The sequence below is a fragment of the Pipistrellus hanaki genome, assembly GCF_964339955.1.
Source record: "Pipistrellus hanaki genome assembly, chromosome: 9".
Taxonomy (NCBI): domain Eukaryota; kingdom Metazoa; phylum Chordata; class Mammalia; order Chiroptera; family Vespertilionidae; genus Pipistrellus; species Pipistrellus hanaki.
This window is the reverse complement of record NC_140511.1, coordinates 27,472,328-27,616,506: the sequence shown is the minus strand read 5'-3', so window position 1 is coordinate 27,616,506 and position 144,179 is coordinate 27,472,328. Positions and strand designations below refer to the sequence as shown.

General features: G+C 39.1%; 1 protein-coding gene across 2 annotated transcripts; it reads right to left on the bottom strand.

The window, feature by feature from the left end:
* Positions 1 to 30,383: 30,383 nt before the first annotated feature.
* On the bottom strand, positions 30,384 to 142,357 carry SLC36A4 (solute carrier family 36 member 4). 2 transcript variants are annotated; one of them, XM_084895400.1, is made up of 13 exons: positions 142,354 to 142,357; positions 74,895 to 75,007; positions 67,203 to 67,326; positions 65,708 to 65,798; positions 64,342 to 64,430; positions 62,389 to 62,484; positions 59,921 to 60,005; positions 54,852 to 55,079; positions 52,703 to 52,801; positions 49,736 to 49,905; positions 42,649 to 42,818; positions 31,520 to 34,984; positions 30,384 to 31,310 (listed from the first exon to the last, which is right to left on the bottom strand). In XM_084895400.1, exons 2-12 carry the CDS (start codon positions 74,944 to 74,946, stop codon positions 34,680 to 34,682), a joined length of 1,509 nt encoding a protein of 502 aa, XP_084751526.1. In that variant the 5' UTR covers positions 74,947 to 75,007; positions 142,354 to 142,357; the 3' UTR covers positions 30,384 to 31,310; positions 31,520 to 34,679. The 2 variants fall into 2 exon arrangements, with proteins under 2 accessions (XP_084751526.1, XP_084751525.1); XM_084895399.1 differs by lacking the exon at positions 142,354 to 142,357 and having other exon boundaries at positions 74,895 to 75,091.
* Positions 142,358 to 144,179: the final 1,822 nt, after the last annotated feature.

Here is a 144,179-nt window from a genome sequence, read left to right as displayed (position 1 = left end):
AGTCATTGGGAATTTATTGGCTTATTTTGTGTCCTAACATGTAGACTATCTTAGAGAATGTTCCATGTGAACTTGAGAAAAATGTACATTTTGCTTTGGGATGAAATCTTCTGTAAATATTAATTAAATACATTTGATCCAGTGTTTTATTTAAGGCCATTGTTGCCTTTTTTATTTTGATTTTTTGTCTGAAAGTTCTTCCTATATGATTGTATAGGAAGGCAATCATAGTCGAGTGTGATTTTTTTCCCCTCAGCAGGTTAGGGAAGTTTTCTGTCATTATTTCTTCAAACAGGTTTTCTATTTCTTGCTAACTCTCTTTTCCTTCTGGTATCCCTATGATGCAAATGTTGTTATGCTTGATTGTGTCCCAGAGGTCCCTTAGACTTCCCTTACTTTTTAAAATTCTCTTTTTCTTTTATGCTCTGCTTAGATGCTTACTGTCATCTTGTCCTCTAAATTGCTAATATGACCCTCTGGTTCATCTAACCTGCTATTGATTTCATTTTAGTGTATTTTTTCATTACAAATATAGTATTCTTTATCCCTGACTGGCTTTATTATTATTATTATTATTATTATTATTATTATTATTATTGTTTCTATGTCTTTTTCTTGATGCTTACTATCTCTTTGTTTACATTCTTAGTGAGATCATCCATTCTTCCCCTAATGTCCTATCTGGAGATACCACACTGCTCACTGTTTGTTTATGTATCTCACATAATGTAGTTCTTGACCTCTATCAATCAGTTCAAATGTCTTTGGAAATATGGTAAAGAAACAAAAAATAGTGCCCAGATATTTTTGAATTTAACATAGAGAGTAAACCAAAAACATTATCTTGGTTGTCTCTAGGATCACATAAATAATGGCAGCCTATCTGGAGATACCACACTGACACTGCTTACTGTTTGTTTGTGTATCTCACATAATGTAATTCTTGACCTCTATTAATTCAAATGTCTTTGGAAATATGGTAAAGAAACAAAAAATAGTTTCCAGATACTTTTGAATTTAACATAGAGGGTAAACCAAAGACATTTTCTTGGTTGTCTTCAGGATCACATAAATAATGGCAGCAGAAGAAAGGCAAAGAAGAGATTGTTTTTCAAACTGCTAATTAAGGGACCCATGTCCATAACAACAAGTTCTGAGAGCCTCCTGAGTTACAACACAGCACAGCAAGCATACAGTAAAACATTATACCAAGAGAAAATGCATCAAGGAAACCGACTTCTTCCTAACATCGGAGAAGAGGATTTTACATAGGAACTTGCTAAAAATAACTCCCAGATGTAACAGACTGCATCTCTTAGGTATCACTAAGATGGAGGCAGCCTGGGACATTGGTAAAGTGAAATAAAGGAAAACCAGCAGTCATCTCTATTTTACCGTGGGTTTCAGTGCAAAGGCCTGAAAAATAGAGCAAAGGCATAAAATCAGATGTATGCTGCTCAATAAGAAATCCCCATCTTGCCCTAGCCAGTTTGGCTCAGTGTGGACAGAGGTGTCCGGGTTCGATTCCGGTCAAGGGCATTTACCTTGGTTGCAGGCACATCCCCAATGGGGGGTGTACAGGAGGTGCCTGATCGATGTTTCTCTCTCATCGATGTTTCTAGCTCTCTATCCTCCCTTCCTCTTTGTAAAAAATTAATTTAAAAATATTTTTAAAAGAAAGAAATCACCATCATATTTTCTTTCTTTTTTAAAAAATATATTGTATTGATTTTTTTTTTGATTTTTTTTTTTACAGAGAGGAAGGGAGAGGGCCAATACTCTATCCCAGGGGTGTCGAACTCAATCAGAGAAGGGGCCAAAATCTAAAATCCAGCCTAAATCGCGGGCTGAATGGTTTACTGAACAGTCATAAACTGACAATGTCACAAACTGACAGCGGAGTGCAGGGTTGACAGCGCGGTGCGGGCCACATTGCAAGGCCTGGCAGGCTGGATTTGGCCCGCGGGCCTTGTGTTTGACACATGTGCTCTATCCACTAAGCCAAACCGGTTAGGGCCCCATCACATTTTCAAAATGGAAACTTGGCTATCTGAATCAGACCCAACTCTATAGTCACTGCATTTCTCCAGCAGCATTAGATCATCCATAGTGTTTGCCCCAAATGCCATGAAAAACTTGATTTCAAATTCAGAAAATCCCTGACTAATCATAAGGTCCAGGAATTAGAGATTTTGATTAATTGAATTTTCCAGTCAATTGAGTGCTAATCAGAAAATCGTTTTCATTTTAATTCCTCTGACTCATTGTTATTATGAACTCTGGCTCTATTTGTAGCCTTGGGCAAGTTACTTAATATCTTAGTTATCTATTACCACATCACGTATTACATCAAATTTAGTGGCTTAAAATAACACACAATATCTCCCAGTTTCTGTGAATTGAGTAGTACAGACAGTTTAGCTGGGTCTTCTCAATGGTACCACAAGATGTTTGTGGGCTCTTTTCTGGAGCTCTGCATCTCTTTTCAAGTTCAGATGGTTGTTGTCAGAATTCAATTCCTCACAGTCGTGTCTGAGGTTCCCCATTGTCTTAGTGGTTATCAATTGGGGCTACTCTCAGTTCCTAATGGATGTCTGCAATTCTTTGCTATGTGACCCTCTTACAACATGTTAACATTAACTTGTTTAGTGTTCACCATTATCCTCTAAAGTAAATGCAATTTTTATTCCTACTTAACAGATAAGAAAACTGAGGCTTAATTAGTGTTTTGATTGGTACAAGGATACCCATCTAGCAAGTGGCAGAGCCCAGATCAAAGTCAAGTTGATCTGGCTTCAAAGATTATATGTATAACCACTACAAAATGCTGCCTTCTGATTAAAAATTATCTGAGTTGTATTTTGTCATTTTTATTTTGGAGAATATCTTTTGCACATTGAATAGAGAAATTCTTTGGAAATGGAGCCATGTCTTATTCATGTGTCTCAGGTCCATAAAATAAGTTTTGGCACATTATGGCTAACTAATGAATGTTTGCCAAATGAACAGATAAAGGTCAATAATTGGTGGGTGGATGGATGGATGGGTGGATGGAATAAATGGATGAGTAGATGGATGACTGGGATGGTGGATTGAGTGGATGGTGAGTGAATGGATGATGGATGGATAGATGGATGACTATATAGTGGATGGAAGGGTTTAAGAGGGATGCATGTGTGGAGAAATAAATGAATGGAAAATAGGGTGGGTATTAGGTGTCATAGGGAGTGAGTGGTGGGTAAAGAGATGAGTCTGTAGCTGGGTTGGTGGTGAATGGGGGTAGATGTGCGATAAGTGTATAGAAACAGACAATAACTTCTCTCTCATCTAATAGTCATAGCTTCCTAGACATTCTCTACTTTTCCTCTGCAATCATACTTTATATATACATATACACACACTAGAGGTCCAGTGCATAAAAATTCATGCCCATTCTCACAGTCCCAGAGCCCTCAGGGGCAGGAGACAACCTGGCAGTCAGGGGAAGGCGACACCCCATTACACCTCTGCTGCTGCCATTGCCGGCAGTGCAAGCCTTGGTCCACCCTGGTTACCTGAACCTCAGGCAGCCCTGGACGGCTGGGAAGCCACCATCTGAGGTTTGCCTGTGCCTCGGGCCAGCCCTGGGTGGCTGGGGGGCTGAGGGCAGGTCCAGCCACACCGTGTACCTGCCACTCCCCCAGCTGGGCTGAAAGGACTGTGGTACTCCATCGAGGTTGAGGGGACTGGGTGCCGCCATCTTATGGCTGTGGGCACCACCATCTTTGAGGGCATGGCAGTCAATTAGCATATTCCCTTCTTATTGGCTGGGGGGTGCTGCCATTTTTGAGGGTGTGATGGTCAATTAGCACATTCCCTCCTTATTGGCTGTGGGTGCGGCCAACTTTATGAGGATGTGATGGTCAATTAGCATATTCCCTTTTTATAATATAGGATATATATAATTCAGGCACATTTAGATTCATCATTAAATTGGTCCCCATACAAGTATATTCAATCTTAAGAATTAATAAACTACAGGATATCACAGGTTTTGACAGATACCTATAATTCTAGAATGGAGTAAGCTGATTGACTGCCTAATGGTGGATGGCATTAGACCACCAACAGGTCGATCTTAGGAGAAATTCCCTGCACAGTGGAGCTCAGAACCCTGGAAGGCAAAAGGATGCTTCACCTTCTACCTGCCTGGAAAGGAGAGAAATTTTGCTATTTCAAGAACTGATGGAATCTTACTGACAGAAAACTGTGTATATGCCTCCTCATACCAGGTATGGATAACCAGATCCTGTGGCATCAAATAGAGCAGCAGTCGCAACCTTTCAGACCTCACAGATCACCAGTGGTCCATGGACCACTGTTTGGCGACCACTGAGCTAGAGCATTCTGTGCCAACCCAGCACCATTCCAGAGTCATCCTGACATCATTAGGAAGTTTTCAGTAACAACAATAGTTTAATGATCATTAACAATGTACTATGCTAAGGGCATTAATGTATATTCCATTTAATCCTCAAAGTGACCCCAGAGCCTGGTGCTGATATTATCTCCACTGGTTGAGAAATCAGGTGAAATTATCTGCTCAAGGTCAACGAGCTGAGAAAAGGGAGAGCTGGGCTTTATAACCACTTGGCTCTAACTTCAAAACTCTTGCTTGCACTCGTGTGCCAAACTACTGCTTCCCAATAAAGGGAGACCTGGGACTCTTGGGAACAGTACCTTGGAACACATGGTTTGGTAAAGAAAAGATTGAAATAAAATGCATCCCCCAAATCTCCCTCTCAACCATAATCATTGTGGAGACACCTCTTGTTTGGCTGATGGATTGGGGAAGGGGAAATCTGAAAGAATGGTCAGATTGGTTGGGGAGGCCCTGCTGGATGATTCCACTGAGCTTCAAATCCCAGAAAATGTTCCTGATCACCAGTCAGAATAAGAGAAAACCAGGGAGACCAAGGAGAGAGTTGGGAAAAAGGTACCCAAAGAGGTGTAGGTAGATGAGGCTTCTTGTGTAGAGTCCTTAGCACTGTACTTTGTTAATTTAAGAGCCCACATATCCTTCTTCCTCTTTAGTTGTGCTGGTTCATTCTCATTTTTCTATCAACATCCATTCTCCACCTTCTCCTCCATGTGCTATGCCAGGGCCTGATCTCGAATGGCTCTCTCAGTGGATCCCTTGCTCTCTACTTCTAGTTAAGTTCAGCCAATGGGAGGTACCAACAGGAGACAGAAGGGAGGGAAGAGAGTTCAGGTGAACCATCTCTTCCCTCTACTGAGGCACAGCTCCTATCATGCAGCCCAATCCCTCCCTCTACTACTCCTAATCAAGAGGTGTGCATTAGTCAGTTTTGCAAACAACCTTAAAATCTCAGTAACTACTGGAACAAACATTTAATTTTCTGCTCAGGTCTGTAGGTCATCTCTGTTGCTATTGGGATCAGCTGATCTTGATTCACACTACCAGTTGGGTTTAGATTTGCTTCATGAGTTTCCTTCTTGATTCCTGGAGCACATTCTTCTCTCATGGCAAATGACAGACATACAAGAGGGCTAGCTAAGCCACATTTCTACCCTCAACTTATATTGCTTTCTTTTGACCTTAGCAAGTCACATGGTCAAGCCCTACCAAATAGTGTGAGGATGTTCATTCTTCTATTTTACTGGGAGGCACTGCAAGACCACATGGCTTAGGAAGAGGAGTGCTGAAACAACCATCTTGGGTATTCCAAGATGAAAAATGGCTCCTCCCTGGCACAGTACTGTCTTTAGCACTGTACCATGTTGGTTTTCCAATGCCCCACTGACATGCTTATAAATAATGCATGCATGTGTAATTTTAACAGCTGTTTTATTATTTAAATATGTTCTTAGTGTCATTAATTTTTTAAATTAAACTCTCCTCAAATTACCCAGTTTGAGAATATGACCTGTTTCTTGAAGATTATTCACATTTCATTCATCATGCAGCTGAGTCAGTGTTCCATGAGAGCCTCCTCAGTGCCCAGCATGGACGGATAAAATTCACATGGACAGAAATGATGACCTCTTCTTGCTGAGCTCACACTCTCTGTGCACAGCACTAATTTATCTTTATATGCATTATCTAATATAATGATCACAACTATCTTGAACAGGGCTTCTATTATTAGTCCAATATAAGGGAACTAAAGCTCAAAGTAATCAAGCTACTTAATCAAAAGGTACTCTGAGAGGTTGGAAGTGAAAGAAGTAGGACTTGACCCCAGGTCCATTTGACTACACAGCCTCTTAATGACTGAACTTGATAGCTTTGCATTGTTAAAAAAAAAAAAAAAAAAAAAAGTGTTTTGCAAATATAGACTCATTTTATCTTCATCTAAACAATAAAATCAGTTTATTGTCCATTTTAGAGGAGAAAACCAAGTATCAGGGAATGGAATCCAATTTCCCATAGTACAATAGATAGGAAATTACACAGCAAAAATACCAATCCATTTCTACCCATCTCCAAAACTGCCAGTACTCTTTCTAACACACCTCACTCACTGCCAACCAAATCTACTCTCTCAATAAGACTCTGTCCTAAGTAGGCCCCAGTGGTAACAGTGGCCAGCTCTTACCACAGCCTACTAACGAGAGGTCGGCCTCCTTCACTTTCTACTTCATCTCCCCCCTAATTACCTGGCCCCCCTCCAGGCCTCTGCAGTTTTTCCACTCCTATGTCAACCGCTTTACAGGGTCATCTGTCACCCATGCTTTACAGCCTACTCGATGAAGAGCAAATCTATATTGATTTGAAAATAACTCAAGCTGTAAATTGCAGATCATGATTGGCTTGGTCACCCGAAATGATAATCTATCGACTGTACCGGGGTCTAAATCTAATTATCATCCCAGGAAACCTTAAGGCAGGGTGGCCCAGTGTCTATGTAAAAGGGAACTATTAATCCATCCAAAAGCTACCTGCAAAAATACATGCCACATAATTTAGAGCTGGCCCTCATCGTTGTCTGATAGGTCAAAATCTAGGGATGTTCTCTGAGCATCAAATTAAGTATGAGAACTGACCTTGAACCATTTGTGTTAATAATAGTAATACTATTAATAATGGCACACAATAACTATTATTCACTAACACTTTGCATGCATTTTCTTTTTAAAGCCTCACAATAGTCCTGCAACTTACTAGCTGTGAGATTCTGGGCAAGTTACTCAAGTCCTGTGTACCTCTGTTTTCTCATCTGAAAAACGAAGGATAATAGTAACACCTCTTTATCATGTTGAGAGAAAGGTTAAATGAAGTAATTTATATAAATTGCTAAGGTCAGGAGCTAGGTATATTCTTACCCTCCTTATTCATGAAGAAATAGAGCCCAGACATCTTGAGAGACTTTCCCAGGGTCACAAGCTAACACAGGATTTTGTCTGAATCATGGTGCATTATTTTTTAAATGTTTGATGACAGAATTTAAAAAAAAAAGGGGGGGAGATGATTGCTTGTTTCTCTTGAACATTTGGAAAGAACTGACAGTACTGGGTCTGCATTTCTTTTTACCACATTTTATTCCTAACCAAATCTATTCTCTCAGGTCAGGTAGGCCCAGCAGTGCCAAAGCCCACCCATGGACTCAAGCAAAACTGCCAAATTTTGGAATTTTGAAGTTATCTGTAATACCTTGGATCTAATGCATGAGTGCTCTGGCTCAGATGATGCTGACTAGCAGCTGTCCCTGTTATTTGGTGTTTGTGCTCCTGGTTAATTACAGTCCTCACCACTCCTGTGTCCTACACTTGACCCATTTTTCTCATCAATCATGTCTACCTCACCCCTGTAGGCACCTGAGATTGTGGGGTAGATTAGCACACTCAAGTCTCATATTACATCCCTGAGGGGTATAATATTATCATTCTTAGTTTCCAGAGGCAGAAACAAGTTCAAGGAGCGCAGTGACCTTCCCATGGTCTCATAGTCAGCAAGTGTCAGAACAAGGTTTCAAACACAAGCCTACCTACTTCCAGAGCCAACCTTCCCTGTCTTTTGCTAAGGTTCACAGGGTAAATGAAAATCTGCAAGCAAAGGCAAAAAAGGAAAGTCAGTGTCAATCTCTCTCACTGGGGAAGGAATACGAAAAGAGAAAGTGCTCAAGTCTGTTTTCATCTGTCATAGACTCTCCTGAAAGGACTTTTCTGAAGACACAGGGCTGCTTCCAATGGCTGATGTCTCCAACAATGCAAGATCCTTATCAGCGAGAGCACAGAACTTAATATGTCCCTGTTTGTGAACATCATAAAAAATGATGTTTAATATTTTTCATTTTTCAGAACTATCAGGAAAGCAAGAGGCAGGAAGGGCTGCGGCTCACAGTGACCCAATATCTAACCCCACCCAGTGGGTGACAGAGCCAAGGCCCCACTTTCCTGTCAGCCCCAATGAATAGACAACTCCCAACCCCAAATAAAGCAGACTTCATGGTTGAGTGGCCAGGGAGAGAGAATTCAATTTCTCTCCTTAGGAAGACAGAAAAATCTGAGTTTTATGATTCTACCAATATTTATGGCTTTTCTCCCTGCCTCTGCCTCAGCCTCACTGCCTGTAGGATGCCTCATTATTGCTCTGCAGTAGCAGCTTGCTTGTACTCTGGGATGAAGAGCCACCAGGTGGCGCTGTTGTCTAGTGAATGACTACGGTGATACATCTGCATTAGCCTCGTTAGTGTATGGGGTGTGCTAAAGGCTTTACTAGTATATAGGTTAAATCATTTAATTCTCACAGCACCTCCAAGAAGAAGGCACTAAGAAGCAGAGAGGTGAAGTTGCTTACCCAAGGTCATACAATTAGGAAGTATTGGAGACAAAATTCAAATCCATACACCAGTGGCAGTTTTCTGTAGCAAAGTGTCAGTATAAAGACACCAACTGTCCCTTGCCTGGGAAGGGCTGCGATTATTATTTGCTGAAATTATGTCCTTCCTATTTTTTAGATGTTAAAAGCATTTCTTTTATGAAATTATGGAACAGTGAATATGTCTATGTTGCTTTTGTTTAATTTTGTTTATCAAAATTAAAAGTTTTGCTATCTTATTCCTTCTCTCCCTACCACCCACCTCCAATTTTCAGGTCCCCCCAACCAATCCAAGATCTAGGACCATTTCTCCTCATGACCAAGCTATTGTGCTGAGCTAGGAGGAAATTTGAGATGCAATTGATTCAACAAGGATTGTGTTGGTAACTTTACAGCCCTAGTAATGTTTTGCCCCATAAAACAAACAAACAAACAAACAAACAAACAAAACACCTCAAATATATATTGAACAATTCATATTCATCATTTATTCTACTAACAAGTACTTACTGAACATTTACTAGGGCTGGTGGTAGTCCTGGAAATACAATATCAATTGAAAGAGGCATAGTCATCCCCTTAGGAGCTGATGGAGGAGATGAGAATGAATCAGGTACATGCAAACACTCACATGTGAATTTGTGAGCTATGAAGGTACTGCAGCGGAGGGGCTGTTACGTGAGGTCAGGGAAGGCTTCCCCAAGGAAGCCACTCATGAGCTTAGATCTAATGAACAGGCATCAGTTGGTAGAATGGAGGCCTGGAGAATATTCCAGGCAGAGGGAAGAACATGAGCAAAGGCCCTGGGGCCCAAGAGAGAATGATGGGTGTGAAGTCAGCAAGAAAGCTACTGAGACTAGAGCAGAATGAATGGAGAGAATACGGCATGAGATTCAGGAAAGAAGTAGACAGAGGCCAAGTTCTATCTGTGGCTTCCCAGGGATTTGCTCTTTATCCAGAACTTAATTCCTGATACTTTATGTAAGAACTGATTCTTTTCAATCCTAGATTATCTTCCTCTGTAATAACCTTGAATAATTTGGCTCATGGTTCAAATATTGGTCCTAGTTTATGTGCCTGACTAGTTGGTACCATCTAATGGACTGGTAAGTGGAACAATGGGGAATTGTTGGAGGATTTTCAGCCCCTGGAACTAAAGGACATCATTTTTTATTCAAAAGAACCCTTGGCCTTGGTGTGGTAAGAGGCCAAAGAGGCTCTAGTGGGTTGGGGGGAACAGTTGAGGAGTACATTGGACAGTGCTAATCAGACAGTCATATCAACCAGGACCAACATTTAAACTAATGGTCAAACGATTACCTGACATATCCAAATGGCTCTTCGCCGAAAAAAGATTCCCCACCCCTGAGATGGTTGTGGTTTGCAGTGTTTATGTTCAAGTAACTCTTGTTTTACTTAATAATGGCCCTAAAATTCAAGAACAGTGATGCTGGCAATTCACTTATACCAAAAGGAAACCATAAGTTCATCATAGTTATGTATGCGTAAGAATAAATAATATATACCAGTATAGTGCTCAGTACTGTCCACAGTCTCAGGCACCCATTGGGGGTCTTGGAAAGTATCCCCTGTGATAAGTGAGGGACCTGTATCTGGCAAGCAGTGATACTCTGGTGTTGATTTTGTTTGCTCTTTATTTGTGAGATTCATCCACATGGTTGCATGCAGGCGTACTTTCATCATTCTCGGTGCTGTGTAGTGGCCACTGTGAATATGCCACACTTACCCCATTGGCTGTTGATGGGTATTTGGATAGTTTTATGTCTGGGGCTGCTTGGATAGTGGTGCTACTAGTATGAATATTCCAGTCATACTAGTAGCACCACTGTGTTTGTGTTGGGTTGATATAGGGGGGAAACTGTGGAGTCCTGTTTTAGGAAATACGAACATAGTTGTCCAGAGCATTATATCCATTTATCCAACCATCCTCAGCAGAACTAGTTATTGACTGTTTTCATTTTAGGCATTCTGGTGATGTATGGTAGTATCACACTGGGTTGTCAAATTGCATTTCATTGAAGACTAATGGGGTTGAGCACATATGTATTTTTTAAAATTTATCTTTATTATTGAAAGTATTATAGATGTCCCCTTTTGTGTGTGAAAAGTCTGTTCACATCTTTTGCCTATTTTCTCTTGGGTTTTTTCCCCCCATAGACACAAATCCTTTGTTGGATATATCTATGCAAAAAGCCTTTTTCCATTATGTGGCTTATCTTTTCAATCTCTTAATTATGTCTTTTAATGAACCGAAAGTTTTTTGTAGTAAAGTAGTTGATTTTTTCATGGTTAGCACAGTTTATCCTAGTTATGTAATCTTGGCATACCACCAACATTATGGAAACATCCTCCTTTCTTTTATTCTAAAAGTTTATTGTTAATCTGGAATAGTTACATCACAATACCAGGTAAACCTGCAACTAATTTTTGGATATGAGTTTGAGATCAGATTAAGGATTTCCATATGGAAAATTGGCTGACAATATGTACTAAAAAAGAATGGCTAAATTTTTGTTTCCATTTCCAAGAACAAGGTATTTTAGCTGCAATCATCTTAAGTTCTTGGTGCATAACCTGCAGCAGTTTGCTCTCTTATTCATCAGTATTAACTGAGGTCATGATCAATGCCAAACTCTGCACTAGGTACTGGATCATGTGGGCACTGCCCTCAAGGTTCCCAGGGAAGTGGACACATGACAACCCGCCCATAGTGCTTGCGGCACATGCTGAGTACTTGACAAGCTATAGCTATTGAAGTTAATGTGTCACCATAATGTCAGTGAGCCCTGTAAGCAGTCGGTCGTCATCACCTTCTAGAAAATGAGGAGTACGTCTCGTCCACACTGCAACCAAGGAACCAGGAATGGTGGTTGTCTTAGGTGGATGTAGAGCAGCATCTAGTGGAGGAGAAGGAAAGGTGACTGTGTCATGAGGACAGAGAAAGTTTTAAAGGCCACGAGGACAAAATTTGGCAGAGAAGCCAGGAAGGTGACTTACAAGTGCTGGTGTTCCTAGCAGGGGGTAAGACAATGACCCTTCCTCTGAATTCTATCAAATATTTGAGATAGAAATAATGTCCACCTTGAACACATATTTCCAGAAAACAGGTACAGGGAGACACCCACACTGCTCCCACTGCATCAGGGGAATCTTGACATTGCAGGAGATGGGAATTACATGTCAACTCTTTTGAATGTTAGTGGCAAAATGTGATACCAATTATTAGAAATCTAGAGATTTTAAGAGAGAAAGGACACTTGAGTTTCATGGAGGAATTTACATGGGTTGATGGGGACAGGATCACTGGCTCTTTGGGTGCTGCCTAGAAGAATGGTGAGAAGGAACAGTGTCATCAAGTAGGTGGAATGAACATTTGGTGACAGAGGTCAGGAGGGTCTGGTGCTCCTAGGATTGATTCTCCACAGTTGGTAGCTGTCTTTGCTGGATCCCTTCCGGTCATTGCCATTATGACTGTCAATGGTTGTGGAACTGCTGGGAATGTCATTTGGTATGGAAATCAGATTTTTTTTTAAATTTATCTTTATTGTTGAAAGTTTTATAGATGTCTCCTTTCTTTCTCCATTGGCCCTCTCCACTCTCCTCCTCCCCCTCATCCTCACTCAGGCCTTCATCTCATTATTGTCTCTCTCCACAGGTTATGCATATATGAAGATAGGTTCTTTATATATTTTTGAAATTAACCCCTTATCAGAAGTATCATTGGCAAATATGTTCTCCCATACAGTGGGATTCCTTTTCGTTTTGTTAATGGTTTCTTTTGCTGTGCTTTTTATTTTGATGTAGCCCCGTTTGTTTATTTTTTCATTTCTTTCACTTGCCCTAGGAGATGTATCAGCAAACATGTTGCTACGAAAGATGTCTGAGATTTTGCTGCCTATAGTTTCTTCTAGGATTTTTATGGTTTCACAATTTACATTTAAGTCATTTATCCATTTTGAACTTATCTTGTTTATGGTATAAGTTGGTAGTCTAGTCCCCCTTTTTTGCATGTACCTGTCCAATTTTCCCAACACCATTTATTGAAGAGACTCTCTTAACTCCATTGTATGCTCTTACCTCCTTTGTCAAGTATTAATTAAGCATAATGACTTGAGTAGATTTCTGGATTCTCTCTTCTGTTCCATTGATCTATGTGCCTGTTCTTATGCCACTACTGAGCTGTTTTGATTGCAAGGGCTTTGTTGTATAATTTGATATCTGGTATTGTGATCACCCTACTTTGTTCTTCTTTCTCAAAAATGCTGTGGCTATTCAGGGTCTTTTTTGGTTCCATATAAATTTTTGGAGCATTTTTTCTAGATCTGTGAATTTAATAGGGATTTCACTGAATCTATAGATTGCTTTGAGAAATATGGACATTTTAATGATGTTAATTATTCCTATTAATGAACACTGTACATTTTCCCACTTGTTTGTATCTTCCTTTATCTCTTTTTTCAATTCCTGTAGTTTTCAGAGTACAAGTATTTTACTTCCTTGATTAAGTTTACTCTTAAGTATCTTAATTTTTAAAAATTTTTTTGCAATGGTAATTGGGATTGTTCGGTTTCTCCTTCTGGTGTATAAAAATGTCATTGATTTCTGGGTGTTAATTTCATATCTCGCTACTTTGCCAAATTCATTTGTGAAATCTAGTATGTTTTTGTGGAGTCTGTAGGGTTTTATATGTATAATATCATGTCATCTGTGAATAATGAGAGTTTTGCTTCCTCCTTTCCAATTTGGTTGTGTTTTGTTTTCTTCTTATCTGATTACTGTGTCTAGCTCTTCCAGTACTGTGTTGAATATAAGTAGTGAAAACAGACATCCCTGGGGTCCTCTGTTCTTAGGGGAAATGGTTTTAGTTTTTGCCCACTGAGTATGATATTGGCTGTAGGTTTGTCATATATGGCCTTTATTAAATTGAGGTATGATCCCTCTATTCCCACTTTGCTGAGAGTTTTTATTAAAAATGGGTGCTGGGCCTGGTATGGCTCAGTTATTGAACATCAACCTATGAACCAGGAGATCTGGTTCAGTTCCTAGTCAGGGCACATACCTGGGTTGCAGACTCAATCCCTAATAGTAAGCAAGCAGGAGGCAGCCAAGCAATGATCCTCATCATTGATGTTTCTATCTTTCCCTCTCCCTCCTTCTCTGAAATCAATACAAAATATATTTTAAAATATGGAAGATTCAGAAATCACCTATACATGCACACCCATTCACATGTCCTCCCCTTCTAAAATCCAAGGAAGATTTGAGAAGAAGGAAATTGATATGCTTTATTTTTTTTAAGGTAAGGATGCCAAAAGCTGTATGGCAAATATAGTTAATTTGCATCCAATATCAAGTTTTTTTTCTTCCTTCTTTACCAAAAAAAGCCCAATTTTGTTTAGGATATCAAGATACCAAAAAACATTCACTTCTCCAGGTTTTATTGCTTCTAGAATTGGCCAGGTGACCAACTTTGGGCTAATGAGAAACATGGAACATGTTCAACAATTCATACATCTTTTCTTTCCCTCCCCTGCTTTATCCTTAACCCTTTGTCTTTTTACCTAGAACACAGACATATACCCAGAGATAAAGTATCCATCTTTTAAAGATGAGGAAATAAGCCCTGCACTGATGATGGTGGAAAGAGAAGCAAGAAAGGGCTTGGATTCATTCCTGTTGTGATCCTGAAGCTGCCTGACCCATCCTCTGTCCCACTCCAGATATGTTTCCATGAAAAACAAACAAAAAACAATTTCTTGTGGTGAGGGGGATAAGACTATTTGGATAAACTGTGTTCCTGTTACATTCAACCAGATGTATCAGCCAAAGTGATACAGGTGAGTTCTGATCATATAAAATTAATTGGTCAATTCATTTCAGTCCCCTTAACCCCAAAATAACCTGTGAACTAAGTGGACAAATTTGTTGTGTGGGCATTTCAGTGAGTAGCTACACATGACTTTTTATTTGTCTTGGATGTCTGTGTGGGATTGGTTGGGAGTCAGCATCCAGGGAGATGTACTTGACCTTGCAGGGCTTATCTGTGGAGAAGGTCCAGCAGAGTGGCTCCATATTTTCTCCAGTGTCTCCATGTTTTCTCTAGTTTTCAATTCTAACACCTTGCAAATGTGTCTCTCCCCCTCAACCCTCCACCCCCCACTAATAATGAGAGCCCCTTTTTGCTTGGGCTTTGAGGAAGTTTAGAACAAAGTTTTATGCGAATTACATTAATCATGCTAATTCCTCAAAATTGATTCCTACTTATTAGGAATCAAATTTTATTGATTCTATTCAAATTTTATTATTTATTTGAAAGTCCCTTATTATGAGCTACTTTAAAAATCATTTGAAGAAATAGATGGGAGTATAAATATGTATGTTCATACATATATATAGTTCAGTCAATATTTCATCATAATTTGAGGTAGCTGCAGTTCTTTTTGCAGGACTCAAAATAGCAGGAATTGTTCTTATTACTCTGTGGAACTTTTTTGTATACCATCTGGGGTGTTTTTGATGTTGTTGTTGTTGTTGCTTCTTTTTTAATCTTCACCCAAAGATATGTGTGTGTTTTTAACTGATTTTAGAGGGAGAGAAAGGGAAAGGGAGAGAGAAACATCAATGCAAGAAAGAAACATGGATTGGTTGCCTCCTTTATGCCTGGGGATTGAATTTGAAACCTAGATATGTGCCCTGACCAGGAATAGAACCTGTGACCATTTGGTGTACGGGATGCTCCAGCCAACTGAACCACATTGGCCAGGGCTTTGCCATCTATTCTTTCTTGTTTGTCATTTAGGAAGCAGTATTGCAAATTTTTCCAGAAGTGATGAGGTGATGGTGGCTCCCTACAGAGTTGAGTTCCAAGGTTTTTATGTGATTTTTCTGGAGAACAAATGCATACAGACTTCAATAAATGGCATTTATCTTCCCAACTCAGAAATGAATCAAATTGATTGCTGTTTTTGATGACCAAACTGTGAAATATTGTTTGAAATGTCTTTTGGTCCTCTTCTTTAAAAAAAAAAAATTCACTATTTTATTTTTGAAAATAAGACTATAAAAATATAAGCTTGGAAAATGTCTAAGGGCCTTGACATAGCCCACTAACTTACCAAAAAAAGACATTTAAAGCTTATAGTTAGGAAGGTAGAGAAGTAGAAGAATGTATCTCCCTAAGAAACTAAAAGGAACTGGCTGCTAACATGGAGTCGTCTCTATGTTCCTTCTGATAGAAAGTTAATTTTGTACATCCCAGGGAAGTATAATAATTACAAGGTTGATTGTTTATTCATTGCCAACCAGTGTGCTAAGAACTTTGCAAACACCGCATTAAATCCCTATAGCACGCCCATGAAATATTAAAGGGAGTCAGATAAGACCTCTCTTTGAGGAAGGAAATATGTAATCTAAAACAGGAATGTCCTGTTAAGAAGGGAATCAGCTTTAATCAAAGGGAAACTGTAAATGAAAATACGTGGTAATGCAGATGCAATGCTCTCTGAAGGCCCCCCTCCATGCTGGCAAAGTGAATCAGCTAGAGACCAAACTCATTCACTGACCTCAAAAGACAGAATTGGTGATGCTACCTCCTCCGTCAAACTGACACTTCACTCTGATGCCCTTCTCCTTGTGAAGGCAAAGCCATGAAAACTTGGCTTTATAAAAGTCACAGTTAATAGCATTAATTTCTACTAGCAGTAACCAACTGGAAAATGTTATTATAGCAACAAAACTGTAGTCTTGAGGAATTAATCTAAGAAAGAAACACAGGATATCTCTGGAGAAAATGTCTTGATGATCATTCTCTTTTTTAAAAACCTTAAAAATGACTGAGCAATAGCCCTAACCGGTTTGGCTCAGTGGATGGAGCCAGGTTCGATTAAGGCCAAGGGTATGTACCTTGGTTGCGGGCACATCTCCAGTGTGGGGGGGGGGGGGGGGGGATGGTGGTGCAGGAGGCAGCTGATCGATGTTTCTAACTCTCTATCCCTCTCCTCTCCCTTCCTATCTGTAAAAAAGCCAATAATATATATATATATATATATATATATATATATATATATATATATATATATATTTTTTTTTTTTTTTTTTTTTTTTTAAATGCTGAGCAGTAGCTCACATTCATGGGTGCTACCTTCAGGGCTGTTGTGACAATTGAATGAGTTAATACACATAAAGCCCTTTTCATAGCTCCTGGATATAGAAATGTTCAATAATATTAGGTATCATTCTTTTTTTTTTAATCAGACTCATGACTGATTTGTAGTATGGCTTTGGAGAAGTCAAATTCTCTCTGAGCTTTAATTTTATTATCTATAAAATTGAACTAATAAGCAATACCTTAGTGCTGCTATGAGGATTAAATGAGATGAGTAAAACCAAACCTTGCGTTGTGCCTCTTCTTCTGGGAAAAGATGGTCCTTATTGTTCTCTTGAATATGCTCATCCAGTGTTCCCCAGACTTGGAGATTTCAGGCATCCATAATATTTACTCTCTGTGCACTAGTTTCCTAGGGCTGACATATCAAAGTGCCTCAACCAGGGTGACTTAAACAACAGACCTTACCATTGTCTCAGTTCTGGAGGCTACAAATCTGAAATCAAGCTTTTGGCAGAATGATTCCTTCTCAGGGCTCTGAGGGAAGGATCTGGTCCATTCTGCTATCTTAGCTTCTGGAAGCTTTGAGCATTCCTTGGTTGTACATAATGTTCTCCCTGTATCTTCACATCACTTTCCCCCCATGCATGTCTGCCTCTGGCGAAATTCGCCTTTTTTATAAGGACACAGTCCTATTGTGCCTACCTGATAACCTCATTTTTATTTGATTACCTCTATAAAAGCTGTTTCCAAATAAGGTCACATTCTGAAATACTGGAAGTTAGGACTTCAACATTTTTTGGGGGGGACACAACTCAACCCATAAGAGTTTGATAGATTTTTTTTTTTTAATTTGCGAAGCCACTGTAAAATTGCCAGGTTTTTTTGTTTTGATTTTTGCCAAGCCAACTCTTAAAAACAAAATGACTGCCATCTATCATTCCATCTTTTCACGTAAAACATTTTTAATGCTAAAAAAATAAAAAAAGAAATTGTCCTGCTCTGGAGCAGCAATAGTTTTCAACAGTGTGCTGTATGAAAGGTGTCTTAGCTGGAAATGGAGGAGAATGAATCACGTAGGGTTCTAGGCCACTAAGATCAGACAAGTTCTGTGTCTATGAATTTCACATACTGGGAGTTCTTAGAAAGATTTTATTTGAAAATCACTAGATTCTTTTTGAGTAATCTGTCTGTTTCTTCTTATATCGTATTTTTATGTGTTAGTAAGTGTTGTAGACTGAATGTGTCTCTCCAAAACTCATATGTTAGCGCCCAAATCCCCAATGTGATGATACGTTAAGGTGGGACCTTTGGGAGGTGGTTAGGCCATGAAATAAGTCCTCATGAATTAGTGCCCTTATAAGGACATCAGAGAGTTGCTCTCTCTCTACCATGTGAGGATACATCAAGAAGACCCCTGTTCTGCTTGAACAGAAATAAGTTGCATATTTCATCAATCACTTTAGATGTAACTGTACTTTAAAATAAATTTATTGTGTGCTATCCTCTCTATCAACCTCCTTTATTTTCTGCCTAAAGCTAAGCTCTTGTTCTTTCACACCAGTTGTGCAAACCAGAAAGAGAGCTGGCCAGGAACTAGATCTGCTGATACCGTGATCTTGGGCTTTCCAGCCTTCAGAGAACTGAGAAGTAAATGCTCCTTGTTTAAGCCACTCAATCTGTGCTATAATATTTTGTTAAAGCTGCCTGAATTGATAGACAGTAAGCCCAAGGCAAACTTTTTCTTTAAAGTCCTTGCTAATGCATTTGTAATGTCTTCACACCTTGCTTGGTTCATTTCTTTTATTGTTGCCATTTTTTTCTGCTAGGGAAGGATTCCTTTTTCCGGTACTTCAGTTTATCTCTTGGGAGATCCATAGAAGGGCCGAATTATCTAGGGCACCTCTAATCAAGGAACAAGCACTTGGCAGTCAGGTTTTCTGTGTCAAAGAAAACAGTCATCACTTTGTGCATCTCTCTCCCTCTCTCCTCCCACCCCCTTTTTTCCCATACCTTGGGCTTTGAAACTTTTTAGCAAAAAGTATTCCCAAATGGCAGTTCATATAATTCTCATTTCAGACTTGCACTTTCATAAAAAATAATTGTTTAGATCATTTGGCTTAAAAAGTAAGTGGTGGTCCCTCTCCCCCCAATTGCTTTTTCTTCTGCTGGTAACTATTTTTCACTAATGCTCCATTTGAGTTTTCTTCACCCAGAGAAAACATCAGCTTCTTGATGCCATGAAGCAGTTGCTTTAAAACATCTATTTACTGTTCTTTGATATTAGTGAGATTCTGAGTTGTACAGTAGAAACATGGTACTTTAATACTTAAATAGCATTTAATTAAGAAATAAAGTATAATGGGATGTGATTTGAAACTCATTAAACATCTCTGTAGAGTCTAGTTGGTCCTTTTATATGTATTTTCATCTCATAGTACATGTCTTTTTAATGAACTCCAGCCCCAGAAGATGTTTCCAGAACTGTTTTTATTTTTTTCTAGTCTAATCATCAAATGAAACAGCATTTCATTCAGTGAGTATACCCTTGAATAAAATGCCAACTTCAAAAATGACTTGAGATTTCATATGGTAGAAGCGTTAGGCAGGCTTTGTGGTGTAGTGCATTTGTGCCTGGACTGGTCTGAAATTTGAACCTGAATGCCAGCTTCCGTGCATATTGGCTTGATCTTGGGGAACACATGTAGACTCTGAATGACAGTTATGTTTCATATAAAATAATTATAACAGTATCCATCTTACAGAGCTGTTGTAAACCTTAAATTATACATAAAAATTAGATAAAATTTTTACTATAAACCTAAATACAACACTTAGAACTACATCAAAATTAAAAACTTATGATTTAAAAAAAATACCATCAAGAAAGCTAAAAGAGAATCCACAGAATTGAAAAATACTTTTAAAATCATATATCTAATAATAAGAGACTTGTATCCAGGATATAAAGAACCCTTATAATTTGAGAAACAAGAATCCACATGTTATATGTGAGTGTTCACAGCAGCATTATTTATCAGAGCCAAAAGTGAAAACATGCCAAATGTCATCAAACTGATAGATGGATAAGCAAAAATAGTTTATCCATACAATGGAATGTTATTCATAAAAGAGAATGAAGTACTGACACATGCCACAACATGAGTGAATCTGGAAAATGATGCTAAGTGAAAGAAGCAGTAATAGAAGACAATATAGTGTGAGAATTCATTAATTTAAAATGTCGGGAAAAGCCACATTTATAGAGAGGTGGGGGGGAAATGGTTGCTAGGGGCTTGGTGGGGGAGAAAGGGGAGTGGAAAGGAATGAGGAGTGACTCCTTAAGAGTATGGGGTTTCTCTATGTGGACACCAAAATGTCCTAAACTTAGATTGTGATTATGGTTGCACAATCCTTCATTGAAACCAGCGAATTGTATGCTTTAAATAAATGGACTTTACGGTATGTGAGTTGTATCTCAATAAAGCACATCACAGGCATGCAGTGAATATAAATCCTTCTCTCTGGGTCGTCATAAACCACATTGGCTTTGTTAATTTAGTATACTTTTTTCTGTTTCATTAATTTATGTTCTCATCATTTCTTATATTTCTTTAGATTTGATTTATAGTTCTCTTTCCAACTTTTTAAGATGATTCCTGAACTCATTAATTTTTATCTTTTCAAATATATGTATTTAAGAACATTTTTCTTTAACAATTGCTTTAGCTATAGTCCAATGTTTAAAGAGGTACTGTCTTTATTATGCAGTTCAAAGTATTTTAAATTTACCATTTGACATCTTAAATTTTTAAATATATGTTCATTTCAGAACATAAATTCTAGTTATATTTTGTTACTGTTTTCCAGCTTAATTGCACTGTGGTCAGAAAATGTATGTCTTTTGGTTCTGAGACCAGTTTTAACATGTGTATGCGTGTAAGGGGGCCCCTACCACCAAGCAAAATAATTCCCAGTACTTAACATGACCAACACCACAACTAGCTGACCTCCAGTTTACCCCTGCAGAAGTGGATCCTGTTTAACTTGAAGGGAATATTCTTGCATAGATAAGTGGGCCATTAGGTTGTTTATTGCTTTGTATTAAACAGCTTTTAACCAGCATGAGTGATGCGGCTACACACCAGCTGTGTTAGCACAAGCCAGTTGGCTCTATATAACCAGCCCCAGCCATTCTTGGGTGTAGAGGTGTATCATCTTGCTTCTGCTCGAGTTATTGCTTCTGTCCGTAAGTTCCCTTGATGTAGTTCTGAAGTTGTCAACCTCTTTTTTTGGTCTCTCAGCCCCTGTATATTTTCCCAATACCACCAGCTGTGGGTCCTACAAAGTCAACTCAATTCTGACACTGTCTACTCAGAAAGAGCATCAAGTTACATAGGTTAAGGGTTTATAGTTTTACAAGACTAGGCCCTCCTTCCCATATCCCCCACTTCAATGCCAGTTGCAAGCCCAGGTCCCTATGCTTCTGACCAACTGGCTACAGATGAGATTACTATGCCCTCCTCCTTAAACTTCAGACAGTAGTCACAAACTCTAGTTGTAGTTTGTACTTCTGACCAACTGGCTATAAATCAGATGATCGCATGACCACCTCCTTGGGTTCAATTCATTCGCTAGAGCAGCTCACAAAACTCAGATATTTAACTTACTATTGTAGAATACTGGCTTATTGTGTAAAGATACAACTCTGGGAGAGCCAGGTGAGAGAGGGGCACAGGGCCAGGTACAGGGTCTGGGTGTGGAGCTTTCATGCTTTCTCCAGGCGTACGGTTCTCCCAGAAGCTCCACATATTCAGGAGCTCTCTGAATTCCATTCTTTTGGGTTATCGTGGAAGCGTCATTATACAGGCAGGCTTGATTAAATCATTGACGATTGATGATCGCGCTCAATCTCTAGCCCCTCTCCTCTCCCTAGAGGTCAGGGGGTGGGAATCAAAGTTCTAATCCTCTAATTACATGATTGGCTCCACTGGCAACCAGCTTCCACCCGTAGATACTCCCTAAAGGTCACCCTGTTAATATAACAAAAGAACCTTTTTATCACTCACAAAGCTTAGAAAATTCCAAGGATTTGGAAAGTTGTGAGCCAGGAACCATGTAGGAAGACTAAATGTATGTGAAAAGTGTTTTGGTCATCTGAATGACCAAATATATATTTTTCTGAAATATCACAAGATTGGGGCATGATTTCCACTCTGAAGTTTGTTGCAATTTGCTGTATGACCCATTTAGAACGTCTATCTGCTGCTGTCATGTGCCATGTTCTATGTCCATTACGTCAAGCTTATCTTGTGGTTCAGATCTTCGATAGCTTAAATGATGAGCATCTGTTTGTTCTGTTGTTGAGATAGGTATGTTAAATCTTGGATTGTTGTTGATTTTTCCTTATAGATATGCCAGGGTTTGCTTTATATATTTTGACCTTATTTTATCCATACAAATTTTGAATTGCTGGTGAAATGACCTTCTATAATTATGAAATGCTTCTTGTTCCTCTGTAGAAATGCTTTCAACATTAAATCTATTTTGTTTAATATTAGTATAGCCACACATTTTCCTGTCCTTTTACATTCAACCTTCTGCATCCTTATATTTAAAGTATGTCACTGGTAAGCAGTATGTGTTTGTTTTTTTCATTAGGGTCTGAATTTTTCTTTTTATAGAGAAATTAGGCTATTTATATTAAATGTTCTTTGTTCTATGTTCATTTATCAGTCATATACTTTTAGTCTCTTAGAAGCTATAATATGAATTCTTGCATGATCAAAATTAAATGTTATTTATTCTCTTCCCCAATAAAGCAAGGAACTTAAAGTAATTTAACTTTATTAAATTATTAAATCTCCCAGTATTTATGCTTTTGCTGATGTATATGTTATTGTATATTTAAATTTTCTTTCCCTTTGTGCCCTTTTTATCCCTCTTTCCTTCTCTCCTTTTCAGACTTCCTCTTTACTCTCTAACATATAGATATATGTCACAATACGTATATTATTATCTTATAGAAGCAATATTCATTTAGATTTATTCATATCTGCCTTTTTCTAGTATTTGTAAACTTTTTGAGGGAAATTATTTTTGTTTTTAGAGTCTGCTGGTAATTAGTTCTTTTCAGTTTTGTTTATCTGCAATGTCCTTGACTTTTCATTCTTGAAAGGAATTTTTGTTATGTATAAAATGCTAGGGTTACAGCTACTCTTTCTACAAAATTCCCTATTTTGACTTTGAATGTTTTTTGTTGTTGATGAGAAATCAACTCAATCTAATAGTTTCTCTTTTGAAGGTATTATTTTTTTTCTTATCTACTGTTTTGATTCTCTATTTGTCTTTGATTTCAACAGTTTTATTTTTAGGTGTCTGGATTTGGATTTCTTTTTATTTATCATACTTGCGGTTTGCAGAACATTTTTTAAATCTGTGCATTGAACTCATCTGTTTGGGAAATCCTCAGCCATCATCACTTCAAATATTGCCTCTGTCCCATTCTTTCTCTCTTATCCTTCTAAAAGCCCATTTAAGCAATATGGTGCACCTTTTCACAGTCTTCTCTGTGTCTCTTACCCTCTGTTTTATATTTTTAATCCTTTTCTCTCCCCATTTTTTATTCTGTATATTTTTTTTCTGATCTACCTTTTTTTTAAAAAAAATTCTATTCAGCTGTGTTTTATCTACTGTCAAACACACAACTTCTGGATTATATGTTATTTTATTCCAAAATTCAAAAATTTCAGTTAATGCTTTTATATTTTTCAGGTTTAAAATTTTAACCTAATTATTTTTATATTCCAAATCTCTTGTGAAAATTTACATCTTTTCATCTATTTTTTCCATTTCCTCCTCTATTAGAAATACATTGATCATGTTTCTTTTAAAATCCTTGTTAGCCAGCTCTAATGTTTAACTCCTCTGTATGTCTGTTTCTATAATTTTTTCTCTAGATTTGGTTTATAGTGACTTGTCTTTGGTATGCCTAATATTTTTTATTGTTGCCAGATTATGTATATAAAACTGAGCTGGAGCTCCCGATGATATAACCAGACTCTAGAAAGGGCTTACCTCTCCACTGAGCAGATAGAGTGGTGGTTTATTATTTTAGTCTAAGTGGGAACACCTGCCTTTGGCTCTCCCAGTTTCAAATAAGAGCCTGTTGTAGTTATATGGTCTCTTTCCCCAGTGGTTGCCCCAGCTCTCACCTTGCCTCACAGGATTGCTAAAAAAAACTCCTTTCCAAAATTTTCCTGCTTAAGCTTTTTAGTCTGCCCCAGGCATCCCTAGTATTCTGGAAATGTACTGAAGGGAGAAACTAGTTCTGATTGAGGAACCCAATCTCTGCCAAAGGTTTCTCTGCTCTCTTACAGCATCCCTTCCAAACTTGGCATCAGACTTTTCACCATGCTCTCAGCCTTCTCACTGCCCTCAGAATTAGCACATGCCCTTAGGATAAAAATGGCTGTGGAAGTCAGCTCATCTCTCCAAGGTTCTTCCCTTTCTGGAGTCTTGGTCCCATTAATCCTCACTGCTTCTGCAGCTTTAAAGTTATCCCTTTTGAATTGTATTTATTATTTTCTAGCTATTCTTGTGGGAGTGCTGGTCTGCTGCTAGTTATCTCATCCCAGCTGAAAGCAGGAGCCCTTTGAAATGTTTGTCACTTGATAATTTCCAGCTCTTGCCTAAAATGTCTAAACTTGTCCTTTATCTGCCTGAACATAATAAGCATAGTTTATCTTAAAGTTTTTGTGTCAATCCCAATACTAGAGGCCCTGCGCACGAGATTTGTGCACTGAAGGGATTGGGGTGTCCCTCAGCCTGGCCTGGGACCTCTTGCAGTCCAGGACCCTTCAGGGGATGTCAACTTGCTGGCTTAGGCTGATTCTTCTCCCTCACCCGTCCCCCGACTTAAGCCGGAAGTCAGGCATCTCTCTTGCAGTCCAGGGCTCTCACAATACGGGGCTCCCACCACTGCCACTGTGCTCACCACCTATCAGCTGGGCTTCTGAGTGTCTGCCCCTGGTGGTTAGTGTGCGTCATAGCAACTGGTTGTTCCACCGTTCGGTCAGTTTGCATATTACGCTTTTATTATATAAGAAGATATAGTCACTGCCTGTTGTTTTTATAGTTTGTTTCTGCTAATGTTTGTTCTTATTGCCTCATGTTCTCAAATGCCTGGTTATTGATTATGTGCTAGTCATTGCATTTAAAAATTTTTTGAGTAATATTTTAAAGACTGCGATTATTATCTCTTTCTCCAGAGAGGATTTTTTTTCTTCTGCCAAGTGTTCATGGCTGAATTCTATGCTACTAATTTTTTTAAACTTCTTTACCAAGATTTCTGCTGGGATAGCAGTGTGTGAACGTATTTTCTCAGATGACTATAGTTGAGCCCAAATTGAAATCCTTAAACTCATTTCCTTTGAAGTGTTTTGCTTTTTTTAAAAAAACACATGCTTTTCAGATATTAACAGTATAATTGCTTTTTGTATTTTCTATTACCATTTCCAGCTGAGACTTGCTAGATGTTTACCAATCCCATTACCTCTTCCTGGGCACACAGACTATTTCCTATTCTCTGTTGGAATTGGTAACACAGGGCCATGTGATTAGGTTTTAGGCAATGTGGTGTGGGTGGCAGTGATGTTCTGTCTTTAGTTGTGGCCACAAAACCCCATGCAAGGTTGCCCAGGCTATTTCTTTTCCATAGTGACCTTGGAAGCTATATGTTTATATATATGTTATAATAAATATATGTTTAATATGGTAGTGACACAAGATACAAAAAAAACACCCAGGGATTCCTGTATCCCTATGTGGAGGAGAGGGACTCCACAGCACACTGTGACATGGCCAAGAAATAAACTCTCATGATAGAAAGCTGCTAAGACTTTTGAGGTAGTTTGTTATAGCAGCTATATTACTTGCCCTGTTTAATACACCATTAGAAAACTTTTTTCCTCTCAGCTGTACTCATCGAGATGCAATTTTATTGAGTTAGTGAGGTTTGAAAGTGGGGCTGAATTGAATAACATCATACTGGATATCCAAAATTTCTAGACCTCAGGCTCACAAAAATATGTGGATATCAAAAATAGTTTTCTTTTTTTCTGAAACTCAATGGGCTCTCTCAGGGTAATCATTGAGAGAAGGTAACTTGAATACCATGCAAAAATGCAGTATTTTCAGTCTAGTTTAGGATGAAATTTTAATGAGGAAAAATTGTTATGAGGAAAAATTGTTAGCATCATTTGGCAGAATTAAAGTCTTCAGACCCATTATCATGCTGTTAGAAAAAAATGTTGAGTAATAATGCAGTTTATTTTACACTAATGTGATTATTATCATGAGTTACGTTTGAAGTCTCAAAAGGCTCAATCATTCCCATATTCACGTCTTTATCAAATGCAAATCCTAGGACTTGTAACACTTCCTCTCTTGCACCAGATGTCAACACTTATTCCCAATTTTCTATGGCTACAACCAGGAAAAACCCCTTGAAGGTGCTCTTTCATCTTCTTCAGAACTTGTGCATCCCAGAGAATGCCCTCAGCCATTCATTCCACCAACACTCTGATCAGCATTTCTCAAACATTTGTTAACCCCAACCTATTTTACTGGTTACTCAGTGTATTCTTTTGATAAACTTTTGGCTCAATAATTTAAGCACTGGGTTCTACATCAGTATGTTTCTTTTTTGCCTCTTTATTGCTACTAAATTATAGGACTAAAATTATAATTATAGGTGATTGAGAATGTCAGCAAGTATTTGATGACTTCATCAGATAGTTCTGGATATTCAGTTCTAATATGAACCTAGAGTTAATGGAGAGATTTAATGACTAAGTGACTAAGTCTCTTAAATTTTTAAGGCTGGCAGTTTGATTGGGTCTACTTGGACTAATAACAACTAAATTCCTGATCTACTTTGATTGAAGTTGTGTTCCATCAAGCAATTCTTTATTTTATTGCAGCCCCTTGATGTGGCTTTTAAACATACCCAAGATTTCATTGCTTTGCTTTCTCTAATTAAAAAAAGAAAATCATTAAATATTGGGAATGAGTCAAATTCCCAGTGGCTGAGGCATTTGTCATTCTTGTTTTGTTTTAATCCTGAAATCTCATTCTCACCATTGAAAATTGGCTGTAGTTTATCCCTGAAGTGATAAATTCAGGCATGTCTAAAAAAAATTGAGGGTGTTGCTGAGATATACCAGACATTTGAAATGATAGAAATGGTCTTTATCAGCATTATCAGTGTCAGGAAGAAATTTCCTTACCCCCTTTTCACAGTTCCTAAGAGCACATTTATTTCTGCCAACCAGGGTTCTTCAGTGGGGGAATAGTGTCTCATATTCACTGTCCATTTCTTGGCAGAATGTGCTAAAAAAGTGTAGACTCGATAGCTGCAAGTTAATCATAGTTAAAATTGTCACTTATTTCCTTAAACATAAAATTGCAATTAGGAGATTCTATGGAAGACTGCCAATTAATCTCTGAAAACCAAGCCAGTGTGTGGATTTGCATGGAAGAATCCGGGTCTCTGCCAGAAATGAGGGGACACCTCTAGTATAGAAGGGCTCTAAAACAACATAAAATTTTCTTCTCCTGTGGTCTGGGTTTTCTGTATTACAGCAACCACAGGTCATCAAGCACTTCACATACATAGAATACAGGTAGCTGAAAGTGGAACTGCTGTCTGCATGCCCGATTGATGCACACCATTGCTATTAGCAATCTCACCACTGCCCTTTAATGTGCATATTGACCAGCCATCACCATTCGGTGGCTGGTCTACAAGAAAACAGTGAAGAAGGTGACCTGAGTTTGTTTTTAATTTTGTTTTCTTCCAGTGGAAAATTTAATCTTGTTTTCTTCCAGTGGAAAATTTCCTTGTGGAAAAGCCTGTCTTTTTCCAATGAAAAAAGCCATCTATTTTATACTGAAAAGTATAACTGTGGTCATAGAACACACTTTGCTTTCTGAGTGAATAATACATGAAAGACAATATATGGAGCAAATGGATTTTCAGTTAATTTCAATTTGCAGATATACATTGCTATACCTTTCACTTTTCATTTCTAGCTATTTCTAAAACATCATTTCAAACAGTCACCTGTCCCAACACTTATAGATTCCCACTCTTGTTTTTTCCTGGTGTGTATGGTCTTTCCTGGGGTCCAGTGAGAGCACGTACTAGGATGCACTTTGACAACAGGGGTTTCTCAGAGCAGCCAGAGAACAGCCTCCTTCCTGAGAGAAGCCGCTTCATGTGTGACTCTGGCACATGCAGGAACTCTCAGGCATCAAAAGTTGAGAAAAATACTCATTAGGGCTTGTTGGTACACTTTAGGCAGATACTTCTAGATTTTATACAAAAATGGACCAATTGCCTTCTAGTGCATTCTAGGTCATGTGTGATTTCTTAAAATAATGGGTAGGAAGTATAACTTCTGGTTTTGTTTGTTGTTTGTTTCTTTACAACAGTCTGCTCTGCTCATATAAAACCCGGAGGCATAAAAGAGTGTGAGGAAGAGTTTTCAGTCTTTTCCTTATTTGACTTCACACACCTCAGCAGCTCCTGAGTATCTTGTGAGGCTTTGTTGATTCATAGCATTTTCTATAAGACACTCAGACTTGGAGGTCTTTGTTTTACAATATTGCAGCCCACTGAGCTAGTATACCAAGCAGAAAATGGGTTGGCTGCTGTCATTAAACAAATAGGCACAGGGGCAAAGGGGACAGTACCAAAAACATGACTTTGCCCCAGAATTCAAGATGTTTATACCAGAGTTCTAAGATAGGCTTTTCCTTGATGTGTTTGCCACATAATTCACTCCACAACTGGTTTTTTTTTTTGGTTTTTTTTTTTAGAACCTACACCAAGCATGTCAAACTCCTGGCTGCGAGTTTCATATGCTTGATCTACCCTTGCCTGGCACTCTTATAGGCATTGGATTTTCAATGAACACAATCAACAAGAGTGCCTCCTTCATGGAGTTTATGTTCTCTAGGGAAAGACAGGGAAGAAATAAAACCAAAAAAAAGTATATATAGCATGCTTATAGAATTCTCAGTTTAATGGAGAGATGAACACAGATACTTAATTATCAAAACACGCTGAAAGAGGGATAATAAACACAAGGGCATTTGCTAGTATGAAGGAAGGAATACACAACTCACTCTATGTAGTGAGATGGATGGATCAGAAGGCTTTCTGGTAGAAGAGACATCTAAACTGAATCTTAATAGCTAAGGATTGGCCAGGAAAAAAATTGGGTAAGGAGTAGGAGGGTTGTTTCAGAATGAGGGTTGATGGAGTAGTGCAAAGTATATGGGGGATGTTTGTGGTATGATACAATCAGAACTTGGGTGTTGCTATAACTTGCAGGGGAGACCACATTAAGGAGCTTGGTCTTTATACACTGAGATTGGGGAGGAAGAGAAGACTTAAGTGTCAAAATCAGATTTTCTAATGCCTATTCTGTGCTTCTGTGAAGTACTATTAGATGCATGAGCTAAGATACAAGATATTATAGTGCATCATCTGAAGGTGCTTGCTTCTGTATTGTCCAGTCTTTTGGTTTACTTCTTGCTCTGCTCTAGACCTGCTCTATCTTGATCCATACCATTCCTCATGCTAGATAGTATCTAGTCCTTGTCCTTCAGCCCACAGAAAGATCCACGATGGAGGATATAGCAAAATTAACGTATTTGCTTTAGTTTGAGAAGCACCACGTGGTCCTGTGCTTCATGGCACCAGAAAACTAGGACCAAAGGACCCGATTCCCTCGTACATTTTAAGCCTTCAAATCTACCTTTATGGAAAACTCTAAACCAAATCCATCCTTCAAATACTGATGTATCTTTTCCTAAGAAACTTTTCCCCTCAGGTCTGCGGACTCCCTGAAATGTGAACACCATCAATTCTATGCAAAATTTTGAGAGCTTGTGTATATATGTTAAAAATAACCATTCTATATATACCTTGTGCATAAAACCATCACTAAAATTAATTTTACAAAGTGGCTAATTTAATTGCATTTATATATCTGTATACCTAAGTCTTACCCTACCCCCATGGTTTTTTTGTCTTTGTTTTTCTTCTGTTGTTTGCCAAGAGCATGTACTACTACTACTTGACCTTAAATCATGACTGCAGCATTTGCCGAGCTCATTCTACATTTACTCTGTAGGAAGTCCACCCAGGTCATGGTTTTGAGTACCGTATGTCTTTTCATTTTTAATCAACATCTGCTCTTAGAGGTACATAATTCAGCTCTAAGGTTGAAGGTCACCTGACAAAGTATTAACCACAAAAAGTTATTAAAATGTTATGAGAATATTACACATACTAATGCTATTTTCAGCTATGACATTTGTCAATGACTCTTAACCTTATATAGGACAAATTTATTTTAAAAGGCATTTGCAAGCAAAATAATATATTTTATTGAAAATTGAGAAGTTACAATTCTTCAGAAAAATAAGTTAAAAGAAAAAGAATTAACTCAAGTGCAATTACATCTAGTTTTCACTCAAACACAATTATTTTGAAAAATAAGAATCCACAGTTTAATTTCTTTATGGCATAAACATGTGTTTTCCTATTATCAAGAAAATGCTAACGGAATAATTTTCAGAGTGATACTTCAACACATCATCTTTCTGGACCCAGTTTAAATGGTATGTTAGTATCTAGTTCAAATAGATCACTGATGTGTGTGCAGAAGAACTAGCTAATTTTTAAGAATATTTACCATTTATCATAGAACAATATATAGCATTCCTAGACATTTCTTAAGCATGTTTTCTTATCTCCTTGGTAAAACCAATCACTTGTAGAAAGTTGTTTAGCCTGGTGAACACTAGTGGCATAAATCAGATTAACCATAATATTGCTAAAGTATTAATTATTAGTCAGCCATTTAATGTTAGGAAGAATATGGTTATACTTTTAAAATCAAAATTCCTCAGATTTTCATATGAAGGGAAACTAGTTGAGCCAGGAAACTAAAAATACTCAGTTTTTTATTTTTTAATATATTTTATTGATTTTGTACAGAGAGGAAGGGAGAGAGATAGAGAGTTAGAAACATCGATGAGAGAGAGTCATCGATCAGCTGCCTCTTGCACACCCCCTACTGGGGATATGCCCGCAACCAAGGTACATGCCTTGACCGGAATTGAACCCGGGACGCTCTATCCATTGAGCCAAACCAGTCTCGGCAAGTTTTTTAAAAACTCATATTATCAATGGTCTATATTTTTATCAAATTATTTTTTCTTCAACAGAAAATATTCATTGAGCCACTGGTGTATATTTTACTTATTTCCATGATCTATATTCTGTATCTTCTTCCTTTAGAGTAGGGGTGTCGAACTCAATCAGAGAAGGGGCCAAAATCTAAAATCCAGCCTAAATCGCGGGCCGAATGGTTTACTGAACAGTCATAAACTGACAATGTCATAAACTGACAGCGGAGTGCAGTGATGACAGCGCGGTGCGGGCCACATTGCAAGGCCTGGCAGGCTGGATTTGGCCCGCGGGCCTTGTGTTTGACATATGTGCTTTAGAGAGAGAACTGAGGCCAAGACCCACTGGCTATAGATATCAGTAAACGTATTATTCTGATGCTGTGCCTTCTGATGTCTACAGTGAAGAGGTGCCACAGGTAAGCTACAGAAAGACCTGTGCTTTGCCACAGCAAGACATGGCACTAATGTAAAACTTCAATTAATGTTTCAAGTAATATTTTAGAGTATTTTGTAGTTAACAAGACTTAATTTCATAATACAGAAAAGCTGTCTAAGAAACTTACAACATGCATATTGCATAAAATGCTTATAAAATGCTAAGTGCATCCTAAGTGAGAGGCAGAAATGGTTTTAATTCTGTCCAATAAGGACAGAATTAAAACATGTGGCACTTGCTAATACAAAACCTCTTTCATTTGGTAACACCATACAAATGGTAATTCCATACAAATTGGTCTTTAACCAAGAAAAAACCCTAGTTCTTAATTAATTGTGGAGAAGTCTGGCCATGTCAGGAAAAAATCCTCTGATAAAAAATATCTGAGAACCAGTGTTTGACAAGTCCATTTTAAAACTGGTGAAGCCCTTTTGAATGTAAAGGACTAATTATAACTTAAAACAGAGGGTATCAGAGGTAAGAAAAGCTTTTTTCCCCCCTCACCACAATTAGGAAAGGCTCTCAGGCACCTGGTCAGCTTTCAGAGAAGAGGAGACTTTATGGTGATGGCACATGAAATGCTGAAGGAATTTTAGCCATAATGTAATGGAGCAAAGACACCAAACAAAAATTGGGCAGGTGCAATCACACTCATTTTTCCAGGCCCTAATATGAAAGCAAAAGCTTGTCTAATAAAAATATCTTCTCTAAAAATCTTTAGAAAATGTTATGACTCATTAAAACTACATTTTCAGAGGAAAAATATTGCCCAATGACTTTTTACAAATAAAACACATGATCGAAGAATCCGTAAATAAGAATACATTTATTATTTACATCTAAATCATGTTTCCTCAAGAATTAAAATTACTTTCTCCCTTTTTAGCCCCTCTTCTTTTCTGCATTTCAACTTTTCCTTGTACCAAAAGTATTGCTAATTTAGTGAATTAAGTACAGGATGTCAGTTAAGCACTCACTGCATGAGAAAGCATGGTTAATAATGTGCTCAACATTTATTCATTTGAATTTAAGTTTTATCTGTTACTACAATAAACTAATCAAATTGTCATTGAATTAGATGACTTCACCTCATAAGGAAAACAGGTGAACATATAAAAATAAAATTTCACACACGGACTAGAAATATTAAAAACAGCTGACAAAAACTTAATAGTCCTTAATAGTGCTTTCTATTAAATAATGGTTTTCAAGTCAGTTTATACCATTAAACTTTTTTAGAACGCCTGATTTATTCTTAGATTCAAAATTATATAACACTAGTTTCCATGATAATTACTTTTCCTATAACTTCTTTCATATCTTCTCAATATGACTAAATGTTCAACATAACATTGACATAAAAGTATCACAAACAATTATTGGTCTTATTCAATGCAAATATTTTAAAAAGCGTTTGATTCATATGAATTTGTACCAAAATAAAGCTACTAATATTTCTTTAGGATTTTACTTGATGATTCATTCATGATATAAGCAAAATATACTTGAACTAAGTTAACATTTACATATAAAAATATAGAATATATAGTATACGACAGTGATCTTGATGTCTTGTAGTGTTACAAATTAGAGTACCACCAGCCTGATTAAAAAGTTCAACATGTTTTTAAATTATAAAATTTTTAAAAAGCAGGATTCGTAGTTTTACATTTAATTTTAATCCTCCATATCAATTGAGTTTCTTTGTTTTGGCTAATAACTGGGCTTGAAGAACATGGAATAGAAGTATTTCTCTGGAAGAAACAGAAATGTTTAGTAGACAGTTTATTGTAGTCTTTATTTTCCTAAGCATGAATATCTTTTTGTTTATTCTGCCCATTCTGATCAATAAAAGGAAAACCACAGGGCAGGAAACAGTGGGAAAAAAATCCTGTCTTTTGTCAGATATCTATTTTCTGCCATTCAGAATAATGGATAGTGCCTAAAACAACCTCGAAAGGAAGAAATAAAAAGAGCTCAAACCACAAAGAGAAATAATAAGAGCTTGGCACCTTCTACCAGGCAGCAGTTAAACTAGCAAGTGGTTTCTATTTTTTTTTTTTTTTTAATTGCTTCTTTTCCTTGTTGAGGTTTATATGGCTGAAGTGCAGGCTTTTTAGAGTTCTGATTTTCTACTCAGGCCACATGTGCTATTCAAAGATCACCGGCTTTTAGAGTATTAAAAATAAATGGACTCAACAATAAGTTAAACTGAACTTAATTTATTCTTTTTCATAGATGTGATGTGAGAAATAAAAAATCCTGAACTAGGAATCGAAAGTTATCTTGATCTCAGGATCTTGACCAAGTTACTTAACCATTCTGGGCATTAATTTCCTCAGGTAAAAATAAGGGAATTGTATTGGGTATCCTTTAAAATCTCTTTCAAATTTAATTGAAGCACTAAGGCAGAATCTTGTAGGGTGCCTTGCAGCTGTCATTATGAAGATCAACTACCATGACAGAATATTGTAAGAATAATTCAGGTTTTATGGATTTCTGGTGCTAACATTATGGTTAGTGAGAGTTTTTTTTTTAAAACTTCCAGAGGCTAATCACAAGTATTTGGCTCTCTACTAATAAAAAAAAAAAAAATAAATAATCGAGATATTTTTACATTATACACAGTATGCTTTGACATTCACTGGGATGGTCTGGAGTTTTACTTACATCCTTTAATTCTCTTAATGTTGAATCTTGTTCTCTCTTCAACTGGATGGCAAATAGTAGCATGAGGATAAAAGGATTTAGGTTAAAGCATTTCTGACTGAATGAAGAATAACAGAAGTCTTTTAATTACTTAACATTTTAATTTTATTTCTAGTATTTAAAACCAAGAATCTGTAATAGTTTACCACTGTTGGTAAAGAATTGTAAAGAATTGAAATTTACTGCCAAAATATCAATATTCTGCCAAAAGAAAACAGAGTTTGGTTCTACTTTTAAGTATATGGCAATGTATTCTAGTAGTTCTTATTTTAATCATTTTCAGAACTGAGACAAAAGTAGAAGACTCAATTCCATGTCAGCTATTTCAAACCAGATGTGAAGCATGTTGAATTCATTAGAGAGGGACTTTGTGGCATACCAGATATAACTTTGGGAGAAGGGTAAATAATTTCTTCAACAGTTACATAGGTACCTAACAAGAAACCAACAAATCCAGTAAATGCTATAGAAATATTTTTCAGAATCATCCATATATTGTAGTGTTCCTTAGAAAATGTAAGAATTTCAACCAAAGGTGGGAGGATCAGGGCCAATGTGCTGCTGCTCACAGCTCCAACGAAGGAAATCACAATGTCTAAACGAGGAATCAGAACTGCTCCCGCACCTGGTAAATGGAAATGACTTTATTTAAATAGTTATTACTGACATGAATACTATAGATATTTTCAATATATTATATTAAAGTTAATTAACGCAAGTAGGCACTAAACTACTGATTATGGGAGAATCTGTTGAGCTAAAAAGGAAGACAAACAAAATGGTGACATTTCTTGAACTTTCACTTGTCAGAATTTATTATATAAAGAACTTTTAATATTTTGCTGTGAGATTCTGGACAAAGAAGTTTGGATAGATTACTCTTCCATTCAGTTAATTGTAGATGAGGTGGTGTGATATAAATAAATTAGAGAGAGCTAGCTATTCCTTATACTAGAATTTCAATTAACCAAATAGAAGGAACAATAGAAATACAAAATATTAAGCAAACACCACAGTGATAACTGTTGTACAAAAAAGTCACTAAAAGATGCTAAAATTGGTGGACGAAAACTGTAGATAACAAGATATTTGCATAATTTCAAAAGTATTTCCCTACAAAATACTTATAAAGGGAAAAGGAGTTTCTTTATAGTTGGAGAAACCTCTCAAACACCCTTCACCAAGTGATCAAAGTTAATTGATACTATCGTGTGATGATGCATTGAGAAGTGCAAAGCATCACCTATGGAATTCTTGTTAAAAATGCTTAACTTCAATCTAATAATAAAGCATCATACAAATCCAAATTGAAGGAAATTCTACAATATTACGGACATTTCAAATGGAAGACAAAAAGTGTCAAGACTAGAGGAAACTATGTAGACATGACAAATCAAGTGAGATGTTGCACTGGTTCCTGGATCAGAAAAGAATAGACAAAACTGGCAAAATGGTCTACAGATTAATTAGTGTTATATTAATGTTAATTTCTTGGTTTTAATAATTGTAGGAGGCGGGTCCAAAATGAGGGTGAAATAGGACATGGAGTTTGCCCCCTCCCATGAAGACACCAAATGCCTGAATGTGCACTTGTGTTTACAGAAATTCCTTCTGAGAAACAACTGAATGACGAAAGACTACAAAAAGAAGAGTAAGGATCTGTGGGATCCCACCAGAAATCTCATGGAACCCATCAGGAATGAAGGAACTGGTAAGCACCACTGTTTACATACCCTCTGCACTTGGATAGCTCAGTAGGAGCTTAACTAGGTGCTCTGGCTGAACTTCAAGGCTGCAGTAACACATCTCCAGCCAGCCCTCCTAGAGCTAACTCCAGCAGGAAACAAGAATGAGCCACAGTAGGTATGCACAGTCCTACCTCCAACCCCCCCACACACACACATCTGGAGCTATAACCAACAGGCCCAACAGGGTGCAGAGGTTCCCCTTTACCAGGCCACGGCTGCAAGCACCCCCTGGGCTGACCCAGTAGGAGCAAAAGCAGAACCACGAGAGCCTAGCTCATGCATCCTGGGTAGCCATGTGGAAATTGGTGCTGTGGTGATGGTGCTGTGGTGATTGTGTTTATAGGGTGTTCTATCTCTGACCAGACTCTCAAGACAGTCGATCAAACAATAGGGTAAGCCTTGTATGCATAGCAGAAAGTACTCACTCACCCCCAGTAAGAGGGAGAGTTCTGCTGCACCTCAGGCCTACACAGGGCTCCCAACCCAGGCCAGCAGCAGTCAAAAGGGCTTGCCTCAGCCGCCCCCCCCCCCCCCCCCCCACACACACACACACCAGGATGCTCTACCTAGATCAGAAGCAGAATCAGCAGGGTGCTGTAGCACAAACCTATAGGACTGCCCCACCTGGCACAGCAGGAAAGCTCATACACACCAGGCTATACCACCTGGAAATTGAAACTTCAGGCCAGACAGCATCCCAGAAACCACTCCTCCCCCCCAACCCGAGTTTACACAGAGGCCACTTTTAAACAAGACCATTTTTTCAAGATTGGGAGAGAGAGTGATCAATCTAACTCATTGGAACAAACACCAAAGGTCAAACAAAATGGGGAAACAGAAGAATATGCCCCAAATGAATAAGCAAACAATAAAACCTGGAGATAAACTGAAACAAATAATTGGCCAGATAAAAAATTTAAACAGTCACAGGATACTCAACAAAGTTGCGAGTACAATAGAGTAAGTTAGAAAACTTCAACAAAGAATTAGAAAATAAAGAACCAAATAGAGATGAAGAATACAAAAACTTAAAATGAAAACACATTAGATGGAATTAACAATAGGTTAGTTAACATAGAAGAACAGATTAGTGATCTGAAAAAGTAGTGGAAAGCACCCAATCAGCAAAATGAAAAAGAACTTTTAAAAATGAGAAGGATCTCTGACACAACATCAAGCACTCAAACATTATAGCAATTCCCAGAAAAAGGGGCAGCAAGTATATTGAAGAAATAATGGCTGGAAAGTTTCCTAATCTGAGAAGGAAAGGGACATCAAAGTTCTGGAAGCACAGAGAATCCCAAACCAGATGAACCCTGCCAAGACGTACTGTAATTAAAATGGCAAAAGTTAAGGATAAAGAGACAATCTTTAAGGCAGCAGGAAGGAAACAAGAAGTTTCTTACAAGGGAAATCCCCACAAGGCACTCAACTGATTTCTCAGCAGCAATGTTACAGACCAGAAGGGAGTGGTAGAAAATATTTAAAAACTGATAAAAAGGAGCCTACAATCTAGACTACTATCCTTTCTGCAAGGTTATTAGAACCCAAAGAGAGAGAGCTTCCCAGACAAGCAAAAATGAAATAAGTTCACCACCAAAACGACTTCACAAGAAATGGTAAGGTATCCTCTTTATGCAGAAAAGACAACCTGAAATAGAAAGTACAGGGAGGTAAAGGCAAATATATAATAAACAGTAAATCCATCACTTAAAACTAGCAAAAGAAACAATTATAATAGGGAATACACAAAACAAAAAGATATAAAACATGACATTAATAAATTTGTGTGTGTGGGGGGGTAAAAATGTAGTACTTTTAGAATGTGTTTGAACTTAAACGCATATGATCTTAAAACAGACTGCTGTAGATATAAATGGATATATGGTAATCAAAAATAAAAAGAAACCCAAACAAAACACTAATTAAAGAAAACTGGCATATCAAAAGAAATCAACAGAAATAGAAAAAAATTAAAAACAATGAACAAATTGGCAATAAGTACATACCTCTTAATAATTATTTTAAATGTAAATGGACTAAATGCTCCCATCAAAAGACATAGCATGACAGAATAAATAAAAAAAACAAGACCCATCTATATGCTGCCTATATGAGATTCACTTTAGGTCAAAAGACACACCAACTGAATATGAAGTTATGAAAAAAGATATTCCCTGCAAATAGAAATTGAAGAGGTCTGGGGTAGCAATACACATATCAGATAAAATAGACTTTAAAACAAAGGATTGAAAAGAGACAAAGAATATTACATAATGTTAAAGGGGTCTATCCAAGAAGAGTATATAACAATTGTAAATGTTTATGCACAACATAGACACACACAAGAATATAAAACATTAATGGATACAAAAGCTAGAAATTAACAGTAATAAAATAATAGTTGGGGGCTTTAAGACAGAAAATTAGTAGGAAATAATGGCCTTAAATGTCACATTAGAGTGACTTAATAGACATTTCTAAAACATTTCACCCCCAAATTGCAGAATACACATTTTTCTCCAGTACATATGGAACATTTTCCAGGAGAGTCCACATATTAGACCACAAAACAAACCTCAATAAATTCAAATCACTAAAATCATTATCAAGCACCTTTTCTGACCCATATGGTATAAAACTAGAAATCAACTAAAGGAAGAAACTGGATAAAATACATTAAATTTAAGTAACATAATAAATAACCAATGGGTCAAAGACAAAAATGAAACAGGAAATTAAAAGCTACCTTGAGCCCTAGCCAGTTTGGCTCAGCGGACAGAGCATTAGCCCACAGACTGAGGGTCTTGGGTTTACTTCCAGTCAAGGGGCACATGCCTCAGCTGCAGGCTGAATCCCCAGCCCTGGTCCTGATGCTGCAGGAGGCAGGCAACCAATTGATGTGTCTCACATAGATGTCTCTAACCACCCTCCCTGCCCACTCTTTCTGAAAACCAATGGGAAAGTACCCCTAGATGAGAATTAACAACACCAAAAACCTATCTTGAGACAAATGAAAACTCAACCTTCCAAAATGTATGGGAGGTAGCAAAAGCAGTTCTAAAAGGGAAATTCATAGCTAAACAGGCCTTCAAAAAACAGGAAAATTACCAAATAAGAAATTTACCTTTAGATATAAAGGAGCTAGAAAGAGAATAATAGAGAAAATACAAAGTAAGTAGGAGGAAGAAAACACAGATCAGAGTGGAAACAAATGAAATACAGACCAAAAAATTAGAAAAGAACAATGAAATTCAGAGCTAATTCTTTCCATGGATAAGTAAAATTGCCAAATATCTAGCCAAACTTGTCAAGGAAAAAAGAGAGCCCAAATAAAATCTGAAATGAAAGAGGAGAGAACAGACAACACAGAAAACAAAGGATCATTAAAAGAATACCATGAACAATTATATGCCAACAAACTGTACAATCTCGAAGAAATTGATACATTTCCAGAAACATACAAACTTCCAAGACTAAACCAGGAAAAAAAAGAAAATATGAGCAGGCTGATCACTGGCAATGAAATTGAATTAGTCATTGAAAAACTTCCAACAAACAAAAGCACAGGTGAATTCTACCAAACATTTAAAGAATAATTAATACCTATCCTTCTCAAACTATTCAAAGAAATTAAAGAGGAAGGGCTGCTTCCAAGCTCATTCTATGAGGGCAGCTTTTACCATACCACCAAAATTAGACAAAGATACGAACAAAAAGAACTACAGGTGAATAACCATGATGAATATAAATGCAAAAATTCTCAATAAAATACCAGTAAACCAAATTCAACAATACATTAAAAGGATTATGCACCACGATCAAGTGGAATTTATACCAGGGAATGAAAGGATGACTCAATATCCTCCAAACAATTAACATTATACATCACATCAAAAACCAAAAATAAAAATTATATGATCATCTCAGATGCAGAAAAAGCATTTGACAAAACATCCCTTTATGATAAATACTCTCAACAAAGTGGGCATAAAAGGAACTTAACATAATAAAGGCTATATATGATAAGCTCACAGTTAAAACTATACTAAATGATGAAAAGTTGAAAGTGTTTCCTCTAAGATCAGTAACAGATAAGGATACTCACTCTCCCCACTATTATTCAATATAGTACTAAAAGTCCTAGCCACAGTTATCATACAAGGTAAAGAAATAAAGGCATCCAAATTGTAAATTAAAACTATCACTATTTGCAAATGACATGATATTCTATACAGAAAAATTAGTCAGAATCCACTAAAAAATTAACATAATGAATTGAGTATAGTTACAGGATACAAAATTAATTTACACAAATCACTTATATATCTATATAAGGCTAATATGCAAAGTGTCCCCTCGGGAGTTCAACCAGGAAACCAAGAGTTCAATTGCTCGCTATAATGTGCACTGACCACCAGGGGGTGGTGTGGAACAAAGGAAGGCCCCAGCTGGCAGCCTGCGGGTCCCCAATCAGCCCTGATTGCCAGCCAGGCCTAGGACCCTCTAGTATACTAATAACAATCACAAGGAAAAATTGATAAAATCCATTATAGTTACAGCAAAAGAGAAAATACATGAATAAATTTAACTGAGCAATCTACAGATTCAATGTAGTTTCTATCAAAATACCAATGACATTCTTCTCAGAACTAGAACAAATAATACTAAAATTTATATGGAATCACACACACAAAAAACAAATAGCCAAAGCATTCTTGAGAAAGAGGAGCAAAGTTGGAGATATCACACATCCTGATGTCAAACTATACTAGCCTATATAATAAAAAGCTAATATGCAAATTGTCCCTTCGACCACAAGTTTGATCCCATTTATTTTAAAAAAATGAAAACACTAATTAGAAAAGATACATGCTCTCCTATATTCACTGCAGCATTGTTTACAATGCTGCAGTGAATATAGATGGCATATGGAAGCTACCGAGGTGTCCATTGACAGATGAACGGATAATGAAGTACCCATCAATAAAAAAAAATTTTTTAAAAAAGGAATCTTGTTACTTTCAACAACATGAATGGACCTAGAGGGTATATGCTAAGTGAAGTAAGTCAGAAAGAAAAACTAATACCACATGATTTCACTTATATGTGGAATTTTTGAAAAACAAAAACAGATGAAAAGAAACAAAGAACAAACTGATGGTTGTTGGGGGTGGTGGCTGTAGAGTGGGTGAAAAGGTGAGGGGGAATATAGTCAATAATAATGTGATAAATTTGCATGGTGACAGATAGCTACTAACAGGTGGCACATCATAAGATATATAAATGTGGAATCACTAAGCTGTACACCTGAAACTAATATTGTATGCTAATAACAATAAATGATTGCTTTGAACATAAGTTTTATCTACTTTAACCAGCTTTGGTTTTCCTTCAGACAAAATGTAATGCATTCAATTCTTTACATTTAGGCATAAGCTCCACCCCAAACTGCTCAATGCAATTTACAGAGTTACCCAAAATTTTAAGCCCTAACACCCTCCCTCTAACCTTGAATGGCCAACATGGTTACCAATATCTTCCACAGAATTTCCAAAGCTGCTTGTTCCCCAGAACACAAGTAGCCTGTCCTTGGTGTCATTCTAGGCAATCCCATTAATTAGTTCAGTGTTAGTTATCCTTCTTTTTATATTGTAGTTATAATAATAGTGACAATAATAACTTCTAGCTATCTTGTTAATATTTTTAAACTCTACAAAAATGCCACAGTTGTGGAAAGGGGAGTTCAAAGGTGGTTTGCAACTTCCCTAAAGACACCAGCAAGGAAGTGGTAGGCCTGAGTTTGAACCATCAGGTTAGTGTGACTCCACAACTCACACCCTCCACTATACCAAGCTCCCTGTCATAAAAAAGATCAAAACAAAGCCCATTCCCATAAATAGTCATGGAGAGTTTAACTGTTCAATATAGAAATGTTAGCAGGAAAAAAACCTGAGGAAAACTAGAACCACAGTAAAATGTATATCAACAATATAAAGGATCCCTTATGCATTTGATTTAAATATATTTATATTTTAATCATCACTGATATCATTTTCAAAATAATACTTTGACTAGTTCTTCTAAGTATGATAGTATCTGATTGTGTTTTTCTTACATAGAACTAGGAGCCCAGGTCGCTGCCACCCTCAAATCGCCTATCCGGCCCTGCCTCGTTCTCTGGCCCCTGAAGCAGCCACAGCCGCTGCTGATCAGACCCTCACCCAGCGCAGATGCCCGGAGGCCCCTGCCACATCATCGTTGACATGCATACAACCTCCTCCTGTTCGATCAGCCCATTACAGCATCCTGGTTAGTTGGCATATTTCTCTATTTTAGATAGATAGATAGATAGATAGATAGATAGATAGATAGATAGATATTGTAGATAGATAAATAAAATTTTAAACCAACAAGTATCCCAGCTAGGTGAATAAAATTGTTAAAAAATATTTGAAAATATACTTGAGGTTGCTTCAGAATATGAAATTCAACAATGAAAAACAGTTATGATATAAATATGTAGTGAAGTGATACTTACAAGTAATACTAACCAAGATGGATCTTATCACAAATTCACAGATTTGCTTCCACTTAGCCTGAAATTTGGATGTGATCACAGGGATAATGATCTCTGCTGGAACGTAGAACTGAATGGAATATGTCACAAAGATGCCAAAAGAATATAGAATTTTCACTGACTGATATAACCTGTTAAGAAAAAATTCAGAATTTACTCATTCCCCCCCAGCTTTATTGATGTACAACCTAAAAAATAAAACTGTACTGTACTTAAAGTCTGCAACGTGATCATTTGAGATGCATGTACATTGTGAAAAGATACCCACAAGCAAGTTAATTAACAGACCCATCACCTCATATATTTACTTTATTTATAACACTTTGGTTCTACTCTCTTGGCAAATTTCAATCACACAATTCAGTATTATCAATTACTGTTATTACGTTATACAGTAAATCCTCAGAACTTATTCATTCTAAAACTAAAAGTTTTACTGAGCTCTCTTCTTTCCACCAGCCCCTGGGAACCAATCTACTCTCATATGAACTGGACATTTTTTATAGACTTCACATATAAGTGATGCCATGCAATATTTATCTTTCTCTGTCTAGCTTATTTTATTTAGCAAAATGCCTTTGAGGTTCATTCACATTGTTATCTTAGTATGAAACTAGCTTTCTTCCTTTTATTTTTAATGTTAAGATAGACAAGAAATCCAACACAAACTAAGACAGTATATTACTAATTAAATGCTTGCTTATTATTTAAAAGAAAAAAAAAAGGTTCACTGACACTGGCTGTTATAGCTCCGTTAGTTGGAGTATCATCCCATTGATTGAAAGGTTGTGAGTTAGATTCCCAGTTGGAGTGCATATGGGAGACAATTAATCAATGTTTCTCAAATAGATCTTTCTCTTTCTCTTTCTCTCTCTCTCCCTCTAAAATAAGAAAATATATCCTAGGGTGAAGATTAAAAAAAAAAAAAAAAAAAAAAAGGCCAGCTGATCTCTAAATTTCTAGACAATAGGTGGACAACTCATTCTGACAACCTACAAAACAGTGGCCTGTGAAGATCTGTGAAATACTGCTATAAAGATGTCATGTTAGGCTAAGCCAATGCTCTGAAGGTTAGGCTGAGCCCCAAAAAGAGCTAATGTTTTTGCAACTTTCCTTTTAAAAATTGACCATATTGTATGTCTTTGATACCTCAGACATTTATATATAGAAGAAAAACTTCAGATTGAACTCTGAGTTACACAGTTCTCCTTGCTTGAAAATCTTGGTAGGTGTGTCATTGGTTGCAGAAATGTTACCATTCTTAAGTCATAAAAGAGGCCATCTAAATAAATGGTTTCAACTTGCAAACTTCTCCAGATTATATAGGAGTTTTACCTATTTTAAAGTTGCATTGATAAGGGAAATAAATTTGAATTGGGTTATTGTTTTATCCAAGTAAACATGTTTTTATGACCAGTGCTTTAAAAGAGCACAGCAATGTTCAGTTTTATCAACATCTTTAGATTTCTAGATGGTAGATAGCCTCCTGTCAAAACTCAGCATGCATGTCTTAATAAATTGGAAAAAATACATTTTATCTGGCAAAAGAGATTACTTGAAATGTTGATAATTATAGAGAATACATAGAATCGTAGGACTCAGAGGATCACTGTAGAACCTACGTACTCCCTTGGGTTATAAGTAATAAAATTATGTGTTGTATTTTTTGAAATTCTGAATATTTTATAACAATAAAAAGAAAAACCCAATTGTTCTTATTTTGTAAGAAAGTAAGTAGAGAGGAGATTGGATAGAATGAGTGACAGCACTGGGGGTAGTAATTGGCATTTCTCCTCTTTCAGCAGAAATGTCACTAACCCCACAATCTTCCACTCTCCCCTCTAAGAGGCCTATGCATGGGAAAGACTACTATATTTCTTTCTTAGGAAAAAACATTCATTTTAAAGGAATATAAAATATTCCACTATTGGTGAAGAAAGCCTCAACATTAATTAGGCTTTCACCTTATTTCTGATGTCTTAACACTCAGAGCAGTCAAGATTATAAATAGTTCTCTCAACTGTGGCCAAGCAAGAAAGACTTCAGTAAGTCTCTCCCTAGAATGTTTTCATCAAGAGGAAGGAAAAAAGGCTGAGCAGAAATAGATGTGAAAACAATGCAAACAGCATAGTTAAGGAAAGAAAGAACTCCTTAAGGGTGGTAACAATAAATCCTTAACTTTAAAATGACCTCAAGATATATTTCTCAGCTTGAGGCTTAAAGTTTACATACAAAATGGTCAAATTAGTGAAATAAAATAAATGAAAGATGCCTGCTTCATAAGCTCTGAAATGGTGAAAATTGAATGTTCTTATTAGTTTATTAGAACATTCCTTTTTTTCTAATTATTTTTAACTTACATATTTTTAAAATATGGTTAACTATATTTTACATCATTATGCATATAAATATAATTACTTTTCTACTGATATATAATAAGTTGTACAGGCTAAGAATCTGGTTATTATGAATACTATTTAGTAATATTAATTATATGCAACTACTATAATTTTGGTGTTGTATAGAATAAAAATGGGAAAATGAAATGGTTTGGCTCTTTTGAAAGTGGGTGTACTAGCACATCATCAACCAAAGAACAGTAATATAGAAATAAGAGTGCTTAAGAAAAACACTTCAGTCTTTTAGAATCAATTGTTCCACTTCCACTTGTTTTTTGTTTCAAGAACCCAATAATTTTTATGTTTGGCATCTGTAATTTCAATCACTCTTAACTATTTTTCTCTACTCAAATTTTGTTTTCATTTTGGTGTTAAGTGAACATCTTTCGTAAGGGTCCAAATGAGAATATACCCATTAAAACATCTCTATAAAGGATAAAAAATGTCCTTGAAATCAGGAATTTGAGGACATATAAGAACATCAAACAACTTGTAAGTAATGTGTAGTGTATATTAAAAGTTCTTGAAAGTTAGAGACTATGTTTTATTCTCTGTATACCCCCGAATGCACTTAATGATACTTAAGTATGAAATTAATATTAATAAAAATGGGTATGAACAGGTAATTTTTAGAAACTATATCCATTCAATATCACAAATAAAATACTTCAAAAACAAAATGGCCTTGGCCAGTGTGGGTCAGTTGGTTGGGCATCGTCTTATGCAACGAAAGGTTGCTGGTTTGATTCCTAGTCAGGGCACATGCCCAGGTTGTGGGCTTGATCCCCAGCAGAGGGTGTGCAGGAAACAGCCAATTGATGTTACCATCTCACACTGATGTTTCTCTCTTTTCCTCTCTCCCCCTCTCCTTTCTTCACTCTCTGAAAATCAATAAAAAATATTTTTAAAAATAAAACGATTCTTGCTTGAAAACAAAATCTGTTACGCTGGCAGCAAAAAGACTTCGTATCGAATAAAGAGCAGAAATCTATTTTTGAAATAATTGTTTTTCAGTCAATATATGAAATCAGATTTTGGGGTGGGGAAACAACTAAATATTGTCCAGTAAAAGCATTAGTTTTGAAAACAAGATTTCAAAATTGGCAATGCTTCTATTCTTTCCCCACATTGGTTAAAAAAAAAATAAAAAAAATCAATAGTCTTAATTCACAGGTATGGATATATTAAAAAAAATTTTAAAGCTAACCTAAGAAATAAGTTGTTGACTGATACTTTCTCTCAAGGCTGAATACAGAAGCTACCCCTGAAAATAGTCTGATAACTCACTGTACCTCTTAGACCCTTCATGATACGCAGATTAAGAATCATGGGTTTACTGGTAGCTCTGTTAAGCAGAAAAGAAGCGTTTGTGAGGACTAGCTTCAATCCTTATCAAGAACCTCATTTCATTCTCAGCTAAAAAATAAGACAACTAGAGTTATCTAGTGTTCATCACTAGATTGAATACTTTGAACCACTAATATTTTGTAGCATGTTCACTAGAATGTAGCAATATGAGGAAGAAATTTTTATCTGTTCACCACTGTGTCTCTAATGCCTATAACAATATCCAGTACACAAAAGGCATACAATAAATATAGGAGTAGTAGGCAAAAGTAGGCTTACAGTTAATACAAAAATTATACAATCATAAATAATACAAAAATATACTGTTTCACATACTCACAACTATAAACCTACTTTTGTCATTCCCTGTTATCTGCTAGATAAATGAATTTTGTACATACCCTTTATTTTGAATTTAATATCCTATATAATAAAAGCCTAATATGCTAAGTGTCTGGTCATACAGTCCATTCAACCAATCAAAGCATAAATACTAATGATATGCTAAGGTGCTCAATCACTCGCTATGACGTGCACTAACCATCAGGGGGCAGACCACCAGTTGATCAGTCACCATGATGTGCACTGACCACCAGCAGGCAGACAATCTGACTGGTAGGTTAGCTTGCTGCTGGGGTCCTGCCAATTGCAACTGAGCAAGACCAAGACAGGCTGGACATGCCCTGGAGCCTCCCGCAGTCCTGTCCCAGCTGGCCAACTTCCCACATCCCTCCCTAGCCCCAATCATGCACTGGTGGGGTCCCTCAGCCTGGCTTGCACCCTCTCACAATCCAGGACCCTTGGGTGATGTAGGAGAGCTGGTTTTAGCCCGATACTGCAGGCCAGGCTGGGGGATGCCATGAATTCACGCACTGGGCCTCTAGTAGTTAATCATTCCAATGAGGAAAGGCAGAGGCAGTTTGGGCCAGGGTTCTTAGTTACAGGCAACCTTAATATTGGAAGAAGATTATTAAGAATTTGTGAAGGAGAGGACAGAAGGAATAGTCCAGAATTTGTGAATCTTTTTTTTCCAGTTTCCTTAAATTTATTTCTGTGTTGTGCCTCTTGCTGAGTCCATGCTTGCCTAAAAATTTTTATGTTAGGTAATAAACTCCTCAGAGTTCAACCCCTTGATTGCCTGGATCAATAGCCTACATAATACAAGTGTAATATGCAAAATGACTATACCTTCGTCACACCCACAAGCCACACCCACCAATTATAGCGAATATATAAATAAACCTAACCAAGATGGTTACAGCCACAGAGAGCAGGAGGGAGGCTTGAGTTTCCCAGACAATGGAAGAAGCCAAGCTTTCCGGCCTAAGCTTCCACTCAAGGCTACAAAGTTTCAATTATAGAAGGTAAACAAATACAAACAAATATGGCGGCAGCCACAGAATTGGAAAGAGCAGTAGGCTAGGGTTGCCCCTGGCAATGGAAGAAGCAAAGCTTTCCGCACCCTTGCCGGCCCAGGCCTCCACTCCAGGCTACCAAGTTTCAATTATAGAAGACACATAGAATCAAATAGAAATGGCTGCCACCATGGAGCAGGCAGGAAGCTTGGCTCCACTCCAGGCTACAAAATTTCAATTGTAGAAGATAAATAAATTCCAGATACCAGGGCCTCCACTTGGGTCATCGGAGGGTGTGGCTGGCCTGCTAACCACCACATGCCCCCTGCTTAGCCCGCCCCATACCCCAAGGGAACCCCCACTATGATCCGGGACACCATTCAGGGCAAACCAGCTGGCCCCCGCCCATGCACCAGGCCTCTATTCTATCTGATAAAAGAGTAATATGCAGATTGACCATCACTCCCACACACAAGATGGCTGCCCCCGTGTGGTCAAAGATCATGCCCCCAAGTGGACACAAGATGGCCAATAGGGGAGGGCAGTTGGGAGGCACCAGGCCTGCAAGGGAGGGCAGTTGGGAGGCACCAGGCCTGCAAGGGAGGGCAGTTGGAGGCAATCAACCCTGCAGGGGAGAGCAGTTAGGGGTGACCAGGCCAGCAGAGGGAAGTTGGGGGCAAACAGGCTGGCAGGGGAGCAGTTAGACATCAATCAGGCTGGCATAGGAGTGGTTAGGGGGTGATCAGGCTAGCAGACAGAAGCAGTTGGGGCAATCAGGAAGGCAAGCAGGAGAGCAGTTGGGAACCCACAGTCCTGGATGGTGGGATCAGGCCTAAACGGGCAGTCGGACATTCCTCGAGGGGTCCCAGATTGGAGAGGGTGCAGGCTAGGCTGAGGGACACCCTCCACGCCCATACACAAATTTCGTGCACTGGGCCTCTAGTATATATATATATAAAAGCCTAAGCAACCATTACAATGGAATGACCAAAACCGGTTGCTATGACATGCACTGAACAGGCAGGCAGGCTAGCAGTTAGGGGCTAACAGACAAGCAGGCAGGCAAGTGGTTAGGAGAGGGATGTCTGACTGCTGGATGTCCAACTGCAGACATGGGGCCTAAACCAGCAGTCTGATACCAATATCTGAATGAAAAAACTATATACTGCTTCATTTAGTAGAATATAGTTCTAATATTAAAAGAGAATATTAAGACACCATATTATTTATTTATAATATACTCTGTGTTCTGAAAGGATTTGGGGTATATATAATATTAAGCTGATCAGTAAAATAGTGGGGTACCTAAGTTACAGGTTATATTATTTTTTTAAAGCATACATATCTTTAGTTTTTGCTTTTGTTTTGTTGTTTTTTATTTCAGAGAGGAAGGGAGAGGGAGAGAGAAGAAGGGAGAGGGAGAGAGAGAAACATCAATGATGAGAGACAAACATTGATCAGCTGCCTTCTGCAAATCCCCTACTGGGGATCGAACCCAAAACCCGGGCATGTGCCCTTGACTGGACTTGAATCTGGGACCTTTCAGTCTGCACGCCCACGCTCTATCCACTGAGCAAAACCAGCTAGGGCCATGTTATATTATTTTATCAGGAACTGGAGTTTTAAATATTTTAGCAGTAAGGATAAATGTTAAACTTTTTATTAAGGTGTCTATAGTAAAAGAATCCATGTTTTACTCTTATACTTGATTCAATTTTGGAACAACCTACAATGTTTTATCTTTTTAAAAAAATCCCACAAAGACCTGTAAAATCAAAGATGGTCTCCTCTGAAAATTATTTATGTAACCTAGAATATTTTTATAAAGAAATCAGTAAAAATTCATGTTTAAACTATAAATCCAAGAATTCACATTTATCATCAAATATTGGCAAACTATATCTACATAATATACAAATTAGGATTAAGATACTCATAGCTACCTACCATACGTCTTGAGGAAGATTCAAAGTTATGCTGCCTTTGATTTCATCCTGAAAACACATATATCCTAAGGTAGCTAATGTTACATACAAAGTTGTAACAATTAGCATGCCAATGTTCAATGCTTGGGGGAAGCGTTTTGATTCTCTCATTTGATTTTCAAGTGGAAGAACCTAAAAAAAAAAAGAGTGTAAATAATGCAGATCATTTAAAACAATCTAGTTTCTTGTCATAAATATACAAATTAATCTTTCTGTAGTTTATCTGAAAACCTTTTTCTTTTAAAACACTTATAATTGTTGACGTATTTTATTACTACCAATTTTTAAACTCTTTAAAATTTTAAATCAGCTCTTAGCAGACAAACCTGTTTAAAAAATAATTCCAACACTTTCCCTTATTAACATTTTACACAAAGTACATTCGTTAACAATTAAGAACCAGCACTGGTGCGTTACTATTAAACTCCAAACTTTATTTGGATTTCACTAGATTTTCCACATGTCCCTTTTCTGTTCCAGTGTCCATCCCGCCAAGGACACCCCATTGCATTTTGTCACCATGCCCCCTTGGTCTCTTCAGGTCTGTGAGAGTTCCTCGGTCTTTCCTTATTCGTCATTATCTTGATAGTTCTGAGGAGTCTCAGCTAGGTATTTACCATAGTATGATGTCCTCTATTTAGGTCTGATGTTTGACCAGACTGAGATTTCAGGTTTTAGAAAAGGTTATCGTAGGGGAGAAGTGCCCTTCTCGTCACCCTGAGTTACACTGGGGAAGTTAATTTTGGTCACTTTGTTAAGGCAGTGCTGGCCGGGTTTCTCTGCTTGTAAAGGTCTTTTCTTCCCCCCTCATCCTACTCTGTTCTTTGGAAGCAAGTCACCCAAGGCAGCCAGCCCACACTCCAGGGACTAGGGGGGTTAAGCTACACCTCCTGGAGAGGGAGCAGTTACATAAATTATTTGGCAATCCCCCTTATTTGATTAAATTATGTACTTAACTTACAATAATATGGATTCATGTATTTATATACTTTGAATATGAATACAAAACATTTATTTTGTTACTCATATTGTTCCAGCTTTGGTCATTGTAAACTCTATCAGGTTGGTTTCTGTGTCCTTTGACCTGCCTCCATTCTTTTGTTTTTTGAGCACTTCCATACTTTCTGGCACTACAAGATGCTCCAGATTCATCTTGAATTTCCTTACTTGAGCCCTAGAATCAGCCATTTCTCCAAGGAACTTTGGTTCTTTTGTTGAGAATGGTATTTAGAAATCAAGATCTGGGTGCTCGGTGTGCTTATTGCTACTAGGGCATCACTGCTTATGAGGCCTCTCGGCAGACAGTGCTAAAAAGCATACCTATAGTAACCCATGTATACACGTCTATAATTGCTTCTATATTTTTCCATCTGTATCTACTGTCTGTTAATTTAGTGAGATAAATAAGTAATTTTCATTATGTAAAAAAGAAAAGGAAAAAACAAAACAAAACGCTAATTACCAAGTTTTTAGGCAAATCTTCAGAGACTTTGGCCATATGATTTGACCATACTGTAAAAGACACTAAGTAACAATACTAGTAATTATTTACTGAGAGCTTACAGTGTGCCACACATTTTTCTAAAGGCTTTGCATGTAGCATCTCACATTATCCTCACAATAACCCTGTGCGATAGTAACTCTAATATTATCCCACTTTTCAGATGAGTAAGTCAGATCCATAAGGAAATATTAACTGGTTAACAGGAGAGAGAACAGGGAACAATTTGGGTGCTCTGGACATAATTCAGGCCTGAAATAAGGGGCTACCATCAAGAATAGTGCCGGTGAAGCTAGAAAAGGGGAAAGAGAAGAATTAGCATTTAGGAAGCCTCCCTCTGTGTCAAGCAGCATTGTGGTTGCTTTACATAAAATCTCACTGAATAGATTTGGGGAAATATGGAAGAAGAATCAACATGCCTTAATTGCTGACTGGAATTAGGAAACCAGTAACAAAGTAAAAAGAATTATTCCAATGTTTCAAGCTTCAGCTATTGAAAATAAAACGAGAGAAATAGGGAAGTGAAAAAGCAAAGCATTAAGAAAGTATGTGTCAAAATCTGGAGTTGCTGAATTTGAGATGTCAGGAGAACAAAACAAAACACTGAACTGTAAATATCCAACAGTTAACGAAAGCTTAGTAGGTAAAGATAGACATGAAAATCTAAATGTGATTGTCTGTAACCGTGATAAGTGGAGCTGCAAGAACTTGTGAGAATTCTCTATACAACTCAGAAAGCAGAAACCCAAGTGAAATGGTGTAAAATTGTCTTTTACATCTATTTTGTCTGTTTCATATTAACAGGTGTTTATAAGTAGTTTTGCTCTCATAAAAAACCATCAGACTGAAACATAAGCTATGGAGTAGATAGCAATATTCTTTTTTCCACAAATCTACACAATTCCAGGCTTTTAAAAAACTTGAATGGAAATATTTAAAATCCCCAGGATGCCTGTAACTCTTGGAATTACCCTTATAATGACATTATTTTTCAAACCAAACATGCACAAATCCAAAGGGAGAATTTATATTTGACTCTTCTTATGAAAGAGTAACATTTCAATTCACTTCAAGTCATCTAGTCTACACAATATGATGTTTGGGATTTGAATATAACCCAGACTTGGTAGAATAGATGGAATATAGATAAAACAAAACTGGTCATGAGTTAATGGTTTATTAAACTAGGTTATTCTCTAAATTTTCTATAGGTTTGAAATTTTCCATAATAAATTTTTAAAAATCATCTACCCTCATGTTACAGATTAAAATAAAGAGAATTAGAGTTTAAGTGATATGTCTAAGAAATGCAAACATATTCTAAAAATAAAAATAGAAAAATTAAAACACATTTTTAAATGCATTTAGACTATATAAACCTTTTTGTTGATTTAAAATTGTAAAAAATAATAAAGACTGAATCCTTACCACTCCTATGCCTTCAAAAGCAAATATAGCAGTACCAAAAAAAAGTGGGTATTTTTTCCAGCCAGCCACTATTGGAAGGTTGTGGGGATCTGGCATATTCTGGAGAAAGAAAGAAAAAAATAATGCAAGTTACATCTGTACTTACTTTAAAGAATTTTTAAATGAAAGAGCAAAATCACACACTTCCCAGCTTAACAGCAGCAAGTACAGGGTGGGGTAAAGTAGGTTTACAATTTGAGTACCCAAAACAGATATTATTCTGTTTTATTCAGATTTATTAATTATTGTGTTATTCCATGTGAACAAATAACCTACTTTTGCCCCACCCTATATGCATTACAAAAATGAATAATTCTTTCCATAAGCACTTTAAGCATCCTCTGTTAAATGTAGCCAAGCTGTTAGAATTTCACTGCCAAAGCAGTTGTTTTCCTCATGCCCACACATTCCATCTGAGCTAAATGCTCCTTATTACCTGTTTCCATCTGCAAGTCCCAGGCTGTTCACACTGGGTATGGCTCCTACCACAATAGGAAACATATAAGCATACGCAGGGACTGAGAGCCATTTAATCAGTTATCAGCTACTACGGATGGTCAACAAAAGTCCTTCTCTTTCTATTTTCATGGCTCAGTCTCTAAGACACCCAGCTCCAGACTCTGACTTTCTGCCTCGTCACGCTGTGCTGCTCCCTAGCCCAGGTCCCCCATTTTCAGTGTGATAGTCTCTGACCTGACAGCTGATAAGAAGCTTATTACTTGTGCATATGCCTTGACTTGGGCTTCGATTACCTGGTCCTGCCTCATAGCTTTGTTCTGACTCTCACTATCTGAAACTTATAAACTGCACATCTTTGTTCAAGATCTCTGGCTCCACAATGGCCACCTCTTCCAGCAAGCCCAAATCTAGTCCCTTCTCTCTTTGTCCCAAAAGTGTTCTCTACTTATCTGATTGCAAGTGAAATTCAAGGCCAAGGAAAAGAGGATGAACTAAGTAACTGAAGTGTGAGAGCACACAGGTAATTTGGGAAATGGAGAGGTCTAGAACATTTGAAACTTAGGAAGAATTGTGTGATTAACAGTGATTCAGGACTAAAAATATAAGCTAGGGTCAGAATAAAAAGGGTATTAAAGTGTTTGGAACATCCGATAACACTAAACTGTTATTCAATGCTCACACTGCTCCTTTTATTTAAGGAACTTCCTTTTCTGCTCCACTCACTCTTCCTTGTTCAGGTAAGGATCATGAACTCCAGGAAGCCTTGAGCTATTGCTGCCTGTTCCCTTCAATTTGTACATGCTATAAGAATTTGTACATGCTATTTCTACAGGTTTTGGAATTCAGGGGGTGGGGGGTGGGTGAAACATCCATCCATCATAATAGAATCTGTAATGAATGCTACTGGAGATTTCAGAATAACTGCTTTGGCAGCAATACCCAAGACTGACTTGACCAGGAAAGAAAGAAAGAAGAGTCTCCACCTTTCTTAAGTCCCTGGCCTGTCTGAGAGATGAAGCTTATAGGTGCCCAGGAGAAAGCATACATATACATCAAGAAACTCATTAAGTCTTCCAAATAATTTCAAGGAATTTGCAGAATCCCTTGAATACATTCTTTTAAGGAAAGTGGGTTAAAAATCCCAAGATTATGAACAATGGGATCAGTTGAGGTTACTGCATAGTTCCAATAAAGAGGTTACAGCAGTGTCAGCTGACTGAAGTGGTAGCAGCAAATAAAAGGTTCAGAAGTGGAAGTAAATTATAAAACTACATCTATACTCCCATCTCTTGTGATTGGTTCAAATCTTAAAGGAATAAAGAAAACACTAACAAGTTCTTAGGCATGTGTGTGACCTTAAATCACACAACTCTAATAGGAGAGTATTACTACCTTTGGAAGCAATACCATAAAGCCCAGAAAGACAGTTACCAAGCTTCAATACCAGATCTAACTACGAAGCCTGTACTTAAACCTCTAGGTCACACACTGCGCAATCAGCAGTATCCTCTAAAAGGAAAGCAAAGTGTTCTGATTATCTCCTGTGTGCCTCATGTGAAGTAGGGGTCTTCACACATTACTTTTACCTTCAAAGTAAACAAAAAATTTACTTATTAAGAAACATATGACAGTGAAAACTTGTTATACTTACCCTAACAACGTATTGATAAATTATCACAAGACTGACAGCCATGGAAATGTTAGCAAGGGATGAGAGCATGAACAGATTCTTCAGCTCACGAATGAAGACCAAGAGAATTAAAAATGGAAGGAAGCAAAGCATATATATCCTTAGGTCAATACTTCTTCTCTCACATGGATTTGATGAATTGGTGCTATTAAAAACAAGCGCTTTACTCTCCAGGAATCCTTCATGAATCTACACAAGATTATTAAGAGAATAAGAAAGAGGGTGGGAAAAAATTTCCATCAATTTATAAAAGAAACTTATGATATATACACTCAGTGACAAATTCCTTTACAATATTTACTTTTAAGATGCTAGTTTCCCAGATATATATACATTAAATTTAAGGATATTAAAATAGGACACTCTTCTTTGCAAAATAATTTTTAAGATACTGTGAACAGAAAAATGACTATATAATGATAAGGGTAGATTTACTAATTCATTTTGAAGCTTTGTGACTAACCATGATGCTTCATGATCCTGCAAAGGCTCAAACTACAATACTTCTGAGACTATCAAAAGAGGAGGCTTACTTGTCTAGAATGGCCACTGGGATGCTACTTCGACTTACTTTCTTCACAGAAGAAAGCTCCAGTGTCTCTTAGAAATACAGTAGCCCAAATAAAATTTAGAAATCATAGTAGCTTTAAAACTACTATAAAAATCAGTTGTTTTTACATTATCATCATATCAATAAGTATTTATTAAGAATCCATTAAATTCATGCATGGCCATATTCGTTAGACAGTAAATTTTTGCTAAAGAAAAAAACCTTCTTTAAGATAAATCAACCTACCTTAAAATTTATTCAGCCACTTTTATAAACTAGTATTCAGTTTTCAAAAGTGATACAATATTTTATAGGATCCATGTATTAAAATGTTTCTCTGATTCAATTAATCATATAACCCAACTCACTAATATTGTAATGAAATGATAGAGAACTTTAAAAACAATTTTAGATTTCTCTCCCTTCCTCTCTCTCTAAAATCAATAAAACGTATAAAACGTATAAAAAATAAAATAAAAACAATTTAAAATTTTTAAAAATTCACAGCAGAGACTGATCTTACCATAATTTAAATACCAGTGAAAACCTATTTGCCCCCAACACTGAACACTCCTTTGAGCATAACTTATCAAGTTTCTGAATACATAAAATTTCAAGAACCAGATCCTATACTAATAACAAGTATTTTTAATAGAGTACTTTCTATATATCTATATAGCATCTCATTCAATCCTCAAAACAACTCTCTGAAGTGGGTGGTAGTATTAATTTCTATTTATAGTTGAGGAAACTGAGGTTTATGAAGGGTAAAAAAAACTTACATAATTTCAAGTCAGTAAGTGTTGGTTCAAGAATTCAAACCTAGGCTTGAGACTCCAGAATCTAGCTTGTAAGAGCTACATGCTGACCTGATAAAATACTGCCGCCCTGCCCAAGTAGGCATCTGGCTTCCCTTCCAACATCTCTCCCTCTAAACAGAGTAAGTATTAACAGGCCAACAAATCAGAAGTTCAGGACAGAATTCTCATGTGATTAACAATTCAAGTGTTAATTTTAATTTTAATCTTAATAATCCACAATAAACACCTAAAAATGTACAAATCATCATCAACTGCATGGAATATCTTCTAGTTTTAAATTATACAGGCAATTTCTTACTCATACTGGATTAACAAATTGTCAGGTTATACCATACACCATTTAAGAAATGTTTATCTCACATTAATCTTGTAAGTGGCCATCAAAACTTTATATTTTATTTTTTATAATTTGAAATAGAAACTAAACTGGTAATTCACAATACTTGGCTCTTAAGAAGATATTTTATTTGTTGACTCAATTTTCTCAGTAACCAAATTATTCGGAGCCAAAAACTTTTGCATCAAAGAAGTAACTCCAATAATCAGATTAGATATTGATCAAAGTTAGGTACTAACAAGGACAGCTGGCAAGAGAAAAGCAGTTACATAACCACTTTTAAAAATGGTTTTTTTGAATCATGAGGTGCTTGGGAATCTGAAATTAATTCTATCACAAATATCTCATAATTTAGTATTCTTTGGCAGAACAATGATTATAAAAATTTTCAGGATTAAAAAATAAAATAAAAATGTAGATACATACCTAGAGCAAGATTCAGGTAAACATTTGAGTCCTTTGGTGCCCTCTAGAGACAGAGATTGGCTATCTAATAGGACTTCCTATGATCTCACATGTTTACCAAAATGCAAAACACTGAAATAAATATTATAAAATAAAATTACTAAATTCAATTGTTTCCAGTTAGAGCTCAAATTGACTAAAAATCACTACTTATTAACTTTTTTCAATTATTCAGTAATCTAATGGTTAAAATTCCAAAGGCAGGTTATGTTTTTCAGCAAAGCTAAAATCAAAATCAAAGCCATAATACCCTACTTGGTATGCTGCTTGACAGTTTACAAAGGCTTTACAACTCTTGTCAGCTGAGCCTCCCAATATGGGAACAAGGGGAGCTTTTATTACTATTCCCATTTTACAAACAAGGAAACTGAGACTTGAGTAAGGTTAAAGGGATCTTTCCCAATGAGTGAGGTAAAACTGACAGAGCAGGGATTTGAATTCAAATCTTTTGACTCTAAAGTCCATACCAAAAATTGTTTTTCTTAATATCCCTTCCCTACTCTTCGTTTCTCACAAGGCCCATATATACTATTTCCTCTCTCTGAAATGTTCTAGAGCAGTGGTTCTCAACCTTTCCAATGCCGCAATCCTTTAATACAGTTCCTCATGCTGTGGTGACCCCCAAGCATAAAATTACTTTCATTGCTACTTCATAACTGTAATTTTGTTAGTATTATGAATTGTAATGTAAATATCTGTGTTTTCTGATGGTCTTAGGTGACCCTGCTAGCGATTCTCATGATGACCCACAGGTTGAGAACCGCTGCTGTAGTTAACGCTGCTGTAGTTACCGCTGGTTAACTATGGTTACCGCTGCTGTAATGATAGTAGTAATTGGTAAGATTTGATCAACTGTGTGTTGATAAGGTTTGATCCAATTACCGCAGACTGCTATCAAATGTGAGCACCTCTGGAGAGAGTGGAAATCTCTGATGCTGCTGTTTCAGTGACTGTCTGCTCTGCCGAGGTGACATGTTCATCATTCCTTTCAATTTTTCTCAAGTCTCAATGAATGTCTTTTTCCATGTTGCCTTTTATTTCTCACAAGGCCTTTCATCTTTCTATCCATAATAGGCATTCTTCCTACCTCCCAAAGCATCGCTTTTCTACCTGGTATTCTAGCACATGTGCAAATGTGTTAAATTCTTCTATTTACCTTTGGGAAGCATCTGATAGTATTTTATAGGAGAATATCACCAATACTAAGCTTCAGATATTCATTTTATGTACTTTACATACTATTTAGGTCTCACACACACACAAACACACACACACAACTAAAATCAGACAATGTTCTGTCCAGTGATGAGCAATGAACATGCTGGGTGGTAGCTATGTCAGACTTAGACTTCAGCCTAATTTATAGGGCACATTGCTCACATATAGCAAGACTCAGTTTCCTCATTCATAAAATGAGCATAGTACTAACATTACATTACAGAGTAGTTGCAAAGATTAAATGATATGTCATAGCTTATAAATATGAAATGATAAGGCATCATTAGCATTATTCATTATTCATAAATTCAAATCAAGCTTTTTGGTTGCTCTCTTAGGAGATAATAAAAAAGATACAGTATACTACATGTTGCACAATCCTAGAAAGGCATCATTTCCATTGTATTCTACATAAATGATTGATAAGATGTTATGTCTTATCAGCTCTTGACAATAAATAGCGTTCTCAACTGAGTTAGTAGTCCTAGGAAAATGCAACTTGTGAAATTAACTACTTGCAAAATTAAAAGTACATCATCTATAATGAGTAATGCTAATGAAATCATCAATTCTCTCATTTATAAAAGGGGGTTTGATTCAATAAGCCTTTCCAACATTAGAAATCTAAGCCACTGACTTTAGCAAACTATGGCTCAAAGACCAAATCCAGCCTATTTTTGTAAATAAAATTTTATTGAAATACAGCCATATCTATTTGCTTATGTATTGTTGTTTACAGCTAAGTTGAAACAAAGGCCATATGTCCAGCAACACTGAAAATACTTATTATCTGGCCTTTTACAGAAAAGTTTGCCAATCCTTGGTCTAAATATAAAATATTCTTTATACTTAGAAATATAAGTCAGATATACTTATATGTATACATACGGGTTCTTTAGAAAACAGTCACGTTATAATTTTGCATTAAAATACCTAGAAGATAAGTACTACATATTACTATGTAAAATGCCTAATATTGCACCATACACATGTGGATAATAAATGCTATTAATTAAAATACTGAAAGAGCAGGGTGTAATGTAGGAATAATAAAGACAAACTACCAGTGAAAGCACATAAAGAAATGTGCTCTATCACTGTTTTGATAGAGGAGCTTTTTTATTTCAGTGCTTTGCATATTTGTTCAAATCAACAGTCTCTATTAAGACTGCAAACCACTTCCTCTTAAAGCAAACATTTACATATGGAGAAAATTAAAGAACACTGTACACTCCTGGACACAGCATCTCTTTAGACCATGGCAATAATTGTTGCATTTTAGTAATGTCCACTTTTGTACTTCACTCTTTAGGCCGCTGGCTAAAGCCTTGTATGTCTTTATAAAACATCAATGTAAAGAATATGCTCCCAAACATCTGTGTACCTAAATATCGGGTAGCTAAGACTCAGTAAATTATGTCCTGTTCTGATCCGAATAAACAAGCATTATTGATATAATGATAAGAAAAGTAAAATCAGCAATAATAGCAGAAATCCAACTAAAGGAAAATCTACAAAGAAACATGCTTAATGAAAGAAACACATTTGCATATTTGGCCACGGCTTACTCAGAGGAAACATGATGCTAAATTATGGCATTTGAAGAAAACGATTTTAATAACTGGAGAAAAATACTTACTTGTTTCACATTTTCAGCTAAGAAGACAATATAAACACTACAGAATCCCAGCTGTGTTATCACCAGAAAAAAGTCAACCACACTCCTAAAAAGACATACCCACAAATGAGTATTAATAAGAGCTGCTGAAATATCAATATATATTTTCTTTTTAACTACTTAAAAACATAATAGTGTATGTTCTTTTCACATCCTTAATATAAAAAATAATTAAAATATTTATTTTCTACAGAAAGCACACTTTTATGATCAGTATATCACTACAATTACTACTGAGCAAAAGATTGTTTCATTAAATTAAAAGGCCAAAATTTTCCCATCACTTATTTCTGAAATTCAACAGTTTGTGAGTATATACTTATAAAAGGATTTAATGAAAACATTTCTTCTTTTAAATTAATCATATCTCTTCTACTTCTCAAGATATTTTTCAGATTAACCCAGTGTATTTCCAAAGCCTCCCATCTTCGTGTCATTTGCAAACATCACTCTCTACTATCAAATCACTAATAATACGGAATAGGAGAGGACTGAGGGCATGGCCCCAATCATGCCATCGAAGACCTCTTCAATAGCTTAGCTCCGTCCTTATTTTCTGAAGAGATTACCTATAAAATTCCAGCTACACAAAACAGTGTATGAGGAAGGGAAAGAGATATCACCAAATTAGCATTATTTGGGTATGGCAGTTAATAAGTCACAAATTTGTCTACGTACATGTTAATATATAGCCCATACTTCTCATCTTTTTCATCCTCACCCAAGGATATTTTTATTGATTTTAGAGAGGGTGAGGAGAGAGAAACATCAACATGAAAGAGAAACATCCATAAGTTGCCTCCTGTATGTGTCCCAACTGGGGATCAAACTGGCAACTTAAGTATGTGCCCTGAGCAGGATTCAAGCCCACAACCTTTTTGGTGTACAGGACAACACTCAACCAACTGAGCCACTAGGCTAGGCAAGATTCTCAATTTTGTTCTGGGAACAATAAATGACTACAATAGCATGCACCTACTAATTCACTATAGTCTATCATCTGATCAGTGTCAAGCTGTCAAATAATCCGGTCTACAAATCTACAGACCCTCCTTCTGCCATTTGAAACTAAAAGAGCCCTTGCCTATATCTTCATTCTGGCCCTATCTCTACAGTTCTCCATGGTTTTTCAGGTACCTCTTCTGGAAGTAATTTTGGTACCCGAAATGAATTCAGGTTTCTTCTCTCTGATGAATTACATTTAAGTATTACCTTAAGGTCTCTTCATTTATCTTTGACATTGGTATCCCACCAATAATTATTCCAACCACTTCAATGTGAAGTCATTCTTTTGATTAAAAAAACATGACACCGCTGCCTTTGGACTGGAGCAGGAGGAAGATACAGTTCTTGGGGAAAATCCCTAGGGCCTGAGACTGTTTTCTTCCTTTTCCTACTCAGCATATTAAGAACTCTGAGCAGCTCATAAATATATCTAAACTCCTGAAAATCCCTAGAAAGGCCACATTTAACCATAAACTAACACTATTCTTTCTTCTTTAATTTTCACTGCACATATAATTTGTACCACACTCAGCATTTTGTTGATCATCTATGCTTATTTTTCCGGGCTTTGATTAACCATGTCCACCAATGATAGAATTATATTTAACCAATAAGATAAGAATATCCTAAAATGCATACTTCAGATGTCTTCTAAGCATGTAGCTAAACAGCATAATTTTCTTTTCTTGAAAAATTTTTTCTTTTACTTGAAAAATTACCTTTTTCTTTTACTTGAAAAATTACTAAACATGATTATATCATAGGCCTTCCTTCCCCACAGCTGCAGGCACAGGCTTCCCTCTGGCACCCGGGACCTGGGCTTCCCTCGCAGCCCCGGCTTCATCTGGAAGGTCGTCCGAAAGGATGTCTGGTCTAATTATCATGTTACATTTTTATTATTATAGAAGTTTGCCAGGTGCTTCATAAATATTACTTTATTTAAACTACTATAGTAAGCTTGTGAAGCAAGTATTATTATAAACTCATTTGATAGTGAGAAAACTAAAACAAAATAATTTGTCCGAGGTCATGAAATTGAAAAATGGTAGAGCTGAGACCTGATCTCAAGTCTAACTCTAAAGATTATGTTGCCGAAACTGGTTTGGCTCAATGGATAGAGCGTCGGCTTGGGGACTGAAAGGTCCAGGGTTCGATTCCGGTCAAGGGCATTACCTTGGTTGCGGGCTATCCCCAGTAGGGGGTGTGCAAGAGGCAGCTGATCGATGACTCTCATCGATGTTTCTAACTCTCCCCCTTCCTCTCTGTACAAAATCAATAAAATATATTTTTTTAAAAAAAGATGTTTATTCCCCCAACTTTATCATACTTTTATTCATGTATAAATTGACAGCATTTATAGGTTAAAATACTTAAAATTAATGTAATTTCAATAACCAGATATTAACAATATAACAAGTACTTGCCGTCCCCATGCTGCTTGCTTCTGAAGACAACTCCAAGGACTTATTTCCATAGCATAGCTCACAGTGTCACTATAGCCTAATGTTGACTTTTTAAACCTGTAATTTAATGACATACATGGATATGAAAATAAATTCAAGTAGGTTCATAAATCCTTTCCTTCAAAAGAACATCAAATAAATGTGAATTAATGACTATAGGGGTATGTCCAGAGAGAGTTTTTTAAATTTCAAGATCTGCATAAAGTATGTCTCATGAAATTTAAAAATTTTATCAGTCCTTATTACCAATATATTAGTTTTATCTACTGTTGAAGTTTACATATTTGTAGAATTGATATAACAATAGTTGTGCTCCATGAATTTGAATATTTCCATTACCTGAAAACATTGTTCATGCTTAAATTAGTCCCTTTTTAGAATAGCATTACTTAATACATCTGTATAATTATTTTCACATAACCTATCTTCTTTAATCCTTAAAGTAACCCCATATTAGTTTACTATCCCTAGCCGGTTTGGCTCAATCAAGAGCCGTGGTTATAGGCTCCATCCACAGCCCCATTAGGGAACGTGCAGGAGGCAAGCAATCGACGTGTCACTTTCACATCGATGTTTCTCTCTCTGGGCTCTCCCCATACCTTCCACTATGTCAAAAAAAAAAAAAAAAAAAAAAAAATCAATGGAAAAATTTCCTTGGGTGAGGATTAACAACAATAACAAAGAATTTTAGTTTACTAGAATAGACAATACTTATTTTTTAAAAGTGGTCCATTGTAAAGTAGAAGCATTTCATGATAAAAGATAAAGAAAAAAGGATATTACCGAAACCAGTTTGGCTCAGTGGATAGAGCATCAGTCTGCGGACTGAAAGGTCCCAGGTTCGATTCTGGTCAAGGGCATGTACATTGGTTGCGGGCACATCCCCAGTAGGGGATGTACAGGAGGCAGCTAGTCGATGTTTCTCTCTTATCGATGTTTCTAGCTCTCTATCCCTCTCTCTTCCTCTCTGAAAAAAATCAATAGAATATATATTTTTTAAAAAGGATATTATTTTATGAACTATCTACCAATGCACATATCAGCAAAGAATACCAGTCATTATACCCCAAACTGAATTACTAACAAATTGGAGATCATTACACTCTAACTAAAAGCAGTACTGCTTCCTCCATTTCCCCATATATCTTTCCTGATTTTCTCATAAAAGAAACCATTCTATGACTAATAGGGCAATATTTTTATTTGATTTATTTTTAGAGAGAGAGAGAGGGAGAAACATCAATTTGTTGTTCCACTTAGTTATACATTCATTGCTTGCTTCTTGTATGTGCCCTGACTGGAAATTGAACCTGCAACCTTGGTGTGTCAGGATGACACCGTAACTAACTGAGCTACCAAGCCCAGGCCAACAAGGCTATATTTTACTTTATCCTTTTTTGTTAATCATCACCTGAGGTACTTTTTCCACTGACATTTAGAGAGAGTGGAAGGGAAAGAAGGAAGGAGAGGGGGCAGAAGGAGGGAAGGTAAAAGGATTGGGGGGGGGGGGGGGGGAGAAGAGCATAAGAAAGAGAAACAACAATGTGAGAAACACATTGATTGGTTGTCTCCCACAAGAGCCCCAACCAGGTTGGGGAAGAACATACAACCCAGATGCATGTCCTTGAAATCAGATCCACAAGCCTTTCGTGCATGGGCCTTTGCTCTAACCACTATGTTCATAGGCGAGGGCAAGGCTATATTTTAAAATAAGTAAATATATTCTGACCAGATTTCAACCATATAAATTGCTACCATTTTCCAAATTCATTATCTCAAACTTGTTTCTATAACAGATTACAGGAAACACAACTGCTAGTTGCAAAGCAATGTAGAAATATAAGACTATCTATTACTTTAAATAATTACACAGCTTCAAAATAAATTAAATAGACTTAATGAATCCACATTTACCTCTGACAGAGAAAGTGACTGCAACGTACCAAAATGTGCATACAGTGAACAGAAATAATTCCTATAAACACAAGGCTGATTGGTCCAAGCTGTAGGGGAAAAATTATAAGGTTTAAATATGTAAGTTTCACAAAATTTAAGTTGCCTTATAAGCAATAAAAACAAACCACGAATTTGCCAATAAATATTTGTTGGACAAAATGATTAATTATTTTTATATGGGAAAACTAATAAAATATAAAAAGAATTCCAGTAATACTTAACCAAATATAATTCCATCTTATCAACTGGGCTGTCTAAACTTATGAATACAGAGTACAGATAGATATGCAACCAAATAGGACAGAATACATATTATTTAACATGAGACGGCATGTCTACCACTACCAGTGCCCCACCAAAATAATTACATGCAACTATGAATCATTATCTAAATCAGCGGTTGCCAACCTTTCAGACCTCACAGACCACCAGTGGTCCGCAGACCACCTGTTGGCAACCGCTGAATGACTAAAACAGCACTCTTATCAATCTGGGATTGTGGACAATCCACTTCTATAGACTGCTTATTGAGCACTTACTATGTGTGAAGAACTGTGCCTAGAAAATAATTATTTGAAAAAATGGTACATAAACTGCAAAGTATTACTAAAATTGAAGTTATTCTGGGGTTGCTGAGACACAGACAAAATATTGCCAAAGTTCATTTTACAATTGGAAAATTTTAAGTTTCTCTAAATTAGCATGAACAAAGTCAAATGCAGAGAAGAATGACATTAAAATTGTTTTTTAGAAAACTGGTCATTTAAAAAAGGGTTAAATATAATTTCATTACTTCTTAAGTGAATTCTCCCCTATCTAGAGTCTCTGCAACTATAATAATTGGTTCTAATACTTAAATATTTGTTTTCAGAATATGTTACTCCTTTTTTTTTTTAACTATTTTTCTTTAAATCTGAAAACTAGGTATTTTATTCTGAATCTAAAAAACTATAAGTTCACTAATACAAATAATCTTCTCTATAAATAAATGTGTTGTATGTGTATACTGCTTTCTAGTAAATCCCTAAAAATCTAATAATAGTAAGATATAAACATGCCTGTAAACTAAAATACTATTTTAGGATCTTTCTGTCAAATAATACATATTACTAATTAAGTTGAAATGCAAAGAGTAATTAACTGTCATGGTTAGAAACTATTATCATAATTGCCATAACTTTATCAATACAGTGGCTGAATGATTACTGTTCGTCACCTGACCATGTTTTAGTTGACTAGGCCAGATGTTAATTTGTGGTAATTTCTGCTGTAAATTAAGGCTGACAGCTGTATGGTAACTACAGAGCACAATGATAAGTCTTACCACGATGCCTGCATTTTTTATGGCCAATGGAAGTCCTAAAAGGCCAGTTCCAATATTTCCTTTAAGAAGATGCATAAGAGTTTGTAAAAACCTGAAAAGTAAAAGTTGTGAGATTCAAATATTTTAGAACAAAAGCTATTAAAATCACATGATCATGGTTTTAGCATTAGGAGATAACTAGAAATTAATCTAGGCATGGAATCAAAATCTCCATTCAACCAGAAGTTAAATGAGCCAGAAGTCATATTTGGTTCAAGTCAAGTTCCATCTTTGCCATTTAAAAGTAAAATACAACTGATTGAACTTTTTAATAGTGGTTTTAATTTATTAAAGAAAAAGAGTTCTCAATACTACCTAAGAACTTGACCAGGAAAATAAAATAAATGAAGAATAAAAATACATTAACAGTAAAAGACTGATATCATTATAAAGATTAAATGAGATATTTAAGTAAAAGTATTTTTGTACATATCTATAATAATAAAAGCATAATATGCTAATCAGACCAGACGTCCTTCCTTCCAGACAAAGCTGAGGCAGAGGTGGCAGAGGCCCCTCAGCCGTGGTGACGGCAGGTGGGGGCCAGGGCCAAGGCCCTTGCACAAATTTTGTGCATCAGGCCTCTAGTTAAAGTAATAAAGAAAAGGTAATTTTCTCATAAGACTCTTTGCTGCTATTATATTCAGAACAATACTGAAGATTATATATATTCAGAACAATACTGAAGATTATATAGGTTGGTAAGACAGCAATTTACTGACATTGTCTATGTAATTATGGTACTAAACATATTGGATCTATGATCTATGATGAACATAAGAGGAAGTTAATTAAAAGAAAAAACATACAAGTTTTAAAACAATGTGTATCATCAGATAAGATAAATACTGGTTAACTTTTAGACTATGAACTCCCTAAGGGATTTCACCTAAGAAAAGTTTCCTCTAAAGACGCATTTGAATGAGGTCTCTTGATCAAGTAAAAAATAAACTAGGAACACTAACAAACTTTAAACTTAGGAAATAGAAATGCTTAAACTTTTTAAATCTATGCTATTCTTTTCTTATCAATTAAAACATTACTTTGCTAAATCATTAATTACTTCTAGAATAAGAACTTACTTAAATCTATCAATGATAAAATAAGAAAAATTTTTAAAAGTTCAACTGCATAAAGGGTTTACTATCTACCTTCCACGATCTAACTCCTATTTCAGAAGCAACTGCTCTTAAAATTTATATTCCTCTCAATAAGATCTCCCTTCAAGATCATTAACTTTTGATATGTATCACCATTGGTAATTCCTATACACTGCTCTGTAATTTTAGATGTATTTGTTCTTTCCCGAATAGACTATAATCACCTTGAGGGCAGAAATTATGTTTTATCCATCTTTGTGTCTTCTGTAGTATCTAGCAGGGTCCCTTGCCCATAGATGATTAAAAAATATATACTGAATGAAAAGAAAAGAAGACATGTAAACCATAACACTTACGAAATGCCCTCTTGATCATCAAGCTGGTAATGCTTCTGAACAGGTAGGAGCTCTTGCTCATGTTCTTCATCTGATGTCCCATCGAAGTTCTGCTCATTTATTAAGGGCCTCATTACATCCATATCTTTAAAGAGAAAAACAAAGAACTCCACTATTATTTTAAAAAGTGGGTTAAAGCTAGTATAAATTAATTTTTAAGTAGTACATACCACTCACTGGTACTCATCTTTACTATTTTTACCGTAAGTTAATGCACATTAATATCCTGAGTTTTAGTATATTTAAAAAGAAACAACTACACTTATTTGCTGGATATTTTGTTTGGACTAAGCAGTGCAAATCAGTATTCAATGCAAAATGTTTTCTGCTTTGTCTACATGAGGTTTACAGTAAAGGTCATAGAATTATGAGAAATGTGAAGAAATAACAAATTGAACTTTTACCTTTTCTTCAAATCATACTATATATACAAGTAATATTTTCAAATACTTAAAATTATAAATCCATTCCAACCATTACATTTTTAGAACCAAAATTTGCATTTAGAACCAAAATTATAGCATTTTTAGCATGATTTTGCTCCTTTCAAGGAGAAAAGCAACTAGCCATCACTCAGTCCTGTTCTAGTAAAATTTACTAAATTCAGATTTATTGAGATGACTGATGCATTAGTAAAGTCTGAAATACAGGATAGTTTATGGACATGAAAGTTTGTTTCATTCGAATACAATAAACCTACATAATAAAGAGCTGAGGCAAACAAAATGATTTAGTTGGAAATGACTAACAAAACTTTTAAAACTTATTTTTGAATACTTTAAAATTTACATTAATTTTTCAAGAATAGTACAAAACTTCTATGTATCCTTTACAGCCACAAATTTTTAACATCTTTCCTATCAGTAGAGAATGCGTACAAGTAAAATTGACCATTACTAGCATAGTATGATGTGTTAAACTCTGTTACAGGGGGATTGTAGGGTGCTCTGGGACACTTAGAAGAGAAACTTAAGCCTGATTTGGGTTAAGGAAGGTGGAGCCTGTAATTTTACATCAGGTAGTCACTGAGAAAGTGAGGTTTCAAAGAAGACCTGAAGGTGGGGTGAGAGTGAACACTGCAGCCACCTCAGGGAAGAGCAATCAGGCGGTGGGATGAACAAAGGCAAAGGCTCTAGTGATGTGGAGAGTCTGGTGTGTGAGTAGGAAGGTGGCCAGAGTGGCCAGAGGAGAGTGAGCGAGGGGACTGCAGTGGGAGAGGAGATCAGAGCATGACAAGGCTGATGGTATACAGCCTTGGAGACCACAACAACGGACATGAAGGCCACTAGACAGTGTTGACCAGCAGAGATACAATGTGAGCCACAAACATAATTTAAACTTTCTAGTAACCATGTTTCTTAAGGAAAACAGCAACAAGTGAAATTAGTAATATATTTTATTTAATCCAATATATCTGAAGTATTATCATTTCAACATGTAATTAATATACAAGATTATTAACAAGATATTTTACATTCTATTTTTCGTACTAAGTCTTGGAAATCCAGCGTGTATTTCATATATACAGTCTGTTTTAATTTGGACAAACCACATTTCAAATGCATATATAACTAAAGGCTACCATACTAGACAACATCAGAGTAGAGAGTTTTGTGCAGAGAAATGGCATGATTTGATTTATATTTTAACCAGGATTTTTCTGGACCTACTATCTCTGCATTGTGTCAAATGAGAGTAATAACTTCTACTTCACAGGGTTTCACAATGAGATGACATGTATATGAAGCATGGAACCTAGCCCCTGGCACATAGTAATCAATAACTACTAGTTTCCTTCCCCTTCTAATAAAATGATATATTCGAAGCAAATTATGCTACACAGAATTTTTAACTGTAAAGCTGCGACAAGAAATTAATTTACTAGTAATAATTCTGAGCATTTATGAGCTAACACTGAGTCTACAAAGATAAACAAAATGTGTTATGCCAGCCAGAAAGAAATATACTAGTAAAGGAGTCAAATACTTAAGAAAACCTAACATAGTAAAAGCTTTAACAGTTAAAACATAAGAAATAAAATCATACAAAGTAATTAAAAATTATAAAGTCCAATTTGCATTATATATAAAGTCTATTATTTGTCAATGTCTTGCTGTAATTTTTGATCAAGTGCTGAATTGAAAACCTCTCAAAATGCTATGTGATTATTCTAAGTAAAAGTTAACACTGCTTTATAAAATACTATTAAACAATGGATGTCAAGTTACCTAGATCTAATTATTCCTATTTACATATGGAAAACTTATAAATGGACATAGCTTTAGTCAGTATTATACACTATATATTATACCCATATATACACATTAGTGGCAGATGTGGTCTTATATTGTTCAGACAATAATTTCAACCTGAATTTCCTAAACTAAAGTCAACCTAAACTTCCAATTTTAATCAGAAAAATCACAAATTAGCAATATGCATTGAAACCTTAAAATGTTTATCCTTTTCACCTGATAATTCCACTTCTGAAAAGCTAGATGAAGAAAAGAATTTCTGCACAAAGATGTTAAATGAAACATAATTTCTGTTAAAAATGAGGAAACAACCTAAATGTGCAACAATCAGGAAATTGCTAAATTAACTACACAATGCATCCACTTTGTAAAGTATTACAATAACATTAAATTATGGTTTTGAAGTCTGAGTAAAACAAGCAAAAGTGTATCATATGCTGAGTGGAGAAAAAGCTGAATAATCACATCATTAGTACAACAATGTTTGGGGTGTTTTTTGTTTGTTTGTTTGTTTTTTTGGCTTGTTTTATTTTTGAAGACTATTTTTGTTGGGTACAGAATTTTAGGTTGGTAGAATTGTTTTCAGCATTTTAAAATGATTTGTTTCTTGTCTTCTAGCGTCCATGGGATAATGTTTTAAAAAGTTAAATAAAAACGAAAGACACAAAATATATCAAAATGCTAATAAGTTAACAAGGATCTCAAATGGACAATGAAATCCTGGGTATGGTTTTCTCTGGAAAATGTAAAAAATAATAAGTAATCAATTTGGCTACTTTATAACACCAAAATAAAGAAAATCATTTACTTATATTTTGTCAATGGACAAATGAAAAGAAGTAAAAAAGTTTATTTATTTTTAAAATAACGTAATATTGCCACTAAATTTATAAACTAGTATCTATATAAGATGGGAACAGTAACTATTTTACTCATTTCTGAGGCGAAGAAATATGCACAGCAAGAAACTTTCCAGAGGTCCCCATAGTCTATGAAGTGAAATGCAGACCTTACACTATTTAGAAAGCCAACTTTAGGCCGTGGTCGGCAAACTGCGGCTCGCAAGCCACATGCGGCTCTTTGGCCCCTTGAGTGTGGCTCTTCCACAAAATACCACGGCTTGGGCAAGTCTATTTTGAAGAAGTGGCGTTAAAAGAAATTTAAAAATTTTGGCTCTCAAAAGAAATTTCAATCGTTGTACTGTTGATATTTGGCTCTGTTGACTAATGAGTTTGCTGACCACTGGCTTAAGGAAAGCTATATCTTAACTTCTCCACCAATGCTTTTCACATAGACACATGATTTTTTAAATTCCTTTTTAAGTGAAATATTTGGTCATTGTACACAATCAGGAAATATATAGATAAGCATCATTGTTGTAATTAAATTTACCTCATTCCTGGAAGGTACTACTGGTAACATTTTAGAGTATTAACAAACCAACCTCCATGTTCTAATCTAGTCCCATGGCTTTACATGCTCTCTTTGCTGAGGACTTTGAATTTATTTCTCCAGACCAGACCTCTCACTCACTCCAGAAACGATCCAATTGTCTACTCAACATCTGCACTTTCATGTCTAACAGACATCTCAAACTTAGCATTTCCCCAAACTCAACTCCTGGTCTTCACCACCAAATTTGCTCCTCCTGTGGCTTTACCCATCCGTCCTGATTACCTACTGCTTTGCAACAATTCATGGCAATTGTCAGGAGGCCTCCATTCCATTCAAGGGGGTCCTTCCCCATGGCTGTGTAAGGATTCTTATAACCTGGTAGCCAGCCTCCTCCCAAGTGAGTGAATCCAAAAGAGAGGGAGCAAGGCACAATGCCAATTAGAATTGAGGTCTGAAGTCGCACATTTTCACTTCCACCATAATCTATTCATTAGAAGCAAGTTACTAAATCCAGCCCATAACTCAGTGGGAAGGAAATTAAGTTCCTCATCATGAGAGAAATATCAAAGAATACTATAAACACTAAAGACAAATCCTATATAATAAAGAGGTAATATGCAAATTGACCATCACTCCCAACACACAAGATAGCCGCCCCCATGTGGACACAAGATGACCATTTCACGATGGACAGCAGGGGAGGGCAGTTGGGGGTGACCAGGCCTGCAGGGAGGACAGTTGGGGGCAACCAGGCCAGTAGGAGAGGGCAGTTAGGGGCAACCAGGCTGACAGGGGAGGGCAGTTAGGGGCAACCAGGCTGTCAAGGGAGGGAAGTTAGGGGCAACCAGGCCTGCAGGGGAGGGCAGTTTGGGGCAACCAGGCCTGCAAGGGAGGATAGTTAGGGGAAACCTGGCTGGCAGGGAGGGTAGTTAGGGGTGACCAGGCCAGCAGGGGAGGGCAGGTAGGGGCAATCACCCGACAGGGGAGCAGTTAGGTGTCAATTAGGCTGGTAGGGGAGTGATTAGGGGGTGATGAGGTTAGCAGGCAGAAATGGTTAGGGGCAATCAGGCAGGCAGGCAAGCAGTTGGGAGCCAGCAGTTCTGGATTGTGAGAGGGATCCCAGATTGGAAAGGGTGCAGGATGGGCTGAGGAGCATGCGCACACACACCCATGCACGAATTTCATACACTAGGCCTCTAGTTACATTACAAAACACTAAAATCTCAGTTGATCGTAATTCCTTGTCTCTCATTCAATCTGTTAAAAAATCATTCTGGTTTTATTTTCAAAACATATAGTCTAACCATTTCTCTCCACTCCCTCTGCTACTCCTAATAGTGCTGTGAAGGACTGCTGTGTAAATCTTTCCTGAACTGCAGAAATACCCTTCGGCCTCTACTTTTGCTCCTAATAGTCTATTCTTCACACAGCAGCCAGTGCAATCCTTGTAGAATTTAAGTCAGATCATGTCACTCCTCTGCTGAAACCCTGCTTGGCTCCCCGTTCTCTCAGAGCAAAAGCCAAAGTCTTTACATGACCTTCAAGACCCTACATACTCTGGCCTCACCACCTCCTTGATCCTTCGCTTGGGCCACTTGGCCTCCTTGATATTTCTGTCTTTAGCTGTTCTTTCTGCTTGGAATGGTCTTTCCTCCAGATATCCACTTGACTAATCACCTCACCTCTTCAAATCTTTGCTCAAATTTCACCTTTTCAATAAGGTCCATCCTGACCACTTCGTAAAATACTACGAACTACTCTGCCCTCACCCTCATTCCTCATTTCCCTTACTCTGCTTTTATTTCTCCATTTTTATTTCTTCAAAATAGTACTTTTCACTTAACATATTATATAATCAACTGAATATTGTCTGCCTTCTCTTACTAGAATATAAGCTCCATGAGAGCAAGAATTTTGATCTGTTTTGTTCATGAATGTGCCCCAGATGCCTAAACCAGTGCCTGGCACCGAGGAGCAGCTCAATAAATGTGCTGAATTAACAAACAGACATAAATTTTTTAAAAATTAAAATAACCTGGAACCTTTCTTTTCAGTTAATAAAAAATACATACATTGGATATCTTCTCATATTACTTTTAATGGCTATTCAGAACATGGCTCTATAGCCATACCACAATTTATCTAAACAATTTCCTTTAATTGAATATTTAGATAGTCACCAGCTTTTCTCTATTATAAATACTGTAATGGATATCCCTCTTGACATAAATATCTGTTATTTCCTTAGGGAATATTTCTAGAAGTATAATTGTTGAATTAAAGTATATGTGCCTTTTTAAATATATGTATGTATGTATGTATGTATGTGTATATATTTCTCTTTTTATTTCAGAGAGGAAAAGAGACAAAGATAAAAACATCAAGAATAGCAGAGAATCAGTGATCAGCTGCCTCCAGCATGCCCCCTACTGGGGATGGAGCCCACAACCCAGTCATGTACCCTCAGTGGAAACTGAACTGTGACCTCCTGGTTCATAGGTCAGGCAAGACTCAGCCACTGAGCCAGTCAGGCTGTGCATTTTTAAGGATAAGTGCATTATACTACTCTTACCAACAATGCATGAGAATACACATTTCCTCACATCCTCACCTAGATAGGTTACTGATGAATTTGAAAGTCGAATAATGTTGTAGAATTATGTCCCTGAAACCTGTGTAATTTTGTTAATCATGTCATCCAATAAATTCAATAAAAAGAAAAATGTCAGATAAACCTGGATTCATATCTGGATTGCCATTAGTGAACTTAAATTATTTTATCTATAAAATGGGGATAACAGGAGCACCTACCTCACCCCGCTGTTGTGAGGATTAAAGGAGGTAATGCATATATGTAAAGCACTTCACACACTATTGATCCACAGCAAACATTCAATAAAATGCTGAATTTATTTCTACCATGATTGTGACTTAAAAGATATCAAACTGAAGTGCCCTGCACAGTATTAGAGGAATGTCAACCAACTAGTTACTGTAATGAAGTATTTCTTAAAAACTCAACTTCTTTTTCAATCATTTAGCATCAAATTAAAAATATCCCCTAAATATAATGCATTTAACTAAGAGGAGCAATAGCTTCACTTTTGTTTCCTCTTTGACAGCTGGAAACCATTAGCTGTGATGTGTACACACACACACAGGGCACAGCACACCCCACCCCCAGCACACACACCGCTCCAACTGGACTCGTAACCAAGGGAACACCGTAAATCCTCACCAAGGCCTTCCGTGGCGCCGGCCACGTACGAGCCAACAGCTCCAATTAAAAAGGTAAATAATGACAGAAGGCAATGCCCGTTCTTTCTTTATCCTGATAAAATGTAAACGTAATTCCTTCCCAAGGCTCCTGACTACAGGTGCTCCGCGACCGTATTACCTGTAGATTCTCTCCACCTGATGAAAACTGTTCATCCTTGAACATATGTAACCAACAGAACTGCTGGTGCTGGGCTGTGTTTTTCTCTCCCACCTCCACCGCTACATAAACATCCCCTTCCTGGAATTCTTCCCGGCGATGTCCTCCCATGAGCCCAAATAAAAATGTCTTTCCTTAAATCTACAAAGGTTCCTATCGTCTCTTTGTTGAACACACACACCCCTCCGCAGACCCTGACACGGAGGTCAGTAACCTCCCAGGCCTCACAGCTCGTCCCAAATGCCTGGGGACGGTCTGCCTTGCTGGGTTCTCAAGTCAAACCCGTGCCTAACACCGTGCCTGGCACACAGAAGCAGCCAGGCGTTTGTGTGTGTGTGTGTGTGTGTGTGTGTGTGTGTGTTGTTGTTGTTGTTTTTTTGGTTTTTTTTTGGTGGGGGGGGAGGTGTCTCTCCCTGTCCAGGGACTGGCAGCTCGAATCCCGGGCAGGGTCCCGGCGGCCCCGGCGCCCGCGCCGCCTCCCCGGCCCAGGCCACGGCGCAGGCCGGGGGCCTCCGCGCATCCCGCGCCCCGCCGGCCCGCGCCCGGCCACCCGCACGCGGCACCCACCGAGCTCCTCGTGCCCCGCCGCCTCGGCCGCCGTCGGCGCCGCCGCTTCCATCGCTCGGGGGTCTCCAGGTCGCCGCCGCCCGGGGCGCGCGCTCGCCGCTGCGAGACCGACGACGTCAGAACCGGACCTCCCGCCGAGCGAGCGAGGGCCCTGCGCTGGCGCCCGCCCGCCCGCCGCCCACGCACCGCCGCCGCCGGAGCATGCGCGCTGGGGCCCCGCCCCGCCCGCCCGCCCGCCCGGCGCAGGGGCGCGCGGGGCCCCCTGCAGGCGGCGGTCCGGGAAGGGATCCGGGTAGCAAACCCAAGCGAGAGGGGTCGGGCGGGGGGACCGCCTGTAACCGGAGGAGAGGAGAGGGGCGTTTAGGAGACACCTGGGCGTGGGCGGAGAGATGCATCTTTAGAGATGACCTGGAACTTAGGTCTGAGAAGCCCATCCGTTTGCAGGGCTCAGGCAGTCCTTAAGAGGGATAGACACCTGGAGGATGAAAAGTAGGAGGGGATTTGCCCCTGTCCCTGCCGGAGTTCAGACTACTCCTGGGTTATCTGAACTAAAATTAACACATTACTTTTATATGAAATCTCACCTGATGCCTCTGTAAGGCTAGGCTATGTATGCACTGATGTGGTGTCAAACACTCTGTAAGGCTAGGCTATGTATGCACTTCCATGCAAGTCTTGCACACAACGAATACTCAGGGTTATCTATCGGTCTCCTTATGCCCCGATTTAGAGATATAGGAGGCATTAGGTAGAACTTAATGTAGTCAAAATGTTCACTTTGAGGATTTTTCCATGTCCTTCAAAGATATTTGACGTTAAGCCGCAGGGCAGAAAGGAAATAAAGGTTGTTATACTGATGTGGTGTCAAACACTCTTGAGCATTATAACATGCATTGTCTTATTTAATTCTGATGTGAAACCTGGGAGATAATTCTCACGTTTCTATCCATTCTATAGAGGGAATTACAGCACACAGAGCCAAATAACTCGCCCAAGGATAGTAGGCTCTAAGCTCCCAAGTGGCCAAGCTGAAATTCTACCCGCAGCCAGAGCTGGGCCCACAGGTGGGTGCCAATAAATATTTGACGAATCAATGGATTGAAGCAAGCTTTTGATAGAAAGGAAAATTATTTTAATTTTAGACATTGCTTTCTTTTTCTTTTTTCATTTCATACTACTTTAAAGTCACTTTTTCTTTTTGTTGATTTCATTTCAGTTACGGGTCTTCTGAGAAAAGTGAGGGCTTTTTTGCAAAGGGGATGTCTCATTTCTAGGATCACTGATGTATAATAACTACATGGTAAGGGTGTTAAATATTTAAAATTCCTGGATTAAAAAGGTACACCATTACATAATATTTATATATCTGTCCTCTGCTGCATCTTTGTAGATTTCACTAGCAGTAATGATGGTTTGCCTGTAGGTCACCCTCAATCATTCACACACCTACACAAAGAAAGGTTTTATTTAAAATGTTCCTGACACATAACCAAGATGTAGGGGAGGGAGAGAAAAAAGAACTCTATCCAGGATTATAACTTGAGGAATGGTCCCTAACACCAGTCAGGGTGGGGCACCTGGTGAGAGATCTGTGGGAGAGAAGACAGGCTTCAGGCCACTGCCCAGAAAACTACCCACTGTAATGAGAACACTTGAGACCATATCTTGAAAGAGGAACATTATCTGTTGAGTGTTAACAGGGATCAAAAGTCACTGCCTTGCAATCTCAGCATCAGGAAAAGCAGATCTGGCCGTGTGGTAGGAAAAAGGCCTGAGCCAGGGCTGAGGCAGGCAGCCATGCTCAGAGCCTTCACAGCGGAGAGAAGCCAGTGATAGGGATGATCATAAGGTCAAGAGAATTGTGGTTTTCATATGTCACTACTTGAGAAGATGTTTGCTGCCACTTCTGCTCCAGATCTTGTAAACTAGAGACAGAGATTTATCAAGAATCAAGCTGTTTGAACCCTGGTAATTCCTTTCTTTCCTTTCCTCACTTAAACTTCCTGGATCATATCTCAGTTACTTCTTTCTTCTTCTTTTTTTTTAATATATATTTTATTGCTTTTTTACTGAGAAGAAGGGAGAGGGATAGAGAATTAGAAACATCGATGAGAGAGAAACATTGATCAGCTGCCTCCTGCACACCCCCTACTGGGGATGTGCCAGCAACCAAGGTACATGCCCTTGACTGGAATCAAACATGAAACCTCCCAGTCTGAAGGCTGACGCTCTATCCACTGAGTCAAACTGGCTAGGGGAACTTCCTTCTTGGTATCCGTCTTTGTTCACATCTCTGTTACAGCACTTCTCCCTAGTCTAATTCTTATTTCCCTGTCTGAGCCTAGGCTACATTGAGAGTCCCTGAAGGAGAGAAGCTGTATCTTTCTCTGTGTCTTTATCTCAACAGAATGCCCTGCAGGAGTAGAAAGCTGATGCATATACCCTCATAGATACAGGAAAGGAAATACAGTTGACCCTTGAACAATGGGGATGTTAGGGGCACCCACCACCATGCAGTCAAAAATCCGTGTATAACTTTTGACTCCCCAGAATCTTTACTAATAGCCTACTGTAGACTGGAACCCTTACCGGTAACATAAACAGTTGATTCACACATATGTTGTATGTTATATGCATTGTATACTCTATTCTTACAATAAAGTAAGCTAGAGAAAGGAAACAATCACAAGGAAGAGGATATACATTTACTGTATTTGCCAACATTGTTAGTTATGTCACCTGCTTATCAGATGAATCATCTGTCAGTACCGACATAAATACTGACTTGTATAAAACACTGTACATGTTACATGTATTATTAACATAGGCATAAAAAATGAAAATATAATGTGAAAAAGATTTATTTACAAGTATAATGATTCATATTCATTTACAAGTATAATGATTCATGCATTGACTAAAAAAAAAAAAAAAGCAGCATAATGATTGCTTTATGGAAGCCTAGGATGATGGATATGATTGCTTCACAGTAGCTTAGCCTCTACACAAATAAAAAAAATCATTATAAAATTTCTATGGCATTCAGTATTGCAGTCTGAATACAGTATTGGAAACTGTTACTTTTTTAAAAAAATACTACTTACCTGTGATAATAGGCTGGTTAAGTTTCTCCATTTAAGAGAGAGGGGGCAGCATACTCTACAGTAATGTAATTCTTTGAAAGCCAAGTCATAAAATAATAAGAAAATTAACACATTATTTTTATATAAAATATCACTCACCTTATGCCTCTGTAAGGCTAGGCTATGCACTTCCATGCAAGTCTTGCACACGATGAATACTCAGGCCACGATGACGACACAAAAATGTTTCACAGTTATTAGATTTTCACAGGAATCACACACCACACACAACAAATAAGTTTATTAGCTATACTGTGTTATGACAATATATTACTTGTTAAATGGAAGTGGATCATTATAAAGGTCTTTATTCTCATTGTCTGAACGTTGAGTAGGCAGAGGAAGAGGGGGATGGTCTTGCTGTCCCAGGGGTAGCAGAGGCAGAAGAAAGGCGGAAGTGGAGGCAGGCACACTCAGTGTAACTTTACAGAAATACATTCTCATTTCTGCCCGACATGTTTGCTTTTTTATTTCTCTAAAAATGTTTCTGTACGGTACCCATTCTGCTGTAGTGCCGGTGCCGTATCCCAGAAGGATCCGTGTTGTAAAAGAAGTCAGGAGCAGTCTTGAATCATCAGAACCCTTCTGTTGAAGGTCTGAGGTCAATCTGTTTTCTGGTGCTTCGTCGACATCTTTCTCATCGTCAGGTCACGGGTTCGGAAGCACTCATCTCCATCAAGTTGTCTCCTGTTAAGGAGAGAAAAGTCAGGACATTGGGGTCTGTTAGCTCTTGAATTTCACCAAGATCTCTCTCTTGAAACCCTTTACACCCCACCTTTGTTGGGGGAGTCATATCCACAATCTCTCCTGTGATTTATTTGATGGGCCCTCTCATAAATCTCGTGAGGTCATGCACAACATCTAGACACAGTTTTCTCCAGCAGGAACTTACTGTTCCCAGCTTGATTTTTCCCCCCCTTTTTCTATAAAAATGATGGCATCTCTAGTGGGGTAATCCTCCCAGCCTTTCATTATGTTCTCTCTACCATGTTCTCTTTCATGGCATTGGCAATTAATAAATATCCTTTGTGGCTTCTCCACCCCAGTAGGAAAAACCTGTGTAGGGGGAAAAACAGACAACAGTATGGTGATTACCAGAGGGAAAGAGGGTTGGGGAGGTAGAAGAGGATAAAGGGAAGATAAATGCTGATAAAAGAAGACTTGTCTTTGGGAGGTGAACACGCAATACAATGTACAGATGATGTGTTATAGAATTGTACAGCTGAAACCCATATAATTTTATTAATTAATGTCACCCCAATAAATTCAATTTAAAAAAAAAGCCTCTTTAGCCAAATATCTTTGCTTTCCAATGATTTTGTTACTGGCACATGGAACTCATTTGCTGCCTCTAGGTGGGCAAAAGCAGCTTCTCCCATTATCTTGACATTTTTTAAGCCAAACCTCTTCCTAAAATTATCAAACCATCCTTTGCTGGCCTTTGATTCTGCATCTTTAGATCCTTTACCTTCCTTCTAGTGCTTCCGTATAGCATAGAACGACTTCACTTTTCCTTGAATCCTATTAAGGATCTATAGATATGTCTTTCTTATAGCAATCCTGCACCCACATAAAAGCTGCATTTTCAATAAAGATAAAAATGCATTTTGTAAAATATGCTAGGTTTTCACACCGCTGGTGTAGCTGCAGTAACAGCTTCATAAAGTCCTTTATTTTCCCACCCTCCTCCCAATGGTCCTTCCACTGGATTCATTTATCTTGAAATGGCAGGCAACTGCAGCTGCAGACCTCAATCTACGGTACCTATCAAGCAATTCAACTTCAATGTCCTGACTTTTCTCTGCTTCTCGGGGGCACTTCCAGCAGCACTAGTGCCACTACGTATGGGTCCCATGGTGTTAGTCAAGGTTTACAGTATTGCACTCCACAGGATGAAAAATCCACAGGAGCTGAGAGAGATTGCTGTTTGCTGCAACATGCACTTTCCTGGAGAGACTAACTGCTCACGGGGAGCTGATTAGCATCACTCAGCATCTTACTGGGGCACCCGCAGCACCTGAGCTCACTGCAATAGCAAGGGGGGAGGGGGGTTACACGATTATTACAGTAGTACTGTGTGTGCCTTGGTGCATGTCAGGCAGTTCTGGTTTAATTCTGGGTCTTTACACTTGTTTTCATTTCTCTCAACTGCAGATGGCACCGTGTATGGTCTGTATTTGTTTGTAAGTTTTGATAAATTTTAAGTCTTTATAATAGATTTGTGTATATATTTTATGGTAGTAAATGATAAAATAGAGTGGTATCTACAGATACACCCATGACACACCTATCTTTTCTTAATTTAAAAAAAATATTTCTAGGCTACATGGTATGAGCCAGGCCTCATGCTAAGTATGACCTCATTTATCCTGCACAATAACCCTATGAAGTAGGTACTATATTACCCCATGTTTTAGTTGAGAAACATTGAGGCTTATACAGTCTAAGCAATTTTTCCAGAATCCCACAGCTGGAAACTAAATTCATTGGCAAGTCCATGACACGTGCTCTAAGCCACTGTGCCTCTCAGCCCCAGGTTGGCGGTGTGATGTAGCCATTAGAGCACTATCCACATCTGCCTCTTCATTCTCCTACCACTGAGGTAAGAATGGGAAACTCGTCATGAAACCGGGCAATGGAGCTTCACTATTGGAGCTTAACACTGACATAAACGTCCCCCACTGACATATTCAACCCTGCCTTCTGAAAATCTTACTCTTCGAAGGCAACAGAAAACGCAACTGTGGTAAGTGCTAGGAAGCACACACTTGATATTTATACTTCTTGGTATTTAACATAAATGGGAAATAGGCTTTAGAGCTTGTACTTATGTAAATCCCCAGTGTAATTCCAAAAACGCAAAAGAAAAGAAGTGCTTTAAAAAATGTGCTTCTTCCCATTTTAAACATTAGGTATTACTTAAACATTAACCTACAAGGAAACTACTTAACTTGTGCAGTTCTTCTAATAAAACTATTGTCGTGCGGAGTACAGAGTCTGGGTTTTCTGTGGACGCTATGAATTTGTGATCCTCATGTGTAAATGAATTAAGTCCTCTCTTTTTCATTTTAACATCAAAGCCTGCTTTGGGATTGGATCTAACAGGCTGTACCTGTCAGCTTTTGTGTTGCTTCCTTTTCATCACAGTTCAAAGGGAGAATGTGACTTACTTATGGTAAGTAGGTCACCTGAGACATATGTCATGCAGGAAGAATCTCACAATTCCTGCTACTTGGAACCCTCTCCTTGGTGATTCAAGAAGCCTGCTCACAAGTTAATAATCTCGTTAAGTAATGCCAGCCCCACTGGGATGAAATAAAACCAAAGCTCACTAGGAAAATCTGCCTAAAAGACACTAATCCCCATGGACCTCATTAGAGAAAATAAACACAAACAGATAACCTGCTTTTTGGTAATAAAAAGAAGTGACATGGGCATTAGAAAGCTTCCACTGGGGAGGAAGGAGTTGGCCCAGTTCCAGGATTGCATTCCAGCTCATGTCCTCGGGAGTTTTTAAAACAAGAAGTCCTTAGAAAGAGGAAGTGTCACCAGCCTGTCTCTTTAAGGCCCGGCTGGTTGCCAGTCACATCAAGCTCCATTTATATGGCACCATTCCTGTCGATTTTGTTTTTCAGTCCCAATAACACAGAATTGCTCATTGTTTGATTTTTCCCCCCTCATAAAAACAGCTAAGCACTTTGACCTGACTTTTCTCAACAGACTGCATCCATTTTTATAATAAATTAGGTCAGTGATTTATTTCTTAAAGACGAGCCTTTGTATTAAGACAGGGAAGTGAGAAATTGACCAAGGAACCATTCATTTTGCATGATATAACCGTTTCCTAATTCATCTTCTGGTCTGCTCTTTGGACCTCCATTCATTGTATCAAAAGACTCTTTACCATCCAACAAGTTTGGCCTTACCTGCATTACTGATCATGCAAATGTGACTTTTTAGGGAAATAAAAAATATTATTTAGCCTGCTGGTGTAGTTCAGTGGTTGAAGGTTGACCTATGAACCAGGAGGTCACAGTTCGATTCCTGGTTAGGGCACATGCCCAGTTTGCAGGCTCGATCCCTGGTGAGGGGCATGCAGGAAGCAGCCGATCAATGATTCTCTCTCATCACTGATGTTTCTATCTCTCCCTCTCCCCCCTCCCTCCTCTCTGAAAACAATAAAAGTATATTTTTAAAAATTTTATCCATATCACAACATCCAGGTTTTTTAAAAAACAAAACTCTTAATTATAGCTTCATTTTCATGTAAATTACCAAGACTTAGTTCTGAAATATAGAGCTCCATGGGTAAAATTTGCTTGGCCTCATTCCTTCTGGACTCAGGCTAGAACAGTAGGGATGGGGACAGAGTAGATGTTCCATTCATGGAGGGAGGTGGCTTTTCCACATGAAGAAGGTGCCTCCTGCAGTGAACTATAAGTTACAGCCTCAGGCTGTATAAACAGTACCTCTCTGTTGCTATGCATGCTCCACAGCTTGATTTCTTTAGGAATGTCCTGGAGTAAATGAAGCCTTCAATTCAGGTTGGGCTGAATTCCAGGTTGTTACAACTGAATGGTCAAAGAATTTTTTTTTTAAAGAGGCTGCTCTCCTATATACCATATTCTAACACAGCAGAACAGCAGACAATAGTACCCCCTTACTCACAGGAATAAGTTCCAAGACCCCCATTGCATGACTGAAACCACAGATACTATATATACTATGTTTTTTTCCTACACATACATCTATGATAGAGTTTAATTTGTAACTTAGACACAATAAGAGATTAATAATAAAATTAATAATAAAATGGGACAATTATAATAATCACATGAAAGCTATGTGAATGGCTGTGGGGACACTGTTAAGTAAGCTAAAGACTTAGTGGGACACAGTGATGCCACCAGGGACAGGGTAATCTGGTAACGGAGATACCTAATTGGCAGGCCTGGTGTACAGCACAGATATGCTGGACAAATAGATTAGTCCTGTGCTGGGTGTGGAGAGGGATGGCCCAAGATTTCAACACACAACTTGGAGCGGGTGCAGGTTAAAGCTTATGAATTATTGACTTCACATTAGAACTATTTTCCATGAATTAACTATTAAGACTATTTGGTTCCATGGACCAAATTTTGGGACATGCTCTTCTGCAGTTTCCCAAATTCACTGAAAATGAATTTTCAGCCTGAGGATACAGTTTACAGTTGGTTACATTGAACATGTAAGGTTCTGGAGAAGTCAATTTAAATTTCAGGGTATTATTTTTTCACCACACACCTTTCCAGGCATCTGGCATCAGGCACAGTCACTAGGATTCTTTATTCCTCTTTTTCTCACAACTACTCCCATGCTCTTGTTCGAGAATTAGAGTTTGGCATCCCCTAGAATAACAGTAGTGTTATTCAGTGTGAGAATTATCGACATTTACTGAGCATTTACTCTGTTCTAAGCATTACTAAGTGCTTTTTATATGTTATCACATTTTATCCTCACACTAGCCCTGCAAAATGGATGTTGTTATCAATATTTTAGAAATAAACAAACATGCTCAGGGAAGAAGTGCACCTCCAAGTCCCATAGTCAATAAGAACCAGGACCACAACTCTGATCTGATAGATTTCAAAGTTTCTACTCATTCTCCTATTTCCACTGCATACTTTGGGCATACTGTGTGCTAAAATATTGGCCCCATGCTCCTATGCCTCTGAGAAGTCTGATGTGCTTTCCAGATTACAATAAATTATTTTTTTTGTTATGTTCAGAAATGATGGGAAAGCCCAGGTAATTTTTGCTTAAGTAAATAGCTCTTCCATTCAGAACAAAACTAAGATGTTTCTACATATGAAATAAACTTTTCAAAACCTGAGTATTCATTGATAATTGAATCACAGATGAAGGAGAGGCAATATTATATGGCTCCTATACCCAATCAATTTGGGAAGATAAAACAGTCCATGTAAAAAAAACAATCACCAAAGGTCAATGGGACTGAATCACTCCTCAGTGCTACATGGGATCAAAATAAGTAGAGATACCTTCTAGATAGGTGATGAATTTCCCCTTAAATCCCAAAGTCTGTAGTAGAGAAGGGTAGAGCGTTTCTGGGGATGGAGAAAGCAATGGGATTTGGAGGACAGTAAGAATAGTTCCCAAAGGAATTCCCCTCTTAGTACGCCTTAGAGAGAAGGTCAGGACCTGGAGAAGTCCTGGGATTTCCACTTGGCTGGAGGGGACAGAAGACACTGGATGCAGCAGTGTGAATCCCCAGGTCAGGTATCATCAGCCGCAGAGCCCAGGCAAGTCTTATGTCTACCCACTGTCTCATGGTGGTGTTTGCAGAAGAGGCTTGACTCTCCTCAGCTGACCAAGGCCATGACTTGCTGACTGAGACACCCACTCTTGCATTCTGTTAGGGATTTACTGAATCAACCCCTTAGCTTTTTGTTCAGTCACTTCAGGATCAACCTGGCACATCCTGAGATTTTTAGTACTTGCTCTCAGGATTCATACCTTGCCTTCTCCTTTGGCACTTATGTGTTGTTGAAAGAAGTGGCTGTCACTAACTCCATTCCCAAGGCAATGATTTTGTCTCTGACAGCTAAGGTTCCGGTTTGCCTGGGATAGTCCCAATTTCTTCTGCTGCTTCCAACAACCAAGAGTTCGACCAGCAGGTAGGCCGGCCAACCGCCCATATCCCCTCCCCTGGCCTGGCTGGCTAGACCCTACCCTTGCACAACTTCATGCACCAGACCTCTAACACACACACACACACACACACACACACACACACACACACGGAGTGGCCAGATTATTATGCATTCAGAGATCATGATAATCTGGCCACTCGGTGTATATGCCTAGTATTGTTCACTGGGACATCATGCCACGGACCAATAAGCTCAGTGTGGATTTTGGTAAAGCTGCTGCTCTTTGAAATGCATCCTCCTTCTAAACCATTTAGAGAGCCATCTGGCTGATAATGGGCAAAGAATCCAGATATTTTTACTTTTAACAGAACATTATACTTCTCAAAGAGTACTGCAAGCTCAACAGTTACAAATTCCGCTCAATAGCTCTGGCCCCAATACTCAGAGGACAATTTAAGTGCCTGGAATTTCCACCCAGTCAACTGTCTCCTCCTTACTAGTACAGTGCTCAGAAACAACGGGAGAGCATATATCAGCCATAAACGTTACAAAGGTAAACAACGGGAGGTCCAGAGCAGCCCCAGGCTACCCAGATGTTCCAAGGGCAAACAGACCAGTGTGTCCTGTTTGCACTCAGATATTAATGTCTTCTTCCCCAGCTCTAATTGGGAACTCCCTTGCCACATGAATGCACTTTTGATTTAAAGGACTAAGAGGCAGGCTTCTCCTCTGCTCAGCTCTGAGACAAAACATGCTTGGTAAGGAGGCTGGAAATATCCTTGAACATCTGGATCCGGCCGGGGTGGCGGTTAGCATAGGTCATTGAGAACCCAATCTAATAGAGGAAAACTTAGTTGGGCATATACAGCAAGCAAGACTAAGTAGAATTTTGAATATGATGTAGTCTCTGACCAAGAAAGAGTTGGACAACGAAGTTGCCCTTCACCAGGAGAGGGAAGGCGGGTGCAAGAATAGCTGTAGAGCGAAGCGGAACATGTAAGTACACATCCTAAAAGGAGTGGAAACAAGGGCAATGAACACACAGAGGAAGGAGAGAGAGGTTCTGACTTAGGGGATGGTACGGATTCATGGAGGCTGAATTTATTATTTATCATCATCATCAAAATGACATTAATTAGTCTTCATGGAAGGCTCATTATGACTCAAGAGCTATTATCTGTACTTTAAATGTATTTATCTAAATTAGCCTCCCTTCAGCTTGTGCTTGGATAAAAGGTACAATTGAGATAAATAGAAATGGAAAAGAAAGGGTATTCCTGGTAGCAAGAAAAAAAAGAAGAAAATTATGATGTCAGGATCTAAATTAGCCTCATGTAAGCTTGTGCTTGGATAAAAGGTATAATTGAGAGAAGTCTAAATGGAGAAGAAAGCGTATTACTAGGAGTAAGAAAGATGAATGAAAGTTGTGATGTTAGGAGGCATTCAGGAAACAGTAAATATTGTAATGCATTTGGCCAGACTTTGGAATGTGTAAGGAAGGGAGATACTGCACAAACCAAAAGTTGCCTATAATATTGCAATGAGAAACCTGAGACTTACCGAGGGGACCTTATTGAGGTTCCGTTATAGCAATGGCTCTTAACCACACTCTTCCTTCGATCCCTTGAGGAGCTTTCTCAAACGCACACTCCCATGCCCCACTCTCGGAGACTGAGTTATAACATAGTCTTATCTGCACTTTCTCAAACCTCCTGGGCAATTCTGCTGGACCTCCCAGGTGAGAACCACAAATAGAAAGGCTCCACTTCTGGGAAGTGTTGTGATTTGAACAGGGGTTTGGGAAGACTGGGGCAGCGATGTAGAAGATAGTTGGGCAGAGCACAGCCTGATTGCAGAGGGCTGAGTTAGTAAACCCCTGCAACAGCAAGTGAAATGTAAATGTAAATGTCAGCAGGCCTGGGGAGGTGTGTGGGGGGGTGGCTGTGGCATGTGCTGCTGAGGGGAGCAAGCCACAGAGCTATTTATTAATTTGTATTATCTCATTGGCTCCCAATAGCTACCATAGAGTAGGTTTTGACTATGTGCCATGAGTAGTGCTATTTCTTAATTTGTATTATCTCATTGAACTCCCACCACAACCTGCCCGGAATCAGTGGGGTCCATGCATGGCCAGATGGGAAGGAGGAATTAGAGGTGACTCTGATATTTAAGCCCATGCTACGGGGATGGTGCTGTTCTTACAGAGGTGGGAAAAGCAGAAAAAGTAATCCTAGAAAAGCTAACACGATGAGTCTGGTTGGAAACATACTGCATTTGAGATGACAATAGGTCTCCTTGGGTCAGTGGTCGGCAAACTCATTAGTCAACAGAGCGGCAAACCGTAGCAGCTTATGAGCCGCCGTTTGCCAACCACTGCCTTAGGCGATGGGCACCAGACCATCACAAATGTACGTCTAGAACTTGGACTCTATTTGGAGTCATTGGCATGGCACCAGAAGGGTTCTACCTGAAGTCTGCAAGTCCCCCAGCCTCTCTTTCTACCTCCTTCTCCATTGGAACATCCAGCTCCTCAGTGCTAATTCTTAGAGCTCTGATTCGTCTGTTAAATTCATTCCAGCAAGACTGAGGTTCCCTTCTAGATATTACTAGAGGCCCGATGCACTAAATTCATACAGGAAGGCCTTCCTTCCCCCAGCTGCCGGCACCAGCTTTCCTCTGGCACCCAAGACCCTGGCTTCCCTCACAGCCCTAGCTTCATCTGGAAGGCTGTCTGGAAGGATGTCCATTCGAATTAGCATATTATGTTTTATTATTACCTATTATTATTATTATTATTATTATTATTATTATAACATATGATGATATCTGTTCTATCAGCAGGTCTTTAATGGTTTTCTTTGAATGCAATTTTTGTCTTCTGGGGAAGCCTGACTGGTCAGATAAAAATAGAAAAGGAACAATAGCACCATAATTAATCAGGACCAACTTGTCCTGATTTTCTCAGGACTGTCCTGCTTTTAGCATTAACAGTCCTCATCCTTGGAAACCCTCAGTCCTGGGCAACCTGGGACAGTTAGCCCCCCACCGCCTCGAGAGAAAAGAGCACAGTGACCTTGAGTGATCATTACAGAGCCTTAGAAGGAACATTTTCACTGACTCAAGAGTCTTCCTATGGAGATTTTTCTCTGTACTAGCACAAGTATTGAGTGATTACTACATTCTAGGCCAGTGGTAGGCAAACTCATTAGTCAACAGAGCCAAATAGCAACAGTACAATGATTGAAATTTCTTTTGAGAGCCAAATTTTTTAAACTTGACCTTCTTCTTCAAAATAGACTTGCCCAGGCCGTGGTATTTTGTGGAAGAGCCACACTCAAGGGGCCAAAGAGCCACATCTGGCTCTCAAGCTGCACTTTGCCAACCATGGTTCTAGGCAATGAGACAGTTAATACAACAGTGCTGTGAAATCAGTATTATTATTCTAATTTTCAGATTTTTTTAAAGTAAAATTCAGAACAGTTAATAAGGTCCCACAGCCAGGCTTAACCTTTGGCATGTTTGACTCCAAAGCTCATGGGCTTAATGATTTATGGGATTAATATTTTATGGCAGAGAAAAAGAGAAAGAGATGGAAGGGTTGCACGTCTGAGCAAAGCTAAGCTCTGGTTCCAGTGCTCACATGGACGATGGTCGGGGGCCGCCATACTTTTGCTTAGGCTGGCTTCCACTCCGCAATGGCTGTGCCTTCCTGTGGTCCCAGCTGGCACTGTGGGACACGGTCCCTGGTGACCTTCTGAATCTCAACTTCCCGTGCTTGGAGACATTGTTTGCTAACTCTTGGGTTGCTATGAGACTTGGAGACTGGGGCTTGGGATCCAGATGGCAGGAAAGAACTGCATCATAAATAAACACTAGCAGCCCAGTGCACCAAATTCATGCACTGGTAGGTTTCCTAGGCCCTGACTGGTGATCAGGGCTGATCAGGGCCTTCCAGCTGCTGGCTAGGACCTCCCTTCCCCTGCCGGCCAGGGCCTTCATTCTGCACTGGCCCCTGGTGGTCAGCACACGTCATAGCAAGCAATAGAACTCTTGGTCGGTCTCCTGGTAAAACTCCTGTGGGAACCATTTGCATATTAAGCTTTTATATGGAGAGATATACATAGATAATATATGTGTGTGTGTGTGTGCGTGTGTGTATGTGTATATATGTGTGTGTATGTGTGTATATATATATATATATATATATATATATATAAGTGCATATATGTAGGTGCACTTATATGTGTACATGCACTTACATAAGGAGGTTTACTTTTCTGTATTTTTAAACTTTCCTTTGATAATATGTGCCACTTCTATAATTGGAGTACACCAACTTTCCCAGTCTATGGGTATAATAAGGCCACCTTGTCACGAATTCCCAGTTTTCCCTAGCTCATTTCCCTCATACTCTGTTCTCGTAGCCCCTGATATTCATCAGGAGCTGCCACATGTGCCCAACCAACTCCACTATCAGAGCCATCCTCACTGCCAGGTTACGAGCCAGCATCTCTATCATGACTCTGCCCAGCAGTGGTTCTCTCAGGTGCCAAAGCTGGGCAGCTTGGAAACTGGTAACAGTGGTGACAGTGGGTTCCCGTGGGGAACAGTATGGGAGGGAAAACTTACTTTTTCACTGTATGGCCTGTTGTACCTTTTAAAATTTTGTCCATTTTTTGGACCTTTTAAAAGTCTGTGCCTCCGGGCCGATCTGATACCTCACCTGAGCATCTGGGTTATGGAACAGTTGTTTGAATTATATAACAACATTTTTTTCAGAGATAGAAATAATTGAGAATTGTTAAGGCTGGGTAGGCAGCTTTATAGGAGCCAGCTAGAAGGGCTCTCTGGTTTCTAGGTGATAATTTGATAGTGGAAACCAAAGCAGACCTGCTTCTGCATCCGCATATTCCAGACAGACCTGTCTTTTTACTTCTCAGCCCTTGCTCCACCCTGGACTCAGGCAAGCATCCAGGGACCGGGCCTGGAGTACATGCCAGCCACCAGCCCCGATTCCCACTCCCTTCTGATGGGTGAGGCTTGGAACCGTGATAAGCCAAACTCATTCTGCCAGGCTCTTCAGCCTGGGACCCTAACAAAGACTCCCTGGGGTCGCCCAGAAACTTACCAGACATTCCCAAGATGAGAGAAGCAGCAACCCAGCCAAGGGTTGACATGAGTCTAAGAGGAAAAAAATTTTTTAAAAAAGATAAGTGCTTCAAGAAACACCAGTTATAGCTGAACATTGTCTATGAAACCCTGTTGAAGGCCTTTGACTAAACTATTAATACGTTGGACCTTAAGCTGTGAGCACACATTTACGTTGCTGGCATTACGGTGACAGGAGCAGCCCTTTCCGTCCCTGGGAAACCCCTAGGAAGTGGGGCAGTCTCAGGCCCTACACACGTGTAACAGTGCCTGGCACATAGCAAATGCTTCGTACTGTTAGCTCTTTTTTATTGTTGTCGTGTCAGTAAATTCAGGTGATTTAGAATATCAAAAAAACTAAAATTCGTTTTGAAAGTCTGGCGTTTAGCTATCTCATGAGAGCAACCATGACACCTCAAGGCCACATATCATCATCATTTAGCAATAATTACTCTGTTCTGAACAGTAGCATCGCTCAGAAGATTATCCAACACTCTGTTCAAGAGAAAAAAAACGAAGATTGAGATAACACTGTGGGCTCTGCTGCCACCTAGCGGGAAATTATTAACACAAGGTGCTCTGAGCAACACCTGAGATTATTGCAGATGGGCTCCCTTTGACCTGCATAGCACAGCCCATCACCATTCCCAACCGCAGAGTCCGTGTTGATGCACTTTTTTCCCTTTCTCTCCAAAAGCAGCAACAAGCACATAATCCTGTGCGAGCTTCCCAGTCACAGACCAGTGACCACTCCAGCACATTCTGGGCAGTAGCCAGGTCTCCTGGACAGCCCTGGGACACTGTGGGCTAGGCTTGGAAGACCAGAGGGCCTTGGACAAATAACCGCTACATGAACCTTTGCCACCATAGTTGCAAACAGAGAAACAGCCCCACACACGGCAACATGAAAACCAAAAAGCCACCTAATCACATTTCCCTCTAGCGTTTCTAAGATGTTTTCATATATTACCATAATTTATTCTCAGGGGGGGAAAACAACCTCTAAAATAGAGTACTTTTTTTTTTTCTTATTTTAAAGATGAGGAAATTGCTTCTTGAGAAAGCTAACACATTCAGGAAGTCAAACAAACAAACAAAAAATCAAAGCTGCGTTCTCACTCCAAATTCTGAGCTCTTCCAGCATCAGTATTCTGCTTTGCAGGATGCTGTGGGTGGCTCATCGGGGAGATACCAGGAAGGAGGGAACACTCTTGTTGGGAGCTGAGAGAGGACAGGAGAAGCCTTTTGGGAAGTAGGGGAAGGCCCTGGGGCCCCAGGCCGCGGGGGGGGGGGGGGGGGGGAGAGAAGCTATTCCTCCACCGCTGTGTCCCCATCCCCCTTCCTGCTGGTTCCCCTGGGTGGCTGCTAGTTGAAGCATCTCCCTTTTCTGCTTCTGCAACCTCCTTCTATCCACGGTCAGATCCCTTTCAGCATTAAAACTCAAAAACAAAGCCCGCCTTACCCATGACAATGCCAGGTCGCTGTGGATTCCATGGCGTTGCCCTCCTGCCTTTCGGGATGGGCTTGTCAAAGAGCAGACTCCGCACAGTGCACCCCACCCCGGCTTCTTAAGGCACCACAGCGGGGTTTGAACACTGACCCCACTGCCCTCTCCCCAGACGTTGCTGTTGCCCAGGTCGCCAAGGATCATCTACCTGCCAAACGAAGTGGACTTCTCAGGCGTTGGCTTTATTCCTTGGGCATTTGACCATGGCCTCCTGCTGAAATCCTGTCCTTCCTTAATCCCTGAGATATGGTGCCCCGGCTTCTACCTGCCTGGGTGCCGCTTCTTAGTCTCCCTCATGCCTGACACTCTGATTCTCCAAGCTCCCCCGGGGATAACTCTCAAAGGGGTACCCCACCTGACACTGAGTTCCATGTCTTAGCCTTCTAAACACTTGACCATATCCATCTTTTAAAAACAGGGATATTCTTTCACATGGGACAATGATCATTTAGGAAATTTGATGATGATAATATAACACTGTTATGTAACACGCATCATATACAAATTTTACCAGCTGTCCTTTATAACAATATGGTTTTTTTCCTTAACTGAGCACCCAGTAGAGAATGATGCCTTGCATTTAGTTGTCGTAGCTCTTTAATGTCCTTTAATCTACAATGTTTCCCAGCATTCCTTTGACTCTTCTGACATGGATATTTTTGAAAAGCACAGACCAGCCGAAACTGGTTTGGCTCAGTGGATAGAGTGTTAGCCTGCGAACTGAAGGGTCCTAGGTTCGATACCGGTCAAGGGCATGTACCTTGGTTGCAGGAACATCCCCAGTTGGGGGTGTGCAAGAGGCAGCTGATCGATGTTTCTCTCTCATCGATGTTTCTAATTCTCTATCTCTCTCCCTTCCTCTCTGTATAAAATCAATAAAATATATATATATTTTTTTAAAAAAAAGAAAAAGAAAAAGAAAAAAAGAAAAGCACAGACCAGCTGCTTTGTGGCTTGTTCTTGAATATCCTATATAATAAAAGGCTAATATGCAAATTGTCCCCTTGACCTGGAGTTCAACTGGGAGTTTGATCAGGTGGTAGGGCTACCTACCACCTGCCCATGGCCCCTTCCCCTGTCTGGTCCTGCCCCTGATTGGGCTGGGCTGGCCAGACCCCACCCGTGCACAAATTCGTGCTCCAGGCCTCTAGTGAACTAAGATAATGATCAACCTGGGCAATGAAACTAGTGGGGGGGCGGGGGGAGGGTCTGCTTTCCAGCCTACATACGAAGAAAGGACATGACACCCTTTCTCTGGTGTCCTGCCATAAACATGCAATTGTTTTCTTACCTGGCCCGCCATTTTAAGGGAAGACTTGGTGCCCTTCTTTGCAGGGCTGGTTGCTATCTGAGCAAAGGGGACCACAGGATGTGGGGACCTCCTTTATCAAGGAATCTGCAATGCTAGTGCTACCAGCCTGAAGCTAAGCAAAGTGGGCATCGTGTTCTGTCCAATCCAGACACTACCTGCATTGCCCACACAGTGGCAGTATAGCCTTAATTAGCTAATCCTTATCATGAACTGCACAGAACAGGGCATTGCAGTGGCACTGCTCAGCTAGGAGGCAGCATCCAGCCTGGGCTCTTTGCAGATGAACGCTAGCATTTCTGCCATATAGTGCAATCAGGACACCAGTCATTCATTCACTCACTCCCTCACTCATCTACTTCATTTTTCTCCCACTTAGCTGCCATGCATGGAAAGCCTACTATTTGTAGGTGTTCAGCAAGAGGGGCTGGGGACACAAAGATTAAAAAAAAAAAACAATTTTCTTAAATCATGCTCCAAGACCTCCAGGGGCTCTATGGTGAGTGAGAGATTTGAGAACGGCAAACTCTGTGTAGCCAAGTAAATGTGAGCGCGGTGGCAGAGGCCATGAGGTGTGATGTGGCGCAGGACAGAATACTTCAGATCTCAGCTTAAATGTGGCTTCTGTGGGGCTGTCTGCCCTGGCCCCCAGATGAGGTTGTGCACCCCTGCTCTCTGGCGTTTCAGACCCCTGTACATCTCCTACCATAACGCTCAGTGCACTGCCTCATTCTCCTTATTCCATCGTATACCTTTCCTGAGAAATATAACAAGCTACTCAAAGTCAGGGATCATTTTTGTCTCGTGTCTTACTGCATCCCCAACACCTGCCATGAAGCCAGGCTCACAGTAGGTGCTAGGTAAATGCTCATTGAATAAAGTCTAACCCAAGTACCATGGTCCCATTACACCTCAAGGGAAAGAAACATCATATGTCTTTCTATTCCTAAATCAAATCTCTGCTTCCCAAGATTAGCAACAAGTCCAGCATTCTTTCATTATTTGTTAAATTTCCTTCTACCTCCTGTGGTTCACAGCCCAATCCCAGAGTTCTGAGGTTTATGCAGTTGAGGGAAAGGCCTCTGGCCCTTACCGCACTGCCTTTTGTGCTGTCCACAGTGGCTATCGAGATCTGTCCTCTGTTACCAGTTGGGCTTGTTGCTCTGGGGAGGCTATAGCTGTTCCTCTCACAGCCATATTACTCTCAGTCCTGCCAGCAGCACCTCCTGTCTAAGTCCTGCTCCTCCCGAAACTGCTTACAGCTGTGCACAGGTCCAAGGTGAGTCCCAGAACCTACACACACACAACCCTTCCCAGTCCCTGATAAGTCCCCTCCAGGGTGAGGCCACTCTCCATTTCCCTTCCTTCCCCACTAAGTACCTTTGCACCTACCCTTGCTATCATCTTGGGAAGGGGCGAGAAAGTCTCTTTCCAAGCTGATACTGGTGAATTTAAAGCTTCAGAAACACAAGGTTCCAATTAATTCTCAACAACTCTCTGAGCATGAATTCATTCCGTGAGTGAATGTACTTTGGTGGAGCTCTCTTTATAGGGACATTTCCTGTTTCTGTCTTAAGGTCACTGAACTTCCGTAAGTCAAAAAGCACCCATTACTTGTGGGCTAAGTGATGCCTTTTCATCTCTGAAAAGAATACCTAATTTCTTGTGAAGATTAATTGAGATGTGTTGGAGTGATCTGTGGAGCTAAAAGTCCTATACGAATATAGAATGTTGTTGGTACTAATGATTTTTGTATTTTACAGCCAGAGGAGAGATGACATGATAAATGACCTCTTTGATATCCTTTCAAATTCTCCCATAATAGTTTTTTTTTTTGTGTGTGTGTGTGTGCGTGTGTGCTAAAAGCTGTCTTTCAGCTACTCATTATTTTAGAAAGATCTGTCCTCCTTCTCCCCGCTCCCCCCCCAAAAAATCCATAATCAGTGCTGACTTCTTTTTCTTTTTTTCTTACTGGCTCCTAATTTAAACCTGAGATTTGAGATGCTCAAGCTGAAAACCACTTTGAGGGGAACAAAGAGATGGTATGGGTCCCTTTGAATTCTAAGGTTCCATGATTTCTCAAAAGTTTTACATATTAATGATAGCAAGTACTTGATTTCTCCTCTGTTCATTCACTCACACCCCCATTTGAATGATCTTTGGGTAGCACTTATCCTGTTTAACATACTGTTCTAAGCATTTCTTATGTTTAGAATTGCCTGCAAACATACCTATTCACTGTTCTGCTAACACCTGAAATTCAGCATGTCGATTTAGCTCCGGCCTTCTCTGCACTCCCCAGCCCCAGCTCCACAAAGCCTTCTAGTGCTGATCACCAGGTGCTTCCTGCTCTCCCCTGCTTTATCTCAGCTTCCTTGGATGCCTTGAGCTCATGTGCCTCCACTTTTAAATCAAGGTTCTTGGCTGCTGCACAGCTTACTGGGTTGATATTGGTTGTTAGAGGAGAACATTCAGACATTCTGAGATAACACAGCGAGAAGCAGAGCATTGAGATAAAAGCAACCAAATAAAAAGCTAGCGAGATATAAAATGAAAGTGCTCATCTCATGAAGCGTGACCTGTGTTTTCTCTACCTGAAAAAATATCAGTCTTGACTAAGCACAGAGTTAAGCAAGGGGCAAATATTCAAGGTTCATGGAGACCTTGACACTGAGAGGATAGAGGGATGGTTTACTTCTAAATAGAGGTGGGCCTCTGATGTGTCCTCCTGTTATGTTATCTCCCAAGTCATTCCTCGATTCCGTTTTTCTGGACACTGACTGGTTCTCCTTTTCTTGAACTTATGACCCTCAATTCGCTACTGTGGTGTGAGTGGCCATTTCTACAGTGTCACGCTGCTCTCCGGGTATAGCTTTCATGTACGGGGAAGGTATTTGATGTGGGAATTTCAGACCTAGGAGTGGGAGGGAGAGAATGGTCCCCTTATTTTCCTCTTAAACTCCAAAGGAGTAGGCAATCGTATTCCAGCCTAGGGACTATGACACCCAAAAATGATGCTACTGTACTAGTAGCTATAACTCACATGTGTTGGGTCCCCTCCATGGGACAGCCTGGCTGCGAGGGCTGGACCTGTGTCACAGCTTGATTTTTCAGATGTATTTCACAGAGGAGGGCCCTGAGGCACAGAGCGGTTCAGGAACCTGACCAAGCTGAAACAGAAGTTAGGGGCTTTGGGATCATCAATCCAATGATTCTGGCTCTGAAGTCCACATGTAACTATCGTGCTCTATAATTTCTCATGTTTTCTGGGTCATAACCCCAGGAGATTCTGCCTCCCTTTTCATCATCTAGTGATGACCATTTTTCTTTATCTTTTTTTTTTTTTGAATGGTATATCTTCTTCCAACCTTGGTTTTCATCACTTAGAGAACAATTTTATCCTCTCTCTCGCTCTCTCTCTCTCTCTCTCTCTTTCTCCATATATATCACACACACACACACACACACACACACACACACACACACATGCATGCACACACATGCATGCACATTTTTGTAGTTACCTAAGGAAACAACCCTCCCAGCTCAGAGCAGCCCCCAGGAATTGCCTGGTAGGGAGCAGCGCTCATGCAGAAGTAGGACCTGAACAAAACCTTCACAATGAAACTAATGGGCAATTTTGATTAAGAAAAGCCCCTCTGGGGTAAAAACTGTACACAGATCCTAAGTGGGTGGCTCAATGTATTACCACAAAATGAACATGGTGATGAAACCAGGTCAAGACACAGAATGTTAGCAGCCCCCTCGTGCCCTCCTCTGAACATTGTCCCTCCCTCCTACCCTGAGGTGAGCCACCTCAAAACTCTGCGTTAGCTTTGCCTAGCTTTGAACTTATACATGGAATCATGCTTTACATGTACTTGTGTGTCTGGCTTATTTTGCCCATTATTAGCTTGCAAGAGTCATTCCTGCTGTTTGGTATAGTCCTGGTTTGGCCACTTTCATAGATGTATAGCATTCCATTGTATAAATATACATTTAGGTTCTTTCCAGTCAGAGGCTATTACAAATAGTGATACTGTGAACATTATTGTATACATCTTTCAGTAAACAAGTAAATGATTTGTGTTGGGTATGTGCCCGGGGGTGTAAAAGGAGAACGTTAGGCCAGAGGGCAGGGAGTTAGGCAGGGTTGGTACTTAGGGTATATATGACAATGAGATCATAAGAAAACCAATTTCTGACCAACAAGGATATCTTCAGGCCATAGTTCGTTCGTGATATTCTTTTTCCACTTACATTTAGAGAAGCCTGTAAGAACACTCTTCTTGGATTACAGGATCTTTTGCAGAGGTGTTCCTGGGTAGAGAGCAGTTTCATCAGAGCACATTCAGGCTTCAGGAACACGAAGCCTGCCGCAGTGTGGGTTTCCGTCACAGTGAAAGGGCGGAGAACCAGGGGAATAGAAGTATGCGTGATGCAATGTGGGCAGTCACAGTGCAGAAGGCTGACATTTCAGCCATCGCAGGCACAATGTCTGAGAACTCTGAAATTCAATCAGCTGGATTATGGAAAGCAATTCATCCAAAGTGGGCTGGCGCCAACGGGGACACAGCAGTGCCTGGAGCGGAACGCAGAAGTACAAGATCTGACGGCAGATGAGAGAAAACGGAGACACTCCAGACAGAGACCAGCACAGGCAGGGAGCCAGGCACCCTGGCACTCACCCGGTTCCTCCCTCCAGAATCCAGGCTCCACAGTGTGGGGAGGAAAAGCAAAGGTGAGAGATGGAGGAGAGCAGTGCACAGAGGTATTGTGGGACACCCTGGATGATGCTGTATCTGCCTGAAGCTGTGCCTGGACCACAGGCATACTGGCCTCCCAGTTTCATGAGTGAAACAGTTTGAGCTAGGATTTCCAATGCTTCCATCCAGAAAAGGATCTTCACTAACATAGGAGATATGTAACTAGTTGAAGTCATGAGTAAAAATTTGGCTCTGAGCCCATGCTCTTACATGCTCCTACACTGCACAAAGGGGCATATTTGAAGAAGACTTTGACAAAACATAAGATTAAATTAATAAACAAAAATAAGATGGACTTGAGAACCAGAGCAGTGCCCAGTGCTTGTGATGAAACCTATGTAAGTAACAGCTGCTAGAGAAACAAAAGGGACACTATCCTGAGAGAAATACATTGCTTTTGGTCCCTTCTCGCTACCTCTGTGCATAGACATCACTTTGCACCGGTCCTTTCTATCTGGTGTGGAAAGATCTGTGTCCTTTTAATTTACTTGTGTGAAGTACTCAGCACAGTGACAACATAGAGACATTGCTATGACGAGGCGCTATAAAGCAATGCTTCTCAGCCTGGGTACCACGGACCTGTACAGAGAGGATTTAGAAACATTGCCTGGGATCCACGAACTGATAGGTATCTTGTCTGATTAGAAGTAGATATCAATAAAGCTTTGTGAATGAATGCTGAATGAATAATCCTATATAATTAAAGACTAATATGCAAATCGACGGAATGGTGGAACAAATGGTCGCTATGATGCTTAACGCAGAAGCTGCCCCCTGGTGGTCAGTGAGGCAGCGCTAAGCCCATCAGTCAGACATCCGCCAAAGGGCTCTCAGACTGTGAGAGGGCGCAGGCTGGGCTGAGGAATCCCCCCTCAGTGCACGAATTTCGTGCACTGGGACTTTAGTATGCACATAGAACTTTACCAATGAAATTACAAATGAAATATTTGGCCCATACAGATACATTTTACTGTTTTATAAATAGAACTGTTGTGATGAATAAGACAATAAAATAAGAATTTACTAAAAGGCTTTATTGATTTAATAAAAGCTTCCCCCTCCCCCCTCCCATTAATAGACCACCAAGTAACAGACTACTAAAATACCTAATTCCTGGGTATTGACATTAGCTCTGAAAATAGTTGCAGAATTAAATATGCTATATTCCTCCCTCACCCCTACAATATCCCCTGCTCTGCATGGCTTTTTAAAAATGGGATATTTCCCATTTTAAAATCCAGATTTTAAATATTTCTCTTCTAAAATCTGCATTTCCATTGGGCAACAACTGTCTGGTGCGAGAGGCCACACCCTCCTTAGCTGGGGCATGCTCGCTACAGCTGGCTGAGCCCCGACTATGCTCTGTGCCTTCCTTACTCAGAAGCTCAGCATCCGAGGCTTTGTATGTTACTTTCTCAACTGCTACTCTCCTCTGTTTGACCTACTGGACTCTTTATTCATCTTACTAGTACTCGGTCTCTCCTGGCCTAAATGTCTAATTCGTAAATGGAACTGCAGCCAGACATTTGACATCCCCAACCCCTCATTCTTCAGGCTACATCTTGCCCTTCCGTGTCCTATTTCAAAAGCTAAATTCAGTTTCTTTTATCCAGAGTTCAATGGCATGGACATTCTGGCTGTGGGGAAGCCCACAAACTGTGGTTTATCCTGAGATCCGGACCTCCTAGATATAGCCACATTGCCTTTGTATGAATTTCAGGGAATATATTACCTTTTGCACGAGCCAAGAGAGCTATGTAGGTCTGATAGGTACCTTCTCAAAGGAAAGGAAATCCAGAGAGCAATTTGTTTAGTACATTTTGATTCATGTGCTCTTTACTTAGAACATTATCACTTCCAGTATTTCTGTAAAAGGAATCTGACTTTGACCCCCTGTGTATTCCTTAACCATCGATGAGCTTTGTACATGTTACTGTTGTGGAATTGAGAACATATTTCTTAAGCCTCCATCTGGATATATTGTTGAGTGAGACGGGCGGATCGCCATAAAACAGTCCTCTGAGCCCTGGCATTGAATTCTGTACACATGTGTGGAATAGAGTCCTTTTTTCTCTGTGCTTTATATTCAATTCGAATCACACTCTTATAGGCTATTTTAAGTACACGATTTGCTCGATCTATTGTTTTCTAGTTAACTCAAGTTGCTTATCTGTGCACGCTTTATGTTCCTCACATGGCTAGTGGCTACTCATCTGATAGTGCAATGCTAGCCCATTGATCTTACTCTGCTCCGTGTCAAAAATTTCAATTGAGAAAAACCTGAGGGAAGGTCGCTGGTAAGAGACTATTGCAATACTCTAGGCTTGCGAGATCATAGTGACATAGACCAGGTTTAAAGCAGTAGAAATTTCAAAAAGGCATACATTATTATCTGATTGAAGGGCAATCCATTAAAAAGTATATATATATATATATATATATATATATATATATATATAGCCGAAGCCAAGAGGAATCAGCACTGAAAGAGCTTCAGCTAAAGTTTATCATCTCAGCACCAGAGCTTCCCAGCAACTCAGCTGAGACCTCTGTTGCAACTGTTTTGCAGTCCAACTTCCCCTATTTTTCAGTCCTGCTTTCCTCACTCCCTGGCAGCTGTTGTAACTGAGAGTCCTCCCAATAAACCAGATGCACATAACTCTTTATCTCAGAGATTTTTTTTTCCAGGGAAGCTATTCTGTGACAGATATGGAATTAAAGGGTTCTTTCTGTAGTTTAAGCAGGGTGGTGTAAATCAATCAAAAGTCTGATCACAGCCTAATGATTGTTATACTAAATCAGGCTGAGTTTGGTGGATGCTCTGTGTCCTTATCAATTTCCTGCCAATGTGGTTAGAACCCTGAGAGTTCCCTACAGGGTTGTAGGCTAGCTTTGTTCTTCAGTGGCTAAAAGGAATGTAGTATGAACAAGAAGAGGTTTGAGGAATGTGATAGAGATCAGGGTCCTAAGGTTGTGGTCTAAGAAGGATGATTGTGAAATATCAAGAAACTTCTATTAGCTGGCCACTCTCAACCAAGAGGGAAGGGTGTGCTGGGTCTCTGGGTAAGAGGAATTTCAGAAGGAGAATCGGTATAAAAATGTCAAAAATACACTTTTAATTGTTTCTTCCATTAGAGGGGAAAAAAACAATCTCTTAAGTTCTATACTTTGTATTCTTTGATGATTGTGTTAGTTCACTACTTTTAAACCAGATTTGTTTGAACATTATATATATATATATATATATATATATATATATATATATATATATATATATATATGAATTTCAGCATTAAAAACTAATCCATGACCTCATGACCCAGTAATTCCACTTTTGGTAAATACCCCCACAAATTCTTTTACATATGAAAGAAAAGCAGACATGTTCCCAGGATCAAAACTTTGAAGCAGTCCAAATATCCATTAAGAGAAAAATGGATGGATATTCACATAATGTAATGTTGTCATGTTCAGCCACAGAACACAGCAGTTGAAATAAATTACCGTGAAATGCAAAAATATGGATGAATTTAATAATAGAACTTTCAAAGCAAAAGGTTAAAGCCAAAAGATTACATAGAGTATGACCCCATTTTTTTTATAACAGTACCAAAACTCTAAAATAAAAAGGTATTTTGTAAGAATACATATAAATGCAACCAAACATGAAAAACCAGGTGATGGTTAACTAGGTAGCAGAATGTTGGGGGATGCTTGATTAGATATAGGTTATTTTCACAGATCTAGCTTTTCTTTTGGTAGTGGGCGGTTCCATAATCTTACCTAATAATAGAGAAGCATGTAAATTGACCATACCTCCACTACACCCACAGTCAATCAGAGTGAGTATGCAAATTAATCCTACAAAGATTTGCATACATACCTGGGTCATGGGAACCTCCTCGGCACCCAGGTCACTCCCAACCGGCCATTGGAAGGGTGGGGAAGCCCCCTTCCCAAGTCTAAAGCCTCTGGAGCTTTAGGTTTGGAAAGGGGCCAAGCCTGGGATCAGAGGGAAGGGGGAAAAAATCAATGGAAACATATCCTCAGGTGAGGATAGAAAGAAAAATAAAGAAAGAAATGCCCTATCCTATGAAAGACACATCTTGAAAATGCCAAAGTTGTCATTTTTTTTCATGGTGAAGGGACTGGAGTCTGTGTTGATGAAAATACATTGGTGACTGCAGCAATGGGGTGATGGGGCTGGCACCTTCCCCTGATCAGCCTGATAGCCTCCCGCAAAGGGAGGCCAGACTGCAGCTAGGTTCACTCCCAATGGGGAGCAGGCCTAAGCCATCAGTAGGACATCCCCTGAGGGCTCCCAGTATGTGAGAGGGGGCAGGCTGGGCTGAGGGACTCCCCCTAGTGCACAAATTTCGTGCACCGGGCCCCTGGTGTTTATTATATTAAATAATTTAGTGTTCATACATAGATCATTGATGTGTCATGAACCAAAGATTGCAATTAATACAAGTCCAGTCCTGAAAGGGGAATACTTCAAGGTGACCATATCTGAGTTGCAACTTCAGTGTTACTTCATTTTTTAGTAACTCAATTCCATACCCATGGTGAGGATTCTAACTGGGCTCAGTTGGCTCATTCTGTCCCTCTTTTAAAATGCAGAGGCCAGAAAGTTAAAAACTACATTTCTCAGACTTCCTTTCAGCTAGCTATAGATTCACAAATTAAATGAAATCAAGTGAGAATTTGATTTAGAACTAAGCCACATGGGACAAGAGACAAGATGGCACATTGTTTGGCTGGTATGGACAGCAGCACTGGTAGAGAAACAGACGGTGCAGGAACCAGCAGCTGGGATATCAGCTTCCTGAATCTGTGGTCTCTTGACCATGGCATAGGCAACTGTTCCATTGACCCAGTTCCACAGTTTGGTCTTGGAAATTGATCTCGGAGGATCAGCCTAGCAGCAATCCTTTGCCTCCCAGTGTTACGGTAAACCACAAAACACCCTTTAATATGTCCCTTTTTCTTAAACTTGCTGAACAGTTTCTGTTCTTCAAAACTTAACCCTGGGTAATACAATATCCATAGCATATTTTTCCCCCTATTTCTTTCTTAATAAGATAATATTAAAAGGAAAACAATGGTCATTGATTAGTCTTTTTGCTCAAAGCTTGCTTCTATTGAGAAAGACTGTATGGAGGGATACAGTCCCTGGAGAATATTATGCCAAGCCAAATAAGCCAGTCAGAGAGAATATAATTATCACAAGATCTCAGTTATATGTAGAATCTAATGAATAAAATAAACTGATGAGCAAATAGATCCAGACACATGGAAACATGGAACAGACTGAAGAACCTCACAGAGATGGGATGGGGAGATTACCAAATCATTTATATGAATACTAAAGGCCCAGTACATGAATTCGTGCAGTCTGGCCCCTGGTGGAACTCTCAGTTGAACTCCTGATCGGGGGGACAATTTGCATATTAGCCTTTTTTATATAGGATATGCATAACCCGTAAACACAGACAATAGTGTGAAGAAGGCCTGGGGAGGGGGCAGGAGTAGGGTGGAGAAGGTGAATGGGGAGAAAAAGGGGACATCTGTAATACTTTCATCAATAAAGATACATTTAAAAAAAAAAAGACTGTAAGATTTCCTATTCTTCAATTTAAATAGGAATTACACATATAAATATAACATGAAGCTTGTAGAGTTTTTGTTTTGCTTTGTTTTTTTTAATCTCAAGGCTCATCTTTTTTGTGATAGACAACATATATCTTGGTAATGCCACATTGCTATACCAATCATATTTCTTTATAGTGAAACAATATTGTGCTTATTGAGTATTAAAATTCTATAGAGGTAGAGAGGTGTGTGACACTATGATAATTAAATAAAATTCAGCTTGCTATTAAAGTCACATCTACTAGATGTTCCTCATATATAATCATTACAGGAGAGGGCTTATTACAATCCCGAAGTGACAGCAGTGTATGTGATGTGGGTACTTACTCAGATAGGTCACTCATCCAGCAAAAAGCGCCTCTGTGGGGTGTCTGAGCATCTTCAGAGAGTGGCTCAGTCTTCAGGCAGGAGTCCTGCCTGATTATGCAATAGGGCTCTTCACTGAGCAATGCCTGGATTAGACACAATTTCTGCAGATGGCATTTCCTGCGGAAGAGCCTTCCATTTCCCATGTGTTGAATATGTGGCAAAATGACAATCAAGGGCCTGAGAAAGTATAATAACATAATTACAGTAAGACCACTACTTTCTGCTAGGCTCTTTCCTTGTGTGATTTTTTTACTTTACTGTAGGAGTGTAATCGAGTCATATTAAAACTATATGGTAGGAGACATTTCATTAGCTGCTCCAACACAGCTTGCAGAAGGGGCCACCATACATACGGAGGTTGAGGGGTATGCAGTAGCGTGGGGGAAGAAATAAAGGGGGAAAGATTAGCTAAAGCTAATTGGACATATAGTGAACACCTGACTAAAAGATGTTCCAGCAGAGAATTCGAACTCAGATCCACAAAAATCCAAAGTCAGTGGTAGATCTGGTGCTAAATGGGGGCGGGACCATTGGGCCATGTGTAAAAGATGAGCATGTAAAAGAACTTCATGGGGAGAAAGAGCCAGAGCAAAGCAAACAGGAAGAAAGAAGCACAGACATAAAAGGCTACACAGCCTTGGTTTCCATTCTGCTAAGAAAATAAAATCTATTCTAAACAATGCTTCAATAACATGCATATATAAAACATGCATAAACACACATCAAACAAGGCTTCTGCTCAGATACCAACCAATCACCATATTGAATGGATAATTATTCCCAAGGCCTCATAATGACTTTCATGGAATGTAGGGGCTTTTCCTTTCATGAGCCCTTCTTCCATCAGTTAATTACACTGAGTGACCAGATTATTATGATCTCTAGATGCATAATAATCTGGCCACTCAGTGTATATCCTATATAATAAAAGGCTAATATGCAAATTGTCTCCCCTGGCCAGGCTGGCCAGACCCCACCCATGCATGAAGTCATGCACCCGGCCTCTAATACACACACACACACACACACACACACTGAGTGGCCAGATTATTATGCATTCAGATATCATAATAATCTGACCACTCAGTGTATATGTATGTACAGTTATACATATAATATTATTACTGCATTGGTATAAATGCAAGCTGGATTCATTATTATATATTTATTATCATTATTATTATTATTATAGTCATTTTCCTTCTGCTTTTAAGCAAAATTAAACATTTTATGGGCCTTGAAAGTATCAAGCATGAGAATGTACCTAATGGATGAGTCAGTCCTAAGAACTTCTAGTACCTTTGAGGATTAGGTATAGGGACTTTTGTAGAGCGTAAGTTACAATTTCAATCCTCACCATTCCTTTTAAGACCCCTTCAGTCTTTCTTTTAAGGTGAACTTAAAGTCTCCATGTACGTTTAAAGATGCATGACTTGTTTGCCAAGCAGATACTTCCGTTCCAAGTACATCCATAATTTGGCTGTCGGGTTTTAAGTGGCTGTCATTCCCATCCTAGAAATTGATGCATTTACTCTGTCGCCTCACTCGAGGAAGTATGTGACTTTGAACCGAGTCACCCTAAGGACATGATTAGCTTTCCAAATGGGACTGAGTCTCCTGAGAGCATCTAGCGAGAAGTGTTCAGAAAAGAGATGGAGAATTCGTCAGAGGAGATTGTAGAAGACTGAGTGCAAATTCACAGGAAAATGAACATATGTGACCAACACGTTTCAGATTTGATAAATGTTGATAAGTGATTTGGCACTTTTTCTGCTGCCCTATAGAAGCCCAGCCTGCTGTGAGTCTCATTCAGAGCCCAGAATGAAACAAGCAATAGCAAATACAATATAACTATTTATTGGGAATCCTGTATTTTAATAAAATTATTAAAATTTTCTTTGTTTGAGAATAATTTTTAATGTTGATTTTAAGTTTTATTAAGTTGTTCAACTTCCCTTTCTTGGTCTTTAACAGATCAAGGAAGACATAAATCATTTTCTTAATATTTTTTGGGGGGTGGGGGTAGATCACAGATCCCTTTGAGAACTTGGAAAAAATTGGGAACTTTCTCCATATTAAAAAAAAAAAAAAGCACACATAAATCTTCTGAAGGTCATCTATGGATAATCCATTTAAAAAAATCTTAACACAGAGAAGATAATTAATTTAATTAATGATGTAATAAGTATATTCGTAGAATTCTACATCTAAGAAAATTAAAATACTGCATTTTTCCTTTGCATATGTCCCCAGAATTATTTACAGAAGTTAACTATACAGGAAGCCACAAAGAAAATCTCAATAAATTAAAAAAAAAACCAGAAAATTTGCCACCAATATTCTCTGATCTGCATACAATAGAGATAGACACTGTTAACAGTAGTAAAAACAAAACAAAAAAAAAAAACTCCAACTCCCTGAAAATGTTAAAACTCTCTCCAAGAACTCAGATCAAAGGAGAAATCAAACTGTAATTCCAGACTACTTAGAAAATAGCAGTAAGAGCACTACATATCAAAGACTTGAGGTGCAGCCAAAGTTACACTCACAGGTAATTTTTAAACTCTTCATTATGAAATAATAATAAATGGAAACAGATCAACACTCAACCCAAGAAATTAGAAAAAGAGAACAGCAAAACAAACTTAGGGAAAATAGAAAAATGAAATTAATAAAGATTTAAAATGAAATTGATGAATTTTTAAAAATTAGTAGAATTGATATTTAAATTTTCCTAATATAGGTGTATTTAATGAACATCAGTTAATTGCTTTGGTTGTTTTCATCCTTACTGTGTTTCTGAATATTTGTCTTTTTCTTGTTTCTGTTAGCACTGAGTGGAATTAGTGCTTAGGTTCTGAAGCTAATACAAATATTAAGTAATATTTGTAAGCACTTTAGTGGTTCATGAAATAAGTTTGTATACATTATGTCACTTAACAACCTTGGTGGGTAGGGAGAGGCATGGCTATGGTTCCCATTTTATAGGTGCGGAAACTGAAATTGAGAGAAGCTAACAGATTGATGTTTTGAATAATATATCTTTAAATTTCCTTTGGGATTATCTAACCTTGCAGAATGAGGATGGGTAAAATGGGTGTCAGCCTAGGTTTGGGAAATTTCCAGTCCCTAACATTGTTTTTTATGCAACCCCGGGAAAGAGGAGTAAATACATGCTGACCTGTGTAGAATTCAGGTAGTAAGCTTGTTTGGATTTAAAACTATTACGAACCAGGTAGCTCAAGTCCGTCAGGCCAACAGTGTGCTTCGTGAACCTTATCTTCCTAAACAGATAAGAACTGCGAGCCAATCAAAACTGGACTTTTGCTCTTCTGGTTGGATATGAGGAGAAAATAAACCAGTAAGAACTATGAATCTTTCTGTGATGTGGCAGAGGTGGGGGCTGGGGAGGAGCAGTGAGAATAATTTTAATGCTGATTTTAAGTTATACTAAGTAGTTTAACTTCTCTTTCTTGGTCTTTAACAGATCAAGAATGTAATGTAGGGGCTTTTCTTTTCATGAGCCCTTCAGTCCCTGAATCCAGTGGACAATATTTGGGAGGTGCAGCAGGAGAAGAGCTCCATAGAAGTGGAGCAGATGTTTCTTTCACATCCATCTTGTTTAGGTGATACCTTGAGACACAGGCTTGCCTACTTCTGCGGCTCCGTGTATAGGCCTAGTGGAATCCAACTAGTCTTGGAGAAATCATTACATCCATTTCCACTCATCTCAAAAGTTAAAATACCCTACCCTTAAGGGCAGTGTACTCTAGAGACAGTGGTAGAAGTATGTACCATTGGGCAATTAGTCCCGTTTCTATTTATTTCTTTTTGTCTATATTGCCCAAGTTACAATACCGCCTCCCTCCCCTCCCCCCTTTCCTTTTTCAAGTGTCTTCTCTACAGAGCCCTTCATTTGGTTACAGCTTATGGATCAGTAGGCAACATTCTAAAAGGTAGTCTGGAAATGACTTGACCAGAAGACCTGCCAAAGACTATGCTACAAGCAAAACAACGTTCTGATCCTGAATCCTGTCGGATTCTACTTTTACTAAAAAACGTCCTTTGCCACTATGTGAACAATTGTACTTCACATTCAAAGCCAGATTTACTGTGGATGACAGAGTCTCCGGTCCCTGCTATTGCCCTCAATTTTCTTATCACTGGTGACACATAGAAGATTCTAAAAAGGTTTCCTATTTCCTAAATATCTTTCTCATTCATTTCCTGAATGACTGAGTTACAGCCATTTTCATGAGGCAAGTGGAGTATAATTTTTACTCTTGAAGCAACAGAAAATTTTATAGTGGAAAAGACAGATAAGATGTAAAATAAACATATTTGTGATAAAAACCAAAATTAAAATAAAGGAAAGCAGAGAAAGAATGTGAAAACATTTTTAATAAAATAATAGACAAAGAATATGGGTCGTTAATATGGTAATCCAATTATCACAGCTTTCGAAGGCACCCTGCCCTTATATATTACAATCCAGCACAAACTCATACTAACCACTAACTCCAATTTAAATTCTACAGCACCACTGCACAGAGGAGAGACGGACTCTGCCCCAAATAACACAGCTGGGAAGGAGAGCAATTGGGATTTGATCTCCAGAGCGTGTGCTCAGCATCTGTGCCATGCACCTCCAATAGTCTTTGACAAATGAATGCTACCCCTAGGCATTTACTCCAGGAAACAAATCCAAAGCTTTGCACACAAAAATCTTTGCAGCAGCACATTTGAAACAAAAAAACTAGTAATGAACTAGATGTAATGAAAAGTAATGAAAAGAGACCCAGAAGCACTAACAACCACTACAATTTACTGAGTACATACCAGACTGTCCTTATTTAATTCTCACAGCGAAGTGAGCTTCGCCGGGTTAGCAATGAGGGAATGGAGGCTTAGGAAGGTTAAGTCACCTGCCAAGTTCCTAGAGCAAGTAAATGACAGCAAGATGCAAATTCAGGGGCTTATTCGAAATCCCCTGCTCTGAACCTTCACTTCCTCTTGTCTCTAACAGCCCTAAGGAGTGCTGGCATCTTTCCCACCCAGGCCCTGGGCTTAACTAACTAAAAGCACCTCAACCAGTAATGCATGCAGCTGGGGCTTTGGGAAAAGCACAGAGTCAGGCCATGTAGGTCGCCACTCTTGCGTATCCCAGCAGGGCTTTCCCATCCTATATAATAAAAGGCTAATATGCAAATTGTCCCCTCCGGAGTTCAAGCTCTCTCTATGATGAGCGATGACCATCAGGAGGTGGTGCAGAACATGGCAGGTGATCAGCCGCAAGTGTTGAGGGAGCTTGGGAAGGAAATGGGGAGGCGGGAAACCTGAAAGGCCCTGATTGCCAGCCAGGCCTAGGGATCCTACCCAATGCATTGTGCTTCTATTGTAGTATCATACATGAGATGAGATACTCTCTCAGCAAGTGTGAAAGGCAATACGTGCAACAAAAGTCCCAGGGGTTGGACTGATGGGGACAGTGGTGTAGAGAGGGCAGGGCTGAAAGCAATATTCCAGAAGTGTAGAGAAAGCCATCTTCTTCTCTGGGCCTCAAGGACAGCCCTCTCTTCCCAATCTCTATACCATTCTGTACATGGGGGCGGGTGGGGGGGGGTAGGGGGTAGGGAGGAATCTGGAGGTAGAGTAATCAGATCTAGCAATTAAAAACACAGTATGCCCAACTAAATTGGAATTTCAGATAAACAACAAATGATTGCATGTCCTATGCATCATTTGACCAGACAAACCCAACTGGGCAGGATGTTTTTATTTTATAAGAATCGGGCTGCCGCTTTGAAAGGTCACTTGACCTGTGACAACTGCTTTAAGCGCTCGGCCTTGAAGCCTTTCTTTCCCACCAGAGGGCTGGGCTGATGCCTTGCCCTTTGACCTCCCTTCTGTGCCTAGCAAAGCGCCTGAAACATAGTGAGCATTCACTGCATCATCTCAACCCTCAATGCATGGTGAAATGGACAAATGGTAGAGGAATTTACAATTTATAATTATCACACAGGCTATTTACAAATAGATCATCTATTATTTCAACATCTCCCTGAAAAGTTATCTCCTCTGTGAAGACTTCCCAGATAACAGTCTGTATTAATCAGGGTTCTCCAGAGAAACAGAACCAAAAAGATATAACCAGATAGAGAGAGAAAGCGGTTTATTCTAAAAGGCACAATTGTGGAGGTTAAGTCCCAGGGTCTGAAGCTATTATAGCAAGCTGGAGTCCCAGGGAAGCCCATGTTTTCATTGGAGCCTGGAGCCAGGGGGAGGGTGTGTGTGTGTGTGTGTGTGTGTGTGTGTGTGTGTGTATCAATGTCCCAGCTAAAAGGCAGTCAAGCAAGAGGAACTCCCTCTTTGTGGGGGAAAGTGAACCTTTTTGTTCTACTCAGGCCCTGCTGATTGGATATGGGTGGCCAGGGAGAGCAATCTGCTTCAGTCAGTCCATCAACTGAACTGTTAAACTCATTCAAAAATACCCTCACGGAAACACTCAAAATAATGTGTGACCAAACATTTGGGCGTCCTGTGACTCAGTCAAGTTGACACATAAAATTAATCATCACACCCTCTGCAGGCAGAATTCGTTATTTCCTATGGGCTCATGTAACACTGATGGATGGCATATTTAAAGAAAGGTACAGGCATTCGATTAAGCTCTTTAAAATTATAAGTGTTAGCTGGTCTTATTCCCCTACTGTGAGGTTCTTTTAGTCTTTCTGACACTTTGCATGGGGCCCTGTGTTGGCTACCTGTCTACGCCAGGTATATATATATATATATATATATATATATATATATATATATATATATATATATCCATCCAGCAGAGTGAAACAAGAAAGGGCATAGAGGAAGCAACAGGAAAGCCTTAGCTCACTGGGAAGTCAGAGAATAGGGGAGAAAGGAGACCTTGAAGTCAGGGTCAGGGGGTTAGCCCAGGACGAGCTGCTGCTGCCCATTGCTCCCCTGGTTGCAAGTCTCATGGTGTCCCTTACAGGTGGATATGGGAGCGGTGGGGCCAGAGGGAAAGAAGGGAATGGCAAGGGTGTGCTCCCTTGGAGGGAGAGTGTGCCAAATCTTATTTTCTATTGATACATTATTGGACATTGGTTCCTCACATTAGCTTCGAGTGGGAACTTGAATTGATTGGAGGTGTGGCAGGACAACCTGGAGCATAGGGAAGGGCCATGCCCAGATGGGGTGCCACAGTGAGAATCCTGGGATTCCACGAGGCACCTTGCAAAGGGCATCTGGAAGGATGAGAGGGGCTAGAGAACCACCAAAACCTTCAGCCAACCCAGGATCACGCTCAGATGCGATGCCACCAGCCTGTGGAACTCTAGCATTGACTAGAGATGAGCCCTCTTCAGACTGCAAAGTGGAGAACTTAGGATACCCAGGGCTACACAAGAGGCTTATAGCCCTTCTCCTGGACCAGCAGCACCAACTCTGACCTTGTTAGAATGCAGAACTTCAGGCCCTACCCCCAGACCAAGTGGATCAGAATCCACATTTTAACAAGATGCCCAGGTGACTTGCATGCACAGTAAATTCCATCAAGCCCACGGAGACAGAAGTTGTTGATGCCTTTCAGTCTTTCAGGCCCCAGGCACCATTATGAACTGAAACCGGTCATTCTTAAAGGGATGCTAAAAACTCTACCCAGGCTGACTAATGTAAAACACAAGAGGAAAGCTGAGTCCACATGCCCTCAGGTTACCGACCACAGAGCTGCGATGGAACTGGGTTCATTAAAGAAACAGTTCCAACGCCAGAAAGGACAAGAGTCAAGGACGTCCTTTGAACATAGCTTCTGTTCGGTTTAAGAAATCTGGAACACATCCAAGTATGATCTTAGAGCGCTCGTCATGCAATGCTGAAAGCCAGTGCTGGGGCAGAATGAATGGAGAGGAAATGTAAATGTCACCTGGATATAATCTAAGAGTGTATGTCATCCAAAGGTCAGCACATTCATAGAAGACAAGGGGTAAAATACGAGAAGCCATTATGAAGCTTCATTCACTTATTTTTCGAAAAATCAATTACTTAAAAATATTAGAAGTAAATGACATTCTGATTTGGTTAAGCCAGGCATAGGTGCATTTATTCATTCAACTGGGCAAACATTTGAGTCCCTCCTATGCACCAGGTACAGTGGATTTTTATTTTTTAAGTGCAACCCAGAGTTGTAGGTGCAGAGTAATATCAATAGATACAGGGGAATAAGGCACAATCTGTGACAGGAGCAAAGGGGAGGAAGCATTCATGTTGGTGAGTAAATTAGAAGCAACAGAAAATGTACAAAACACAAAAAGCAGAGAGAAGAAAAGAAAAGGCATCTACAGCCTCTCCATAGGATTCCACCAATAACATGTGGCCAGCTGCCCTTTGGGCCAATTCCCCAGGCACCTGTGCCCATCTTGCATTTATTCTGATTCATTGGTCGAAACATCTGGAATTGCTCCTTTTGTAGGTTAAAAGTTACTGACTATTAGCCATTTACATGGTTCAACCTACCACTCTCAAGCGTATCTGGGGATACTTTACAATAATAAAATATATAAAACAGTTCATTTTGTTTAAACAATGGGGACAAAAAGCACTTGGAAGAGCAGATATATAAGTGGCCCCAGGCACATGGGATTCATTAGTTCCTGCCTTTGCACGGGATACGGTCTCTGCAAGTTTCCCGGCAGCCAAGAGAGGCAGGAAACTTACTCTGTGGTTAAAATTCTCTCTGTAATTAAAGGAGCCATATGCTGTTCACCTGAAAAACCGAACTTCACCTCCCAGGGAAACAAAAGGAATTTATTATTTTAAATGACGCTCTTTATATGACTCACTCCATTACAGCAAAACACTGTAATACTAAATCTTGACTCAACGGTGGCCTAATTTAATTCCGGGAGAGAATTTCAAGAAGCAGGAGGTCTGGGAAACTAATAAGTCTCTCAGACATCCTTGGAAACTGCTTCAAGTAAGCTTTCAGAAGGTCTCAGCCCATCGTCAGATCAGCTCCTAAGTTCTCTCAAAGTGCTGGTAATCTATGCCATTCATTAAAGAGCGCTCCATGTTGCTCTTTAATTAAGTGCCAGCATGTTGTCAGAGCGAGCTTTCGGAGGCGACAATTTATTTAGGCACCTGATTCTTGCCCAAGCAAAATATCATTTCCATGTTAGTTGGGTTTGCTCGGGGAACAAGGGCCAGAGAGGAAATGTCACATGTCGGGCCTAAGGAGAGCTGGGATGTTGAATCCCTCGGAGTCAGTCAGGGTGCCCAGCATTCCTGTGACCTTGCCTTAGCCCTGGGAACATAACCGCATCTGGTTCCTGCTAAGCCTATTGCCCTAAGCTTCTTCTTTCCACCTTCGCTGCTTTATATGATATTTCTGTTGCTCCCATCCTCTCTCTCTCTCTCTCTCTCTCTCTCTGTGTCCCATTCAGCATAACCTTCCGAGGGAGAGGATTTGATTGAATCATAGCCATCCAGTATGGAGCACCTTTATTAAGCAAATGAAGTGACCACACAGGCTATGGGTTAAAAGTAAGGGTTCTGGAGTCAGGCAGACAGAAAGGCCGTGGGCTCAATCCCCGGCAACTCCACTTCCCCACCCTGTGACATGTGGCCAGTGACGAAGCCGCTGTGATGTTGCAGGATGGTCATGAGACCGCATGGTTAAGGCTGGATGATGATTAAGAACTTTTTGCATCCTGTCAAGGTACCCCTGTGCGTATTTTTATTAAGATGCATTTGATAATATTCCTGCCAACCTGACAGAACGGTTGTGAAGCTTAAATAAAACAATCAAGCAAAGGCCTCAGCACAGTGTTTGACTCACAATAAGTGCTCATTAAATATGTAGCTTTTATTACTACATTCAGCTCCTGGCAATTACTTTTTTTTTTTTCCTGGCAATTACTTTTGACCCGATTTCTTTTTTAATTCATTTTGGCTGGGTAACAGGATCATATAACGTTAATCCTGGCAATGTAGGATGCAAAGAACCACCTTTATTCCTGGAAGATCTCATTTCTGCATGAAATGGGATGCACTTAGCATCCTAAGCCTGGAAGATATGATTTGGGCTGAAAATAATTAAAGGTGTTATTACAAGCTGTCCTCTTTTACCATAAATGGAAAGTACCACTAAAACAGCATCCCGAGAGGCTTCTAGAATTTATCTGCTTTTCTTTCCCAATCATTTCCTGGATATACATCTTGATGCCACAGCAACGTTGGGAGCTTGAGAATAGAAAACCATGTGTTTTAATTTTCTTTCTATTTCCCCAAGTTCCAAGGCAAGTAAATAAAAGATTCTCAAAGAGCACTTGCGACCTGCCTTATTGAAGACAAACATTTGCTCTGTGGTAAATGGATATAACGTGCTTTTCTTTTTTTTTTCTTTTATAGTTTTCAAGTTATGACTAAAGCAGACATCCTCTTGGAGTCCTTTGCTCCCCTCGCCCTCTGCATTCCTCCCCAGTCCATCTCTCACAGTGGCTCAGTACAGTGGTCGGCAAACTCATTAGTCAACAGCGCCAAATATCAACAGTACAACGACTGAAATTTCTTTTGAGAGCCACATTTTTTAAACTTAAACTTCTTCTAACACCACTTCTTCAAAATAGACTCGCTCAGGTCATGGTATTTTGTGGAAGAGCCACACTCAAGGGGCCAAAGAGCTGCAGTTTGCCGACCATGGGCTTAGTAGATCTCTAGATTGCTTAGAAAAGCAGAAAGGCCTGCGTCATTTCCATTTTTGTGTGAATCCTGTCTTATTCATAAGATAATCAAAAGATATACACAAATATTAACTAAGGAAGGAAATATAACAAAAATAATTTTAATGGTCAGTTTACAGTATTTCTATAGTTTAAATTTGTTCTCAAAAGGAAAAGGAAAATGACAATAACAAACATATGCATCACAGTGGGCTGGTGGTGAGATGCACGTGTTTAAGTTGTGTGATTCCTCGACAACTTCTTTGACTCTTGGCCAGCTCTCTGCAACTATCCAGGGTTTCCCCAAAAATGTACATCCACCTTTAATCATTATATAGGTAGTGTTTATTAAAATACATTTCATTTTCACTTAACAGCTATCAGCTGTTAAAGTGTGTATACATTTTGGGGGACACCCTATATGTGTTATTTTTTGTAAACAATGTCTGACTCCCAGCCTAGTGTAAGAATTTCACCAGCTGCTATGTGAGTAGTGTCTCCCTGCAGATGCTCAGAATCTAAAGGCCCTTGAAAATCTTCTTGCCCAGCCCCATTCTCCCGCTCAGCTTTCTTCTCCCTCTCCCTTTCCCACTCTACCAACATCTATTCGTAGTATTCAATGAAAATGTATTCAATCTTTTTTTATAATCAGCTCAGTGATCTAAAATTTCTAAAGCAAATCTATAATATAATCTGGACCGGTCTTGTATTCTAAAAATTTACTGTGCAGTGCAGAGGGCCTGGCTCTTACCCCACCAGGGCATGCCATAGGGTCCTTCATGCTCCGAGAATAAATCAACCCATTTCAGCTCCTCCGCCAGAAATCTTGGTCTCCCTTTTCTCCTACTCCCCTTTCTCCCTCTCCTTATCAACCTGACATCAAGCTTTGCCTATTCTTTCTTTAAAGTGTTGATTTTTATCTTCTTGGTAATAGACACTTAAAGAACGTTTTAAGATTGGGTTTTAGGCACTTTACAGTGTAGCTGTTTGGTCGCTGTGTTATCTCGAGAAGGTTAAGTAACTTGCCTACGTTTTGAAAGCTAGTGGTAGAGATGGTGTTTGAGCCTGTCAGTGATCTTAGAACACTCTGCTAGTGGTAGCGCAGTTGGTTGGACATTGTCCCCTGCTCCAGAAAGGCTGCCAGCTTGATTCCCGGCCAGGGCACATGCCTGGGTTTCAGGTTCAATCCCTGATAGGCAACTCAACTATGGTTTCCTTTGCCAGAGCGTGCAGGAGGCAGGTGTCCAATGTTGTGCTCTCACATGGATGTTCCTCTCTCTCTCTCTCTCTCTCTCTCTCTCTCTCTCTCTCTCTCTCTCTCTCTCTCTCTCTCTCTCCTTCTCCTTCTCCTTCTCCTTCTCCTTCTCCTTCTCCCTCACCTTTCATCTCTCTCAAAATAAATAAACTATTCTTTGGGGAAAGAACAACACTCTGCTATATTGCCTACACAGAGGTTCGTGAAACCTATAAAACTTACTGCCCATGGAAATATACATAAAGTTTAAATGTGAGGGCTCAAACATCCTAAAGTATATCCTTGTATCCCAAAATGGATCCGTGGTCCACAGATGAAGACATTTTGCTTTAAAGTATTTCCTGTTCCACTTTTTCCCCTCGTCCCACTGCCATCACCCATGCCCGGGTCCTTCACAACATTTGTCCTTCTCAGTCTATTCTGCTGCCAACAAAATCATGCCAAATACTGCTTTCATCATGCCCTTGTTGAAACACCCACAGAAATGGAGATGACTCTTTCCGTGGTTGAATAATTTACCTAACAACTTATAATTTTTAGATGCCGTTTTACCCACTACCCTGTAAAGTCCATGGAAGGCAGATGTAATATCCTTTTTGTTTATATAATACAGCAATTCTTAAGCACACAATAAATTCTTGTTCCTGGACTGGGGTTTTTAATACTCTCCTCCACGAAGAGTGGGAACATAAATTGTGGGGAAATTTGCCAGTGTATTTGTATGCATAGGGAAACTGCCGGGAAGCACAAAGAATGTTGATGGTAATGCTATCTCTAAGAAGTGGGGTTACAGAAGGCTTTTATTTGCTGGGTTCTCTAAATAAATGCCCAGCTCCAATGTTTCCCTGAATCTTGAACATATCTCTTTCTTCCTTCCTTCCTCTCCCCAACCCTGCCCCCCCCCCCCATCCTTTCTTATTTTTTACAAAGGCCTTAGATGTCTGGTCCCATCTCACTAGGTCATTCTCATGGGGAAGATCCCCTCCAGTTAATTTATCAACCACCCAGGAGAACAATGTTTACTGAGAACTCATGACTTGTCTGGCACTACGGAGTGGGGAAGCAGACATGCAACTACTCATCCTATGGCACTGTGGTTAGTGCTGCATTACAGACACATACAGAGGCTGTGGTGGTACAGAGCAGGGAAGGTTGATGTTCGCCCAGGTGCCCAAGGAGTAGGAGAAGGCTCTGGGTAAAGAAACCATAGTTGAGTTGAAGCTAGAAGAGGGATGGAGCCAGGCAGAAAAGTAGAGGGGAAATATTCTAGGCCAGTGGTAGGCAAACTGCGGCTCGAGAGCCATACGCGGTTCTTTGGCCCCTTGAGTGTGGCTCTTCCACAAAATACCACGGCCTGGGCGAGTCTATTTTGAAGAAGTGGCGTTAGAAGAAGTTTAAGTTTAAAAAAGTTGGCTCTCAAAAGAAATTTTGTTGTACTGTTGATATTTGGCTCTGTTGATTGATGAGTTTGCAGACCACTGTTCTAGGCAGAGTGAGTAGCCCATGCACAATGTTATGAGGCCTATAACTTCGTAGGAAATACATGTGTGTGCTTCACAGGCAGTGAAATACCGTGTGCCTGGATCCCAGGAGTGCCAGGCAGGACTGACTTCCAAACCCAGAATCTCAGCCCTGCTTCCTCCAAGAAGTCTTCCTGGATGCTCTAGCACCCTGTGGGCTTTTCCCTCTTATAGACCTTTTGCCCAATTATTTGTAGCTTGATTCAAAACTTTCATTACTCTCTTAGATTTCCCCATCTGGTTTGCACAAGGAATGTGCCTTATGTTTGTTTCTCTAGTATCCATGTCAGACTCATTCATGTACTCTTGGACGCATAGTCAGTTCTTAAAACCCACTGCTAATGGACAAACAAGTAGCCCTTTGGTTTCCATGTTTTAGGTCCGAGGTTCTCTGAAGAGCTCACAAATGTGGTTATTCCTAAAGGCGACCAGCTGGAGCAGTTTGATGGGCCACTGGGATAAGTGCTGGAGTGCAATCACCCCAAATCATCTCTGGAATCTTCTCTCACAGACAAAAGGGCAGAAGAGAGTTTCTATAAATAAGGCGGCTGCAGCCTCCTCAGACCTTGCAGTTCTGACTGAAGAGCTTGCAGTGTTTACTAAACTCCTGAGATCACTGAAGTCTGGAGTAATCTCCCATGCCTCATTAATCTCCAATGTTTGAAGTAATCGCTAATGTGTAATAAATCTCCAGTCTCTGAAGGTTTAAGCCACACAGATGTGTTATTTCAGATGAATAATGACAGACATGATCTTGCCATTCAGTCATTCAGCCCACACGTAGGGAGTTCCTACCATGTTCAAAGCACTGCACTGGCCTCTTTCCCTGCCCACCTCTACGTCCTAACTGCTCCATGTCAGTGAAAAACTAACACTCAGGGAAAAAACACAAACTGGCAGTTCTGTGAATGCAATTTAAAGGATTATTTTAGTGATTAAATAAAGCAGGGAAACTTTACCCACTGGTATAAAGATAAAAAGTTCAGACTATTTCCTGTCTCATTTCCTCCTTTCCTTTCACTCCCTCCTTCCCTCCCTCCCCTTCCTTCTTTCTTTACTGAGACCTCCCTTCATTCCACATCACCCCCTGGTGGCCAGTGCATGTCATAGCGAGCAATCAAACTCCTGGTCTTCAGGTCGAACTCCTGAGGGGACACTTTGCATATTTGCCTTTTATATATCTAGACTAGAGGCCCAATGCATGAAATTCGTGCAGAAGTAGGCCTTCCTTTCCCTGTCTGCCGGCACTGGCTTCCCTCTGGCACCTGGAACCCGAACTTCCCTCTGGCAGCTGGCAGGCACCCAGGACCCAGGCTTCCCTCACAGCCCCGGCTTTGTTCAGAAGGACATCCAGTCTGATTAGCATATTGTGCTTCTATTATTATCTTACCTAATAATAGACAAACATATAAATTGACTGTACCTCTGCTATACCCACAGTCAATCAGCAGTGAGTATGCAAATTAACCCGACAAATATGGTGGGTTAATTTGCACATGCAGGTGTGGAGCATCTGGCTGGGCAGGACATCTGCTATGAGGGGGCAGGGTGGTGGCAAAGGGAGCTACAGGAGTGGTGCTCTGGCCGGGAGTGAGGACTTGCAGGCACCCCGGGCAACCGGGAGTGAATCCAGGGGAAGGAAGGCCTATTCTTGCACGAATATTGTGCAACAGGCCTCTGGTAGATAATAATAAAAATCAAGAGCATGAAGAAAATACTTGTGTGAAAAGTATATATCTGAGAGTCAAATCATCATACCAGGGATCTATTGTAGTTTGGTTTTTAGGGGTGTTACACCTCTTAACTTGAGTCTCCTCAAAATCTAGAGAAATTTATTTTGTAGTCAGCACTGAAGTGGGGACCAAATCCCACACTTACACCAGGAGGAAATTGTATGCAACAAAATACTTTTTAAATAAGGCATTTGGCATAACTTGTTTTAAACAAATGTGCTTCGGATCGTCCATCAACATGGTCACTGCTAACATGGTTTGTTCACTGTACGCCATGTACATATTATACAAACATATTTACACACACACATACATACACACAAAGTGCATGAAACACATACACACTTTAACAGCTGACAGCTCAATTTTGAAAATTATCTGTATTTTAATAAACACTGCCTTTATAATTATTCAAAGTATGTGTATACTTTTTTTGTGACACCCAATATTTATAGTTTAACACAAAAACACACACACTATAAAGTAAAGTTTAATATAATCACTACACAGGCCAAGAAATAGAAACATTGCCAAGACTTGAGAAGTTGCCTTACGTATTTCTCTGGAGGAATCCACTGGCCTGGCTTTTGAAATAATCATTTTCTTATTTTCCTTGTAGTTTTACCACTGGGCCTGTTTTAAAATTCGTTATGTCATATATTATGTACAATAAAATGGACCATTTGAAAGCATGCAGTTTATTGAGTTTTGCAAATGTCTACACCTATGATATCACCACCTGAGTCAAGATATAGAATTTTGATCACCCCCCAAAGTTTCTTTGTGTCCCTCTGCAGTAAATGCTCCAGCCCAGCCTCAGGCTACCACTAATCTGCTTTCTATCACTATCTGTTAGTTTGGCCTTGGTAGACTTTTATATAAATGGAACCACCCAGTATATGCTGGCTTCTTTCTCTGAGCATAATTTATGTCTGATTTTGAACTGAATGTAAACAGAGCCATAATGTATGTTATGATTCTTTTGTGTCTTGCATTTCTGTTCAACATTATGTTTGTAAAATTCATCCACAAACTTGCATGTACCTATAATTCATTCATTTTTATTGCTATATATAAACCATTGACTATAGCATAATTCATTCATCCATTCTGTTATTAATAGACAGTGTGGGCTGTTCTTTAGCTCCACTGCTGGCATGTATTGATTTTGTAAGATTTTTATATCCAACTAGCTTGCTAATCCTTCTTATTAATAACTCCTTGCCCTGGCTGGTGTGGCTAGGTCGGTTGGAGTGTCTTTCTGTACACCAAAGGATCATGGGTTTGATTCCAGGTCAGGGTACATACCCAGATTTTGGTTCTATCGCTGGTCAGGGTGCATACAGGAGGCAACTTAATCTATATTCTCTCTCTCTTTCTCCCTCTCTTCCTCTTTCTCTAAAATCAATGAAAAACATATCCTCAGGTGAGGATTAAGAATATTGCTACTACTTCTACTAACAACAACAACAACAACAACAACAACTGATCTATAGTTTCTTTTGGATATTCGGTGCATATATTCATATTACCTGTGAAAAATTACAATTTTCAATCCTTAAAGTCTCTATAGTTTTATTCTTTTTTTTTTTTTTTTGGTTTAACTGCTCTCACAAGGACCTCTAGTACAAAATATTGATAGAAGAATCCCTGTACTATTCCTGATTTCAAGGGAAAGCTTTTTAATTATTAGATATGATGTTCACTGAAGATTTTTGTGGCTATTCCTTATCAAAATACTCTTAATCAGAATGAATTTCTCTTTCAATCTCAAAAGTTTTAGAAGAGAAAAATAATAAGTTATGTAAATTTACCCACAGTTTCAGTATGATTGGAAAATAATTTTATCCTATACTTTTTCCATAACAATTGAGATGAACATATAAAGTGATGTTCTATGTTATTAGATTGGTATTCTCTTATTAAACCAACCTTTCATTCTTGATATAAACCAATTTGGTAATAATATTTTATCCATTATATAGTTTTGTTTACATCCAACTTCATTAGTGAATTGGACTGTGATTCTCTTTTCTCATACTCTCCTTGTCAGGTTTTGTGCTCAAAGTTTTGCTAATCTCTTAAAACCATAGAGGAGTGTACCCTCTTTTAGAATTTCCATCTTGTGCAAGATTGGACTTATTTTTTCCTTGAATGTTTGGTAGAACTTACCAGTGAAGCCATCTGGGCCAGCAATTTACTTTGGGAGAAACTTTTTAACAATATATGTTGTTGATTTTAGAGAGAGAGGAAGGGAGAGGGATAAAAAGATAGAATCACCGATGAAAGAGAAACATTGGCTGGCTGCCTCCTGCACACTCCATACTGGGGAATGAGCCCACAACCTAAGCATGTGCCCTGACCTGGAATTAAACCATGACCTCTTTGTGCATGGGTCAATATTCGACCACTGAGCCACACCAGCTGGTCTGTGGGAAACTTTTGATCACACATCTAAATTTAGGTTTTGACATATATTCTTTTTTTAGTAAGTTGGTAACATTGCTTTTTCTAGGAATTGCCCTGTTTTTCTAAATTTTAAACTTAATTGGTATGAAGTTCTTCATAAAAAATGCCTATATTAATATCTAATAGCTGTAGATTCTGCAGTGTTCTATATAATTTGATTAAATCGATTTAATCCATTATATTATACAAATCTTCTGTATTCTTGCTTTTTCTGCTTGATGGTTTATTTGTTTGCTTATTGAGCAAGATAAGTGGATTAAAATGGTCGACTCTGTAGTTTCGTGTATTCTCTCAGAATGCTCTAATTTGAGCTTTACATATTTAGAGGAGATGTTTGTTGATCATATGCTTTTATAATTGCTATATATTCTAGAGAACTGAATATATTTATCAATATAAAAATCCCTCTTTATTTTAGTAGTTGTCTCATCATAAAGTTTATTTTTTCTGCTATTAATGTAGCTTACACCAACCTTCATTGGTAGGTAATTCTGTAAGGTATATATTTTCCTAAATGTTTACCTCAGATTTCAGATGTGTCTCCTGAAAAGAGTAGCCAGAATATCTTCACCTTTTAATTGCATTCTTCTGTTCATTAATAATTGATATAACCACTGATATATTTGGATTTAAAAATATAATTTCTCATTTCTAATGTATATATCCTATTCAATGTTTTTTTTTTTTCTTTCCTTCCTTTCTTACCTTTTGTTGATCAATGGAGCACTTATTACTTAATTTTTCTCCTACTAATTTTCAATTTAGACAGTTTGTTTCTATTCTGTTCATGGTTAACCTAGAACTGTGTTCTCTATTACAGTCGCCATTAATCACATATGGCTATTTATATTATAATTAATTAAAGTTAAAATAAAAAATGTAGTACATTAGTTACAGTAGCCTCATTTCAAGTGCTCTAACATTATATGATTCTAGTGGTTACTACAATATATTGAACAGTCTAATGGAACATTTTCATCATCTCAGAGAGTTCTATTGGGGAGAGTTGCCTTACAAACCACAGATTCCAACAATACATGCATTCATCAAAATCTAAAGCAAACCAACACCTTTATTTCCCTCCTGGATAATTCAAGAAATTTAGAACATTATAACTCAATGGAACACATTCCAATTTGTGTATTGTGGTGGTTTCATAAGTTAATTCATTTAAAAATCTCACTAAGCTATATTATTATAGTTTTATACAGTTAATATTCTTTTACATATACTCATACTTTTTTCAGTTTATTTATTCTTCATTCCTTCTATGATAGTGATAAATTCTGTATTCTTTTGCTTGCAAATATCTTTATTTGACCTTTATTCTTAAAATATCTTTTTACTGGATGTAGTGTTCTAGGTTGTCAGGGAGTTAATTAATAAAAAATATCTTTCCAACTTTCTGTAATCCTTCTGGCATAGTTCATTAAAATTTTCATTTTGAAAATATTGTGACTTTACATACATACGTCCATCCACAGGGTCTGAGTGCTACCACAGCTTTATGTGTAGAAACAGCAGAGCCACTCAAAGCCCCAACATGGGAGGAAGCTTACCTTCCAAAGGAAAAGGACCAAAAAGAGACAGCAATCTAATCTGCTCAAGTAAAAATATCTTATTTTTACAAACTTTACAAAAACATATGATCACATTGTCAAAACATGAAACTGCGTGCACGTGCACACGCACACACACACACACACACACACACACACACACACACACACACACCTGAATGTTTTGCCTACTATCTACTATACTCCTGCACAGCCTCAGCTTGTGGAGCAGACTGCTGAGATACAGTGGGATTTTTAGAGCAATTTTTAGTAAGAGTGGAGTTCCAGCACTGGTGATCTTCAGGAACAAGAGGATTGACCTCATCTTTAGAAGTTGTTACTGTGTGATACTCTTGTTGATTGGTTGATATTCAGAAGCATGTTCATTGGGATGAGTCTCTGATTGGCTAACTTTCAGGAGTGAATGGCTGACACTGTTTGGCTGACTTTCAAAAGGTTGTGTGGTAAGACAACTGAACAGGAGTTTAAAACAGTTCTGATAGCTTCTTGCTACTCGGGCTACAGAACAACCAGGTTTCCCTTAGGAGTATGGAAACCTTTCTTTATTCTCAATGTTAAATATTTCCAAAGCCCTTCCTGGGCCTTAGAAGACATTGATGTAAATGAGGAGCCTTAAAGTTTAAGTTTCACTAACTTTGTGGTAAATCTACCTCTGAGGCCAGGATGACGACTATTTCACCTTTACCCCAAGAATGTAGCCCTTCAGGTCCCTGTTAATGGAGGGGGGCATTTTTTAGGTTCCCTAGTTCAAATACAAAACAATGAATTCTATCCTCATTGGAATGCAAGGCTCATTTATAAAACAGTGCTTCAACTGGACATTCACATTTTTTTAAAAAATGAATCTAGGCACAGACCTTATACTCTTTACAAAAAAAAATAACTCAATATGGATCCCAGGTAGACATTTATGTACAATAAAATGAAAAACTATAAAACTCCTGAAAGATAACGTAGAAGAAAACCTAGATGACCTTGGGTATGATAATGCCGTGTTAGATAAAACACTCAAGACACAGTCCATTAAAGAAGTAACTGATAAGCTGAGACTTCATCAAAGTTAAAAATTTCTGCTCTGAATATTAGAAGACAAGCCACAGACTCAGAGAAAGGATTTACAAAAGACACATCTGATAAAGGGCTGTTATCCAAACTATGAAAGAAATCTTAAAACTCAACAATAAGAAAATGACCAACCTATTTAAAAGTGGGCCAAATATCTTAATAGATACCTCAACAAAGAAAATATACAGATTTCAAATAAGTGAGAAAAGATGCTCCATATATGTCATATGCCTACTAGAATGGCTGAAATCTGGAACACGGACAACACCACATGTTGTCAAGGGTTTGGAGCAACAGGAACTCTCATTCATTGCTGAAAGAAATGCAAAATGGCACAGCCACTTTGGAGAATGGTTTAGAGATTTCTTAATAAACTAAACATATTTGCATCATATGATTCAGCAATTACACTCCTAGAGTTCACCCAAATGAGTGAAAACTCATGTCCAGACAAAACCAGCACATGGGTGTTTATAGTAGCTTTATTCATAATTCCTGAAAGTTGGAAGTAACTAAACTATCCTTTAGTAGGTGAATGATAAATAAACTTTGATACATACAGACATGGAATATTATTCAATACAAAAACAACTGTCAAGTCATGAAAAGACCAAGAGAAAACTTAAATTCATATTGCTAAATTAAAAAGCCAATCTCAGAAGTCTACATATTATATGATTCCAACTACATGACATTCTAGAAAGGGCAAAAGGAGGTGTACAGTTCTGAGCATAGGAAACACGGAGGTTATTCTTGCATTATTATTTATTTATTATTGTACTATTTTTCCATACAATAAACCTACCTTTGCCTCACCCTGTATAGAATCAATAAAAATATCAGTGGTTGCCAGGGTTGGGGTGGCAAGGGGATGGGGTGGTGGAGAAATGAATAGGCAGGGCACAGAAGATTTTTAGGGCAATGAAAATACAATGTATGATATTATGGTGATAAGTATATGTCATTATGTATTTGTCCAAACCCATAAAATATGCAACATAAGAATCAAATATCAGGTAAACTATGTTCTTTGGATGATTATGATGTATAAATATAGGTTCATCCTTGGAAAATTAAAAAGTACCATCTGATAAGTGGTGTTGATAATGGGGGATACTATGCATGTATGGATGTAGGGGAAATATGAGAAATATTTGTACCTTCTTTTCAATTTTATGGTAAACTTAAAACTGCTCTAAAAAACAAAATCTTAAAATAAAGTAAAAAGAATTCTGGAAATGGATGTCTGTAATGATTCCTCAAGAATATAAATGTACATATTAATACCACTGAGCTGTACATTAAAAATAGTTAAGATGATAAATTTTATATTATAGGAATTTTACCACAATTTAAAATGAGGTGTGGGGGGGTTTCCACCCCAACAACCTAGTTGACTATTACTAGAAATTAAAGTTGGTAACTCACATTTATATTAAATACCTGTGAAGCCATCCATCCAGCCCAGGACTTTTGTTTGCTGGGAGTTTTTACTGTTTAGATTTCATATTTAATTACTACTCTGTGCCAAGAATGATGTCATGTGTTTCACATTATTACTTCATACAATTAGTAATAATTTAAATAAGATTTTGTTTATCTGGCAAGCAGTCACTAGCACTTATTATGGACTTATTAGGTAGGCGTTGTCCTAGGTACCAGAGGTTCAACAGTAAAAATTATTAGCTCAGTTCATGCCTGTGAAGGGCTGACAGTCTAGTGTTCTAGGGCAGGATGCAGACCCTGTCACAGAACAAGATGGTAAGAACAGAAGAGGAGAACCTCCCCCTGGCTCCTGTGTTCTAAGTTTCCTGCTAAACGCTTACATATATTCTCTCATTTAATTCCCCCAATAACTCCAAGAGTTGGGAATTATTATCCTCATTTTACAAACGATAACCTAAAATCTCAGGTTTAACCTATCTGATATTGTACAACTGCTAAGTAGTAGAGCTGAAATTCAAAGAACAAATCTGCTACTCCAAAGCCCAAATCTATTTACTACACACATTCCTAAAACAGTTCTGTGGACCAGGCTGCTTCAAGGAAGAGATTTGCTATCAATCCTCCTATTTAATAAAGACGAAATATGCAAATTGATCATCACTCCACAACAAAGATGGCGGTGCCCACAGCTAATAAGGAGGGAATATGCAAATTGATGTAACAAAGATGGTAGTGGCCAGGCCAGGCCTCTGGGCAGCATGCACAGGCATGGAACAGCCAGGGTGGGGTGGGATGCCTGCTATGAAGTGGGTTGGTGGGAGGTTGAGGGAGCTACAGGAGGGTGGCAGGGCTGGAGGGAAGGTGGAAGGTGACTCTGGCCAGAGAGAAGGTAGAAGGCAGCAGCCAGAGTGAAGGCCTGGGTCCCAGGTGCCAGAGGGAAGTTGGTGCTGGCAGCCAGGGGAAGGAAGGCTTATTCTTGCACAAATCTTTGTGCATTGGGCCTCTAGTAAAAAAATAAAACAGGAAGGACAATACAGTGAATTTTCTACTTAAAGACAAAATAGCCTGGCCAGTGTGGCTTAGTTGGTTGAGCATCATCCCATGAACCAGGAGGTCATGGCTCGATTCCTGGTCAGGGTACATACCCAGGTTGCTGGCTCAGTCCCCAATGAGGGTGTGCAGGAGGCAGCGGATTGATGTTTCTCTCTCATCATCAATATTTCTCTCTCACTCTCCCTCTCCCTCTCCCTCCTTCTCTTTGAAATCAATAAAAACATATTTTAAAAAAAACAAAAGCAAAACTGTATTCCATTAATAGGCTGTCCTATATATTGCAATTTGCCTCTTTTATAGTCTGGCACTAAATGATTTTTCTTTTATGAACCGATAGTTGATGATATTTGTCTTTTTTAAGGATCCCAATATCTAAACCCTATTCCTATGATTGGAAAATTCTGCACTCTATAAATCTTGGTGGGAGGCACAGCCTGCCTCCAACCCTGGAAGCTCCCTTTCCCACCTTTTAAGAACACGAGCCTCGAGCTACACTCCACTAACCAGAAGTGCACCCTGGACTTTGAATCAAAAACCAGCATTATGAAGAAGCAAGGATTGCCCAGAAGCCAATGGGGGTTGGGGTGGTGGTGGTGGTGGTGGTGAGAATGATGGTGGCCATGGCAATGGCTGTATGGGGTTCCCAGAGCTACATGTCAGAGGAGCCATCGGTAGCAGTGTTGGGGATGCTAGAGTTAACCTAGTATAGTGACTAAACATAACTCTGTATTATTTAGTTGCTAATAAGGCCAAAGTTACAAGACTGACTCCTGTAACAAGTCTTTCTTCCTAGCCAACAAATCAGATTGATCATGTTTCTGTGCAATGATTTCCTGTTGCAAAATATTTGATCCAGTTAACAGCATAGGTCAGCTTCTCTTTCTAAAAGCTGTGATTAACTAATACTTTATTGATTCATTATATTTACTGACTGAGCACAGCTATAGGTTTCCACCAAGCAAGATGCCTGGCATACACAATAGACACAAAGCTTATGATCCCAGTTATAGACCATCTTTCCGACTTCCCTGCAGCCACCATGAGTGACCAGCCGCTGTGACTTTTCATCTATGCTTTTGTAATTGCTCCCTCTTTCCTTCCTTCCTTCCTTCCTTCCTTCCTTCCTTCCTTCCTTCCTTCCTTCCTTCCTTCCTTCCTTCCTTCCTTCCTTCCTTCCTGAACATTAAAACATTAATTTGGTCATATTACTGCTCTGCCACAAATTCTTCAAAACTTTTCCAATATCCTTAAGTTTAAAACCAAATTTCTTAACACAGCCTCTAAGCCCCTATATTTTTAACTTTATCCTACTCCTGCCCCACACCACAGTGCCTCAGACATACTGTCCTTTCTGTTTCTAAATGCTTGGAGCTCTTTCCTGACTCCAGGTCTTTAAATATATGATTCCTTCTGGGGGGAATGTTTTCCTCCTTCATTCATCTGGCTAATCCCTACTTTTGCTGCCTGCTTTAGGTTTCACTTCCTCAGAGACACCTTCTCTGATAGTGCAACTTAAGGTAGACCCAGGATTTACCCTCTCAACACATCTGAAGATTTACTTTCATACTCTTATCACACTCTGTGATTCTATATTTATATGTTTGTTTACTTGTTTAATGTCTATATCTTCCGCACTAGTCTTCAAGCTTTAAGATGACAGGAACTATGCCTGTCATATTCACCTCCTAGCAACTAGCAAAGCACCTTGTATAGGGTCCTCATACATTTATGGATGGATAAATGAATGAAAAATTTTGTATATGAATTCAAGGCTTATGCAATTGCATGTAAAATGGTGTTCTGGCTGGAAATCACAGAAAAGAGGGAACTCATAGGAGACTGGAGGGCCAAGGAAAGGCTCCTTGGGGACCCCAAAGGATGAGTCAGATGTCAACAGAGATCTGTGGGGAGAAGCTTCATTGCTCGAGGAAAGGGTGGGGCCAGGGGAAAGGTGAGACAGTGAAGGGTTATCCCTGGGTGTCATGTGGATCAGTGGCTCACTCCTGGATGTTGGTGAGTAGCTGGCTTCCAAATGCACAGGGAGACTAGGAAGCAATTCCCCAATCCATCTCGTGAGTAAATACATGCATGTGGTGACATTACTCAGGAGGTAGATCCCCAGGTGTGTGGCGCAGGCCCTGTGCCAGATACTACAAGCTGGCTCTCTGGATCCCGTGCCACCCCCTGACAGAGGTGGGCTTGCTGCTGCCAGGGCCTAGACAGCTAAGACTGCTCAGACTCTCTTCAGCTTGAATTCTGTACCTGATCTGGATTCTGTTGGGCAGACACCCCTGAGCCAGATTTAGAAGGAAGCAAACATACAGGAGAGGCCACACTTTTGCTGTTGCTTTTTGCAAGCACCGTCATCAAGATTCTTTTTTTTTTTTTTTTTCCAGCTGTAGCAGAGGTCCCAGAGTCTGGTCACTGAGCTCTGGTCATTGAAATGTATGGCTCAGAGTTTATCTTTTCCTCATGCAGATCATGGCCAAAGGGAAGTGGTTCCAGGATGAAAACTCCCAGAAAGCCTATGATTTGGGGTCTCTCTTAGCTAATATCAAGTTCAAAAGTCACCTTCTACTACAAAGACAATGTCAATTCAATTGCTTACACTGCTCTTTTTAAAAAATATATATTTTATTGATTTTTTTACAGAGAGGAAGGGAGAGGGATAGAGAGTTAGAAACTTCGACGAGAGAGAATCATTGATCAGCTGCCTCCTGCACACCCCCTACTGGGGATGTGCCCGCAACCAAGGTACATGATCTTGACTGGAATCGAACCCGGGACCCTTCAGTCCGCAGACCAATGCTCTATCCACTGAGCTAAACTGGTTTCAGCTTAAACTGCTCTTTAAACTTGATTTAAATTTAAAATCTTCTCTCTCCCACCATGAAGCTGGGGCCTGCTGTAGGCTGGCCACTTGCAGGGGGTTAAAGGCATGGTCCTTCTTTTTCTCCCTGTTCTTCTTTATCCCATTTGCTTTCCAGTTTATGACCCCTGTGGGAGCACATATCAGAGAGGTTGGAAAGAAAGTGGAGAGGTTTTTTTTTTGGCCAGTAATGTGGTAAGATGACGTCACACTTCCTGGGTCTGGCAGGTATTTAAGGTTGACTCACTTCGGGGTTTGGGGTTCTGTCATCTTTCACCTGCAGTTTCTCTGTTTTGAGCAAATGCATGCTTTTCATGCACTTCCTTCTTCTATAAGCTCTACAGGACGGGTGACCCACCTCAGCTTCACTTCTGCTCAAGTTTCATCGTTCCTCCCATCTCAATGGAAAAGAACTAAGAATGTTCTCCCGTGGACTCTCAGATTCACACATAGAGCCCACAGGAAAACATTCACACATTTATTGTCACAAAAACTCAGGGAGTGCAGGTCCATTATAGTTGCTGCCCCCTTCTATCTGCCACCCAAACAGCTTGACAGCCCCTCTCCAGACTCTAGATTTCCAGGACAAGAGTCAAGCCTAAGGTGACCATACGTCCCAATTTTTAACAATTTGTCCCGCATCCCGCAGTGTTTTAAAAAAGTCCCGCTGTGGGATGGGAGACAAATTGTTAAAAATCGGGACTGTCCTGCCAAAAGCGGGACGTCTGGTCAACTTAGTCAAGCCCTATCCATACTGATTCCCTAACTGCAGGGGGAACAGCAAGCTACCCAAGAGGTTCCCTGCAGCCCCTCTGACTCAGTTGTTCTAAGAGTAGACACCCTGCCCCCTTAGGGGGGGACTCAAGACTCACAGGACACCAGTGGCTGTTTCTTTAAAAATCCTTCACATCAGCCGGGACTGGTTTGGCTCAATGGATAGAGCGTCGGCTTGGGGACTGAAAGGTCCCGGATTCGATTCCGGTCAAGGGCATGTGCCTTGGTTGTGAGTATATCCCCAGTAGGGGGTGTGCAAGAGGCAGCTGATCAATGACTCTCTCTCATCGATGTTTCTAACTCTCTATCTCTCTCCCTTCCTCTCTGTACAAAATCAATAAAATATATTTTTAAAAAAATCCTTCACATCAAATCCTCTCTCCATCTCTACCCTCTCGCATTTCAAGTCCTCCATAGGATGACTCATCTAATCAGTTCCCTGACACCTCTGCCATCTACCTTGAAATTTCTGCAGAGTAATCTGTTTTACAACTCACTGATCATGTTGTTGCTCCAGATGATACATACAGTTTATCATCCTTCCCCACTTCTAAGAAGCATTCCTAAGAGAACATTTTTTGGGGGGATATCCACTCAACCTCTAGCTCCTTGCATGGATCCCGACTAGTATCACCCAATCGTAGTACGTTTATTCCTCTTATAAGTGTTTGAGTCAGGACTCAAAGCTTAAGTTAATCGGGAAAATATTCTTCTCATCTGCTATTGGCTCAGGGTGAGCATATGATCTAAATGAGCTCAGGTGTAGCCAAGTGCTTCCTCTCTATTTCACCTGCATGGTGTGGGACAAAATATGCATCATCCTAGCGGCTGCTGGCAGCCTTCTTGTGATCATGAGGAAAAACATCCTGAGGACAATACATGGAGAGGGCAAAGCTGAGACCGGAGTCCTTATCATGATATGGCAAAGATTGCTCTAGCTTTAGACTTCTTGTTGTAAAAGAAAATATATGTTTTTATTAAAACCAAGTTAAGTCAGGATGTCTGTTGTTAGAAGGCAAAAGGTAGTGATCCTCCATAGATTCCCCAGATCAGGTCATGAGAGCTGAACCATTCACTGTGGGAGTGGAAACACTGAGCGATGGAAGTATAATTAAAGTATAGGCTACTTGTTTCTTCCCTGGAACTGAGGTGATTTTCCAGAAGCCAAAGGACTCCCTGTATTTGGGGTGGGGGGTGGGGAGAGGAATAGATAAAGGAATGGAGAAGAGATAAACACTCCAGTAAGACAATGGCAAATGCTTTTTTCAAGTAACTTTGGAAACCATTCTCCTCTGTGGCTGCAGTTTGAATGTTCCAATTGCCTGGACACTGTTAACAGCCCCTGAGCAATTAACGTTATTCGAGATAATTGCTTCACATACATCGCATTCGCTTGATTATTTCCTTCTCAGTGACATTTTTATCTAAATTTTTATTAATTTACGAGGCTAGCAGGTATTTGGAAAAAAAACAACTACAAATGTACTTTATAGAAAGATACCACTAAATCAACACTAGAGCTTATGAACTTCATTTTTAATTAACTGTATTTTGGGAAAGTTGCTGTATCTAGCCAACAAGGTTATATAGTTAACCATTTTGTTTTTCTTCTATCAAAGTATTTAATTCTACCAGTTTGGAAAATTACCTCTGCACTTTGTGTATTTCTGGGAGCTCAGAATCTCCTTGTGAGTGTTTCTAAGTGTTCAATGTGAGAGATATGATCATGCTTATAAGTAATACCTCTTGGCTTCTAGGCATCTATAACATCACTGATAAAAATAGGCAGGAATGAGTCACTTAGGATGGCATCATCTGTATGACGGTTGGAGAAAGATCAATAACCTCTGAATGTCTCTTTCATCTTCCTCCTCCAGCACTTTAGTTCAGACTCTCATTACCTTGCAGGATTACTACAAAGCCGTGGAAGTGAAATCTTTTTAAGCTCCCATCTTTCCCCTCTTCAGGCCAGACTTCACACTGTCTCCAGATCACATCACGGTCTCACTCCAGAGCCACAGGGACCCTTCACTACTGGCCAAAATCAATGGCATTCAGTGCCCTGGTGTTCAAGGGCCTTCTATGTGACCAAGCACATTTTTCTAGCTTTTCTCCCAATCTCTCCCTGCATGTACTCCAAACTAGCTTGTTTGCAATTCCTCAAATATCCCTCATGCTCCTACTTCTCCTCAATCTTTCTGCTATGATGACTGTTGCCTTAGTCTATTCAGGCTGCTATAACAAAAACACCACAGGCTGGGTAGCTGAAAATCATAAACATTTACTTTTCATAGTTCTGGATTCTGAGAAGTTCAAGATCAGAGCTCCAGCAGATTTGGTATCTGGCAAAGGTTTACTTTCTGGCTCATAGATGACTGTGTTCTTGTTGTGTTATCAAATGGATAATGCTTGGACAGGGTTGCATGAGAGGGGAAGTCCCCCACTGCATGAACATGTCCAAAGGCTACAGTGTGGGGGCCCCAGCCATCAGGGGAGAAACAAGGGAAATCGAAGGGGAGAGAAGGGTTGGAGAGAAGGCTTATGTGACTAGGTCATATGTCTCTGGGCCAGAGAGCTACAAAGGGCCACAGCAGCTTGGGGTCTTATAACCACAAATTCTTATCTTATCAATAGCCTATTATGTGGGGTTAGGTTTCACAAGATATGCACAGCAGGTAGGCTCTAAATGGATAAAAATATTCTTGTTTAGCTATTTTAAAAATAATTGAGCATGTAAAGTTTTGAGTTTGACTCTGGTAGGTTTTTGAACTAATAGATCTCAATCTTCATTGCAATAATAAACTAGGGGGCCATAACCAGAGACCATCTTTGACTCATTTATATAACATAGTAGGTGGTAACTAGCAGTCACAGCAACCATTTACAAATTGCATTAAGTATTAAAAATTCATAACAGCAAATAACAAGACATTCTTTACAATTACAAAGAGAGTTCAAATAAAGATGTATAAAGTCAGCCTAAATGTCCTACTGTGTGTGTGTGTGTGTGTGTGTGTGTGTGTGTGTGTGTATGTGTGTGTGTGTGTGTTTTGTTTTTATTATCCTCACCTGAGGAGTGAGGATATTTTTTCCCATTGATATTTATTTTTAGAGATAGTGGAATGGAAGGAGGGAGAGAGAGAGAGAGAAAGAGAGAGAGAGAGAGAGAGAGAGAGAGAGAGAGAGAGAGAGAGAGAGAGAGAGACACTAATGTGAGAGAGGCACATCAGCTAGTTGCCTCCCACACATGCCCTGACCAGGCAGGGCCAGGGATCTGACCTGCAACCTAGGTACATGCTTTTGACCAGGAATCAAACCCATGACCCTCCAGTATGCAGGCCAATGCTCTAACCACCAGCCAGGGCATTTTTAAAATTTAGAGGTAAAACCATCACTCATTCTTCCCCTTCTCTCCCAAATAAATAAATCCATGGGAACTCTAATCAGAGTTGTTGCCTAAGCTGAATGTTATCCAGCATGATGAGAAATGGAAGCCCCCAATGCTCTGACCCCACCCATGATGCCCCTTTCGTGGCTGCTGTGAAGTTTGTTTTCATGAAAGGACTTCCCTTCCAAATGGAAGAGATTAAAATGGTGTATTGAATGCATGCTATACCATTAAATTGTTTATGTAATCACAATTAAAGTGTCCCAGAATTTATATTATTCTCCCATAGAGCACATCTTTGTTTTAATATAGGAAGCACCTTCTGTTATCGGTGGAAGTGGGGTTCTTAGGGTGCTGCAGGACTAAGGATTTCCAGGGGCCCCTCACAAGAGGATGAGATAGTGTAGAAAGCTTTATTTCTATGGAATTACACCCCTGGGTTTCTAAGGTCCTATTTCCCCTGGTCCCACCAAGGAAGAGGTATGACTTTGGCTTCAGCAGAGCTAGAATCAGAGCCAGCATCCAGAGTTGCCTTTCCGTGCCGGAGCAGAGTCCAGTCCAGCATCAGGCTGGCTTAGTTTGTGTTCCCTGCTACAGTCCATCAGTCCATTGTATGTAGGGTCCACAGGGTCACATCGGTTGGAGGGGACACAGGTGAATGCAAGGAAGCCAAGAGAGAAAATTCCTTTGTTTGGGGGATATATATCCCCAAATTTTCACAGGCTTGCAATGGCCCTGCCTATCCTGGCAAATAATCTCCGTTCCTAGATTTGACTTGCAGACAAGTACAATAGCTTCCCTATGTCACCCCAGTTTCACTGCTCTTGCATCTATCTCCCATTTGTTGGTCACTTTCCCCCAGCGTTTTGCAAGGAATAAGCAGGTGGTTCCCTGGGGAGTGTGAAATTGCAGCTTCCTGTGAAGCTGCCCAAACTACATGCCTATAATGTCTGGCTTCCCCCTTTGCTCCTTTCCTATTGTGACTAACTAGCTAATTACAGCAGTACTGTTACACTTGGATTCATTTCCTACAGCCCAGAGTTAATAAATACCCCCAATTATTTGTTGGTATGTAAGTCCAAAAGCACAGAAATTCTTTACAAAATGAGAGCTTAGCATATTACAAATTCACAAGTCCCTTAAGAAGTTTCTGGGACATAGGTCATAATATAAAATTTTAATTACTGCTTAATACTCGCTAAGATGTTTCCTAAGCTAATTCTAATAGGCAGTTTTAATCATGTGACCCTTGATATCTATGTTTTTGTTCCACAAATATTTACTGAGTATCTGCTATGAGCTAGGCACTGGGCCAGAAAATGGGGACATGGCAGTGGACAAGTTCAATGTGATTGCTGGCCTAATTGTGTGGGGGCTAATGCAGCCATTAAAAATCTGCCCAAATGGAAGATTTTGACAACGTAAGACAAATATAAGTAATTTTGCTATTTTATTTTCTCTGGTCTGGGCTCTCCTAAAGCTGATTGACTTCAGTTACGAATCCTGCTGGAGGAAAAGTGCTGTCTTAAGGGGAATTGACAGTGATATAAGCATATCCCTGGTCATAGAACTTGAGCGAAGCTCCAATTTGCTTCACCGAGGTTCTCAATCAGCCTCCTGAAATCCCACATTCTGACTCATCACAGTATTCACTTGATCTTGAAAACATTCTTGATGCCATATGGCTAGAAAACAAATAAGTCATTTGAATAAAATGTTTGCATCTGTGATTCCAGATTGACACAAACTTGGTAGATTGTGCTGAGAAACCTCTCGAAGGCTCATCTTATTTAGTGCCTGCAGGTTTTTGTTATTCTCTACGCTAAAAATAAAGTAAAATAAAATAAAATGACAAGAAGCATATTAAAGAACTGATGTCTTTCAATTTACTCTTTTCTCACTACTTGCAATAGTCCTCTTTTTCCCCAGCTCCCATCCCCACTCCTGCCATTACCAGAGAAGTGTAAAGGAAAGGTCTCAGTTTTTACATGAATCATTTTGGAGGTGAATAGTGCTCCTTTCATCTACCGCTTTACAGCGAAGTCAAACTGTGTGCCCTGTTATGTTAAAATTTGATCTTTTTCATGCAAGAAAAAAAAATCATTTTGATAAAGGTTAATGCCTTCTTAATATTTATATGCTTGAATCATGTTCAAAGTGCATTTTTGGATTTCTGGAGTCTTCAATTACTATCACAACATGCAAAGACTGTGTGACACCACTTGTAATTCATTAGCACACACCTGATGATATATGAGCATCACATGTGGGATGCTCTGTCAACTCTGGCAAGCCTGTGAGTTTCATTCTAGTCTATTCTCTAGCACTTCCAGGTTTTGACATGGATGCCCAGAGACAATGCCAAGTGATTCTTGCAGATCAGGAATAAATTATACCTGCTAGGGATAATATATTACCCTGGGAGACATGCTTACCTAGCAGCCATCCAGCATATGTTTGTCCAGTTTGAAGCAGATTTTGCACACGCACTGCCTTAATGTGAAGGAATTGTGACATGATTCTGGTAAATTGGGGGCTGCATCTGCAGAATTGCACCTGGCACCTGTCCTCCTCGCATAGTGAGTCTGAGGATAATTAACGCTTGTCCTTTGCTGATGCGAAAGCCTCTGGAATATTTGTTAATGACCTGATCTCCTGAGAATCCAAAAACCAGTCTCTGACGGACAGATATACACACTGTCTGAAACGGCAGGTGAATGGCTATATTTAGTTTGGCTATCGCCTCCAATACTTAACTCTGAGCTCTTAAATTTTTCCAACTCTCCAAAAAGTCCTTTTGACATCCTAGAATATTCGGTTCCCCTGAGTTTGAAAACTTTTGTAAGGACTATAGCAAAGGAGTTTATGTTTGAAAATGTTTAGAGGATGTTCTGGTTTGATTATTATTAAAGAGATAGCTGAATCATCTGAATTTTAGAACTGACAAGTCTACTTCATATTTATCGTTAATCTCTGTGGCCAAACTATTTAGAATTGTTAAGATAATATTTTTGATCCACTGTGTAGTGTGTGCACATAAGTGTGTGTGTGTGTGTGTGTGTGTGTGTGTGTGTGTGTGTGCACATATGCATACAGATCTTTCTGGAACACAGCAAATACACTGTTGGATGCGTGAATGTGGCCTGTCTCTATGAATGCTGTTGCCAGTGCAATTGAAGTAGCCCTTGCTTCCTCTCTTTTAGCAATGACAGACTGCCTTGCTCTTAGCCTCTTCCCTACCATGCTGCTTCTTCCCTCCAGTAGTGTGTCAGGGACTACTAATCTCTTCCTAATACCCATCTTATCCCCTCTACAGTAATAAAATCCTGGGTTTTAGGTGGATACATTGCTGCCCACACACTTTCCAGTCTCCCTTGCAGCTAGGTGTGGGGAAATGAACCCATTTTAGACAATAAGACTTAAGTGGGCCCTGCTTGGACCCCTTCCGTCAAACTGCTGCCTGGACCTCCAACTCGATGGCTTGGTCTCCGGAAGCCATCTTGTGCAATATCGGGTGAGGCTCACACCATGACCTAGAACACATGTGTCAAACACAAGGCCTGCGGGCCAAATCCAGCCCGCCAGGCCTAGCAATGTGGCCCGCACCTCGCTGTCATCACTGCACTCCGCTGTCAGTTTATGACATTGTCAGTTTATGACTGTTCAGTAAACCATTCGGCCCGTGATTTAGGCTGGATTTTAGATTTTGGCCCCTTCTCTGATTGAGTTCGACACCCCTAAAATCCTTGTATTCTGACCACTAGGGGACTTGATCAGTCCCAGGGCTGCCTATCTTAAGCGTTTTATGTAAGAAAGAAATAAGTTCCTATCCTGTTCAAAAGTTTTGTTTCCTGTTGTTGTTGTGTGTGCAAACTAAATCTTAACAGAGATAAGTGTCCTGGCCATTTCTTTCACCTGCCCTTGATGCCATCTGTCCCCTGCTCTGAGTCCTGTGACCCCAACCTCTCTCTCTCCAAAAGTCTCCTCATTAAACTCAAACTTATATTCTACCCCCTTAGTAACTCAAATAGAAAGGAAGTGACTTCCTCATGACTCTGGGAATCAAAGCCCAGAGAATTGGCTGACTTCGGTCATATGCTTATCCCTGAAGTTGAGCTGCATTAGGGAGAAGGGGAATGCAGTTGGCCAGGCCCAGGTCATACCCAACCATGTGAACAGGGCAGACTGGTTTCAGCCCCTAACTAATCACATGGAAGGAGTGTCCCTACAGGAAAGAGGGTTTCCTTCAAGAAGGTGAAAAAATGTCAGGCAGGCAAAGACGGAAGATTTCTACCACAGATATGCTCTCTCCTTACAGATGAGGAAACTGAGCTTAGAGAGACGATTTCATTTCCTTCCAAGAGGAAAGTCATAGAACTGGCGTTCAAATCCAGTTCTGTTTGACTCTAGGGTCTTGGTCCTCTAATCACTCTGCTCCATTCTGTTCCTTTATAAAGTGCTAAAATGTAAACACTAAACCTTCAAAGTTTAACTGTAATTGGTGATGAACCAGAAATAAAGAAAAAATAATTTGCCCAAATTTGTGAGGCTAAGGCTGTGATCTGAATTGCTACCCCATATCTTACTCAACCAAGTTACATCTTCTTACCAAAAAAAAAGTTTATAATTCCTTTTCATACCTTGTCCACAAACAAACAAATAAAAGCATATATGAGCCACTTCATGTCTTTAGAGATTTCACTGTTTCACTTTTCTTAAAGCTTTATTCTTGGCATAGATAGTCCCTATGGAGAGATTTTCTAGATGATACTCAGCTTTTTAACCCCTTTCCCTGACTCCACATAATCATAGCAACCTTAAACTACCCAAATGGATTCAGATGTACACTGCACTTATACTGGCACTGGTATGAACACTGATCATGCTTTTTCTGTTTTCCCTAAGAGAATATAGGCCACCCTACCTACATACTTTCCATGTTCAAACACCCTTCTGTAGAAATCCTACAAGAGTAAAACATGTCGCATCACTATTAAGGGATTTGAATGCAGGAAAGGATCTTAGAGATCATTAAATCCAATCATCTCATTTTACAGACAAGAGATGAGATTCAGAGTGGCTTCCTCAAAGTCATTCCACTGGCGTGGTGGAACTTGGGGCCCTCAGTTTCCTGATGCTTTGTCTAACATTGTACCATGATCCACACTGGCCCATACCTGATTCACCACATACCATTAGGTCTTCCTCTCCGGGATCTGAGAAACAACATCCTCTGAGACTTTGTGAGCCAGAAAGTTCAAGCTACAAACTTTTGCCCTTGCACACTCGCCATGTGATTAATATAAAGAGGAGGCAGAGACAATAAAATCCCAAGGAATATGAAAGTGCCATTGAAAAATGTCAGGAGATTTCAACAGCTGCTCTGCTTGATAGATTTAAGTATGCTCCTTCAATCTTGTACAGAAACTGATTTTCATCATAGAACAAACAATAATCCCACTGCTGTAGTAATGGAAATGGGGGGGGGGGATGAAAACTATGATAAAAGAGTGACAAAAAAGTCCTTACAAATGACTGTTAAAAGTTGTCTAGCTAAGCCTGATATTCTATTTTTCTGTCACAAAGCATTTCTTTTCTCTTCCTTTTAATAATCCCTTTTATGATGCTATTCAAACCTCATTAAATTGTCAGGTTGTCACAGTAGCCTCATCTTCAAATGTGAATTAACTATACGTTGGCTTCAAGAAACATGATTTTCTTATAACAGTGTTTTGCCAATATCTCTGGTGGAGTTATTTGTGCTATGTTGAAAACTCTGAAGTAATTAAATTCTATCAATCATAGTACTATAAACTTTCAAAGCACATCTTCATGTTAGTGTTTAGAAACCTAAATAGTATTTTTCAACTGTAGCAATTTCACTGGAATAATAGAGCTCTCTGGTGGTGATTTACATCCTTTAATTGAGGTGTTTCTCAGAATTAGTTATACAAGATACATGTTCCAATTTGGTATACCATAAAACAGATTCTGGATTTGTTTTCACTTAAATTCAAAAACCCAGGGCCAGGTCTATAAGAGATTAAGTGTTTCCTCTTAGGCTAGAACTGGCCAATAGTTCTCATCTAAAGATCCAACTCTGATAAGCCTAGAAATAGATATTGGCAAGGATTATGAGTCTGTTTCTAGGCTATGGATGGAAAGAGAGCTATTAACAGTTTGTAATGTTTCTTATGGACAAAGAAGGGAGAAATAGTGCCTATGGGATGCACTTATACTCTCCAAAATGTAGTTCTTATTGTCTCTTTGTTTTCTTTCTTTCACTAGTTTCAATTTTTATTTTTAAATATGTATGCACGGTTAGAAAGTCAAGTAGTCATAATTAGATAGCTCAATAAAAAGGCTCATAATGAAAAGTTAATTTCCTGATCTACTTCTTCCATTCCTGAATTAAATTTTTCTAAGTAATTTTTTTCAACTTACACTTTTTTATTGAATTGATTGGGTTGACATTGGTTAATAAAATTATATAGGTTTCAGGTGTACAATTCTAAGCTACATAATCTGTATATTGCATTGTGTATTCACTTCCCCAAGTCAAGTCTCCTGCCATCACCATTTATCCCACCTATACCCTCTTCTTCTACCTCCTCCCATCCCACTTTCCCTCTGGTAATCACTCAAGTAGCCTCAAGGAAAGGCCCATGTGGCAAGGAGCTAAGGCTTCTTACCAGCCACCAGTGAGGAGCTGTGGCCCTCTGCCAAGATGCATGTGAGTGAACCATCTTCGCAGTGGTACATTCATTCAGCCCTACTCAAGCCTTCCAATGACTGCAGCCCTGACTGATGCCTTGATCATAATCTCTATGAGAAATCTTAAGTCAGAACACCCAGCTAAGCTGCTCTCTGATTCCTGGCCCACAGAAACTGTGATATAATAAATGGTGACCGCAAGATGCCTTTTTGGAGTAATTTGTTATCAGCAGTAGATAACTGATACTTATTTTGGTTCCTGGGAGTCATGTGTTGTCATCATAAATACCTAAAAAAATGTGGGATTGCTTTGGGACGAGGTAGTGGGCAAAGGTTCTAAGGGCTCCGAGGAAGAGTGGTAGTAAAAGCCTAAAGAAACTGCTGATAGAAGCCTGGTGGCCATCGAAAAACTGTGAGTAAGGGCTTAAAGGAAAGTGAGGAAAAAGAACCCTTGTCCTGCAGTGGCAGCATCCTTGTTAGCCATACTGTGGTAATGGGGAAAGTAGAAAATGAATCAGGTGATCTAGCGAAGGATATTTCCAGGCAAAATGCTGAAGGTGCCACCTGCTTTTCTTCTTGCTGGTTATAAGAAAGTGTGAGAGAAAATAGAAAAACTAAAGGAAAGATTGCTAAAACTTGTGAAGCCAGAACTTGATGGTTTTGAAAATTCCACCTTTCCAGGTGTCAAACTAAGCTAAAATTAAGAAATGTAGATCTTTCCCAGCAAAGATCAAATTCAGGAAAATGTGGCCAAGGGGTATAGCCAAGAAAGAGTTTGTTTGTGACCACAAAAAGTGTCAGATCTTTCTGGACTTCAGAGAATGGTCTAGACCAGTGGTCGGCAAACTCATTAGTCAACAGAGCCAAATACCAACAGTACAATGATTGAAATTTCTTTTGAGAGCCAGATTTTTAACCTTAAACTTCTTCTAACTCCACTTCTTCAAAATAGACTCACCCAGGCCGTGGTATTTTGTGGAAGAGCCACACTCAAGGGGCCAAAGAGCTGCATGTGGCTCGCGAGCCACAGTCTGCTGACCACTGGTCTAGTCAAATAATAGCTTTGAATAAGCTTAAGGATATTGTCCTACAATAGTTCATTCAGCTCAAGGCCAAGATAAAGAAGAACTTACCTTTAAAGAGATTTGTGGGTGTGACTTTTGCCTAATGAAGTGAACTGCAATAAGATTATATACGTAACTCAGAAAGTTTCTAAGAATAGTTATCATTAAAGAAATACTAGCAGTTAAGACTGAAGGAGACAGAGATAGCACACACAAAAAGACCAAATTTTTACTGAGAAAACTACACAGATCCCCAAAAGTCTACATTTTAAGAAAAAGGAAGGATTAATGAGAGAATGGAACCAAGAACCCAAAGGGTGGAGCCAAGAGCCATAGAGAATTATTCCTAGAAAGGAGTAGAACTGAGTTCAAAGCAAGAAAATTCTTTTTTTGCTAAATATTTTTGTTGATTTCATAGAGGGAGAGGAAGAGGGAGAGAGAGATAGAAACATCATTTTTTTTTTTTTTTTGAGAAACATCATTTTTTAAAATAAATCTTTATTGTTGAAACTATTACTCTGTCCCCCGATTTTCCCCATTGATTCCTTCCAGCCTGCCCCAGGCCTTCACTACCCTATTGTCTGTGTCCATGGGTTATGCATATATGAATACAAAGGTCTTTGGTTGATTACCTCTTACCCACCAACCCTCCCCCATTAATGAGAGAGAATCATTGACCAGCTGCACACCTCACACTGGGGATTGAGACTGCAATCCAGGCATGTGCCCTGACCAGGAATTGAACCAGTGGCCTCCTGGTTCACAGGTGGATGCTCAACCACTGAGCCACGCTGGTCAGGCCAAAGCAAGAAACTTCTAACATGTAACTGGGTGGGTTTCAGAATTGCTATAGTACAGTGGTTGCTTTGGGCCTCCCATTTTCCTCTATTTGAGAAATAATGTCTCAAATGGTTATGCTATACCTGTTTTATATGTCTGTTGAGTGCATCTATGAGCAAAAAACTTGTCTCTTCATCTCACTGGGCTGGAGACACAAAGAACTGCACTCAAGGAGCTGCACTTAAGCAAGGACTCCTGAGAAAATTTGTTACACAGTAATGTACTCTTCTGTTGCTCTCTCCTGCTCCTCTTTTGCAATTATAAACAATGGTGCAGTAAGCCTCTTTATATGTATACAGAGGTCTGCGGGATCGGGCCGAAACCAGCTCTCCAACATCCGCTGAGGGGTCCCAGAGTGTGAGAGGGTGCAGGCCAAGCCAAGGAACCCCACCAGGTGCCACGATCAGAGCCGGGGAGGAATGTGGGAAGTTGGCCAGTGGGGGAGGGACCACGGGAGGGCTCTAGGGTATGTCTCCCTCAGTCCCTATCAGCCAGATCCCAGCAGCAAGCTAACCTACGAGTCAGAGCATCTGCCCCCTGGTGGTCAGTGCACGTCATAATGAGCTGTTATGCTTTGATTGGTTGAGCAGTCAACTGGATGATTGGATACTTAGCATATTAGGCTTTTATTATATAGAATCTTTATGTTCTCAACCTATTATTTCTGTAAGATAAATTCTTAAAAATGAAATTTCTGGCTATGCACATTTTACATCTAAATATTGTTAAATTACCTCCCCCAAATAATGTAACAATTCTGTTCTCCTAAACAGTGGATGAGAGTATCTATATATCTTTGCCAATTTGAAATGTCTTCCTAGTTCTTGTCAACCCTATGAGAGAAAATATCTGATTTTTTTTATTTTATTACTTTGTAGTCCTTAACTTTTCATGAGGGTGAGCATCTTTTTTGTTTAGGTTTTAAAAAAGTACTTTGCTTATCTTAGATAAGTTTCTTTGCACTCTTCTATCGCTTAGTCTTTCCTCCTCTACAATGCCTAGAATATATTTTATATTACAACAACGTGCAGTTTTTGAATGGATGAATAATGGAATAAATGAAATTCAGATATGCAGGAAGTCTTAATTTAATACCATGAGACTGACTTTTAATTGGGGGGGGTGTGAGGAAATCTTAGCAACCAATGAATTGAATTATCTTTTTTGTCCCCCTTTATCACTATTCAAATAGCATTCAAGTATTCTATGACTAAACTTTACCTTATAACTTGTTCAGGCTAATCTGTTTCTGAAAGTGGCTGTATATTTTTCTCTCTCTCATATTTTCAACATAGCAGAATAGCTATGTAACAACTAATAATTATGATAATAATACTAGTAACAATAATATAAGGATGCTAATTCCAACTACTCTTGGGAACCTACTATGTGACAAGTGCATTATATACATTCTGACTTAATTTAATATGTACAACTAGAGGCTTGATGCACGAAATTTGTACAAGAGTAGGCCTTCCTTCCCCCGGCTTTCGGCACCAGCTTCTTTCCAGCACCCGGGACCCAGGCTTCCCTCGAAGGCCCAGCTTCATTCAGAAGGTCATATGGAAGGATGTCTTGTCTAATTAGTATATTATGCTTTTATTATTATAGATAGCTTCATAAGTATTGTTATTTCCCACTATGGAAATGAGGAAATGAATCCTATATAATAAAAGGCTAATATGCAAATTGTCCCTTCAGGAGTTTGACTACCAGAAGTTCAATTGCTTGCTATGATGTGCACTGACCACCAAGGGGAACAAAGAAGGCCCCGCAGGCAGCCAGCAGCCGGGAAGGAAGGCCCTGATTGGTCCTGATCAGCCCTGATCTCTGCTAGCCAAACCTAGGGACCCTACCCATGCATGAATTTCATGATCCAGGCCTCTAGTATTTAACAACATATTAGCTACATATATAGTTATTAAACAATAGAGTTGGGATTCAAACTCTTCTTTGACTAAATTCAAAGCCACATTCTTTCAATAATGTTCAGCTGACTTTCTTAGATATAAATCATTTCTATAGTTGTTTTCTCATATTGTATGTGCAATGAAAAAGGAGAGCTCAAGAAAAGAATTCCACAATTTAAAATGATGAACATTGACATTACTAGTATATTTGTTTCCTGCCTAGAAGGCACTGCATATTGCTATTGATTCTTTTTCTGAAGAATAAACATTTTCCTTTCCTTCATGGCTTACAAACTTAATTCAGCCATCAATGGGAAAG

Excerpts from the sequence above, each read along its gene's own strand:
- SLC36A4 (XM_084895400.1), bottom strand. The coding sequence starts at position 74,946 with ATGGAAGCGGCGGCGCCGACGGCGGCCGAGGCGGCGGGGCACGAGGAG. Across the intron at positions 67,327-74,894 it reads GGCGGGGCACGAGGAGCTCG|ATATGGATGTAATGAGGCCC; the intron begins GTGGGTGCCGCG and ends TTCTCTTTAAAG. Across the intron at positions 52,802-54,851 it reads TTTATCAATACGTTGTTAGG|AATATGCCAGATCCCCACAA; the intron begins GTAAGTATAACA and ends TTCTTTCTCCAG.